Here is a 142,531-nt window from a genome sequence, read left to right as displayed (position 1 = left end):
CTAGCCTCTACTCTTCCTCACTGTCTAGCTGTTCGCTATCTAGGGTGTGTTTTACCGCAAGACCAGAAGATTAATCCCCTCACGCCTATCCTCCAACCAGTATAAACCTTTCATTGATCCTTGAAAAACATTCAGCTGGCCCTAACCCCTGCTCCCTTCAATTATGCTCTTTGTCTCTTACATAACAGAACAGCAGTTCAGGTGACACTGGGTCTAGTCCCTTGCCAGCAGTGGTGGGGGTGCTGAAATGGCTTGCTCCAGCCTGGGTCGGCATTACAGGAGGCTGCTTGCCTGTTTTCAGAGTCAATTTCCAAGATCTGAAAGCAAACGGCTCCCCAGCTGAAAGCTGTGGTCTTCTCATCTGTCATCTATTAAGCTGTTCCTCACCCGCCCCTGGCTTCTTCTTTTTTTCAAGGGGGCGAAGCAAGTGATTGTGTGGCTCAGCCACACTTACAGTCAGACAGCCCAGCAACCTCTGGGGCTTTCATGACCTGCCTTTTACCTTTATGAGGCCAAATCTTGGGCTAGCTTCCTTCTGCCAAAAACAAAAAAAGCCCCCAAACCCTTATGGACTGATGCCAGGACAAATTTTTGGCCCAAACCTAGCTGGCTAACAGGAACCATGTCTGTTGTCGTTATTGCTGCACTATATAGAATTTCTCACCAAGAAAAAGATAAAGACTTACCAATTATATTTTACTGCTCTGGCTAAGCTATAATGTTCTTTGCCACTCAGCACTTTGTTGCTCTTATCAAGATGCTGAAGTGAGCAAACTCACACTTCTCCTGGAGGAATCTACTCTGCTTAATAAGCGACCTTAACAAACCAGTGTGGGTCTCCTTCATTTTATAATCAAGCCCTTATCTTTAAGGCGACAGATCAGAAAAGCCTGTTTTAAACTGGGGAGTCATATGGATGGGATGGCTATGTTTTGTATTAGTATTTGTTCTTTTCTATTATGATTATTTCTTTGTTTGGTGCCAGACATCCCTTTGCTAGCCAGCTTCTGGGCAGCGCCTGCTGTTTGTTTTGGCAACTCAGATGTTTTATGCAAATTTACGTGGAATACAAGTAACTCATGTGTTTTATCTCTTTCTTTTAAAAAACCCCCACAAAGACTGTAGTCAATTGTGTTTTAGATCTACAGATCTGCTTCTTCACTAAAATCAGGGGTATAGCTAGAGGCAAAGAAAAATGAGGGCATTGTCCTCCCAAAAAAGAATTCTGCTCCCCAATAAAACCTTCCTTCAGTCCCCAAATTTCTAGAATGTCAGAGGAGGCAGCCATAGCAGTAAAAGTGGAATAATAGTGCTGTAACAGTGTAATGTGGTATGTCACTTAAAGCTTCAGTTGAGCCTTTAAAAATATAGTTTAGGCATCCAAAGAAAAGGAAAAGGTGAAGTTACCAAGCAAATGCGAACACAACTGTTTATGGTTTGCTGAGGCCCCAGTGCTCTCTGACAGATCAGGCTGAATATCTCACCAAACTACATATCCTAGGATTCCACAGGATAGAGTCATAACCATTAAAATGATCTCAAACAGCTTCATTTCTGCAGTGTGGACACATACCCAGCAAATAGGATAGGTTTAAGTGTGAATGATTTTCACTTTCATTCTCTGCAATGCTAGAAATTTGGGAACCAAAGGGAATTTTTTTATTGAGGGGGTGGTTGAGTGCTTACTTGGGGGGAAATGCACACCAAAGAACCAAAACACCAGGCATCTGTACTGTAAAATATGCATCCATGTGAAAATAGCCACATTTCTTCACAAAGAGTTTTTCTGCTGATGGTTGTCCCTCTAATAGCTTTTCCATCACAGGCGTCAGGTGGGTGCTTAACTTTGCACACATTTCTCTGGAACGCCAGGGTGGGCGGCTGAGGAGAGGGAGAAAAAGAGTGGGAGAAGTTTGGAGAAGGAAAATCTCTGGTAAGAAAAATATTCAATTAGACCGAAAAACAAAAGCTTCAGGCTGTCCTTAGAGAATATCTCATATCAGTGGCCATGCTAGTTGAAAGATTCTGGAAGCGGTAGCTGAAAAAGTAACTGTTCCATATTCTGAGTCCATGTGGTATAGCGATTAGAGTGTAAGCAAAAGCTTAGGAGATCCAGAAAGGTGGGATACAAATGTAACTTGTTGTTGTGAACCTTTCAAGTTGTTTCCAACTTATGTTGACCCTAAGGCTATCACAGGGTTTTCTAGGACTGAAAGTGTGTGACTTGTCTAAGGTCACTCAGTGAGTTTCCATGGCCAAGCAGAAAATTGAAACCTGGTCCCCAGAGTCGTAGTCCAACACTCAAACTGCTATTCCACACTGGCTCTCTTACAAATAATTAATACAGAAATAGAATAGAATTAGTAAAATGAAAGCAGTTAATCAAATCCATCCAAAATATATAGCATAAAAGTGTTGTCTTTCCACCTTTGTCCAGACCTAGGAAGAGACAGAAAAAGCCACAGGATCTCAGGTATGACTAACATGTCCAGCATAAGGGCAAAATATATTTTCAGTACATCAAAAATCACAAGACAAGGGCATCCCCATTTTCTGAATATTCATGGATCTTCTGAGGCAAATAAATGTGTTACCTTTTTTTCCTTTTGCTCTCTTGAGTTACAAAGCAGAGCTATCCTTCTATTTTATTTTCCTGTCATTTCTAAGTTGAACTTCCAAAGCATTAATGAAATCACTGATGGACCATGCAAAGAATTATGGCAAGAAATCCATGCTTCTCAAAGATGACTGCAAGCAGTGGTGGGGTTACTTGAAATTCTCAGTGTTCAAAATGATAACATTGTCTCAAGGATCTGATTCAAAGAGAAAATAAATAGTCACAAATGGGCTATATTAGAAAAAAGATTTCCTTTAATTAAGATGGAGGAATTCTACCAAGTTAGCAGATTGTATCTGCAGGGTCAGTCCATCAAACGCCTACAACACTTTGGACGTATCAGATTCCTCAGTACCTCTGCCAATTCTATAACTATTAGGAGGTTGAGAGTAAAGTGTCTCGGAAGGAGAAATAATATATTAAACTTCAGTTGAGTTTTTGGCCCCAATGTGGTTTGAGTATTGGATTATGACTCTGGAGACCAGGGTTTGATTCCCAGCTTGGCCATGAAACACAGTGGTTTCACACACTTTCAGCCTCAGGCAAAGGCAATGGCAAACTCTGAAAAAATCTTGCCCCATCACCATAAATTTGAAATTACTTGAAGGCACACAACAACAAAAACATAAGGTCACATTATGTATTGTTTGTTATCTTTTCATCTATCTAAAATCAACACGCTCTCCTCCTTTCCAATATACTGTCATATGTGACTGGCCCAAGGTCACTTTCCTGGCTCAGTACAGACTTGAAATGATTCCTCTAAAGTCCTAGTCCAGATGGCAAAAGTAAACTGCTGCTACCTCTCCTAGTTTATGTGTTCTTCCTCATGAATAACGTTTGCCATCTCGGCCACACTGTTATGTTGCTTGGGCACATGTGTCCTGGTTTCCATGTGTGAAATGTATTTCATGGAAGTAATCATGGCGTGGTCCAGATTACCTTTGTTGCTTCTATCAACCATGGGCTGTAACTGCTGGGGGGACTTTAGGGGCTGGAGACAATAAAAAGTAATACATCCAGGCTCCGAACTAGGTCTGGTCCCTGGCCTGCTTCCTTGCCCATCTCTGTTTCACATCAAATGTCATTTGAATGTTAGAAGTCAGCAAAATGGGATTCTGTGAACCATTGGCTTTAAAGTTGGTCTTCAGCTGAAGTGAAAATGATTCAGCTGCAGAAATGTTACATACATAATGAGTGGACCCTTGGGCTGCCCCTGCTACTTTTGCATCTCATAGAAAAATAGTGTGCAACAGAGAATGTGTTCATTGTCTGGTACAATTGGTCCAACATCCCCTTCCTTCTGAATTCCCTACGTTGCTATATGGCACTGTTTCCATTTCAGTCCTCCATGAACAATTCGCTTTTGTGTTATGCTCAGTCTGTTTGTGAAAACAAAGACGGGAAAGGAGGAAAACCGTGCTTCTGTATATTCTCATCTCTCTGATATTTACATAGGAACCTGGCCTCATACACTTAAGTAGCTTTGAGAATATTTAATGAATGGATTGTCCATCTTGGTTCAAATAGTCATGCTACTGAGATGTTTAGAAACAATTCAGATATGTCATTAAAATTGTGCCTGCATTTCATCCGGAGAGTGAAATAAAAGGAAAGGCACGGGGCTGAGTATTAGGTGTCCCAGTGTTAGGATCTGACTGGAAACGTTATTAACTTTTTACTACAACCCCCCAAATCTATGATGACAGCAGGGTTATAGACAAAATGTAGTTGAAAAAAGTAATCGAACCTCAAAATTCACACCCAGATTATTTATTCTATCTTTTTAAAAATCACCATGAGGTCAAGGGTGCCATCCAGAAAGATACAGAAGAACAGATCTTCTGTATGAGGATTGTGGGAATTGTAGTACAAAAATATAATGTGTCTAAGATTATTCCTCACAGATATTTCCTCGCATTCTCTGTACTTCTTTAGTTATTATAAACTGTGGTGAGTAGCCACAACTGATGGTACAATCTAGATTTGGGTCTTGGCACAGTTTTGGCTATTGTTCTAAGTGTTTTCCTTTTCTAGTAAAGAAGTCCAGGGATGCATCTACACTGTAGAAATAATGCAGTTTAAATATATTTTATATTGCTTACTTAGGTTTTAATGTTGCATCCAAGGTCGCAATACTGCTGAGCAGCATATGCAGAAGAGGCCTACAGTTGGGTCCTGCATTGATACTTTATTTGACATGTGAAACTTTTGAGACCATTGAAATGTGTTCAGTTTAGTATTTAGTTTGTTATAATTGTTGTTAAAACGGGATTTAAATTGCCATTGTGTTTGCAATATTGATTTAAAACTGGCCCCAGAGAATCCAGAAAGAGGCACACTATCATTTGCTGAGAAATGGGGACCAAAAAGAAGGAACTGGACTAGTACACAAAGAGAGGGAAGGATAGGTTAATTTCATGTAGAATCCATTCTTAATTTGGCATTGCATCTGACTGAAACTACAGAATCATACAAATAGTAGATAAGATTTCAGGATTATGAAGAACAATCCTGCCCAAGATGTTTAACATATGCTATACAGAGAAGATCCCTCAAATAGTGGAAGAAGCCTATTGGTCCTAATTATTATTATTCTGTTTATTTATATCCTGCCTTTCTCCCAGTAAAGGGACTAGAGGCAGCTAACAAATCTAAAACAGTCCAAATTAAAATAGTACAAAACATTAAAAATACAAAGTTTAAAAAACAATTAAACAATCCAAACAATTAAAAATATTACATTATTAAAATCTAAAAATTTAAAACTCAATTTAAATTTAAAATCTATTAAAATTTTAAAACTCCTACCCTCTGTTGTGTTCATTGTTGTGCGCTTGGTTACTGGAAGGAAGACACAGGCTTTATTTGCAAGTCCGATTGCTCTAAGGATATCCTGTTGTGGGAAAGAGAATGGGTAAACCATGGGCAATACACAATATTTAGTTCAATCCTAAGAGATTTTTTAAAACAATTAATATAACTAAAAGTAGACTGGAAGCTTAATTACCTCTCATTCATATTAGGCAAACTTTGCAAACATTTGAATCAAAATGGTTCTTCTTCAAGCATTGATATACAAAGCATGTGCAGGGGGAGGCCATATGTATTTTAGGGCACATTAGAGTGGCACTACCTCATACTTTGGCCTTGATCTGTGGCACACTTGCCAAATGGTTCTGGCTACCACTGCACCACATAATGCCGAATTCATCAGGTGAAAGAGTTCGTTAAATTGTTCCATCAGCTTAGATGGGAAGAGAAGGCAAAGCAAAAAAACCAAGCTAAGAGGAAAGTCAAACAAACCACAGGAAATGAGGGAAAGATGGCGAGCAGAACACAGCATGCCAAATAGATGGAATACCATGCAGAACCAGGAAACTAATGTCATACATCAATGACATCAGCCAGCAACTGTCTCCAGCGCACCAGCCCTCAACTGAGCCTCAAACAGACTCCTCTGTTCCTTCTTGTGAGGTTCGCTCATAAAGTCATCTCAGAACAAAGTTGGAAAATCATAAAGGAGGCATGGAGTGTAGAGTCTCAGTAATCTGGCCATGGTAGGGCATGTCAACACCGGCCTTTATTTCCTTTACTATTCTGGCACATTGCTAAATAAGTGGAAGTCAGAGCAGCAGGAGACGCATGATTTGTGGCTGGGATGGGCTATCCAGACACTGGAGTGCCAGCCTCCATCAGCTCCCGCTATTGGCTATGTTGGCTAGGATGCATGATAATTGCAGGCCTTGTTGTTAACTACCTTTGAGTCAATGTCAACTCATGGTGACCCCATGAATGAGCCTCTCTGCTCAGATCCTGAAGGCCTCCTTGACTGAGTCTTTCCATCTAGTGTGTGGCCTTCCTCTTTTTCTACTACCCTCTTTCTTTCCTAGCATTATGTTTTTTCTAGTGAGTCATGTCTTCTCATGATGCGGCCAAAGTATGACAGCCTCAATTTTGCCATCTTAGCTTCCAGGGAGAGCTTGGGCTTGATCGGTTCTAGGGCCCATTTGTTTGTCTTTTTGGCCATCCATGGTATTCTCAGCACTTTTCTCCAGCACCACATCTCATATGAGTTGATTTTCTTTCTATTGGCTTTCTTCACTGTTCACCTTTCACATTTATACATGGTGATGGCTTAAAAGGCCACAAGTTGCCAATTCCAATAAGTCATGTATGGTTTTGCCCAATGACCTTGCTCCTTCCTCCAGATTTTTTTGTCTATGTGCAGGCAATAATCAAAACATACAGTAATTGTAAAGCATTTTGTACTCAGAGGCAAATCCTATAAGGCAGAGTACATAGGGATGGGAGCTGAGGCAGAATAGCTTACTAAGATTAGACAGTAACCAGCTCATCCATAACTCCAGCTCCTCATGGATGCTCTAAAAACATTTTGCCATGTAACCTATCAGAACTGATAATTTCCTCTAAGAAAAAATGGTTGTACATTTTTGTCCAATATGCAGTGTTTGCATTCAGTTGAAGGTCATGGAAGCAAAGGTGTGCATGCAGTGTTGTTGTGCATGCAAATGCACATTTTGTTGTGCAGCATTGCCATTAAAAAGGGGGGTCATGTAGCACAATCAAAGCAGAGCTCTGCATGCAAAAAATTACATAATACAACCATCATGTGTCTAAATACCCTAAAGGCACCAGATCATGTCTGCTTTTGGAAGCTAAGCTTGGTTCACCTCCAGTAAGTACTTGGATGGGAGACCACCAACAAATACCAGGTGTTGTAAGCTATATTTCAGAGGAAAGAACTGGAAAAACCACTTCCAAGTTTTTGTTGTGGAAGAAAATCTTATGAAATCCATGGGGGTCAGCATAAGTCAACAGGTGGCTTAAAGGCACACACACATACACACACACACAGACCCTTCTTGTAAGATCTCAGCCATTGATTCTTATGGCTCCATAGAGTGCTTTGATGTGAAGAAGCTCCGCTAGATTTTGGCTGTTTACAAAGCCTTCTACTTTATTTCAGCAGAGGGAGCAGTGAGCACATAGAAATGCCTCCATGATGCATGCCCCCTTCACCATGAAGAGAGATTTCCACCTGAACCAGAATTTTCTTGAATCAGAGTACCTGTGGCGTGTCACATCAGTGGTGATGAGTATGATGATATCTGAACTAAACCCTGTGCAACAATCCCATACGCTCCAGCTGTCCAAATTTGGTAGGGACAGTCCTGATTAATCCTCTGTCTTCCTGTTTTTTCAGCTGCTTTTAAAATGTCCCAGTTTCCCTCTCCAGACCTCACTTTCTCCATTGTCTTCAGCTTACACCAATTGCTACAAACCTAATTCAAAGTGCAAAAGTAGTGTGCACTCCACTGGAGGAGGGGGAGATGGAAGGAGAGAGCATAATCTTTTCCTTCCCAGTAGGTTGAAATAAACTGCTACAGTATTAAGCTTGTCGGTTGTTCCTTAGTAATAGTTTTTGCCATCTTCACCCAACTCTGATGTTGCTTGGTACACATCTGCCAGTTTTCATCTGTGAAATGTTGGAGGGCATGCAATCCCAAGAGAAAACAAAACTAATAGATTTAGCCAGCCAGCCGGAAGGCTTTAGGTGATTACTTCTTCAAAAATTGGCTTTCAATCCCTGTGCATTCTGTCACATTTGTAGTGCTGAAGCCAGGATGCCATCTCTTGCCTTCTTTTCCAAACTTGCTTCTCATCTTTAATGGGATAGGCAGGTCCTCTCCAGGATGGTAATAGCTTCGCATATTGAACTTGATTGGTGCAGATGGGTGGAAATATTAGGTTCATTTTTGATCAGAGTGTTTCAAATGTGGTACATTTCTACATAAATGTAACGGAAAGCATTTGATTTTTTTAAAAATAGCCCTGAATGTGGTAGTGGGGAGGAGCAGAGCTATTGAATTCTCCAATTCCTTTACAGTGTGGCTACTCTCTCCTACTATTGCTTCCTTTTCACCATAGCTGAATAGTTTGACAGCGTTAGTCCCCTCTCTGATAGCTTCCAAGGCTATAGGTTCAAAATCTCCTTAGAGCAGGAATCTGATGCTTTCACAGATATCCCAGTGTGTAGACTCAGCTCAGGAGGAAGGAGGTGATTGCTGGCAGTTGAACCAGCCATTATGTACTGCTACCACTACATCATATCTATGCGTAGTCCTCCCTGTGTGGGATGTTATGTGGCATGTCTTTCCTCCAGAGGGTTTTCAATTAGTAATAAGATCCTGGCAGTCTGGCATGAGCCTCAATGCAGCCAATTAAAAATGTAACATTAAGCTGAAATATTAGTACTGGTTGTTGCCAGAAAATTATTTTATTCAGCAACTGAAGGTGGATGAAGAATGCAGTGATGATGCTTAATAAGAGTTATTGCTGCCCAGATAGATGGAATGGAAGCACAAGGGTTCTGATTTTGTTCCTTCTTCCCTTTTATTATATACTGTTCAGCATTTGCCTTTATCTTGACTAATTAATTGTTGGCACAGTAGTACTGCAAGTCACACAGTTTTAGGGCTTGCAAATAGCTTGGTACTCAGCTCAAGGAGTTGCAATACTGATACAAAAAAAGCATCATAAAAGGCAATACTATAATCTTCTCAAAGGTCTAATCCGGATAATATAGCATGAACATTTTATAACTCCCACATCCCTGGAAGCAGTAGCTAAAGAAAGCAATATAATTTGCTTTTTTTAAAAAGCCAAAGGATGTTTTTAAGCTGTTTACCCCTTGGAGTTAAAGTTGTGACCAGCTTCCATTACATTCCAATTGCTTCTGTGGAAGTTGTGCAGCAGACTTTTGAGGACCCCGTAGGAATAAGATTGTGTATATGTTGAAACTTTTCTTGTGACTCTGGTCACAAGAGTCTGGTCCCCATTAGAGGGGAACAAATGCTTTTAAAATGTTCACATAAGTAATGATGGAATACTCGAAACACCGATTTGTTGCTCTTTGCTGTTTGGTGATAGCATTTTATGATACAATTTGTCTTACCTCCTGTTCCTGCCACTCTCCTGCCACCCCCCACTGCCAATATTTGGAAGCACTTACAGGTCTTGTTAACACTGAATTACAAGGAAACAAGATCTCTCTTTCAAACATATCCAACATCTGAATCCACTCATACAATCATGTTGTCTGGTAATTGACGTTATCTCCTCCACTTACAAAAGCTCTCCTTGCATTTAGATTTCTAACATACAGCTCTGCCTATCTGTTTATCCTGCATTTAAGCTTACATTGATGTACTCTGGGCTTGTGCAGGCGGCTTGTGCATTTGGGTTTTGTGCCCATTGTGCCAGGCTGCACCTTCTTTCCATAACTTGGCAACAAAGCTTTCTCCTTATGCGCAACCTCTGCAAGGTTGAGCTTGGAATAAGAGTTGCATTTTTACTATTCTCTTATAGCTTTGAAGGCAGCAGCATAGAGAGAGGACCAGATCACCGTCTGGAGCTGTGTGCCTTTGGCTCAGAGCAGTTGGTTTACTTTTAGCACTGTTATGGGTAAGGAACCTTAATTAAAAACACAATGCTCCATTCTCTGACCCATTCAGGATGTTAAACAAGCTCTGGAAAGAGAAATAGGAGTTGGCTCCTGTTTTCATTAACAGCTTTCTTCAGATTGGGATCTCAGGAATGAAACAGAGGAATGAGGCAGAGATGTGATTGTGTCTAAACTTTACATGCAGTAATTCAATGCATCTCACTGCACTGAAGGCTTGGATTGTGTTGTGTGGATGCCAACGCTGATCTTTGACAGTCCTTTCTGCACACTGTTATTGGGTTGTTGTTCTTCCAGCACTGGCTTCCAGATGTCCATTTCCTACCCATCCTATCCCTTCCCTTTCACACACACATAGGCATAAACACATAAATCCCTACTTTTGTGTCTGGAGACATAATCTGGGTGGCAAGGTTGTTTATTTTGGAAACATGGAAAGTTGCTACCAGTATGCTGAAGTGTACCTTGGCTTTCATAATTGGTTCTTCTGTTCACAGGGTGAGCTGCAGCCTTGTTAAGCAGTTTAGCTGTCTGAAACATCCACACGCTTAAGACACATTTAACTCATGGAAGGCAATCTCATTTGAACTGGCCTAGTGGAGAAAGGAAAAAAGCTATGTTTATTATAAGAAATGCATGAGCTAAGGTGAAGATGTTTGTCTTCAAGAATGAGAACAAAGAAGAAACAGGTCATGAGACTTTCCTCTCTTCTAAGAACTTAGGTCCAGAATGTATCTCTCTTTTGACTAGGGAATATGGATTTTTTTGCTAAATTATTGGACACAATGCAGATAATGCTCTCTTCTCCTGGTAGAAAATCTGTTCCCAGTGCAAGATCTGTAACCTGAAATTTACTTACTAGATAGTAAGTTATATAAGTGGTGACTGGTGAGATAGAGTCTTTACTGGATTTTACTCTAGTCTGGGAGGATGTTCAAGGACCTGTCCAAGGTACTGCACCTATTTGGTGGTGACTAACATGCAGCACTTTGGGTAGTCCCTTGAAAGTTTGAACTAAAACCCAGAGCAGCTGTACCACTGCACCTCCTTTGAAGCCACCAGCCCTCAGTGGGACTTGTGAGCAAATGTACTTGAGACTGTGCTGTAACCTAACTGCTAGGGAAATGTATTTCTCTGTCTGAGCAATCCCATTAAAATGTGCAAGTTGGCGGAACAGTTTCTACCAATTGGCCTGAATCCATCTCATTGCTGCAAAGGAGTGAGTATAATGCCTTCCCTCACTTTCCAAGTTGGAACTACTTGATGTCCTTTGGAAAAAGTGTGTATGAGACATTACACACACACACACCATATGCATGTTTTTGGGGAGATATATATATATATATATATATATATATATATATATATATATACACACACATATATATGCTGGTGTTGTGTGTCTTCAAGTCCTTTCCAATTTATGGTGAACCTGTGACCAAGGAGTTTATCAGACAAGGGGAATTGGAAGTATAATCCAATGGCAATCTGAACACAATCATGGGGTTTCACATTATTGCAAGATAACCCATTACATGCAAATTCAGGCAATGAGAAGTCAGACCGAGTGCAATCATGGGGTTTCACATTATTGCATGATAGACTGCCACACGCAAATTCAGGCAATGGCATGCTATTTTGGGGCAATGGGGAACCAGTTCGAATGCAATGTGTATTCATGTAATTGCGCCAAGGAGTTTATCAAACAGGAGGAATTTCTCTTACATTTGAATGAAAAGAAAGTGGGGCCAGAACTCATTCACTTAAAATCACTAGTTTTGTGCAGTTACGTGAATACGCATTGCATTCAAACTGGCTCCTCAATGCCCGAATTTGCATGTGGCAGTCTATCACGCAATAACATGAAACCACATGATTGCGTTCAGACTGACTTCCCATTGCCCGAATTTGTGTGTAGTGGGTTATCACGCAATAATGTTAAACCCCATGATTGTGTTCAGATTGCCATTGGATTATACATCCAATTCCCCTTGTCTGATAAACTCTGAAACTAGTGACTTTAAGTGAATGCGTTCTGGCCCCACTTTCTTTTCATTCAAATGTAAGAGAAATTCCTCCCGTTTGATAAACTCCGAGGTTTTCTTGACCATTTCTTCAGAAGGGGTTTGACACTGCCATCCTCTGAGGCTGAGAGAGTGTGACTTGGCCAGGGTCACTCAATGGGATGGCCAAGCTGGGATTCAAACCCTGATCTCCAGAGTCATAGACCAACACTCAAACCACTACTCCATGCTGGTTCATATACACACACACACACACACACACCCATGCTATATATATTTGCTATATATGCCATGCACATGATTTTATATTGCACAAAACATGCACATGGTACAGCCAGCCCTCCATATCCATGGATTTTTTATCCAAGGATTCAAGCTCCAGACATTGACTCAGGCTGCATCTGCCTTGCAGGAGTCATCTGGTTTGGCACCACTTTAACTAGCCACAGCTCCATGCTATGGGATTCTGGGAATTGTAGTTTGTTGCAGCCTCCGAGAGAAGGCTAAATGCCTCTCAAAACTACAGTTCCCAGAATTGCCTAGCATTGAGCCAGGGCAGCTAAAGCAGTCTCAAACCAGATTGTTTTTGCAGTGTGGACTGGTCGGGCCTTGGACTGGATAAACTGCATCCACACTACAGAGATAATGCAGGTTGAACCCACTTTAACTGCCATGGCTTCATGTCACATTCACAAGGGCCCTTCAGCTCTAACCCTGGCGCATGTGGAGGGACCACTGTAGATATATGTTGGCACTTAATAACGTAACTCAAAAAATATATATTCTCTCTATCTCATACACACACACACACATAATCTCACCACTATCTTCATAAGGAACAGAGGCGATGCAGTGGCACATTTAATACGGATGGGCTATAGATTATGAATTGCTAATCTATGACTTGAAGGCACTCCACTCTGCTCTGGGCCCACAACAAACCCCAACTCCCAGAATTCCATAGCCTTGAGCCAGAAAGAGTTAAAGCGGTGCCAAACCAGGTTATTTCTCCAGTGTGGATGCAGCCTTTGCAGACCAAATCCACCAGGGATCTCTTACACCTTAAAGAACCGAATTAGGATGGGCGTCTCCTTTTTTCTTTTTATGTTATGAGTCTGGATCAAGGCTTCCCAGACTCCGGGAGGAAGGAGCTGGTTCTGTCCTGGGAGCCTCCCTTGGAGACTGTTTGGGCCTCGAAAGGATGCTGCCTTTGGAAAATGCATTTTGATCGCTGAGCAAAAACCAAGGATGTTGGTTGATCCTGAGGTGCATCTATGAAGCTCCCAGAAGGAAGGAAGGGGAAGGGGAAGGGGAAGGGAAGGCGGCTCAGTCTGGCCTCGATCCTGCTGTCTCCATCTCCATCTCCCTTCTCCTCTTCTAAGAAGATCCCAGAAAGAAAGAAGGAGAGAGAGAGGGGGGGAGAGAGAGAGAGCGAGAGCGAGAGAGAGATCAGTCTGGCCTCGATCCTGCTGTCTCCTCCATCTTCATCTTCATGTTCCTCCTCTTCCTCTAAAAAGCTCCCACAAAGAATAAAAAGAAGAAAGAAAGAAAAAAAGAAAGAAAGAAAGCTCAGTCTGGCTTCGCGCCTACCATCTCCTCCATCCTCATCTCCATCTCTATCTCCGTCTTCATTTCCCTGCTTCTCTTCTAAGAACCTCTTGAGGAAGGAAGGAAGGAAGGAAGGAAGGAAGGAAGGAAGGAAGGAGAAGGGAAGGGAGGGAGGAAGAAGGAAGGAAGGAAGGAAGTCAGGAAGAGAGAGGGAGGGAGGGAAGGAAGGAAGGAAGGAAGGAAGGAAGGAAGGAAGGAAGGAAGGAAGTGAAACCAGGAAGAAGGAAGGCAAGCAGGCAGGAAGAAGGAAGGGAAGAAGGGAAACCAGGAAGAAGGAAGGAAGGCAGGCAGGAAGAAGGAAGGAAAGAAGGAAGGAAGGAAGGGAGGGTGGGAGGAAGGAAGGAAGGAAGGAAGGAAGGGAGTAATGCAGGCAGGAAGAAGGAAGGAAGGAAGGGAGGAAGGAAGGGAAGAAGGGAAACCAGGAAGAAGGAAGGAAGGCAGGCAGGAAGAAGGAAGGAAGGAAGGGAAGAAGGGAAACCAGGAAGAAGGAAGAAAGGCAGGCAGGAAGAAGGAAGGAAAGAAGGAAGGAAGGAAGGGAGGGTGGGAGGAAGGAAGGAAGGAGAAGGGAAGGGAGGGAGGAAGAAGGAAGGAAGGAAGGAAGTCAGGAAGAGAGAGGGAGGGAGGGAAGGAAGGAAGGAAGGAAGGAAGGAAGGAAGGAAGTGAAACCAGGAAGAAGGAAGGCAAGCAGGCAGGAAGAAGGAAGGGAAGAAGGGAAACCAGGAAGAAGGAAGGAAGGCAGGCAGGAAGAAGGAAGGAAAGAAGGAAGGAAGGAAGGGAGGGTGGGAGGAAGGAAGGAAGGAAGGAAGGAAGGGAGTAATGCAGGCAGGAAGAAGGAAGGAAGGAAGGGAGGAAGGAAGGGAAGAAGGGAAACCAGGAAGAAGGAAGGAAGGCAGGCAGGAAGAAGGAAGGAAGGAAGGGAAGAAGGGAAACCAGGAAGAAGGAAGAAAGGCAGGCAGGAAGAAGGAAGGAAAGAAGGAAGGAAGGAAGGGAGGGTGGGAGGAAGGAAGGAAGGAGAAGGGAAGGGAGGGAGGAAGAAGGAAGGAAGGAAGGAAGTCAGGAAGAGAGAGGGAGGGAGGGAAGGAAGGAAGGAAGGAAGGAAGGAAGGAAGTGAAACCAGGAAGAAGGAAGGCAAGCAGGCAGGAAGAAGGAAGGGAAGAAGGGAAACCAGGAAGAAGGAAGGAAGGCAGGCAGGAAGAAGGAAGGAAAGAAGGAAGGAAGGAAGGAAGGGAGGGTGGGAGGAAGGAAGGAAGGAAGGAAGGGAGTAATGCAGGCAGGAAGAAGGAAGGAAGGAAGGGAGGAAGGAAGGGAAGAAGGGAAACCAGGAAGAAGGAAGGAAGGCAGGCAGGAAGAAGGAAGGAAGGAAGGGAAGAAGGGAAACCAGGAAGAAGGAAGAAAGGCAGGCAGGAAGAAGGAAGGAAAGAAGGAAGGAAGGAAGGAAGGAAGGGAGGGTGGGAGGAAGGAAGGAAGGAAGGAAGGAAGGGAGCAATGCAGGCAGGAAGAAGGAAGGAAAGAAGGGAGGAAGGAAGGGAGGAAGAAAGAGAGAGAAAGAAGCAAGGAAGGGAAACCAGGAAGAAGGAAGGGAGGGAGGAAGGAAGGAGGGAGGGAGGGAAGGAGGGAGGGAGGGAGGAAGGAAGGAAGGAAGGGAGCTGCTGTGTCCTGGATGCTCCTGCCTCCTCCTCCTCCTCCTCCTCCTGCTGCTGCTGCTGCTGCTGCTGCTCTGCTCCGGGTCCCTCTTTGACAGACCCTCCAGGCGGGCTCTTCCCGGCCCGGGAAGCTGGATAGGGCAAGGGGAGGATGTTGGGAGGCCGGGCGGCCCAGAGAGGAAACATGAGGAGGCTCCGCCATCCACGTTCCGGGGCCTGGGGGCTCTGGCCCGGGCAATAAAGGGCGGAGCGGCGGCGGAGGCCAGGGCTGTGTCTGAGGAGGGTCCACCAGAGAGAGAGAGAGAGAGAGAGAGAGAGAGAGAGAGAGAAAGAAGGGTGGAAGGAAGGAAGGAAGGGGAGCTGGGATGGGAGTGGGACTGGAAGCCCAGCGGAGACCCCCGGGACCCGCCGCCTCCCGCCAGGTAAAGCCAGCCCACATTTAGGTCAGTTGGCGTTGCGTCCGCACTGGAGGAATAACCCGCTTTGGTCCCTCTTGAGCCGCCGTGGCTCCCTGCTATGGAGTTCTGGAGCCACAACCAACGACCATTCCCAGAATTCCATAGCAGGGAGCCAAGGCAGCTCAAGAGGGACCAAAGCGGGTTATTCCTCCAGTGCGGACACAGCGTTTCCAACCCGGAGTTTTTGCCTTTTGTTCTGTGCTGCAAACGCGTGAATGCAACACACCCCTTTTGTTGGTTGTTGTTGTTGTTGCTGTTGTGTGCTTCCAAGTCGTTTCCGTAAAACCGGGTTATCTCTCCAGTGCATCCACATTGGAGAAATAATCCGGTTTCAGCCCCCACTTGAACTGCGCTGAATCCCACAGCACTGCGCCAGGGCAGTCAAAGCGGTGTCAAAACGGATTAAAGCCCCTCCTCAAAGGGAAAGAATCCACTTCGGCACCGCTTTAAGCGCTGTGCAATTCTGGGCGACTGCAGTTTGGTCTGACAGAGAAGGCTAAGCGCCTGGAGAAGACTACAAATCCCAGGATTCCACAGCATGGAGCCACGGGTCTTAAAGCTGGATTATTTCTGCAATGCGGGGGGAAACAACAAAAACATCCCTCTTCTCTCTGCGATCCACAGCGATTCCGTCCAAAGGGACCGAGGCCCAAAACACATCGAAATGATCCGCTTTGAGAGCGCTTTAAAGTGCCCTAGGGAATTCTGGGAAGGGTCCTTTTGTACAGAGACCAGCGCTATAGCCGCGTTTGTCAGCAGAAGCGGAGATCTTGTGGCCCCTTTGAGACTCCTCTCTGGAGGAAAGACTTGAGTCTCCTTCCTCAGAGGGATGGCTTTGGGGGACAGTTCGCCTTCTGGGGCCACAATAGAACTACAATTCCCAGGATTCCCCAGCACTCAGCCAGGCCAGGTCTCCAAAGGGACGAGAAGCGGAAGGGACCGGCTGCATCCAAAGGCAAGCGCAGGATCGGAAAGAAAGAAGGAAGGAAGGAAGGAAAGATGGAAGAAGGAAGGAAGGAAGACAGAAGGAAAGGAGGACAGAAGGAAGGAAGGAGGGATGACAAAAGGAAGGAAGGGAGATGGAAGGAAAGAAGGAAGCAAGGAAGGAAGGATGACAAAAGGAAGGAAGGAGGACAGAAGGAAGGAAAGAAGGAAGCGGGGAAGGAAGGATGACAAAAGGAAGGGAGGCAGAACGAAGGAAGGAGGACAGAAGGAAGAAAATGAAGGAAGGAAGATAAAAGGAAGGAAGACAGAAGGATGAAAAGGAAGGAAGAAGGAAGGAAAAAGGACAGAAGGAAAGAAGGCAGGCAGGCAGGCGAGGAGGGAGTTGGGAGACGCGTGGCTTGGGGACCCCACTACCCTCCAGTGCCCTTCCCCGGGTGTGTGTGTGTGTGTTGTGGGTGTGAGTGTGTTGTGTGTGTGTGTGTGTTGTGGGTGTGAGTGTGTTGGGGTCCTCCTGGGCCCTGGTCCAAGGAGCCGAGTCTGGGCGACGTCTGGCAAATATTGACCCAAGAGGCTGCTGCGCTGCTGGCCTTCGGGAGGATGCGCTTCTGGAGGGACCCAAAAGAGGAGGAGGAAGGAGGCAGAAAGGAAGGAAGGAAGCAAGGAAGGAAGGAAGGAAGGAAGGAAGCCCAGGGGAAAGTCATAACAACAACATTTATTTATTTATTTTTATCCCGCCTTTCTCCCAAAGTGGGACCCAAGGCGGCTAACAACATATATAAAACACATCAAAACTAATAATAATAATAATAATAATAATAATAATAGTATATTTATTTTTATCCCACCTTTAATCACATTAAAACAACAATTTATTATTATTAATATTAAATGTTGTTTTAATTTAGCCGCCTTGGGTCCCACTTCGGGAGAAAAAAGGGATAAAAATAAAATAAATAAATAAATAAATAAATAAAACGATGATGATGATGATGATGATGATGATGATGATGATGATGATGATGATGATGATGATTAGAGGGATTGGAAACGAAACACACCTCCTTTGGGTAGGAGGAAGGCTCTGTGGCTCCCTTGCTGGTGGGCTGGATCCTACCTGGTGTGTGGATGTGTGTACACGTGTCTTCAAGTCTCTTTATTTATGTATTTACGTATCTATTTACTGTATTTGTACCCGGCTCTTCAGCCCTAACTAAAGGCTCCCAGAGCGGCTTAGAGGGAGTTATAGAGGGCTTTTATTAGACAAGCGATAGTCAAAAGTGGCTTTTGCCAGTTCCTTCCTCTAGTATTGGTTAGTATTATTTCTTTTGGGGAGGGAGGTACTCAAAGCTGCTAGGCAGGTTGTTATTATTTATTGGTAGTAGTAATTTTGCTTACTTGCAGGCTGCCTCCGCACTGCAGAACTAACCCGGTTTGACCCCGGTTTAACTGCCCTGGCTCAATGCTGGGGAGTTCTGAACAGTGCAGTTTCCCTCTCTGTCGGAGAGCTCTGCTGCCACAATGAACTACAATTCCCAGGATTCCCTAGCACTGATCCAGGGCAGTTAAAGCCGTCTCACACTGGATTATTCCTGCAGTGTGTTTTGGACCATAGTTTCTCCATCCATACAACACTACACTATTATTTATACTATTATTACAATCATTATTACAATTGTTATTATTACTATATTATGTATTATGTATTTATTTGCATCCCGCTTTTCTTGCAAAATTGGGACTCAAAACTGTGCTTAAAACAGTATAAAAAGCACAGTGCTTTTCCTTATCAAAGTGACAACCGTTTCATTCCAGTTTCATGGGCACCTCTGTACGCTTTTGACAACTGGGCTCTTCTTACTGGGGCTGCATCCACGCTGCAGAAATAATCCGGTTTGAGCCCACTTTAACTGCCCTGGCTCAATGCCAGGGAATTCTGGGAACTGTAGTTTTGTGAGTCATTGAACCTTCTCTGCCAGAGAGCTCTGGGAACTACAATTCCCAGATATAGCTGCGCTAGTCTGTTGTATCAGTATGGCGTTAAATGTGTTTGTTAAATGTGCAAAACAGGAGACCCAACCAAGTTGGTAGCTGTCACACTACTGTTGTTTTGTGGTAATGGGACCGAGAATGTGTATGCACACGCCACAGTTATCGCAGCAGCCCAGTGCCCTTTTAATTGCATTGGCTCCATCCGTGGGATTTGCGGTTCCACAACCCGGTTGCAGAGGTCCATTGACCAGAACTACAGTTCCCAAGGAGCCCAAGAATCTGTTTCATTCTGTAAACGTTATTTGGGACTCAAAGGATGGTGGGAGTTGCAGTTCAACACCCTCTGGACGATTGCACATACTATATATGATATGTTGCAAAAGGATCTTGCAGCACCTTGACTAAGGACTTTATCACACATGAGGAATTTCTCTTAATTTTGAATGAAAAGAAAGTGGGGCCAGAACACATTTACATGAATTTGCTAGTTCAGCAAATTTACGTGAATGCGAATTGCGTTCAACCGGCTTCCCGTTGCCCAAAAATAGCGTGCCATTGCCCGAAGTTGCGTGTGGTTGTCTATCACGCAATAACATGAAACACCATGATTGCAATCGGATTGCCACTGGATTATACTTCCAATTTCCCTTGTCTGATAACGTCCGAACTGAAAGAAAGAAGTTGGCAGCAGGAGCATTTGACTCTGACTCTAGAGACCAGGATTTGAATCCCCGCTCGGCCATGGAAACCCACTGGGACAAGTCACACTCTCTCAGCCTCAGAGGATGGCAATGGCAAGCCCACTCCGAAGGACCTTGCCAAGAAAACCCCATGATCAATTCTCCTTAGGGTGGCCATAAGTCAGAGATGACATGAAGGCACACAACAACAACAGTGTGGAGTAATGGTTTGAGACCAGCATTCACTCTAGAGACCAGCATTCACTTCTCCGCCCAGTCATGAAACCCACTGGGTGACCTTGGGCAACAAGTCACACTCTCTCAGCCTCAGAGGATGGCCATGGCAAACCCCCTCTGGAAAAAATTGCCAAGAAAACCCTGTGATAGGTTCATCTTGGTTGTCGTTGTTGTTGTTGTTGTTGTGTGCCTTCAAGTCACTTACGACCCATGGCAATCCTATCATGATGTTTCCTTGACAAGTTTCTTCAAAAGGGGTTTGTCAGTGCCATCCTCTGAGGCTGAGAAAGTGTGACTTGCCAAAGGTCTACTAGTGGGATGACCAAGCTGGGATTCAAACCCTGGTCTCCAGAGTCATAGTCCAACACTCAAACCATGCTGGTTTTTCTTGGCGGGATTTGCTTAGAGGAGGTTTGCCATTGCCTTCCCCTGAGGCTGAGAGCATGTGACTTGCCCAAGATCAATCAGTGGGTTCCATGGCTGAGCCGAGAATCAAACCCTTGTCTCCAGAATCATAGAATCCTAGAGTTGGAAGAGACCTCAAGGGCCATCCAGTCCAACCCCTGCCATGCAGGAACTCTCAATCAATGCACCACTGACAGATGGCCATCCAGCCTCTGCTTAAAAACCTCCAAGGAAGGAGACTCCACTACACTCCGAGGGAGTGTGTTCCGCTGTTGAACAGCTCTTACTGTCAGGAAGTTCCTCCTAATATTGAGGTGGAATCTCCTTTCCTGTAGTTTGAACACATTGCTCTGGGTCTTATTCCCTGGAGCAGCCCTCCTCACCATGACACCCCTTCAAATACTCAAACAGGGCTATTATACCACCTCTTAACCTTTAGACTTAAGTAGACTTTAGTCTTGTAAAGCTCCTGCTGCCAACTTCTTCCTTCGAGTGAGTCTTAAAGCTGCTACAAGATCTCTCTGCAGACTGCTTCCACAGACTGATCCGGCTAGATCTTGGAAGGCTCTCCCCACAGGGCATGGTCTCCAGTCATGGTCCAACCCCAAAACCACTCTGCCACACTGGCATCATAAGTCAGAAATGCCTTGAAGGCACACACACAAGAGCAGCAAAGGAACTGCCTCTTCGCCTGGACCTCTCCCCCTGCCTTTCCCCATACCTCCGCCTTGGTGGGCAGGCACTTGGTTGGGCTCAGTCTGAGCATCAGCAATGTCACTCCTGATCTGAAGCTGCTTTTCTTTTTTCCAGAGCCCATCCAGTCCTGCTGGCTGCTGGTGCTGAAGCTCAGCCTCTTTCCTCTCCACTGAGCAGAGCAAGAGATTTGGGAAAGAGACAGAAGAGAGACACAGAGAGAGCCTCCTCTCCGCAGCCCCTCCTGGGCTCTTGCTGGGCATCCACCATCACCACCATCATGAACACCATCGTCTTCAACAAGCTCAGCAACCAAGTGCTCTTCGAGGACAACGCCAAGGAGAGAGACACCAGGCCTTATGGGGGGGTCTTGGAGGTCTCCCCCCACCCAGAGGTCCTCATCCCAGACAGCCCATCCATGAAGGACAACCTCAGCCTTCGACACAGGAGGACAGGGTAAGAAGTCAGCCCATCACACCTTGGTTGCCTGGGGGGAAAGGTGACAGTTTTGAGGAACTGATCTTCTTGGGAGGATGACAGCTCCCAGCATCCCCTGTCCAGCCTGGCCAAAATGAGCCAGCCCTTGTGGGAAGAATAAGATTATTATGATTTTTTTGAAGCGGGTGGGTGGGCATTTGGTTGGGCTCCAAAATTCCAATTTTTGGAATTTCATGCAGACTGGGAGATTTGAGAAGTCCCAGTTTTTGGAACTGGGACTTCTTGAATCTTTCAGTCAGCATGAAATTCCAAAAAGTCTCCCCCGCCCCCCCAAGTTCTGAATGGGATAAAGGGGGACATGACTTGGGTAGCATCGTGACTCCATGTGTTACATTTCTTTTCTTGTTGAGGAGTTCATTAATGCATTGCAAATGTCATTTCTTTCTCTGGGATAGGTTTCTCCACAGCTTGGTTACTTGAACTGTCTGCTCCCAGCCTCCTTCGATTAGTCAGAATTAATCCCCCTTAAATAGAACTTGATTTCCATTTGTGTTTTAAGATTGTCCTCACTCTTACAAAGATGCAAATCCCACTGCGGCATTCAGCAAAGCTCACTTCCATGAATATTTTAGGAAGGATTGTAAAGTCAGCTTTGTGAATCAATGGACAGGACTGGAGTCCCACATTGTTTTCACAGTCAATTGTACTGAACTTGATGCTGTGTTTAAAAAAAGAAATCTATTGCAGGCTATACATAGGGTGAATGTGAAAGAGAAAGAAGTGAGAGGTTGCAGTCCTTTACACACTTAACTAAGAGTAAACCCTATTGAACTGAACTAGGTGTACATAATAATTGAATATTACTTCAGTTACACTATATGCCTACTCAGATGTAAGTCAAATTCAGTTCAATAGGGCTTATTCCTGGTTAAGTGTGTAAAGCACACACTTAACCAGACCAGAAATGGTTACTATAAATAGTAACAACACTTTTGTGATATCCATTAAAACCAACAAACTCTGTGTTAGCCAACTCAGAATTACTGTTGGCTTGTAATTTATTACATTCCTGCTATACAATAATATTGCTTATCACTTTGCTTTACTTAATTCTGAAACAGTGCCTTAATCTCAGTATTGTCAAAGTAATTGGAAAACCATCTTAGAAGTGTTTTTCTTTTTTAAAAAAAAAATAACTGCAAATTTATTAAAGCTAGCCATTTCCTATGAAGAGGTTATATTAACAAATTCATCTTATATTAATTGCTGCAGCATCGATTGGGACACAAAGTGCTTTAAATGTTGGACCTGATCCATATGTTTAATCCACTAAATTATATATCCCTATAACAAAAACTGTTCTGTCTGTTAAGAAACAGGCAGAAAGTGTGAGTGGAGGAAGATGCTATAATGTCCATTCAACAAGATTGTTCTAGCCATCTTCCTTTGCAAGTCATTTCCAATGAGATAAAATGAGACAGACCAAAGAGAAAAAACATGCGTTAAGCCAGGCTATGCATCTGTAACAAGTTGGTAAATAATGTAATTATGATAAGGGGCTTAAGGGACCTTCATAATGCAACAAACTGGGAGGGGGGCAATTAATTCTTGTTAATGAATTGCCAGTGCATCTTAATAGGTATTTCAGGTTGGCAAGATGATAATTCTGTTTCACCAAGATGTTATTACCAGCTGATTCATACAGAATTAGATTTCAAACAAACTAGTAAAAGGCAAGAAGCCCATGAGACTAGAGAAAAAGGTGAGAAATGGTGGTGGACTGGAAGTAGCAGGAGATGCGGCATGAGAGCAGCACCTTCTGGAAAAAATGTAGTATTACAATATCTTTAATGTGTTTTTTTGAAGAACATGACATGACCACCTCAGGCAGGTAGGAAGCCTGTGCCCTCCAGGTATCTTGAATTAGAACTCCTATCAGCCCCAGTCAGCATAGCCAATGGCCAGAGACAGTGTGTACTGTTGTCCTGTATGAAACATCTGAATATATCACAAGATAGCAAAATGAAACGAGGACAGTTCTGGCATGTAAGACACAATCTATTGGTGAGGGTTCCCCCCCTATCAATAGTCCAATTGAAATCAGCAGGAACTGTCTTTGAGTAGCCATCAGGTATATCATGAGGACTTAGGTGTGACAGAATTTCCAGATGTATTTTGTCTCAGCTTATGAGGGATGTAAATCTTTGCCTATTTCATCCATGCATGCAAGGAGAAATAATTGCCGTAGTTCCTCGCAGATATTTTTTGCACAGTATTTCGCCCTGTATGTGCATATTCCAAAGTGCTCCAGAGAATTATTTGTCACACAAAAATGCATAGTTTTTCTGTTGTTGTTTTGAAAAGGGGTTTAAAAAAGTTTTTTGTGCCGAAAGCATATTTTCTGTAATGTAATGTAAAGTAATTATGTAATGTAATAATACATTTGTATTTGTATAATACAGTTGTACAATAATTGCATAGATATTTGTATAACATTTGTATCATATATTTGTAAAGTAATAATATATGGTTTCGTATGTAATAATTGCCTGGAGCACTTTGGGTTGTGTAAATAACAGGGAAAAAACTGCTTGACAGTATCACTGCTGTGTTGCTTTTCCCAGTGACATTTCTCAAGCTTTTTCTCACCTGTGAGATAAGTAACAATGATATTTTCCCATCCCTACATCTTAGTGTTTATGTGTTTTATACAAGGATGCTCCAAGGCATTATGTTGCCTGAGACAACAACGATTGCTGCTCTCCTTAGATCAAAGCATACAGTAGTTAAACCAACTTTGTTGTTTTGATACATGAGGTGGAAAATTCCATAAGTACCTCTCTCTATCCTTGAGCATAAAAGTAAAATACAGTATTAACTACCAGTTTGGGGTTGTTATTTTTTTTAAAAAATGATATCCCAAATCTGTGGTTACCTGACTCTACCCAGTGGCAGAGTTGGCCCAAAATTTGCTAGGCTGGGTTTGTATCTGATAGAAGTTTCCTTCTGTATTTAATCAGAGTCCAAGTCACATTACACAGTTATTGAGCTATTATTCAACTGTAACTGCCCTGGTTCAGTCCTATGGTATTTTGGGGGTTGTAGTTTGATGAGGCACTATAGCTCTCTGGCTAAGAATACTAAATATCTCTCCCTAAAAAGCTGTTCCCAGGATCTCCTGGAATGGAACCATGACAGTTAAATTATGCATATTATAATATATAGCATATTAACGTGGAACAACAGCATTATCATTCTATAATGTGAGGGGGACCCAGGTTGTACATGACTTTTGTGCAGTCAGTTGTTTAGGATACTATGGTGGCAGTCTTATGCCACTTTTCTTTGTGTGTGTACCTTTGAGTTGACTTATGGTGACTACATTAATTTCAGAGGGTTTTCACAAGTAAGGAATAATCAGAGGTGGTTTGCCAGTTCCATCCTCTGAAATACAGCCTTTGCACCTGGTATTTGTTCGTGGTCTCCCATCTAATTACTAACCAGGGCTGGCCTTGCTTAGTGTCCAAGATCAGATAGGATCTGGTATTTAGGCCTGTCACTTATCTTGGTGTAAATCTCATCCAAGACAGTGGTGCTACCTTTCTATTGAAGGAAAGACGGTATAGGAAGTCCTATTTCTCTGGAAGAACCAGATAAAAATATGAGGATAGATTGCTGACATCTTCTGTTGAATGGACTTCTGTTGGGCCATCTATTGTTGTAGGATTGTGCAAGCATTCCATCAGAAAAACCCTTTCCTTTGCCTGGTGAAGAGTCCACTGCCTTACTCCTTATCTGCTAAGAGATAGCACGTTGCCCATCACATGTGCTTAGCATATTAATTGCATGTCATCACTGAATTGTCTGGAAATGGCCAATTTAATTCCACCCAAGATTGGCCTGATTTTGATGCACAAATCTTTCTTCATGAGCAGAAGGTTTGTGCTGTCGTGGCATCCAGACCATAAACAGATGTGAGCCTGGGAGGCGAGTGATTGCCACAATTTTTCAAATACTCAAGTGTTCAGGCTGTTTGATATCAAAACAAGGTGGACTTGGATCATGTTATATTGCTTTAATGTCTGTTCTAATCAGAGGTTAGGAAAGGCACTTTTTTGTACTAAAATTAATGGAATCCCTCGGCTGCAAGATTCTGGGAGTTGTGAGCTAAGTGTAACTTTTCCACACTCTGGTTGTAAGAGGCAGTTTGTGTTGGAGCACTGACTGGGAACTTGACATGGTGCTATTTTCAAACACTTTAGCAGTCCCTTATACATAGAATCTTTCCAGACTATTGCAAGTTACTCCCATACTAGCATTACAGGGGATTTGTCAGAGTTTGAGTTAACGCTTGAGTAATGAATTCATTGCTGGGTCTCATGCACACTTTGTATGAGCCACATGTAGTTTAATCCACATAAATGTGTCTTCATGTGTAATGCATAATCTACAACATTTTACAGATGAAAACTGGGATGTACATGGCCAAGCAACATCAGTGTGGTGGTCATGATGGCACAAGTTGGTAGTGAAGAAAAACAGACAATCAAGGAGAGGCTGCAGCAGTTTACTTTTGCCCTAGCTGACTGGGAAGGGCAAGATCCTTCCCATTCTCTCCTTCCTTCCTGCTGAATCAACTGAGTACAAACTACTTTTCCACCCTGAACTCAGTTTGCAGCAGGTGAAATAAGACAAAGGAAGAAAGTGGGAAGCGAAGAGAGAAACTGGGATGTTTTAAAAGTGTGAATGGCAGAGGTTTAATCAGGATTTCCCTTGCCAAGTCAAGGCTTAAGGTACTGGCTTTCTAAAAATGCAAAGAGCAATAGCTTGGAGGATGGGTGCAAAAAGGGATTACTGTCCATCTTATTTATATACTGCCTTTCCCCCAGAAATGGGACTCAAGACAGATTACAAATTAAAATGAGTACAATGTAGTTAGAAATATTCGAAAGTTCAATTATCAGAATCACGGCTACTGTGGAGGAGGAATTTAAAACTTTCACTTTCCCTGGTGCAGTCTTGAAAACAAATCCTCTGAATTTGATAGTTGCATTGGGAAGAAATGCTCTGCTATTGCAAAACACCATTAAGAATTAGTAGTAATCGTTCCAAACCACTTAATCCAGGACAGAGCTTGGAAAGTTGTTTTTTTTAAAAAAAACAGTTTGTTCTTCCTACTCATTGTCATGTTCATAACGTAATACACTATTGTTATTTGTTGCAGTGTTGAAAAGGTAACTTGTTGCACCACTGATCACATTTTTAGTGTTGTTTTTTAAAGTTTAGGATTGATAACATGAATAGCATAAAATTTGAAATTCCTATCAAAATGCCTTAAAATGCCTTTTAAAAGTAACTTTGAATAGTAAATAAAATACATTGCTCATGGCACACCTAAAATGACTTTTATCCCACTTATTGCATTGCTTTTGAGATTTCACTTCATTATAAAAAGTTATAAAAAGTTGTTATGCTTGTTAGAATTAATTACAGGTAATATCTTTATGTACCATATGTTGCTTCCAAGCTCTGGTCCTGAAAGTGTTCAGCAGACCTGTGATATGGCTCATCTGCTAAATTAGCAGTGATCTGGCCTTGAGCAGGGATTGGATGGAAACTTGCTTGAGAATCCTATATTAGCTTCTTCTGCAAGATTCAGAAAACAGAAGTACAATAAATACAGCCAGTAAATGGGAATTAGTGCCAGCACTGGTATTTATTTTAAGTAGTGCACTTACATCTTGCCTGACAATTTTGTTTAGCTTTAGTTTCATTTGGCTTAATTTCTAAGCCACGTTTCCACATTGGGCCATGCTTGCAGTAGCTCATAATAAACTATGGAATTGAAGGTGTTGTAAATTTACAGGAGTGACAATTAACAAGTTTCCCTACAAGATATTGATCAGACACAGACAGCCATATAGCTTTGGCAATATGGTTACGTGTCTTGTGCCTTAAAATCATATTCTGGGATATCACACCTTTCCAAGGAGGTGCATTTGAAATCAGATGTTGTGCATTGGTTCTTCTTATGGCTGAAAAGCATCAAACAAGGGGTACGATCTGTGAATGAACATTTGAAGAAAAAGCACTGAACATACCACTGCTCTTACTACTTGAACAGATGCCTGGCACAATATTTGTACATTTTATATCCTGTCTTTCCTCCAAGAAAACCAAGGTGGCATACACTGATCCTCCCCCTTCAGCCCCAGTTTTTAAAATCCTTATAACAACACTGTGAGGTAAGTAATGCTGAGAGATAGTGACTAAGAACCTTATTACATGACAAAAGTAAGCCAAAACACAGCGAGAGACAAATGGCTTTCTGCTTACCTCTCTACATGTCTCAAAACACTTCCCTTTTCTTTCCAAGAGAGACAGTCATAAAAACGTATCTTTTGTCATGCTATTTGGCAAAAGGCATGCTTTATGACCATCTCCCTCTGGAATGGAAATGCTACAACGTTATGCGGAGAGACAAGCAGAAAGCTGTTTTTCTCTTGATGCGTGTCAGCTTACTTTTGTCATGCAATAAATCTAAGATCACCCAGTAAGTTTCATGGTCAAATGGACTTTAAATCCATGTCACCCCAGTCCTACTTTTGCACTTGAACCAGGTCACAGCACTGGCTCATATCTTGCAACCTGACTGGGATGCCATGGGTCTGTACTACCATTCATTGGTGCTTACTGCTAAGGGCGCATAATGTGAGGTTGAAGCTAGTCAGTGGGAGGCAGATTTGAAATGGAAGGGATAATATGTGGGAGTTCATTGTGTGTTCTCTACTCCTTATTCTGGCTACAGCCTTATCCAACCAAAGCTTTCCCATCTCCTCCAAAAATGTATTATTAGGGGAATCCCCCCTTCATTTCCACAGGCCAAGCCTACATGAAGGAAGAGGCTAATAGTCAAGTACCAAATGTTTTCTGTTACCAAATGCTGTTTTGTATGCCTTTAAAAATGCTTTCAAGGACAAGCAGTGTTTCAACAGCTTTTAATACAGGAGGGAAGGCCTCTTGCTTTCCTAAGAAGTTTGGAGTCTATGGGCAGGCTCCAGAACTGCAATACGGTTCACGTTTATTGAAACCTACACACTTGGCAGGTTCTTTGCCTCACGTCCCTAAGCTATGGCCTTGAGTTTTTGTTTGCTTATTTGTTTGCTTCTTGTGGTGTTATTTTGATGAATATGTAGATGTCTCTTGATGTTGTTATGGTTAGTCTGGATAACTTTCCAATTCAGGCCAGGAAAAAAGTAAATGAATGGAGATATGCCAAGTCGCTCTTTGCTTGTTTGATGTAGTCCACAAGCACATTTCTTTGCACAACCCAGAGAAGTGATTATCTGTTGTTTGTACATCTGTACTCTCTCCTATGCCTTGTACTTTTTTTTTTTTTTTTGGAAAGATGATACACATTAGCTTCTCAGATATTCCATCAGGTCTTTGTAGAAAGCAGAGGTAGGAACACTTTGACTCCCTAGATGTCTTGAACTTCAGCTCCTAGAACTCCTTGTATCTATGGGCATTATAGTCCAAAAGATCTAGAGAACCAAATGTCCCCTCTCTCAGTACATATTGGGCTCATGTCCTGATATTCTGTAACATATATCTGGCAAAGAGGGAAATCTTGGACCAAACAGACTTTTACTCCAATGCACAGTAGTTTTTATTTACAGTATGTTTCTGACTGTTGCTGATAATAGTGGACAGTAATGAGAACATATTAAAGCTACAAGCATTAATGGACATATTAATCAATGTGAGACTGAAAGAATATTCAAAAATATTTGGAAAATGATTGGAAATACGTTTTTTGAATGTTGAGAAACCCTGACAAGAAGAATCCTGGATGGATAAGAATCGTCATAGTTTGAGAATTACGAGATTCTGTGTAAAAATTCAAATGTGGTTCTTTTTGTACAGAAAACAGCATTTTATGCACAGAAAAAGCCGTTTCCTTTGCAGAAAATGCTGTATTAGGTGCAAGACCACTAAGTATGAATTTTGAGCAGAACAAATCCCAAGTTACAAATTAACTTTGAAAACAGTGTGGTTTTTGAAGACTTTCATGCAACGGGAAGAAAATGGCTAAAATGATTCATTGTTTGCTTTAAGAAGAAAAGTAGTGAAGTATTAATAAAATATGTGTACACATCTAGATAGGAGTTATTTATATTGAACACAATTAGATTTACTCCTGAGTAAATACACATAGGATTGTTCTACTTGCCAAGCTTTATTTAGTTGTGGCAAAAATCTGATGAAAGTGATGAAAGTAAGATTAGATTTATCAACTAGCCTTAGTTTCAAGGAGTTACAGCTAACTTCAACTGCATCAACAGCCTAATTAATCCATGGTTCAGACACATTTTGTTGATGTTTTGGGTACTAACATTGAAGTTTTGGGCACTAACATCAAAAATATGAAAAATACTTAACAAAACTGAACAATGAGTGTCAGCTTTCATTCAGTTGCATATACGGTAACTCATTTTTCAATATCTATAAAAGTACTAGTGACAATGTTTTTGATAAGACACTTACTTGAAAAGATGGTTTAATAGTTAAAAGACAGATAATTGCTCTATTTAGTCAATGAATAGCCGTAGCTTATAATACACAGGCCATATATGAACTTATCTTTACTTTCACAGACTGTACATTACAAGGGCATGTATACATATATATATATATATAATATTGTTTCACTGTAATTTATAGCAAGTGTTTGGTAAAGTTCTGCCAGAGCTATTACCATGCTGGCTGAAGGAATCTGGGGTTTGTCACCCTATGTAACTTTTCCAAACTCTGCTAGGCCTTCCCTGACCTATGATAGATAGTGATTACAATCCATTCTGGATTAATGGCTGACAGGCTGTTGGGGTATAACTCTGCTTCTGTTTTACAGTACCCGGCAGAACAGTGGGAAAGTGAGACACAAGCGCCAGGCACTGCAGGACATGGCGCGGCCACTAAAACAATGGCTCTACAAGCACCGAGACAATCCATATCCCACCAAGACAGAAAAGATTTTGTTGGCACTTGGCTCACAGATGACTCTAGTGCAGGTAAGAATTAACTATATATCTGTTACTCTCTAAAGTCTAACTTGCTTCTTTGTACCACTGGACTGGGTAGCTAACCAGCTGAGTTAGATGTAATTACAGAAGACCTATGCATTTGAAAGTGAAGGCCATCCCAAATCCTCATCCCACTGAAAGCAGGGGGACTGAGTTAAATAGTAAAAGGGAATATAGTGGTGGGTTATTCTATGGTTTCTCTCACTATAATCTTGTCACTCAAACTACTCTTTCCCACTACTACCAAACTTTGATACTGAAACCGAGCTTAGATGAGAGCAAAGTACCTGGGGTGATGGGCTGAGAAAGATGAGTGACAGGGAGTTGCTTCATCCTCACATTACCTTTGCTCTTGAAAAGTCTTGGGGGCAGGTTTTTGAATCCTCCCACAAATTACCTTTGTTGATCTATTATGTGATACTGACCGCTTCCCCTAATATTTTCCCAGCTAAACTGATACTGGAGCCTGGCTGGGGGGGGGGGGGGGAGTGTTTGGGTGGTAGATTAGAGGGAGAAATACACATACAAAAGATGAGAGGATTTGGATCCCTTCACCCAAATATTCTTTTTGTTGCTTAATTCTGGGCCCCTGCTTTTTATATTGTTGAATCCTATATTCAGCATATTGACCTACTACTATTAGATATACCATCATCTCTATGGTGGCCACTAGAATATTCCATTCCACCCCTAGGAAGGGAAAAGAAGCAGTGTTCTGTAAATGTTGTTTCAGAAAAAAAAACTGTCATGAATGTTGACTGCCAAGATAACCTTATTTGTTTGCTCTTTGTGTCCTTTGAAAGTTGTTCTCTGCCTGTTTCAAAAAGTAAACACTTTGCTTTATCTGCTTTTGCATCTAAACCCCTAGTACTGCATTAGTATGAAAGAATACTGAGTATCCTTTCTAAAGGGGACTTTTGATATGGGTATTGCTGCAATTAAATCAAATCACATTATTCCAGCTCTGAAAATCCGAGGTGGCATTATACTTCCAAATTAAAATATATAAAATAAGACAAAATCCAGTGATCTTCCTTGTGTGTGTTGAGTGCCTTCAAGTCATTTTTGACTCATCACCACCCAAAGTTGAATTTATCATGGGGTTTTCTTGGCAAGATTTATTCAGAAGAGGCTTACCATTGCCTTGCTCTGAAGCTGAGAGAGTATAACTTACCAAAGGTCACCCAGTGGGTTTCCAACCACGTTTTCCTGAAGTCCTACTCAGACTACTGCACCATACTGACTCTCATGGGTTTTGGATTTACTAGAATTACTTTGAGAACAGTGACCTTGTGAAAAAGTTGTATTATGTAGAATGATAGCACAAAGAGAAAAATAAAAATTCTGGTTTTGCCTTCAAGAAGCATATCTGCCTTAAAAAAAGTTACATATGGAGTATAAGTTACATTTGGAAGCACTACCTGGCTCACAAGCAGGGAATGTGCTTCCTGTCCAATTCTGAAACTACAGAAATGCCCTGCGAAAGGCAAAACAGGGCATTTTTTGCCACTGGGGATCCTTGGGAACTCACAGGGAGCTGAAAATAGCTGGATGGTGTATCCAGCCCATGGGACCATGGATTGCCCACTCCCGTTACAAGGGGAAGCCAAGCAAGAAATACATGGCCATTCTGGGTCAAATCAAGTAGTTTAATGCTAGCCTAGTAGTTTGTCTGCAGCGGCTGCAAGGAGTGTTGTAATAGAAAAGCTACAGAGAAAATTGAGACTGCTGATAACTCTCAAAAGCAGCTTTCTAAAGCCAGTTTCAAGGGATATCTAAAGTTTTCTTCTCTGATTCTCATGAATGCCTAAGGAATGGTGAGACCACCAAGGTTCATGGCTGTCTTTCTGGAATCTTATCCTGGTGTTGTTTAGCTTCCATTTATTTTAGGCTCTTAGATTTAGAGATATTTGTCTTGTACTTTGAGAGTTCTAACAGGCCAAATGTTGGGTGGTGGTGGTGGTTGTGTTTTGTTTTTTGAACCTTGCATTTTTAACCTTTTATGGATGTTGGTTCCATAGAAATAAAATGGCATGTTTTTTAGATGAATGTTTCCCCTTGATTTGTTGACTTTTGTTTGCTATCTTGTTTAGCTGACAAAAGCATGTGATCCAAAAACAAAATAATAATAATAAAAAAATCCAGATGCTCCTTCCACACTTTGCCCAGAAATGCTGTCACAAGTGTATGAAAACACATCATTCAAGGGAAAGTAAAGAATGAAAATACGGTCCAGATCAGATTATTGATTACAAAGAATCAACCCCCAGGGTCACAAAGGCAGGGCACGACTTCAAAATCACACCTGAGTGACTGTAGAATAAATCCACTGCACCCAAACTGATTCCAACTGACATTTCATGTATTTCTGAGAACTGAGTTGTGTTTTCACATCCATTTAAAAAAGTGTTTTGCATTCCAGATGATCAAACAATGTTGCACGGCTGGCTTTAATCTAACATCATAAAGTGCCAGGGCACTTCTGGAGGAAACCAAAATAAAATGTGTTCTCCTGATTTGTATTTCCTAGTCCTACATTCCTAAAGCTTAGATTGGCCTTCTTCACTTCCTATCATCCTGTCCAATTCCTTAATGCTTTGCAGTGATCTTTTTCCTCGCTTAGCAGAGGATTGGGCAAGTTTGGGGTGCAAAGGGAGCTGCATTACCCGGTCTATAGAAAACCTTGGCTGCATCCCACCACATATTCCCTCTGCAAAAAAATTAATTTTTTTACCCTCCAACGCCCTTAGGGCAGAGGTTTCCAAATGTTGGTTCCTAAGCTGTTTTGGACTTCAACTCCCAGAAACCCCAGCCAGCTTAGTCAACAGTCAGGAATCCTGGGAACAGAAATCCAAAACATCTGGAGGGCCAGAATTTGGGAATCACTACTTTGGAGCCCATGGGGGCATTTTTGCTTTGTTTTTAGGATCTCTGGACTGTTTTAGGTCCACTTCCACTGTAAGTCACTTATGGTTTACACCCACATTTTAAAAAGCCCTTTCTTGGGTTTAGAATGGACCAGAGACCCAAAATGTGGTAAAAAATTCCCCCATACCCCAGAGGACACTGGGGGCAATTCTTTTGTCCCCTAGTGGGGGGGAGGACCAGAAAAATGGTCCTGGGGACTACACACTCCACACCTAGATTAGGCTATCACTGCATTAGAATAATGGTTGCAGTTCAAGTTCTTCTGTCAAACCTCTATTACTGCTGGGTTGGGTTGCTTTTTCATGTGTGTGTGCTTTTGGCTAACAATTATATGGAGAGGTGCTGGCTAACAAATATATGGACAGTCCTTGCCCACCACCAAAATCTTAGAATAGGCTAGTTTTAAACCAAGGGGTAGCAGCTACAGGGGAACTGGAAGCTATACCAGTCCTGATTTCCCTCCATCTGGACCCAGTGGCAGCTGGTGGCCTCTATGTCAGTGGAGTAGTGAATCCCGACTTGACTTTTGTTTGAACTCTAAAAGTATTGTCCATGTTCCAAAGGCCTAGCTCCCAAATAAGTTCAGGATCTTAGACAGTGCCTTTAAAATTCATACTGAATCCTGGATCAGATTCATTACCCCACTACCATCACTACCTAGACCCCCATGGGCCATTCTTACAGTTAATGACAGAACCAGAAATCACCAGAAAGGTCACTTTCAGTTTTGTGAACAGTGGTTTGGAGGACAATGCAGGTTATGGGGGGGCATGCCTTGTTTTAGCTGGGAATCATGCCTCTGAAGACTTCTTGACATACCGTTCTTTTTTCTCCTTTGTGTATATGTGGGTGAGTGTATCTGTATCTGAAGTTAGATATTGTATTAATTTGGGTTTCATTGGAAATGGAATCAATGAAATATTGCAGTTTATATTAGAATGGTTTCAGAAGATAGCGAAATTAAGACTTTCTACTAAACATGTCAAGCGCTGCCTCTCTTTTCTCTCTGCATAATTACTTCCTCCCTAATTTTTTTTCCATTTTATTTTCTCTTGTCTTTGCTAACTGGTTTCTTTTTTAAAACTCTTGATTTAGCTCCATCCACATTACTATGTACATAAAAGGCCACTTTTAAGGCATTTACAAAAACATAAAAAATAAAATCTCATAGCAAGTTAGCATTTTGCACTTTCCCTAAACTAGGAAGTTTCAAGTAGCAACTTTCTACAGAAATGGATAGCTATGTGTGTATATCTGTAAAAAGAGAATACAAGGGATGGATGGATTTTTTTAAAAAAAATTCATGTATTTATAGATTAAAGGGACGTAATGGCTTGGTGGTTAAGATGCCAATTCTAATGATTGTAAGGTCAGAAGGTTGGCAGTTCGAGGCCCAAGTACTGCATGATGTGGTGAGCTCTTGTCATTAATGCTAGCTTCTGCCAATCTAGAAGTTCAAAAGCATGCAAGCAGATAAATAGGTGCCACTTCGGTGGGAAGGTAACAGTGTTTGGTGCAGTCATGCTGGCCACATGACCATGGAGTCGTCTTTGGACAACGCTGGCTCTTTGGCTTAGTAATGGAGATATGCACTGCGCCCTACAGTTGGTTATGACTGGACATTCATATTAAGGGGAAACCTTACCATTATTTGTAGATTAAGAAAAGAAAAGGAATGCCTGCAAGCAATCAAATACTAATCAACAGAATGGTATCATTCTCTACACTCGTTTTGGAACATCCTAAGGTTTTCCTTTTGCCAGGCAGTAGTAAGAAGATCTTCTCTTTCAACTGGACACATCCCAGCCCTCAAATACTTTCTTTTAACCCAGGAGTGGGGACATTGTCAACCATATGCAGACCCAAGGGTTCCAGCTCCCCCCCCCAATTGTTTTGTTGTTGTTGTTGCTGTTGTTGTTGTCATCTCAAATGCCCTCTTAGAAGCACAGGGCATTTGTGTCATGTTTTTGTACCAGGGAGGCCTTCTTTGCCAATAGGAAATGAACCAGAGGTTTAAGTCATCCCACTTCATGAAGAAAGTCTAGATCCTTTACCTGGGGAATAGAATCCTGATCAATGGTTGAAGGGATGGGTTTAAATGAATTATTGGTTGGGTAGAAAGGCTAAGGTGTTCTGCAGTTTGCCACTTATTTTTTAGTACCGTAAACCCAACTAGGACCCCCTGGCATAAAGAGCTGGCGTGAGAGCAGAGTGACCACCTGCCCGCCTGACCAGATGGCAGGCGGCATCACGCTGCATCTTCAGCACAGTGTATACATGCACTGGACCAAAGATGCGGTGAAAAGCTGCCACCGTGACTAGGGTGCCCTTTCTGCAGCACAAAAAAACTCACTTTTTGCGGCTTCTTTTTGCGCCATGGAAAGGCCAGACTGGAGCTGCAGCATATAGTTGCCGTAGCCCCAAACCGGCAAAGAAAGGGGTGGTTGCAGGCTGCTTCAAAAGGGCAGTCTATTGAGCCCCTTCAAGTAACTGGATAAGGTGAGAGGAATAGACTGAAGGTGTCCTGGGTGAATTACAAGGTGGATAAATAGCCAGTAGTGAAAGGCTTTACAAAAGCAGGCTGGGTAACATAAAACATACTGGTTGGCTGCCTATACCCTGTACCACAGGGGCAAGGAACCTCTGGCCCTCCAAGTGTTTTGCTTAGCAATTTCCACAGACAATTGGTTTTGTAGGATTTGTAGGATTTGGGGAAGTTGAAGCTGAACTTGGAATTAGTATTTTCAAAAAGAAAAAAAAAGAAGGCAACAATGTACTACTTGTTACTTGTTGCTTTTCAAGAGTAATTGGCTAATTACTAATTTGTTACATATGAATGCTAAGAGTAATTTGCTAATTTGCTCACAGTAATTTGCTAAGTGCTAATTTGTTACACATGAATGCTAATATCATGTTACTCTAGTTTAATTTAGACTTCTAGTTTAATTTAGCTCTTTTATCTTTTAAAAAAGCCCTAACAATGGCCCCAAATCATCCCATAATACTTCTGAAACAAATAGATGTTGTCCTGGATTCTATTGCTTAGTCCCAGCCAGAGAAGAACCATTGAATCAATTGCAGGATAGTGAGTTAATATGAAAATCCTATTGATTCAATGGATCTACTGTATTTGGGGCAAATATTAGGGTATAGGTTATTACTAATGGTGTAAAAAATGGAATAAACATCATTGTCATTAAAATATTTAAAATTAATGAGATTGCCTTGGTTATTAAAAGAAAAGACAAAAAGCAATGAATAATGTTGTTACTTTAAACATACTAGTCCCAAACATTAAGATGAAGTCCAAAATATCTGTAGGTCCAAAGGTTCCCCACTCTTTTCACACGCTATATGTTGCCTATTCCTTTGCTGGGAGAATTTTGGATAGAACGTTTTTAAAAAAGAAATTTTAAAGGGCTCCAGGTTTTGAAAGGAAGCTTGGCCAAAGGAACACTTGGCCTAAATGGGTTTAGTACTGTGCCTGCTTATACTCACACAACTTCAGCAAAGCTAATGGAAGAGTGTGTAGAACATGCTTCTAGCCTCGCGTCTTGCCTTTTTTGCTATAGAGTTAGAAATTTTATATTTCTGAAGCTACAGAACTGAACAGGAAGCTATATCCATCTAAAACCACAACCTATATTTATCTCTCCAATTAGCCTCCAATTTGGAGGCTAGCAATTTGTCCTGCTAATTTGCAATGAATATGTCATGTTTTGATTTGCACTGCTCCCGTAGGGGTGGATTTATTTTATTTTACATTTGGGTTTAACCATTCCTATGATTTTTTTTTAAAAAGCAGCCTGAACATTCTTTCCACAAGTGGAAATATGAATGGCTTTATTGTTAAATATGAAGTTATTTGCCGTAGTATGACTAATGCCCAGGTTCTGGGCTTCTGAGGATCTTGCTACATTCAGCTTTTTGTTGGCTTATATGGGAAATAGTTTGTTCAGTAAAAGATAATAATTTAAGTGAGTCATTGCTCTCTGCAGCTTTGTACAATATGAAATATTATGTCACCAAACAAAATAAAGATAGGGACATATTTCATTATTTAAATTTTAAATAGGGACATATTTAATTATTTAAATTTTAATTGTTAATTTAGCACTGTTTCCCAAAATGGGAGCAGTTGCCATAAAACTAAACATGAGAAACACATTTGCCCTGTGGAAACACTTCATTCCTGTAAATTCCAAAGTCCAAAATACTGTATACATTGGTGATACCTTTGTCATTAAGCCCACTTCATAGGGTCACAGTGGCTCTGCAGTTAAGACTCTGATGACTGCAAGAAAAGAATGTTGGCAGTTTGAGGCCCAAGTGCCCTATGATGGGCTGAGCTCCCATGACTAGTCCCAGCTTCTGCCAGCCTAGCAGTTCGAAAGCATGTAAAAGTTCAAGTAGATAAATAGGTACCACTTCAGTGGGAAGGTAAACAGTGTTCTATGCAGTCATGCTGGCCACATGATCACAAAATCATCTTTGACAACGCTGGGTCTTCAGGTTAGTAATGGAGATGAGCACTGTCCCCTACAGTTGGACATAACTTGACAATCTTGTCAAGGGAAAACCTTTACCTTTACCTATAGTGGCCACTTCAAAGCTTCTTTCAAAAGGTATCCAGGGATTATTTTTTTCTTTCACCAGCCTCCTCTTTTTAAGTAATTTCCATTTTGGTTGCCATACTTACAGATCTTTGCTTTTTTAACATGCTGGGGATTGCCAGTGAGGCTTGTCTGTTCTCCTCTTATTTCTCTCTATTTTCCTCTTCATACATGCTCAGTGAGGGATTCCAACGGCAGCTACAATTTATCTTGATTGTTTTAAGGAGGCATATATGGCTACAGTTGGATGGGCTACCTGACATTTTATTGCATTGTTTACTACAGACATGCTTTTGAAACTCAATACTGAAAGTTTGTGTCTCCCTAGACTTCTTTCATCAACCTCCAAATGCTACCTCCACAAACCTTTCTAACTATAGACAGAGGATAAGGAAGAAAGGGGGTGGGGAGTGGACAGGCATTAAAAGGCTTTGTGTTGGGGGGAGCATCTTTCTCGCAGAATTTGGTCCAAAACACACTGCAGAAATAATCCTGTTTGAGACCACTTTAACTGCCTTGGGTCAGTGCCAGGGAATCCTAGAAATTGTAGTTATTATGGCACCAGAGCTCTCTGACAGAGAAGGCTAAATGTCTCACAAGATTACAGGTCATGGAATTCCTTAGCATTGAGCCAGGGCAGTTAAAGTGGTCTCAAACTAGATTATTTCTGTAATGTGGCTCTGTGGTTTTGGCCCTTTGTTAATGAAGGAATGCCTGTATTCACTCTCAAATTACTCTTGCAGTTGCAGTTTCTCTCTTGAATCTGCTCCTTTCGTCTTAAGATTGTTCTCTTTTTTTTGTCATAAGCAGAGTGCTCATGGAGGGAAAAAAACTCTTCTCTCTTTCCTTTCTGAGGCCTAACAGTGAACTATGAACTTTATCTCTTCTTATCCACATTAAACAGCAGGCAAAGTTCTGTCCCCAGACTGCCAAATCTAAAGCCATTCTGTAATTATTTTCAGAAAGGAAAGGGAGCACCCAAAATACAAGTATTTGGGGAGGCATTCTTTTGTTACAATGATCTTATTTCAGTTTTTGCAGACTGTTGGAATGTTTTAAGCAGGAACTGTTCTGATTCATATGAATAATGCTTGCAGTTGACATGGAAATGTTGCATGCACAGTGTTTCCTTTGGCTTTTTCATGAAAATAGTAGCAAACACACATAAATCATGTTAGTTTTATACTGCTTGTATAAAGAGCTATGTGGATATAATAACCTTGTCTCTATGACTGCACATGGCAGTCTGATAATTCCAAAGTATGCTTCTGTGCTGCTTGTTGATCAGTGGATCCAATTCTTTAGACCATGGCTGCAAACATCAATATAAAATATTCAATTGGATATGTAGCTGCCTTCTACATAGTCAAAACACTGGCCTATCTGGCTCTGACTTGCAGATTATATGGTCCCGGACTAGTTCCCCCTGTGATGTAGTGGTACATTTTGAAGTAGATTTCCTTATGATTACATCTCCAATGGCCACTTGAAAAATCAAGAGAGCTGGAATGATTTATTTTAGCAAATGAAGACTACCAGTTTTCAAGTTAAATCCAGTGGTAATCCTATCTAAAGTAGACCGACTATGGTCCTCCAGAAGTTGTTGGACTACAGCTCCCATCAACTCTAGCCAGCATAGCCAATGGGGAAAAATCTGGGAGTCTTTATAATGCAGCATCTAGAGGCCTGCACATTTTGCCCACCACTGATTTATCTTTTAATTTCCAAGGCGAAGGGCTTTTGTAAGGCTAGTGCGTCTTAATTGCCCATTGAAGATCAAGCCACCTCCAGATGTCCTGTACTACAAGTGGGAGAGATCTCAGTATAATGTTGCTGAAAGAACTCCAAAAGATACTTTAAAGGGGTTATTTTTTATTTTCCTATTTCTCAGAACTAGCTAAATTTCTATGCTACAAACAATTAGATAAGTGGTCTTTTCCTTTCCAACCTCACAGTTGTCACAACACACATAGCAAAAGACAATGCAGCAGCACACGCTACACAGCACAAGCCATCACTTAATCTTAGTGGAATGATGGCTCTCCATAACTGTTAAACTAGCTATTCAAATTAATTAAAATGTACAGTTATGCTACAAAAAAGGAATATTATTATTTCTTAAGTTACAACCGCAAAGTAATTTATTTGTAACCAGGAATACTGGGGATAGGAATTACCTATAAGTAAAAGTGTCACTTGTAATGGGTTACTGGGGAAATGCATTCTACCTCTCCCCAGTTACTCTGATTTCGTACAGAAGTTCCGAACCTTTGGTCCTTCAAATGTTTTGGATGTCAGCTCCCATAATTGGAAAGCCTGAGGATGAGATGGTGGGAAATGATGTCCTTCTTGGTTAACCAGAATGTCCCAGCACATGTGATTCTCTGAATCCTGGCTCCACTATTCCCCATCTTAGGCATTCCCACGCCTGAGGGGATGGCTGATGGCTTCCATGGGAGTGAGCTGATGAATTTACTCAAGGTTTCAGACTGAACTTTAAAAGAGCTATACAAGTTGCTAACATTAGTGAAGTGGGGTTGAATTCAGCACCTTGGGTAACTTAAAGTCTGAAGGAAAGCATGATACAAATTCACTCTTTGTGACAATGAAGCCACCAGTTGACCCTACATTCCTCACACAGTGACAAGCCACAAACACTTTAGCACTCTCTCCTCAGGGTATTGTTGCCATCAGAATCTTGCCAAGATCAGCTTCCACAATGGTCTCTCAATTAGGCTGTTCTTCTAGATCTGAAGTTTCCTTCTCTCTAGTGTTGGCAATAGTGACCAGCCAGTGGATATGCATATAATTTATTACCCTTATGCTTTTATTGAATTAAAAGTTAGGATGCGATGTATGTGTATTGTTCACCACTTACCAACCTCCAGCACATTAGCACTTACAGCTGCAGTTTTCTTAACTCTTAACAAAATGTGAGCAATCTAAATCTTTATTGTGCAAATACAGTCTTCTCTTTCACAGATGGTCTCACTCTCTGCTTGCCAGTGGCATCACTAGGTGTGTGTGGTTTAAAAATGTGCCGTTATACCAAGAGAGAAACTGTGTGTGATAATCTCCATTGTCTTAATTCTTCATCCACTATTGGTCCCATATATGCATATTATCAAGATCATTCTCCAAGTAGATTCTTCCCCTCATCTATAACTTTCTTTCACATAGCAAGGTTAAGGCTCTAGAATCTAGGCATTTTGTGGAGATTCTCTGTATACTTGATTAGAAGTATGAAAGCTTCATGTGTATGCCCTCCTCTGCCCTGCAGTAAGAGGCAGGGACAGCACTCACTGTTCAGGACTTGGGGGGCAGTCAGCAGCCTGGGCAAGAAAGCAAAAGGTGGTTAGGGCACCTGGATGATGGTACATCTCCCAAGGGCAAGCATTCCCATAGATCAGCAGGGCAGCTGGATTTTGGTACTAACATCCCCCTGAAGAGTATCTTGTACCCTTTGGTGAAATGTCAGACCAGGCCTGGCACCTTGGAGACACCATGTAGTAGCCATAGCTGGAGTCGCCTTTCCTTTTCTTCCAGCCCTTGAATTGTGGTGGGCTTAAATGTCAGAGAGACTCCATATTGTAAAATACTCCCATCCACAGACACACCCTCCAAGAAACTGAAGTTTCTGATCTCCTCCCACCTGCTAGTCTCTCATTTCTGCACCAGCTTTTCCCAAACAGGAGCCCGAAGATTACCAGTAAAAAGCCACTGGATCAAATATTTCTAAGGCGGGTTACAGACCGCCGCCGCTGCTTGCTCCGTGCGGGAGCCGCAGCAGCCATACCGCACGGCTCCCGCACGGACCAAAAAAGAAGCTCCAAAATGGAGCTTCTTTAAGCGGCGCCGCTATGACGTCGCGACACGTGCGGACGCACAGCGTCCGATACGTAAATATGGCAGCGGCTGTGTGGAACGGCCGCCGCCATATTGTACGTACAGAATACGTACTACGGTTAGGGGGGTTCAGAAGCACCGCCCCTTCCTAACCCTAGTACGTATTCATTACGTACTAAATGGCGGTGTGTAAGCCGCCATAGAAGATTAAAACTGTACTAAACTAACTACAAAATTAAAACATTTTGAAACAGCCCACACTCCTGCCTTGTTACTTTCTCTGCCCACTTCTCTTGCTGGCTGCCCTGGCCCAGCCCTCAGGTGGGGGTGACATCATGAGCTGGACACTGGAGCACTTGGTGACACCAACCCTAGTGATGCCACTGCTGCTCACCATTCCCTTCCACTCTCAAGACCCCTGAGTCCCAAACTTGCCTAAACCTTTCTTCAAAGGGCCTGAACAGACAGGTCAAAATAAAGCTGCTTCGGGTCACTTTGGAGGTATGCTGTTTAAATGGCACACTCATTTTAAGAGGCTAGAAGCTGCGCCAAAGCCGCACTCCAGTGCTTAGGACTGGAGCGTGGCTTCTGGCATCTTAGGAAGTATGCATCATTTAAACAGCATACCTCCAAAGTGACCCAAATCAACTTTATTTTGGCCTGTCTGTTCAGGCCCTCAATCTACAATTTTACGACCTGATTCTCTCTGTCCACATTCCCATCACATCATTCTGATAAAGCACTTCCATCCTCCTACACTTGTCATCAACTATATACAAATTTCCTTTCCACCTGATATTCAATGCCAGCTGTCATTCAGTCTTCATGCATCCCCCTTACCTTACGTAGCATAGAATATCACAATACAAAGACACAAACCACAGTATTACTTGCATAGCATCACAGTAAGCACAGCAGGCAGAAGCATACTGCATGACAGGGCCTCAGAAACACTGAGTGGCTAGTGCTCTTAATCCCTGAACTGCTGTTATCTGCCATATCTCATATTTGCATGGAATACGAGGAGCCTGGTCATTATAACTTCCTGTATTATTCCAACCTGAATTAATATAGTGCTGTCTTCTGCTCTTCTTTGTGCCTCTGGCTGCAGAACTGCAAAGTATGTTAGAGCCAACTTATATGTTGCTTTTTAAAAGCAGTAATTTATAAAGTGACATTCAGAGGTTCTATACATTTTCAGCGTTCACAATGCAAATATAATACCCATATATCAATTATGAACAGTCTGTGCTTCTGTCTTCTATCATATGTCCTGTAATGTACACAAATGGAGAATTTGGAAGGGCTCTCTCATTCTTGCTCTCTGTCTCTGTGAGTCTTGTGACAGAAAGAAAAAACTGATGTATTTGTCTTTTATTTAGGTATCTAACTGGTTTGCCAATGCAAGGCGTCGTCTCAAAAACACTGTCCGGCAACCAGACCTCAGCTGGGCTTTACGAATAAAGCTTTACAACAAGTATGTTCAAGGAAATGCTGAAAGACTTAGTGTAAGCAGCGATGATTCATGTTCAGAAGGTTTGTTTTTAATATTCTTGTAATGTTGTCCCTGAAAATCAACTAAAACTGAAAATGGCTGCTACTTTTTGAGAAGAGGGTACTCCTGCATGCTGTGTTCCCAGTTCTGTTACACATTCTCACAACATGCATACATTTTTAAATTATAAATAAAGAAGCAGCCATATGAATATAGTTGGGAAATCTTTCTTTATGTTGGAGTACAATTTCCAGACTCTTTTACCCAGCATGCTCACTGCAGGGAAGTTGCGGGAGCTGTAGTCCAAAAAAAGTAACTTTTCCTAGCTGTGTACATGAGGCTTTTGAGGAAGGTCAACTGCACATGTCTGGAGAAAGTATATCCTCCATAAGGAATCCTGGACTAAGAACATATTTCCTGTATCTCAATATGCATACCCAATACCTACTTTCTTTAGGTATAAGTATAGCCCAGTACTCCAATAGGTATATCCCAATACTCAACAGATATCCCCCAACAGGAATGTTATGGCATATGCTAAATCCATGGTCCAAGATGTGTTGTTGGCTTTGCAGGGAGAGGTATACTTTGAGGGAGCTTCTCTCAAACCTTTGGACATGGCCCATAAATGCCCTTGTAGCCATGCACAATTGTAGTTCTTTGAACACATTATCTCTTCTTTGGATTCCAATTAGCATTCTAATCAAAGTGCTGTGTGTCTATATGTGGTTTTGGAAGATCACTGGGCATGGACAGAGAATGAGATTTGCTTACTATCATAACTGTTGTTGTTTCCACTGCTGTAGAAACAAGCTGCTTATGAACCTGAACAATGGCTTCTCTCAGTGGGAAATATTGTAGAAAGAACAGTAAACAAAACTCTTGACTGTCCATACCTACATTGAAACATGGCCTTTTTTGTCATCAGCTTTTAAAGGGGTGTTTCTTTATATTGGTGGTACTGTATAACAGTCTTGTTTTTTATGTTTTGGAGTTAGCAGTTGGTGTAACTCAGGGATGGGGAACATGTGGCCCACTCAATTGTTTTGCAACAACTCCCATTCTTACCAGAATAGCCAATGACAAGGGATGATGGGAGACCCACAAAATCTGAAACACCCCATGTTCCCCATCTTTGGTGAAACTGGTGATATGCAAAGTGCTCTGCATGTGTTTATATCTTTACTCGCGTCTATAAGTGGTAGGGTTCAGCTGAACATCAGATCACTTTTAATTATGACAGAGATTCAGCAAAGAAACACATCGCCTGGGGGAAGGGGTACTGAGCTCTACCTTGCTAGGAATCTTTAAGCAGGGAATGAAAAATCACCTGTTGGGAATTACCTAGTTCTCGATTTCATGCACTGTGCAGGCAAGTGAGCTACATGCTCTACAAGGTCCCTTCTACCTCTCCTAACCTACTAGTTCTGGACAGGTCTCAAATGAATATTATCTAGGGGGAGAAACTCACCCTGCCTATTCATAAAACAGTATGTGGGGAGAGAACAACCTCCCTAGATGGTTATAGCCAAAGGGTCGAATTTCTTATTTACTCTGTGTACTTGGAAGTCAACTTGCAGATTTATCAGCTTTCTCAAAAAGCTGAAGTAGGTAATTGTCTCTGGGTAGCCACCAGCCATCGCTGGGTGCAGGACTTCTCTAGTTTCCATAGTCTTGGCTTGTGTACCAGCAGACTCCCTTTTGGACATATGATCTATGCTGGGCCATAGCGGGAGGGCCTGTTCCTGTCAATCACTGAGTAGAATTTAGGTAGCTCTGTCTATTGTGTGAGACTGGACTTTCTATTTTCTAGCTTGTTGCTTGCTACTACTGGCTCAGCACAAAAAAGGCAGGTCCATTTAGGACGAATATAGAAAGCTACTTTTTGAAAGTACTGTATATACTCATGTATAAGTCTAGAAATTTAGGTCACAAAATGGACCCAAAAAAACTGAGTCAACTTATCCACGGGTCAATTTAAGTAGTGTATCTTAACTCTTAGTTAAAAGAAGGAACCATCCCCTGGTGAAAAGCAGGAGTATAATATGTGAAGCACCGACCCCCTCTACTCTCTCATCCATCCAGCCTTAAGAGTAAGCACAAACAGTTATGTTTGCTGGACTTTTGTAAGTTCTTTGACATTGTTTTGCTTTGCTTCATCCTTTAGATCCTTTGCTATATGCCCCTAGAGTTTACCCTCAACCTATCCATGGGTCATAGCAAAATCCTTATTTTTGGCCCTGAAACTTGCCCTTGACTTATACATGAGGTCGACTTATAGTCGAGTATATACGGTAATTCATTGTGTAACTCACAACAGAGCCCACAAAAACAAATCATACTATTAAAAATAGAGATAAATTTTAGTGATTTGTTTGTTGCTCATTATACAGTTGTCCCTCCCACAAATCGGAAAAATTGCAAATATTCAAAGCCCATTGGTTAAAATGGGCGTGTGCTCCTGTGTGCAATGCTGTGTGCACACCTCAGATGTATGCGCCATTTTGTCCTTCCATGCTTGCTATACACAAAGGAGAGAGAACGCAGACTCCAAGTCTGCAAACAGGGAGGGATGAGTCTATTGCTTGTTACTTTTTAGTTCTGGGGGGGGGGGGGGGGAATCAAAAGAAGTAAAAAAATAGCCTAACATCTGAGGGGGAAATCCCCTGAAAATGCTTCACAAAGTATTTTTGCCCACTAAAAGTAATACCAAAGAGTAATATAGAAACTTTACTTGTTATATTGGCAGTATATGCTACCAGTAATTAGAATGTTTTGCCAAAGGAACATTAATATGTCTCTTTGAAGAAGTAACAAGTTACAAGTGATAATACCGTACGTCATAATGCATCCTGATCCCCCTATACAGATTATCATTACTGGCAAGGTGCCAACAAGACTCCTGCATTTAATCATTGGTTTATCATACTTAGTAAGTAATCATACTTAGATTCCAGTCATTCCCAGATGATACATACTGCACCATATACCTGACCATCTGTCTTCATAAACTGTCCATCAGCTAAAATAGTATGCTGTTCACAAATCACTTTGTGTACTTCATATCAAGATTAAATAGTGTCTGAGGAAAAGCTCCTTTCCCTTAAATTGGGAGGAGGGAAGTATCTACGAATTTTTGGATGGGGAAAAGAATGTGACTAACAATGTGTTGAAAGGATCTTATGAAAGACAATTATCATGATGTATTCTGATCTCACTTGTCCTTTAAAAGCTTCATTATGAATTTAAAAAAAAAGATACATAGGTAATGCTTTTCTCTGATGGGTCTTGTTTCTCCAGATGGTGAAAACCCTCCAAGAAGCCATATGAATGAAGGGGGTTACAACACACCAGTTCATCACACTGTGATTAAAACGGAAAGCTCCGTAATAAAGTCTGGAGTAAGACCAGAAGGGAGTGCCAATGAGGATTACGTATCACCCCCCAAATATAAAAGCAGCTTGTTGAATCGCTACCTGAATGACTCATTGAGGCATGTCATGGCCACAAATGCTGCCATGATGGAAAAAACAAGGCAAAGGAATCATTCGGGATCATTTAGCTCCAATGAATTTGAAGAGGAACTGGTGTCTCCATCATCCTCTGAGACTGAAGGCAATTTTGTCTACCGAACAGGTAGGGTATTGTTTCAATGGCTGATGACTCTTGTTCGTTCATATAATTGGGAAACTGTGGCTGCCAGTGGTGCTAATTGCTTTTCTGCAAAAAAATATATGCACTTTCATTAAAACAAGTAGTAGAAAATGTAGTCATCTGTTTAACAAACTGGTGACATAGGTCATAATTCTTCACTTTTTGCAAAAGGTTGAGAGTGAATGACTTACATCAGTACCTTCCAAAATGTCTATCATAAATATGTGTGAAAATAATTCTAAACTTCCAGCTGAAAATACAACCAAGTAGAATTTATTTGCCTGCTGGAAATATGGTGGCTTAATGAATGATTAAGAAGAGTCAGGATTAGTGCCAGTTTATATGATACACAAAGAATGCATACAGCAATTTACCCCATTTATATTATAGCATTATTCAAGAAGTACAACAATACTTGGACCACTGTTAGTGTAGTACACAGTGATACAGTATAGCACACAGTACCCACCCCTCAAGTTTTTTTATATTGTGTCTCAACATCATTCTTGTTCATTGATCAAAATGCATGCACTCCAACCTAGTCTTGACTTTACAAGCCTTTTAAGGCTACATATTAAGTACAAGCAGTTGATCTTAACCCAAAACCAGCTTTCATAACCAGAAGGACAGGTTCGGATAAGCAGAATCTGTGGCATTGCAACAGACTGTTTTGGTGGAAAACTCTTCTTTGTCCACAGAAAGGAATTACTTGCCACAGTAAGGCTGTTTTTAGTGAACCTCAGTACAGAATGTAATAGATTTTGCAGACCTTAGATATTCCACACCTTAGTTGTCTCATTGACTCACTTTGCTATATACACTCCAGCAGTGATTCCCAAACTTTGGTCCTCTGCATGTTTTGGACTTTTAGAAGCCCTAGCCAGCTTGGCCAGCATTCAGGAATTCTGGGAGGTGAAGCTGAAAACATCTGGAGGACCAAAGTTTGAGAACCACTGCCTTATGCATTCTTCCTTGCTGTATCTTATAGATTAACCAGTTTTATTTAGTATAATCTTTCATGGACTCCAGCATACCACATGGGATATATAGAATGTATCTTTATTTTTTTAGATTTGTATATACAGTACAGAGAGAGGGGGGACTGGACATGCAATAGGTGCCAGCAAGTGATTTTCATAATAGTTATCACTGCATTTATACGAAATAAAACTTGTTCATCTTTAAGCTGGCACAAGACTTTGTTCGTTTTGCTCCAACAGAGTAATATGGCTACCACATCTGGGAATTCCTCATTGCATTTATCCTCTCTCACAACAGGGGCAACATTTGTTTGTGCTCTGTAATCTTAGCCGGCATTTTTTGGTCAACAACTGGGTGGTCAGTTTGCAAAGGGAACTTGTAGCACATTGGGGAGTCAGAAAAAGAAGTTGGAGGCTGTACTGACCGGCGATAAACACCAGCATTGGGGTGGAGTGGGGGTGCAGCAACCACATGCCTCACACCCCAACTCTGACCCCATGCCGACATAACATTGCACCCCCCACCGCACAGCGGGAGGCATCACAGCACTCCATTGGCACCAAAGGAGCACCAAAAAGCCATGGTGCCGGCAGCTATGGCGCCTTTCCGTAATGCAAAAAGGAGCCGCTTTTTGTGTCTCCTTTTTGTCCCCGGAAAGGTCACACTGGGGCTGGGGCATGCAGTTGCCGCAGCCCTGATCTGGCTAGGAAAGGGGCGGTGTCCCACTGCCCCTTAGAGGCTGTCTGTACAGCCCCTAAATCTGCTTCATCAGATGCATGAAATGAAGTGCCTAGGAGCTTGCAGTTATGAGAAAAGATGGAAGCTAGAATTTGCTGTTATCACTAAAGACAGTTTGCTGTTAAAATAATTTTTTTTATTTATATCCCACCTCACTATCAAATGGAACTCAAAGTCGCTTACAGTGTTTTAGTGAAGTGAAAAACCATAAAGAGAGGGAAAGAGAAAGTCAAACATATGGAGTCTGTTACCTCCAGGTACATAAGTGGGGGAGAGGGAATGAGGAAAAGAAATGGGAGAGGATGAGATTAAACCTGAGACTCATCAGTCTGTGAACAGGAAAAAAATTATATAAAGCAATAGGGCAGGAATTCCTTAAGTTTCTGCTTTTATCTTTGTTGCCCCCCTAATGCCACCTAGTCACTTATGCAAGCATTGTTGTATATTTTAAAATTTCTAACAGTAATGTGAGGCCTCCAGCTGCATCTTATTTGGCTATGCAGACTTTTCCACTCAGTTCAGGATGTAATGATTTACCTCACTGGAAATGGGCAAGGGGAGTTATTTCAGGAGAACACATCTTATGGGCCAGGTACAGCTCTGAAAAAACTTGGAGAGTGATACTAATGCTATCATGTGATGGCTAGAAACTCTAGTGGGCTTTTGTAAGATTATCACAAAGTCCTGATGGGATAAAGGCACATTTAATTTTAAAACTGGGTGTTACCTCATTTGCCATTTACCGGGTGAATGCAAGCCATATGCAGCCCGGATCCCAGACATGCTTATCCAACAGTTTTTCAAAAACGAGATTTTGCCATTTTTGAACAGTCGCTGGATAAACGTGTCTGAGTTTTCGGCTGCATATGGGTTGCATTCACCCAGCCACTGGTATGTGTGACAAGAACCGGTTTTAAAATTAAATGCACTTTTATCCCATCGGGGATAAGGCACTTTAAAATCAATGCAATAATCTCCTTGATCAGCATAGACAATTCTGGACAATGGTCTGCTTTCATATGAGAAACCTAGTAACTATATATGGACTATATAATGTTTTATATATTGCTTGGCTGTTGCATCAAGAATACATTTTGGTTCTTTAATGTAGAGCGTGGAAAAGTTACTTTGGGGACTACTGTTCTAAAAAACCCACTAGCCAACATGTCAATGGGCCATAATGGGTACCAGATCAAGGTTGCATTAGACCTGTCTAATGCTGAAAACAACAGGTGACCAAATACCAATGAGACCCATGGATTGGAATGTGCCTTTGTTGAATCCATAAATGTCGCTTGTGGGATTCACTCATCCACTTCAGTGCATTATTACAGGTCATCCAATCCAATGTTACTAATTGTTTCAAAATCCTTTTTGCAAAGGATAAATGTTGATTTATCTTCTAGAAATCACTCTCCGGTTTTAAACTAGTATTTGTTTTAAAGTTTTGTGGAGATTCTCTGTATACTTGGCTAGAAGTGAAAAACACCATGTGCTGTTTGATTTACTCCTCAAGAGTTTTCAGCCTTCCGTAGGACTTCCACTTGACGACAAAATGATCAGAACTTTCCAAGCAAGCCTTGAGCTGAAGGGACTAGTTGGGTGCAGTTTGGAGTTTTGCGTAGAGTAGGAGCTGTGGTTACATAGTTAATCTTTTCCAAGTGAAATCTCTTGGTTTTTGAATGCTATTTTTCAACATTCCAAGTGCATTTGGTCTACATTATGTGATAATCGTCTGCCAAAGTTCAGTTTTAAAATGAGTGTTGTTCGAATAAGCACACAGTAACTTAAGACATGTAAACTTCTGGTTTTCTATACTTATACAACTGGAATTTTAAAATGGGCATAATCTTGAGTAATACAATTCATACTGGACTCTGCTTCTTGCCTGCCAGCATTTTAACTCTGAGTTGTGGGTAGGGAAGACTCTTTTAATAACCCAAAGTAGCTGTAGGATAGCCACCAGTGCATTAACAAGCTGGATGTTTGGAAAAACAAGCTAGAAATGGTTACATGATCACTCTAACCTTCTTGTTTTTTAACACATGCAGAATCCTTCCTATTTAACATGTAGTGAGGCATATCTTTTATTACAGCAAGCTAAACTCTGAAAATGTTTAACCCTTGTGTACAAGGAAGGCAAATTTTAGTCTCCAAGAAGCATGTTTTCTTTTGGAAGACGCACAGAGCTAGACCAACTAGCCAGGAATTCTAATCACTGTCATTTTCTACAATGTCCTTGAACAACATACTACCTTTTTTGGTAGGTTTCCAGTACACACAAAAATTATTTGCAGAATACATCTTGACCTGCAAAGCTTCTCATCAGTTCAGGATTCTCCTTTTTAGGGTTTTCTGACACTTGAGTAACATGCTTTTTGACCATTTTCCCACTATTTTTGCATATTCTTTCCACCTCGTGCTGTCAAGTAGCATTCCAAGTAGTTTCCTTTCCAGTGGATGGGTCAGGTCCATTCTTATTCAGTTCCAGCAGTTCTGCAATATTAGATTATCTAGCACATTAAATTATTTTGACGAAGAGTGGTTTCAGATAGTGCTTTTATCATATCATTGTCTTGCTTTGACAGGCGTTTCACATGATCCAGTTCTCTGCGTGTAACCCTCCCTTGTCTTTTTGCTCCCTCTTCCATCTTTTTTTCTGTGGAAAATCTGCTAAGAAGAAAAAGATGGAATAACTGCCATATGCTTTCTAATTGCTAGCATGAGGAGCCCTCCGTCTGGAAACACTCACAGTATAAATGAGTTGTTTCGATAATGATGTACTGGCGAGAGGAAATTTTTTTGAGTCTGCTTACAAGGTGAACAAGTTCATGGTCTTGAGAAAAAGGATTTGATATTAAATAGGTTTAGCTCACCAAATGCACACTTGTTATGGTTAGGAATTTGTCTTCTTGTTTCACTTTGGCCCTTTCTGATTTCAGTTTCAACACACAGGAGCTTGCTGTTTAGTACTGAAAGTAAGATACTGCAATTTGAAATATGGGGAAGTGAGGAAAGATGTGCATTCTGGCCATGTCTCCTCTCTAACTTTGCGATCAGCAAGGGACTTGTAAAATGCTCATTCTTAAAAAAACAAAACAGTAGCCCTCGTCTGCATAAGCAGGTTCCCCACATCTAGGGAGATGTTTTAGACATCCTCCCCAAATTCAGGTCAGCATATCCAATGGTCAAAGATTATAAAGTTTATGCTCCAATATCAGGAAAACACTACAACTTATCTGATCTACTATATTGGGAGCACCAGGTCTTGGCTGGTCCTTCTCATGGAGCCACTCCTGGCAAGTAGATATCTGGTTATATGTCCCAGAGTAGACACATTCCTTGTGGACTGGCTGCTCAAAGAGGCATCACTCAGAAGCTTTGGCTGCTCATGTGTGGAAAGGACACTAGAGTGTCATTACCTGGCACATAGCGTTGATGGTCAGTCTCAGATGCAATGTGTTGAAGCAGGTCAGTTCTACCTCACTGCTAAGCAGACATAGCCTTCATGAGTAGGTTTCTTTCTCTAGATTGGTGTAATTTATTGCAAGATAGGGGAAGAAACACTCTAATGTCAGTAGCATTTATTTCCATGCAGTGTATCAGCAGCTTAATTTGCACCTGTGTTTTTTTAAAAATTTCATTGGTATGAAATGAAATCAATAACTGGGGAAGAATTATTGTGTGGATCCATGGACACATCAGCAAACATTGTGGGCTTCAGAATTTTCATATAATGTAAGCAATTAAAAACATATCGTGTACTCATTTTTTTAAAGATCTAATTTTAAAAACAATGTATGTGCTGCTTGGTTGGTGGCATTGCTGGTGTCCTCCTCTGTCTTTCATTTCCCCTGATTTTATTGATTTGTTATTGTTTATAACAGCATTGTTTTCGTATTCTGGGATTTATTCCTGGAAAATTAACGTAATGCCTGTCAATCAAGGAGAGAGGGAACCAGTCTAGCTTCCCATGGAAGAGGGTTCCACAGATTAGGAGGGGACTCTGAGCTTGGAATCTTGTTATGAATTGCTTTTGGGAGAAATGTGGGATCTAAATAAAGAAGTACATAAGTTAGGGTTGCCATACATCCTCCTTTTCCCGGACATGCCTTTTTGTCAGAGCTAAGATTTCTATTTGGGTGGATTTTTTAAATGTCTGTGTTTTCTTACAAGGGCTAGACCAGATGAAGAAGGTAATCAGATAGCAGAGCTGTGAGTGGGGAAGTTAAAATATGGTGAGGGAAGCCCCCAATGCAGCCAGCCTCAGTCCTTGGGGACTCATTAGCTTCCAGCGGAAAAAGTGGTGAAAAGGAAGACTCTGGTCTAGTCAAGCTTATGTATGGCCTTTTCTGGAGGCTATGATTAAAGGTTGTGATTCTGACCTTAAGTAGGCTTATTGACTGACTACTGAGGAAGGGATTTCTAACAATTTGGTGTTGTCCATTTTAGCCGATCTGTTTTTAAATTTATTTTGAATTCAATGGCATTTTAACATTACAAATCATCTAATGAAATTTTGGCATGGATGACTTTTCATCAGTTTTCTTAGTTTTTCTCTATATTGGTTTTGTTGTGGGTGATCTTGAGTTCCAGTTCTGGGGAAAGTTGGGATAGGCTAAGGCATAGATAAAAGCATCGACATTACAGAATTAGAATACAAGTAAATAAACTGTCATATTAAAACCCAGCTGTGTTAAGAACAATTACAAGCATAGCCATAAAGAAAGTACAGTTTGGATGTATGTGCCTTCAAGCTGCCTGCTGACTTATGGCGACCTCATGAATTTCATAGGGTTTTAGGCAAGGAATACTCAGAGGTGGTTTTGCCAGCTCCTTCCTCAGAAGTATGGTCAGTACAGTACCCACCCATTAAACGCCCCTTCTTCAGCCACCAGTCATTTGCCAAATATGTTGCCTGAAAAAAGTCTGTGCTTCTGTTGCACAACAGATGAGAAGGAATGGCTTTGAGGTCAGAAGCTGGTGGTTCCAAATAGAACTTAACACCTCAGGTTCAGGGTATATTTGGAAACAGAGTCCTCTAACTCAGTGCTCATTGCCTCTTAGCCACAAGTGAAACAAAGGAGAGCTGAAAGGGTGAGAAGGTTCTTGGCTTCTTTGATTCATCTGAGTATGTGTTTCTCAGAGGACAGACAAGACAGAGAAAATAAAAATGAAGCAATTCAGATTGGGAGATCTGGAGGGAGCTGCTTTCAGAAAATCATCAGGCATCTAGAACTTAATGACTGTGATCTATTTTAGGTGTTTATACTTAGGAGAATTTTGTGGCTCCTGGAAGCATTCTTACTTTCTTCTTATTGTTGCTTTCTTATTACTAAATTTATGGAGTTTTACCTCCAATATCTTCCATTGCAATAGACTGAGCATCACAATCCCCAGCGGCCCTTCTTAAAGGTTAAAGTGCTCTGAATATAACTGAAAGACTTTTCAGTACGTGCCAGATTTATAGCTATTCTATCTTATCTGCCTTGCCAACTTTTATTTCTTCCCATTAACTTTTACAAAATAGAACATGCTTTTTTTTAAAGAAGCTGAGGCTATAAACTCAACTCTTTCTTTGGAATCATTCAAGCGCATGACAAAAAATCCTCATGTCAGCCACTTCTGAACATCTGAACTGCATTTCTATGAGAAGTATTACAGATTTTTCTTAGGAAATAGGCATTGAAGACAAATGCCTGGCACTGCAAAATAAGAGTTTGAATCTGAAATAGAGCAGAAATTGATGTCAGCGATTATTTATAAGTTATATGAGGTTTTTTTTTAAATGTAGTAAGTTATTTAAAAGGTGCATCATTCATTTTTCTTGCTGTGGTATTGAGGTAAACCAACATTCTGCACCTGGTATGCACTAAATGTGTTGGACTGCAGCGGCCAAGTTGGCTGTGGAATTACAGGAGTTGTATTGCAATTCATCAGGAGGTTACCGGGGTGGTGGGAGTTGTGGGAAAATAGTGTTTAAATATAAAACTGTAAAGTGTGGAAAAAGTAACTTTTTGGACTACATCTGCCAGGATATCCCACTTGCCATGCTGCTTGCAGGATCATTGAAAGTGTAAGTTCAGCACCTAACTTTGCTAAGCTCCACACACCTGTTGCTGTTCTTTCTTTTAACTAAGCCAACTAACTGGCTTGAGTAGGGCTGAATTATGATTCACTTTTCCTAAAGATAGGGGCCAAGAAATTTTGTAATCTCCATCCAGATTGACCAGTGATTAGGCCAGTTTTGAACAGGCACACTTTCAGAAGTTCCCATATGGCTCTATTATTCTGACTGACCTCCACAAAGCTCTTCCAGTCCCTGGTCCACTCTCAAGACCGCAGCCAACAACATTAGTCAGGAAAATCACAGTTTCAAAAATAGGATATTTAAAGAGTGTGAAAACTGGAAAAAGAAAATTGGGACCTTCTGTAAACAATAAAAAGAGTTACTGGTTTAATTTCTAAATCTGTTTTAAAGGTAGGTGGGTTCATTTTGTGGCCATTCCTCGTGTTTCTTACTCCTCTGGGTTTCTGCACACCTATCTTGCAGGCTTCCGAAAATGATTCCCTTAGCTTAGAGGAATGATACTTTGGTGTGGTATTATTCAATTTAGCTGCTCTGCTAGCAGGTGCTTGTAATTCCTTGGTCTTGTGGGGAAAATGTTTAAAAAGCCTAGTGGGCAAATTCTTGTCCAACTCCCCTTTAAAAATAAAATTGAAATATAATGTATAACATATACAACTGGTCTGCTCCTGGCAGCTGATCTAATTTTTCCCACCCTGGTTGCAGCTACTTGGACATAGTCAATGGACTGGCTGCCTGAATATTCCATAAGTGGAAGCTGCAATTCTGTAGGACGTTACTTCCATGGCTACTTTGAGATTTGGGACACATAGGCAGAAGGAAAGCCAAATAAAGTTCCAAAGAAAAACGTAGTGGTGGGGGACAAGTGACCTGGGTAAATATGGCCAGTTGTATGTTGATGGGCTACAGTTCCCTTCACCCCTCCCAATACCTGTCTGCGAGTTTTAGTCTAACAGTGTTTGGACTAGGGCCACACATCCTTACACCTTGTGTTATAAATATTCAAGGCTATGTAATGGTGTACCCTGCACCTGAGACAGCAAAGTAGTAGTAAAGGTTAATGTGTTTAGTTAATAATTAATAAGCTTAAAAACCCCTAATTCCATTACATTTATGTGAGAAGTGGGAAGAATTAAGCTCTTACATTTACATTTAATTGCCATTTAAGTTTAGCTTAAAAGCCCACCTTAAAACTAGAACAAGGCTGGAAAATGCTATCAGCAGCCACTTCCAAAACTGTCTTTAGATTGGGAAAGAGAGAAACAGCATCATAAATAAGTGAAAATCCCATTTCTCATCCACTCCATCACAAACCCTTCCCTTGCTTTGTGTTTTTTCCTCCCATATATCCTCCCCTTTCTTTGACTTACTGATTCCTGGTAGATCTCAGGAGAAGTCCCATTGGTAAGAGCTTCAAAATTCAGTTTCCTGGAACAGGTGAGGAGTCTCTAGATGAAGAGACAAGCCCTCTTCTCAGCCACCTTTACTTCTTAGTTGTTGTTGGGACTGAGAAAGCTCTCCCGTGAAATCTAAAGGCCCATGCTGGTTTATATAAGATATATGTTTATTTTATTTTATGCACCTTGCTCCTGACATGGGACCCAATGGGGCTCACAACATTGATTAAAGTAAGGTACATATAAAAACCTAATAATACAATTAAAAATAATAAATTTAATACATTGCTATCACAGTTGAGTGCTGTGAATCCACATTTGCTGATGATCCCCACTTTGCTATGCCTCCGAAATGTGTAGCCATTTTATGTCCTAGAGATTCTCAGCTTCATTTTCTACTGTACTCTTTAGCGCAGTGAATGCAAGTGAATGAGGGTAGTTGGGAGGTGTGGAGCAGCAATAGCACCAAGGCCTGACTATGTAAGAACAACCATTCCAGCTTGATGTCTCATCCAGATTTGTTTGCTTTTCATCACTCAGGGCTAGTATGGGAGAAGGCAGGGGATTTTGGATGGGATAGCAGCTCAAATGGCAGTGAAATTTAATATCTGCTGCCATAGTCCTGAGGGAAAACACATTTCTCACCCTGCCCCTATATTCCTATAATTAAATCTGAAGAAAGGAAGAATTCTCATTTGTATAAATGTTAGCTTTTCTAGGCCTGAATGTGCACGAAGTGTGTGTATGCTGATTTGATTATTGTATCACCAGGATCATGGTGGCAAAGGAAAGATTTAACCTCCTTTCCCTGTGTAATGCATACTGTGTGAAATTGCATAGATGGAAACTGTTACATATGTGGCAAAAACATCAGCATGTAGTTAGATGGCAAAAGTTATTACTGAGGAAGAACACATAACCTAGGACAGACTGCAGCAGTTTGCTTTTGCCTGTGCCTACAAGGAAGGGCAAGATCCTGTCCTCTTCTCTACTCTCCCCTTATTGAGTTATCTTAGGGGCTGTGCAGACCACCCCTGAAGGTGCAGCCTGCAGCCATCTCCATCTTTGCCAGATTGGAAAGGCGCTGTAACATTGGTGCCGCAGCTTTATGACGCGTCTTTGGTGCTGTGTCATGTGGATGCAGTGCCAGAGGAGCGCCGTGATGCCGCATGCCATGTGGTGCAGCACATGATGTCACGCCGTCATGGGGGTGGAATCGGAGCATACATCATGTGAATGCTATGTCCCAACTCCACCCCCAAGCCGTTCTTAATGGCCAGTCTGCACAGCCCCTCAGTTCTCAGCAACTGAAAGGAGGAAAGTGAGAGGATGAGAGAATATGAGACATTTTTAAAGCAGCTCAAAAAGTGGGATAACAGATGATTCATTGGGATTGTACCTGCCAAATTGGGGCAATTGAAAAAGATGTTATTGTAATCCCAGTAAGGGGTTACTGCTGATGTAGCTCCTTCATTCATGGGGATATCCAGAAAAAGGTTGCTTTTTCCTTTTGAAAAACTGGCCCTCAAATCTTATATTTATTTTTTCCTTCTGACTCAGTATTATCCAAACATTAATACAGAAAAGGATTTCACTTCACTCCCCTCAATTAACATTTTAAAAAGTTGGTTATCCACCTTCTGCTGTGCTTTGCTTGAAATACTTGACTTCCTTCTTTTGACTTCCAGGCATGTTTTTTGTACAATCGTTTCAACACACTAATGCCCGTGTCTATGGCTAATATCATTTTCATGAGCAGAACTCTTTTTAACCAAAGACATTTTACAGGAGAATGTTGTCACCCAATCAAGCCCCAACCACCCCAAGCGAGCACATGTTAATGCTTCAACATCAGTACTCAGATGAACTGAACTGCAGCACATGTATACACAAGAGGCAGCAAGAATATGATTAACGTAAAGCCCCAAATGCCAATTCTACAGTAGCGGGAGGGGAGGTTAGGGATGGATTTGGGGAGACTGTATTTCTTGGCAGTAAACCTAAGGGAAAGGGGAGCCCATAAAAACTTCATTTCTTTCTGGAAAAATGTCTGTCTTGAAACCTTGTCCTGGAATGGTTGTTCTTGTGTGTTCCAGTCTATTTCCACCATTTGATGTAAATAAAACAACAGCAGCTAATAGTCTGATAAAAATTCTGCCTGTCTCGCTGTCTGTTGGATCGGTCTGTGTCTCTTGTGTAATATTAGACTATCGTGATGCTGTTCATACTGCTGCATTTTAAAGTTGTATCAGTATTTCCATTAAATCCTTTTTTAAAAAAATAGGGAGAGCCAAGCTTTTATAATCCAGCTGTAAAAATTCAGTCTGGGCTGAAACTTGGCAAAGCGAAGAGCTTATTCTCCCATCTGTGCTGAATTGATTTAAACAGGTACATCTCAATGATATCAGTCTGTGCATTAATGGACTTGCAAATCTCTTGCTCCTTTGAAGGGAAAATAAAACTGCAGGCAATTTACAGTGAGTAGGGCTATGTGAAAAGAAAAGAAAAAGAAAGAAGAGAAATAATAGCTTCCCCAGCAGACCTGGTATAAAATGGGAGCTTTGTTTTTTAAAATCATTTGTTTTCTAAAAGTGCAGTGTTATGCAGCTTGTCTCATTCTAGACTTTTTTTAAAAATGGAAGTGTTGCTGTTGAGGAAAGTAAGAGCTTGTCTACACGATTAAAATATTCCTCATTCCAGTCAAACAGAATGCAACCAGGCCACATGCAATTCATAGAATGACAGAATCATAGAGTTGGAAGAGACTTAAAGGTTCACCAAGTCCAACTCAGTCAAAACACTCCTGACAGATGGCCATCCAGTCTTTGTTTATAAACCTTGGAAGAAGGAAACTTCACCACTCTCCAAGGCAGCTTGTTCCACTCTCAAAAGCTCTTACTATCAGGAAGTTCTTCCTAATGTTGAGGTGGTCTTTTCCTGTAGTTTGCTTCCATTGCTCCGGATCCTATTATCTGGAGCTGCAGAAAACAAACTTGCTCCATCTTCAGTATGGCATTCCTTCAGACTTTTAAACAGGGCTGTCATATAATCTTTTAACCTTCTCTTCTCCAGGCTAAACTTACCCAGCTCCCTAAATTGGAGTTTGGGCTTTTTGTTGTGGAGAGGACTCCTTGAACTCTACAGAAAAAGGCTTCAGGGTATTTACCTAATCATCAATGGAAATCCGCAGAAATGTGCATTATCATTTGTGTGGCCATCCATCTGCTTGGGATGGCTGTTCATTTTTGTCAGGGGGGGGGGTGGGTTGAATGCATTGAAATAGATGCAAATTTGCACAGGAAAGTGAAGCCAGTTAACCATTGATGTGAATGTGTCAAAATCCACAGCAGTGTGCACAATACACTTATGTATAGACTACCCCCTAAGAGAGCATTCAGGTTCTTTAGCTCTGTGGCAGTAGAGGTGACACTGCTGAACTGTTGGAACTGGGAATGTGCACTCTCATTCACTCCTTTAGCAAACAGACAGGAATATTATTTGGGCTCCCAGACTATCATTCGTATCTTTCATTCTTACAAAAGGCAAGGTTACATTATACAAAGTATGTTTGAAATTAACAGTGTTTTGCTATGATAATTTTATTATTATTATTATTATTTTGGCTGTTGGTCAGAATGATAGTTCCCTTTTCATTGAGAGTGTTTTCCTATGAAAAGTATCTTGTTCAAGTGTGCTTGAGAAATTTTTAAAATGCTCTTACAGTTAATTTTATTTTTAAAAAGAAAACTTGATTTTCTAGTCTTTATGCTAGTTGTCCTAATATATCTACTTTGTCTACTTTAGATTATTTGTACCTCCGGCTGAAATTAGAGGTTTTATGCAATGCCAGAGTCGATCTACCAATACACTCTTATCTGAATGAACAAATCTTGTTTCCCCTTATGGATTTGTGGTTTGTGCCTGACTTCCCATAATTTTAAAAATGGATTTATGTATTCTACCGAAAGTGGCTATTTGTCTATAATTTTAACAGCAGGGGGACTTTGTGCGGGAAGCATTTGGCTGAAGTCAGAAGGAACTGTTATGCTGGAATCAGAACTCCAACAAAAAAAATCTCATTGATTTTAAGAGTTATTTCCTGCTTCATGTTCTCGTGAGCAGTACCTCAGAGCTATAAAGCAAGGTTTGCCATTCTGTCTGTGGAGTCTATATCTCAAAAAAGAAAAAAAAGAAAAAAGAATGCCGTCTTTTACAGAAATCACTAAAAATAAAGCTAAAATGATATGCGTGGGGTAGTCACAAATTAGGAAGAATTGATTTTAGGGGATGTGGGTCTAAACCTATTGTGCATTCTGACTAATCTACAGTAGATACTTTCTGACCCAATTATGGGCAGAATTGATGAACTCATTATCAGGAGAAAGTTTTGGTACATTAGGGCAGGAATAGGGCAATCAAATTTCCAAAGGATATCAAAATCAAGGTGATAGTCACCACTACCTCTTTTATGCAGAAATAAAATGGATACAAGCCAAGTGTTTTAATTAAGTTCACAGTTTCAAAGCTATGCAGTTTACCAGCTAATTGGATATGTAAAAATTTATTGGTGCAAGCAATTCTGTAGCAACAGATTCCCACCCCCAAAAGGTAGGTTCCCTCAAGGATGGATAGAGCTTACCCCATGCATATGTTTCATTTAAAATAACATCCTAACTAATACATCTTCCTGCCCTACAGAGTTATAGTTGCGTGAGCTGTAAAATATTCTTAATTTACAATACAGGTGCAGCAGAAGGCTGCGTGTGTCAAATAGCTCAAGCAGCTCTTAGAACAGAACAGTATGTTCATCCAATGTGGTATGAATTTGATCTTGAGTGGACTGTATTTTGGGGGGGGGGGTGTTCCAGTAATGGATATCAAATTTATAAAACAGGGGTGTGGGCGGGGTCGGCGTGGCCTGCTGCATGGTGGGATTGCTCCTTCCCTCTCTCGACACTCAACACGTGAGAAACAAACTTTCCAGGGCCGGAGGTGCAGCAACAGTGGCGCCTTTAATGGCAACAAGTAACTCAACAGTGCAGCAACACAACACAAACTCCCCAATCCAACCCTAGTCCAACAGTCTTCACGTTACAGGTCCTATAAGGAGGCCGTGGTCCCTGCATCCTCGTCAAGGCTTTTGCCACTTCTCCACCTTCCGCCTGAGTACTTCACCAAGGCCTCCCTCTCGGACTTCTCCCAGTCTTGTGGCTTGGGGCCCTGTTCCCAGCGGCTTCCCTTGGTGTCCCACCACTTGCCCTCCAGGCTTCCGGTGTCTCTCCGTCTCCAGTTGCCCTCGTCCGGGTACAAGAATTCCCCCTCCTCCCGCGGGTCTCTTAGCCTTAAGATCTCATGGGGGCTTGCCCTTCCTTGCAGGGATACCGGTCTTCCTACCCTCTGGGGGCTACGGGTTACCTTTCCTCTTCCCAACTCGACCGCCTCTCCACGTCCTCCTTTTCTGCGCCTTAGCCCTCTCCCCGCGCAACTCCTCTCCTGCTTACTTATACCCCCTTGGGGCTCCGCCTCCCTTTCCTCTGCCCCCTCCCCTGGGGCCTCCTTCCTGATTTCCTTCACCTGGTCACCCCCACCCCTCCCAACTCTCTCAGCCTCAGGCTCTACCTTACTACTACTACTAATAATAATAATTTGTTTTATTTATATACCGCTATTCCAGAGATCATAGCAGTGAACAGCAAGTAAGCTAATTAGCAAATAAGCTAATTAGCCCCCAACAGTCTGGGTACTCATTTTAGTGACCTCGGAAGGATGCAAGCCTGAGTCGAGCTTGGGCCCTTTTGCTGGTCTTGAACTCGCAACCTTGTGGTTTCAAGTGAATGGCTGCAGTACAGGCATTTAACCACTGTGCCACCAGGGCTCCATACTACAAGGGGTGCATGACATTTTTTGCTCCTACAATTCCACAAGGTGCTATTTTAGGGCTTGAGGTCTTCACACTCATTCCCATATACCTATTCGTACACACACTTGTCCCAGTTATTTTCTTTCCAGTTATCACTGGAAATAGAGAGGCTTCTCTCTACCCACTTACTCTCCAATCCTGATGCCAGTTATTTTTTTCTTCATTGCTAGCAGAAAAAGGAAAAGAAGGGACTGTATAAAATTGGCAGGATATTGTTAGGAAATCTGACCAACAATATTAGCAACAGCAAGGATGTTACAGTTTTTGTTTCTGTTGCCACATTTACGATGTAGAAATCTCTGTAAGTGTTTTTGAAGACATACAGATACACATGCATTTAGCTGAAATGCATCAGGATCTTCGTAAACATATAACAACATCATTAAGACATGGTCTTTCTATTTGGTATCTAATCTTGTGTGTGTGTGTGTGTGTGTGTGTGCCTTCAATTTGTCTGCCGACTTCCAGTGACCCCATAAATTTCATAGAGTTTCTCAGGCAAGGAATACTCACAGGTAGTTTTGCCAGTTCCTTCCTCTGAAATATACCCTACAGCAGTGTTCCTAAACTTTGGTCCTCCAGTTGTTTTGGAATGCAGCTCTCAGAAACCCCAGCCAGCTTGGCCAACAGTCGAGGAGATGAAGTCCAAAACACCTGGATGACCAAAGTTTGGAGACCACTGCCCTACAACATCTGGTATTCATTGGAAGTTTCCCATCCAGGTACTAACCAGGGCTGATCCTGCTTAGCTTCCAAGATCAGATGGAATCTGGAGCCGGACAGGGTAAACAACCTATGGTTATTTAGACCAAAAGGAACATTACAGCACAACTCAACAAAAATGTCTGCAGTGCACATACTGCTCAGATGAATGAGACTTATTTGTTAGTGCTAATGTAGGGGCTTCTGAACTACATTCAAACATAAAATGGTCCATTAACACCTAATCATACAAAGCTTGTGTATAAACTTTTTCCAGGCAAGCATTCTCTGAAGATGCCAGCCACAGATGCTGGCGAAACGTCAGGAAGAAACTCTTCTAGAACATGGCCACAAAGCCTGAAAAACCCACCAAAAACTTGTCTATAAGGTCCCTCACCCCATTCAATTACCCAATTTTTTTAAAGATACATTAGATTGCTGTTGGTCAGGATTTTCAGCTATGACCATAAAATATATAATTGAACTGCAGCTTTTAAAATGCCCTAAAGGCACCAGATCCTGTCTAGTCTTGGTTCAGTCTTGGTTAGTACTTGTATGAGAGACTGCCAACAAATACCAGATGTTCAGGCTATATTTCTGAGGAAGGAACTGGCAAATCTACCTCTGAGTATTCCTTGCCTAAGAAAACCCTATGAAATTCATGGGATACCATAGGTCAACAGACAACTTGAAGGCATTCACACACACATATAGAGGAAACACAGTGACATCCAAATACATTTTTCAGTTACACTGAGGGGAGAAATGGACAATTGGCCAATAATGGTTGGACACTTGTATAATGCAGCATAACCGAATCACATAACTGGCCCCACCATTGTATGACACACAGTGCTGAGGGTCAACCCTACATTTCCACGTTTCATTAAATTTGGTAGATCTAGATTTTCTTTTCACCTTTCCAGTATAAACAAACAATATGAAACTTTTGTTTTTACAACTCCTTTTAGAAATTTTCTTTTACTGGAAAAAACAACCATTATCCCATTCATGTCTGACAGCTTCTTTCACCTTTGAACCCATAGTGCCATTTAATTCAAAAGCAAATGCCAAATGTCACAGATGTTTCTTACTCCTCCTTACAAAGTTTCTTCTTTTAAAAACTGTATCAAAATTTATTTTTAAAAATCTGTACTGAAAGTGAACTAAGATGTTAGATAAGAGGGAGAGGCATTTATAATACCTGTTGGCATTATAAAAATGATTGTCAGTACTTTGAGAATCAATTAAAATGAAGAGATTTCTACATATCATCCCCTTTTCAGCATTAAAAAAAAAACCCTTTTCCTTCTCTTGTTTCCATCCCTGCCATCATTATAAGCTTCTGTGTTTTGTACTGCTTGGTAAAGTAACTTTTTAAAAAAACTGGTGGCCATGCTGGCTGGGGGATTTTGGGAGCCGTAATTTGAAGCGAGTAACTTTTCAAACTTTGGTCTTTTGTCTTTTTCCTTAACTGCTTCTGTTCTTCTACCTTACCCTGTAGTTTTGCCAGCAGCACTGCCAAAAGATTGCTTTGGCTTTCTTCTAGCCAAATAGTGATCTGACATTAGAATACTTTTCTCTGGGTTTTCCTTCCCTCCCCAGGGAACAATACTTCAAGGGCAACCTGCTTGTCCAGCATCAGAACATGTGGAAAATCCACTGCTTGTGCAGTAATGATTTTCAGATGGTCTGTTGTAGCTGCAAAGCGGCCTGCAAAGCGGCTGCGTCTTCTACTGTAGCACCTCGCCACCTTGCCAAAGTGGGGCTCTGGAGAAAGCCCCATATTTTCATTTGCACAGTGGTGAAATGTGCTACGTTGCACATACCTTACGGAGAATCATTTGATTCCAACAAATGGAGTAAATTTTCCGGCAGGGACTAGTGCTTACTGGACCATAGTATGTATTGTTGCCCCACCTTTTCATTCCAGCCTCGCTGCTAAAATTCTGGAAAAAGTCTGGTTGTGCCAAATATCCACAACGGCAATGGCAAAAGCATCCAAAATATTGCTCCACAAATGGATGATTTTCACATATTTTTGTTTTAAAGCAGTGAGAATTGGGAGGATGAAGGGAGGAGAATGTCTCTGCCTGCCTAGGGAAGAAAGGATTTTCAATTTCAAATAGTTTTTCTTTGCCGTTCTACTCTGTGAGAAAAGGACATTCTTTACAAAGACCCAGTATTTAATTATTAATTAAAGCTAACATTTAAAAAAAAATTTAAACAGTTTGTCTTGGACTGAAATAACACTGAATAGTTTTAAAAAACTGAGATCCAAGCTGCTGTAGATACATTTACTTTAAACCATGGGGCCGGCACTTGGGTCACTCATGCTGCCAAACAGACTACAAACTGTTACTGTGGGCAAAAGGGACCAAGTGCCCAAATGCCAGTCAACTAAACAAGCAATGCTGTTTTTTCTTGAGTTGTTTCTCCCCTCAGGACCTAGTCATGAATGACTTAAACCCTGTGTATGATCAAATGTTATGCCCTTTAAATAATTATGCCAAGGTTCTCTCCTCTGTGCTGCTTTAGGGAGTAATAGTAATTACTGAATAGTAATTAGCATGTGAAAGATAAGTGTTGCAAAGATGATGAAGTGGGGAGAATAAGTGGGTGAAATAAAAATGATGGAGGACAAAAGAGAGAGATTTGAAGGGGAAAGGGAGGGACAGTTTGCAGTAGAGAAATTTAATTTGCCTGAGCTTTTGTTGCTTGAAGCTGGAAGGGGGAATGAACTCCCAAGAAGAAAATGCAGTAGTAATTCTGTTTGCCCTACTAAGAGTCCCGTGTGGTAGCCATTCAGTACATTTGGCAGCATTTTGCTTCCTTTTCATCTGTCTTTATAGTAAGAAACTGTGACCCTCCAAGAAGCTTTTCAAAAATAGATAGTAATTTGTTTATTTTTCTAAACCTTTTGACTGAGGTTTCATGCACCTTGAAAAAATATTTTGCCACTTCACTTCACTTATTTCCTTTCATTTCAACTATAAAGAAAAGTGGGATTCTGAATATTTTACTCAATCCTGTCCATAAGTTCCTTCTTATTTTTTGTTTGTTTGTTTGTTCATTCTGCATTTTAAAACCAGGATAGAACACATTTAAGGAACATTTTTTGATTCTTTGAGTAACTTCTTTCCTCCTAAAGTGAGCTGAGTTTGAGTTTTATTATCTATTAGTTGTAATAAAATGTTTATGTAGAAATGGATCAGTTAGTCTAATAATGGTCAGCGTCACTTTTACATGTGCTCATCTCCGAGGTTTTTCCTCCCGATTTTCCCTCCTTGCAAAGTACTTATAATTTGTCATCCTAAACATTTTTCTTAAAATTCATATTTCTGAGCTCATTCTCTCTCAACATTAATTTTTAAATGCATGTTTGTATGTTTCCTAAATCTGGGTCTGTGCCTGAATGTTTGCAGAATGTGAGAATCATTAGATAACTACCGTAAGTTCTGATTTTTACCTTAGTACAGAGAATAGGAATCCTATAAGCTCATATTGGAGTTCAAAAAGATCAAATTCCTCAAACAGCCCTTACATTTATATTTCCCGTTGTTTTAATCTCTTGTTGATTATTGCAATGTAAGAAAGTTCATAAGGTCTTAACATCTAAAGCAGAGAAATAAGAAAAATCTCTACTATATAAGTAGTTTATAATTCATGCTACTTTGTAATAAATTGACTGATTCAGTGTATATATAAATGTTGTTATCTCCTGCTAAACCTGGGTGCCTAATTTACATTTTAGGCAAATAGTTTCCTAATTATGGAAACATTATTTTGCATGATCGTTTAATGTTTAAACAATTATAATGGAACTTGTTTTGCTGTAAATCAGTGGGGCATGGAGCACTGCTTGCAAATGAGCACTGAAGTAGAGCAAGGAGGTAGCTTGAAGGAGCAAACAAAACTAATTGATCTTTCTTGCACCTTGTACAGTATTCTGCAGGGGCAATCTTGGCTGGATATAGCAATAGCAAGTACATTTCTATATCGCTTATCAGTGCACTTAAGCACTCCCTAAGTGGTTTACAATGTGTAAGCTAATTCTCTCCAACAAGCTGGGTATTCATTTTAGCGACCTTGGAAGGATGCAAGCCTGAGTCGAGCTTGATCCCTTGGGCTGGTATTGAACTTGCAACCTTGTGGTTTGTGAGTGAGTGGCTGCAGTACAGGCATTTAACCACTGAGCCAAACAAGCCTTGGGTCAACCTACAATATTAGCAATAGAGTACTTTATTTGAAGAACAGTATTCTCCCATAACAGCCTGCCCATATTTTGAAATCTGCTGGGAAGGGGTGGTACAAGGGGTGTGCAGGGTGTGTGGGCTGCATCAGATGACACCCAAAGGGGGGCTGACACCACTGTTCCCCAAACATCTGCCTTTGGGCAGAAATGGGCTGTGATGTTCACTTGTGTCTCTTTAAAATGCTGAAAAGATGGTGTGAGGGGGGCAAGGCTCAGTGAGAAGAGAAAGAAGAGGCCCCAAATTTTATTTTTTTAATTTAAATTATTTTAAATTATTAATTTTATCTAAATTAATTTAAATTATTGATTTTTATTTAAATTGTTTTATTCCTTTTCTAAAAAAACAATTCTTTAAAAACATCACAGCTTACCAAATTTTTACTTTAACCACATGAAACAGTACAAAGATATAGCCCTCTTAGTCTGTAGAATCAGTATGCAGTGAGATCTTGTAGCACCTTTGATATATGTGTGTGTGTGTGTGTGTCATTTGTCAATTCAAATTCAAAATCATTTGTGCATGGAAATGAAGTGGCAAGTCCAGATTTAACTATGGTCGTTTGTGAACAAAGGCATTGGAAACTAGCCTATGTGTGTGGAAATGAAGTGGCAAGTCCAGTTTGGCATGGAAAACTAATCTGTAGGTGAAGGGAACAGATGAGTGTATTAACCTTCCCTCCCATGACTGTGAATTCAAATTGACATTCTCACACATTAATGGCACAGCTAGGTCTGTCCCTGGCTTTCCACTCCCCCAAATGCATCTGAGGAAGTAGACATAAGTCTACGAAAGCTCATGCTGCCAACTTTTTTCTTTCAATTAGTCTCAAAAATGCTACAAGATCTCTCTACACATAAAAAATGTACATATAAATAAATTTAGGCTGTGCATATGATACTGTAACTTAAAGGTATAATTTTAATTTTGCTAGCTGTTTATGTTACAACTGTTGCTATTACATTCAGTGATATGCAGGAATTACGATTTATGAGTAACATCAGTACAAAAAACATTAAGGATTCTGTATGGTGTGGTATAAGAGGAGGTCAATGGGAAGGGTGACACCAGGGGTTCCCGCACTGGGTGATGACAACCGCAGTGACTCCACTGCTGTTGGGAAGGCCCTTCTCTCTGTCCTGCCACCTTCACAGGTACATCTGGTGAGAACATGGAAGAAGGGCTCCTCAGTTGCTGCCCCCAGGCTCTGGAACTCCCTTCCCAGAGATGTTAGACTGGCACCCCCACACCTTTAATATCTTTCCGCAAGCAGGTAAAACCGTTTTTGTTCTGGCAAGTTTCTGGTAATTGATTATTTTGTAAAGGAGAAATAGGCCTTCTATAACATGTAGGACTTTTATTTGTTGTTAACAACAACATTATAAATCACCTTCCTGCTGCTACAGCTTCCCAACCACAACCACTGATAATGGGACAATGTATTATTATTAGTGCCGGCAGGGCAATTCCTCCCCGGCCCCCCCCCCCCCCCCACATACACACACAGAATAGGACCTGAGTTAGAAAATACATGAAAGCTTGTATTTTCCTTTTACCTTTTGTGCCCAGTCACATGTTGGCTAATGCCTTGGATTTCTCTGTATTCTTAGCAGGCAGATCTCACTTCCACTCTCAGGGAGGCAAAAGGACCTATCATTCATGAAATAAATATTTGTACTTGATTGTTCTCTAGCACTGTGCTCTCTATGTGTACATTTACTTGTTTTGTTTGTTTATTTAATTTATGTCTTGTCTTGCTCCACATGTAGGGTGTAAGGTGGCTTACAACAAAATAAAACACTACTACTAAAATCTATTTTAAACAAAAGTTAAAAAAAAACATTAAATGAACATTTCTATAGAAATGTGAAGCTAAAATTGTTTAAAAGCGCAGTAAAACACAGTAAAAAGGAGCTATTGTTATAGCAGTTTGGGTGTTGGCCCAGGAGTCTGGGAGGCCAGGGTTCAAATCTCCACTTGACCAGGGAAACCCACTCTCATAGCATCAGGAGAAGGCAATGACAGACCTCCTCTGAACAAATCTTGCTAACAAAAACAGTGATAGGTTCTCCTTAGGGTTGCCATAAACTGGAAATGACTTCAAGGCACAGAACACCCAAAAAGGATAAAAGCAATAACATACCCCACTGAAAGATCTTTTTGTCATTGTAAACTACTTCCTAAATAACTATTTCTCAAACACTTTCTAAATAATAATTTTAAAAGGAGGATGCCTGTCAGTGAAAATAGAGCAAACAGGGGACCAAGCCTCCCAAGGGAAGGAATTCCACAATTTGCTTACTCTTTCTGTTATATGGCACTGCTACTCTTGACTTCATTTATTGGCTACAACAAGAGTGGGTGATAGTGAACTTCTTTGTCACAATATAATTGAGTAGAATCCAAGTGTGGAAAAAATGAGTTTCCAAATAGCTTAATTCATTTGTTAATTCTTCGTGTATATTTCTCATGTTTGTTCATGGTTACCTTTTAAAGCAACTATAGGCAGCCTTAAAGAAGAGCTCTGGTTCCATGAAAACAACAACAACGACACACCTGATTAGGCTGAATGTCAGAATTCATGCAAAACCTTCCAGAATCAGAAACCAGAGCTCAGTACACTGCAAACACTTCCCAGCTTTTAAATAAAGTTCTTATCTCTGATCACTAATCGGAGATAAAACAAACAAACTGCAAAACAAGTTATGTCTATAAAGTTTTAAAAATGGGACTCATCAATTTAATTTAAAAAGGGAAATCTTTTTTTTAATGAATAAATATAAGACTATTCTTAATGTATTATTTCCAAGCTCTGGGTAGAATACCAGCCAACTTTCATTTCTAGTTCTATAATGGGCAGAGCAGTATTTGTCAGGCACTTGGTTGGGGATCACCAATGGACCTCAGTCCATCAGCCCTCAGTGCTGCATCTTTCCCACCAAGAGGGATGGATGAAAGAAACAGGCAGTATGGAAAACAGATTATTAGTACAGTATGACAGGAGGAAAAATGGCAGGAGATGAGTAAGAATTGTGTGAGAGACAGGAGGAGTTAAACAATATAAAATAAGGTTTTCCACTTAGATCCCCCAGGTTAGCCAACTCTGTCCAAATGAGAAGATTAAAACATGGTACCTTCAGCTAAAAGATAAATTATGGAGCTTTCTGTATGAGAAGGTCCTTGGGACAAATAGTGATAACCCTTGACCTTATAGACTTAATTTTTTTCCAGGCCAACTAATGGTCCAAACTGGCATAGGATGAGATGCCCAGAATCCAGTCCTAGTCAACTAAGCCATTAAATGCAAGCACTGCTATAGTAGTTTCATTCATGGTCTTTTAATATGACTGTTGTAATTTCATAGTTGACTATTGTACTTGCTTTCAATGCAGTATGCATTATTTTGTTCAGGCCACACAATGTGCTAAAATATGGAAATGTAACGTAAGTCAAGAGAAGGGGGGGAGAGAGTCTTCCATGCAGGCAGCTTAGCAAATCAAAGCATTTGCTTGCTTTCTAGAATCATGTGATGTATGAAATACCACGGTATATGCTGATTTATGATGCAGAGAAGGAAACATTGAATAAATAAAACATGCTTGTCATCAAAAAATTAGAGAGTAGGATGATTTAATAAAGGAAGTCACCCTACAGAATCTCTGTAAATGAAAACCAGAGTGGGAGAGAAACAGAGAGGGGTGAGCGAAAGAGAGAATTACTGACACCTTAATTCTATGGCAACAGTAAAAAAATTTGTGGGTCACCCTCGCTTTCCTTTGGAGACCCACTCCTGCTCATGCCTTATTGCTAAATTTGCCACAGAACAATGTGGCACAGAACATGCACACACACATACTCAGTTCCCTGTGGGAAAGGGGACTATATTTAACACAACACTAATATTAAGGCAGAACAGAAAGTGTGTGCTGAGAAACAAGTGACAATAATGAGGATCTTGAATACAATTTGCAGAGAATGTGCACTGTGACGGTTTTTCTCATGCCTGTGCATACAAAATTCTGAGACTAGCACTCTTAAATTACTATAGGATCTGGGATGTAGCTCTTCAGGAAGATCAGGCACAAATTATAATTTATCCTGAGGAATTATCTTTATGCCTTGGAGATCCTTGAATACAGTAAAGCTGCACCGTTATCCATTTAATCCTCCACCATCAGTGTCATTAGAGAGGAAATATCCCGTATATCTTCCATGTTTCCATTTGTCAGTAAAGCATGGTTGAAACAGTTGAACATGTCCTTCTCTACTGCCTTCTTAGTAATTGTATTTAGAATTAATGGGAACTACTAGGCTCCTCATTGAAGGCACTTTTTTTTTTTGCTTGTTTGCACATGGAGGTTAGAAAAAGCATTTTAAAATGTTTGAAAAATGTTTGAAACAAATGTATTCTTGAGTGTTAGGAAATCGTAAGAAGAATCCTGGACCGACGGGAATTTTTGCAGTTTGAGACTTATTCTACCCCAAATTTATAGGTGACAACTTCGCAATAAATAATAATAATAAAGAAAAAATGGAGGGGGGGGAGAGCAAATGTTAGGCAAAGTCCCAACGGTAGTATTTTTGTGCTGTTTGCAGTATTTTCTCTGCAGAGGATACTTTTTTCTTAAAAACAAAAAACAAAAGTCCTTATAGAAAATGCTGATACTTGCACAAAAAAGCTATAGTTAGGAGTCTGCGTAAAATTCACACATTTTTTTGTTCAGAAAAGAGCCTTTTCTTTCAGGAAATAATTATTTTCCACAGGGAAAATGCAGTTACCTGTGCAGGAAGTGCTGTTTTCTGCATAAAAATAGAATATATAAATGTTTGCACAGAATAAATTCTGAGCTTCAAATGGTGTTTAGAAACTGGAAACATTCCCACAACAGGAAGAAATTAATATTGTTGCTTCCTTTGAGAAGAAAATTACCTGAAATGTACATCCTTCATGCATAGTGTCAGAACCTTCCTAGGCTTGTTCATTTTGTACTTATTTATTTTCCAATTGTAGAGTCTGGTCTATGACTGTAATGAAGTTATGCCATGTTTTAACCTTGGGGTAAGCCACTTTGGGCCCCATATTTGAAGCAAGACTATAAAATAAGTAAATACTGTAAATAAAAGTAACACTAGTTTTAATTAGTCCCAGTCTAAAATACATCAGCTGATCAGTAAAAAAGTCTTTGTACTCCATAGAGAGCCATATTTGGCCAACCATTCTTAATAAATTTCCACTTAAATCATCCAGATTCTAAACTCTTTTAGAATAAGACATTTGAATTTTCCCATTCAAATAGGTTTATCTATTCGAAACTGTTCAATTCAGTGTTATTTGGCTTATTAAATTTCTATCCTCCTTTTTTAGTTGTTCACAGTAATAACAATTCTAACCAACAAGATGAGTCACTTCTCTGATTTAGCAGTGACCTCAGCAACTTCCACGGCTGCACTGTAGAAATGGCAAAACAATTGGCACATCTTCCTTACTGCAAAAGAAAGGCTTCATATGTTGAAGGGGTTAGAAGGAAAGCAGATAGTGAAACTGGGAGAAGAATTGCAGGTCATACTTTTCTGGGTGTCAGGAGAAAGTGAATAAAGAGAAATAACTTGCTTTCTGAAATGCCAGATCTTGAATTCACTCAGTGAAATGGATTGTGACAGCAGGTTTAAGACAAGCAAAAACTATTTGTAAGTAACAAGTAATTGCCCCAGGGCTATTAGTCAAATTCATGGAGTGAAGCTTTACTAAAAATAGCTGCTGCGTGCCATAACAGAATAAGAATGGAACCTCCATATGTTTAGAGGAATATCATTCTGTTTACGGCATGCTAGCTACCTCCTGTGAATAGAGTAGTTTACACATCAGTTTAGAGCAGTGTAGTCAGTTTTAAAAGAGGGGGAAAACTAGACCATAATTGAGATAAAATTTTCATATTTAAATTTGTTTAACTATAATTAAACAGGGATGCAATACAAATCACACAATGAGGGAAGGCTGTGATTAGCAGACCTGTGTGCCTGCTCAGTGTGCTGCTTGAGTGTTAAATCTTGATGGGCATCTGTCAATCACCTGCTGCACTTCCAACACATTTTTTTAAAATCTTTAATATGGACATGGACTAGACTAGCCTTCAGAAGGCTGCCCTTCTCTAAAGAATGCTGCATGACTCTTCTTTTCATGAGCCATGCCTGCGGACAGACTGCTGGACGAAATCTGCCCTTAGTAAGATCAAGAAGAGACAATTACTATATATTTGTGTATGTTGTAACTTTAAACCCAGGCTGGGCAAAAGGCACATAGTATCTGGTTTCTGAGGGAACGCTGAAATTGCTGGGTTCTTTTCACTTTATGTGTATCTTTCAGCAAGATAATTCTAGATATTCAGTCAGGATTCCATAACTGGAGCATGGCAAATCATAGGAGTTTATCAGACAAAGGAAACTGGAAGTATAATCCAATGGCAATCCGGATGCAATCATGGGCTTTAACGTTATTGCGTGATACACTACCACATGCAATTTCAAGCAAAGGGAAATCATGGGGTTTCACATTATTGCGTGAGAGGTGATCACATGCAATTTCAGGCAATGGGAAGCTATTTTGGGCAATGGGAAGTCAGTTTGAATGCAATTCGAATTCACGTAAATTCGCTGAGCTAGCAAATTCACATGAATGCGTTCTGGCCCCACTTTCTTTTCATTCAAAATTAAGAGAAATTCCTCCCATGTGATAAACTCCATAGAATCATAGAGTTGGAACAGACAACAAGGGCCATCCGGTCCAACTCCCCTGCCATGCAGGAACTCAGAATCAAAGTACCCCTGACAGATGGCCATCCAGCCTCTGTTTAAAAACCTCTGAAGAAGGAAACTCTACCGCTCTCCAAGGGAGTGTGTTCCACTGTCAAACAGCTCTTACTGTCAGGAAGTTCTTCCTAATGTTCTTCCTAATCTCTTTTCCTGTAGCTTGAATCCATTGCTCTGTCTCCTATTTTCTAGAGCAGCAGAAAACAAACTTGCTCCAGCCTCAGTATGACATCCTGTCAAATATTTAAACAGGGCTATCATATCACATCTTATCCATCTCTGCTGGATAATTACTTTTTATCATTATCCAGCTGGAATGGCCACTGACAACACAAATTAGTTACACTTTTATGTTTAACAGATACTGCATACCCATTTTTGGATTAAGAAACTGGGAGAGGAATCCACAAAAAACTAAAATTGACTCATCCTTTACTTAATGTTGTAAGATGCAATTTGGGGGCTCAGTTATGCTCAGTAACAATTTTGCTACTGATTTCAGGTGCATGGCAAGTTGAAACCATGTAGAAAATGGCAGCTCCACTTCCAGCTGTTTGCTCATTTTAATAACCAATCCAGAGGACTATGGTCTTCCTATATGTTATATTAATTAATGTGTGTCAACTTCTCCCAACCTCCAGATGTTTTAAACAATAACTCCCATCATCCTTGACCACTGCCAGGTTGGAGAAGGCTGATGTATACACATTAACAACAGACAGTTTCCCTCCATAAGGCAGCTGGCAAACCCATGTGTTGGTGTGCAACATCTGCCTGGTGTGAAGGAAAACTTTAGTTTGGATTATATAATCCATGAGTGCAAGGAAAATATTCGATTTTCCCTCCTCTGTGCATATACAGTATCTCCAAGCAGAGTAAGCGTGTACAATACTTTGGAACTGAAGTCTAATAGCTAACACAGCTTTCAGTCTAGGATCCGTTCTCTAGAGATAGCAGAGTAATTTATAGTTCCATGAGGGCTGTTATGATAGAGAAATGTTCTTTTAAAAAGGAGTGAAAGTCATCACTCTTGTGACATTCTTTTTTGTTTGTTTAGCAATTGGAGGAGAGGTAAGTTGGAGCCCATGAAAGCCAGTGGGAGATATGCTATTGATATTTGCTAGGCTGAGGCCCAAATTCTTTGACCACCTTCTTTCACTAATGTACTATATGATGCCCTTAAACAAAGAATTATTCTTCATGGCTAATGCACATAGTGCAAACCTTGTGAAGGTCAGAAGGGCCAATCTCTTTGTTCAGTGAAAATATTTATCCTCAAATCCCCAAAAAGTTATGAATCATTTTTTGGTGTTTTAAGGTCAGGATGTGGAGTAAATTATTCCAAAAGTTATAGTAGCCAAATATTATTCCCTCCAAAGGTTTGTGTAATATCTGTTTATCTGTGGTCAGATGACTGCCATGTATAATTAGAGGCAGACTTTGTCAAGTCAAAACTGCGTCAATACAGCTGAACATAAGCATGTTGAAGAGACTGGTGTGTTTGTGTGTGTTTTATTAGCTACTGAAGTACCAAAAGCATTTGGAAGCTTCATTCAGTTAACTCAGACTTATTTTCTAGAGCTTTTGGGTTGATGATCATGATTACAGGCAGATGAAAGCTCTCAGGATCATTTAATATATTCTGAGATTTATCTCAAAAATTGGAAACACCTCATTTTTGTTGTTTATTTACATTTATGTATTTAATTTATATCCAGTTTTTATCTCAAAGACCCAGTGCACCTTACAAGTCAGCTAAAATCCTCTATAAAGGTTCAAAAATTTTTTTAAAAAAAATGTAAGTTAAAAACAATTAAACAAAACATTCTATTAAAAGAACTTCAAGGTAAGGCCCCAATTGACAACCCAATTCTTGGACGAGAATCTGGGAAAATTAGGTTTGTTAAAGTCTGTATCGCCCAGAATTTGCCACCCAGCAAAGCCATTTGCCTACTGCTGCTGTATTGTGGCTCTTTAGGTCTAAAGGCTGGTGCCACTATTTTTCAAGAGGCATTTAATAGCCATCTAGCATCTGCAGTGTCTACATTGATGACAAGAACAGCAACAAAAGTACAGATCAAACTGATATTCAGTTCCTAAGTTTTGACAATGATTTGGGGAAAACATTTGTTATGTTTTCCATATCCTACTTTTGGGCAAAGGATTAAAAATACTTTAAAACTTAATTGCTCTTGTGTCACAGCCCTCTCAATATACTTTGTCCTTTTCATTGAGAAAAAGATTGATTTTCAAGACATCACCACTTCTATTTCTTTAGTATTTGTCATGTGTTGAGTTCTGCAGAGAACAAACATCATATATTTTCCCAATCACTCTGACATCTGAGGTGTCTAATTAGTCAATGTCAGAAAGAAGCCAATCATTAAAAATATTTACAGCAAGCCTACTACAAAGGGGGCTGTCTAGACGGTGAAACTTGGCATTGACTAAAATTGAGGGAGATGAGTGGTAGCCATGCAGCTCCCAAACGACATTTTGGCCAATGGAAGAAAATATGTCACGGGTCCCTTTTTCCCCTCCTCTGCCCGTTATTGGCGTTGATTCTACTCCAGAAGTAACCCATCTGTAATTATCATTAAATTATTATTTTTAATGCAGCGCTCTGCCTGCACACTGTGCTTTGCAAATCACATTTCAGTCTGGTTCCCCCACTCCTTGGTTTTGCATCTGGGAAGCAATCCAGCACAGTGTTAAGCATACATATGTCCATCTATTTCAGTATGCTTCAACATGCCCAGTGGCCTGTAGGATTGTGTCCCTGATTTTTGCAGAGTGCAAGTGATAATTTCTGAAGGATATCCCTTCCCCCGCCTTTTTATTAGGTTTTGGTATTAAAGGAAGGAGCAGGGAACTAGGGCAGTTTCTCTTTACTTTGCAGCTCTTGTGTGTGAGTGGAATTTTTAAAATTTCTAAATTGTGTCCACTATGTAAGAGGTATGCTCCCAATCCACCTAAAGCATACTTTACTACCATGATAACGGCATTAGAAATAAAATATGGCTTAGAAATCTATCCTGTTTCCCCTGTCATTTGAAGCATGTGTGCATGCATGCATGCATGCATGCACGCATACACACACACCCCAGTTGTTTATCCTTACTGCATATAATTTTAACTTCCTGGCTTTCCTTGATGGTCTTTTAGACTAGGGGTGAGAAAGAAGACAAGTTTATAGTGGGGCAGACAAAGTGTGACCTTCCAAGAGTTGATGAACTACACTTCCCAGTGTTCGTCACTTTTTAGCTATGCTGCCTATAATTGTGTGATGTGAATGCATTCAAAGACAAAGCAACAGGCTTTAGTTAAAGATGTTGAGCATAAGTGACCCGTAGGTGCGGTACAGAGCACAGAAAAACGGTGCCCTGCCAGCACCTGTTTTCTCTCCGCAGAGAAGCCACAGCTGTCAAACCGTGTGGCTTCCCTGCAGCGTGCTGCACAGCACCATGCAGATGCTGTGTGTCGCTTGCATAACAATGGCGGCACCCATGTGTACAGGGCGCTGCCATTTTGACGCCCTCATCACATGCTAGGGTTGAGGGGCATCTGGATGTGCCGCTCTGAGGCAACCCTAGCATGTGACGAGGCGTCAGAAAGGGCCGGTCTGTTCGGGCTCAAAGTTAAGCAATTTTAAGGCTGCAGTCCTATGCAAACTTACTCAGAGTAACTTTCACCAGGTTCAGTGGGACTTATATTAGAGTATGTGTGGATTATATGTTGTGTGTGTTATGTGTCTTCAAGTTGTTCCTGACTTATGGAGACCCCATCATGCGGTTTTCAGAGGGTTTGCCATTGCCATCCTCTGAGGCTGAGAGAGTGTGACTTGCCCAAGGTCACACAGTAGGTTTACATGACCAAAATGGGAATTGAACACTGGCTTCCAGAGTTGTAGTCCATCACTCAAAATTATGTCTTGCCAGCTCTCACATCGGTACATTATAAGTCATGACTGTGCACTAACTGTATCGTAACATCAGATGCTCCATCTACTTGAATTTGCTTGCTGTTAAATGGAGCTAAGACTCATGGGCCTAATTACCACTATGGTTTAAACCAGATCGTGATTCCAAATGATTCGGTTTAAACCACCATGGTTCCTACTTAATTTGGAAAGGGGGGGGGGGCATGGTTTTTACCCATTTAGCCCACATAAAAAAAATGCTAGTAAAATGGGGTATTTGGGGGGCTGAATCGATTTATTTAGAAATAAATCGATTCAGCCCAAATGGGAACCAGGTGGATTCGAACTCAATTCGAATCCACCCTGTTTCCCACTGGCAGTGGCTTTTCCCTGGCCACTCCACCCCGGCCATGCCTGCCTCCGGACTTTAATAATTAGGTTCTGCCTAAGGTCTCCCCTTCTCTAATACTGATGGAGTATCTCTTAATCCAGTATCTGTTCAGGATCATAAAGGGGATGCATTCACAATGGTTGCACCTTAAATGCCATTGACTGCAGAATTGCCAGACCCCAAAGACAAACATGTTCCAAAAGGGGAATGACTTAAAACTGGAATACAATAAACAAACAAAGATATCTTAGTCATGCATTGAAATGTTGATTTTAGCCACATGACCATGTGGATTTGAGCTTTTAAAAAAATTTAATCCATAGACACATGTTTTCCCTGTGAACATTCATGTCAGTTTCTGTTCTAAAACAATGTGATTATGTGAACTCTAGTTAACTTAGCTTGCCCTTTGCTGTAACTCCAAGAAGCTTGGTGCTGCATACCTCATGTCTGCCTGTAAACTGTGGTTTGGGAGGACTGTAAGTAACCTAGAAAATTACATTAAATCACCACTAAATCACATATGTGTGTGTTGTTCAGCCATGTCTGCCATTTTCTCCATCCCACTCTTTCCTCCTTTGGATTATTTGGAAAATCTGGGTCAACACAAGCATCTCCAAAAGAAACAAAAGCCAGTTCACACGAGATGGGAAGAGAGAAACAGTTGAGCATACTTATGCCAGATTTGATATGAAAATCAGAATTTCTGAGCATAATGCCAAACATACAAAATGTACTTTACTTTATGTTTCTTCTGAGTTTTCTTTCCCAATTCTTAGTTATAAAAGAAGCCAACATGTAGCTGTAAAAGTCACTGTTACTCCAAATTCCAAAGATATATGGGGGGAGGTGATGATGTTATGCCCTATAACTGTCCCAATTTGGCAGAGACTGTCCCAATTAATCAACAGTCACCCACTTGTCCATCTCCACTTAAAATGTCCCAGTTTCTCTCTCTTCCTCTTCATCCTCAACTCAGTTGCTGCAGACTGAATTCAAAGTGCAAAAACAGTTTGTACTCAAGGGGAAAAAGTAGTGGAATCTTGCCTTTCCTTGGAGATTTGAGCAAAATCACTACAGCCTCTCCTAGCTTGTGAGTTCTTCCTCATTAATAACTTCCACTATTTTGACCACATAGTGACATTGCTTGGCCACATATATCTTGGTTTTGTCTCTGAAATGTTGGAGGGTAGGTGTCATGCAGCACATAGAGGGCTGCAAAGTGAGATTTGGCTTGCATATCTAACTTTAGTTCCTCGCCCCTAACCTATAGGATACTATATCAGAGGTTTGGTTGCAATCTATGCCTTTCCCAAATTCCTATTGTGCACCTTCCTCAGCGTTGATGCACGTGTCATTAGGGAGATGCAGGAGGTGCGGAGCCACTGGGTGACACCCCAGAGGGAGGTGTACATCTGGAGTGTGATACACCCAGTGGGACTTGTGGGACTGCTGGGCAAACAAGAAAGGGGATCACTTCCCAAACGGCACTCTGGAAGCCATAGCACTTCACCCTCAAGCAGTGGTTGCTGCTAGGGGGCAGTGCCTTTCATTTGGGCTCTGGCATGACTACAGCCACGCCAGACCCCCCAAAACCCTCCAGATACTGTGTCAGTCCGCCCACCACTGTATTCCCACACCGCACGACACCAACCTGAGGGACACCTCTGCCATTATAGTTTCTAGATTGCAGTAGTGCCATTTTAAGTCCAGATTGAACTAAGTTCATTCTCTGTTATTGCAGGAATCTGACATAATAATAAATATGAATGTACAGGTCAAAATTGAAATAAAATAAACCTACTGAATCAGTGAGTCACTGTACTTGGGTATAGGATGTAGGGCATGAACGTATGTATGTAGTGGTCAAATATTTTTCTTTTCCATTTTCTTCAAATTCTTTAAAACAAAAACGCTCACCTATGTAGAAGTATAAAAGATTAATATTCTTCCTGGAAATGCTGCTGTCTTACCACTTAATGTTATTTCACAAGCTGTACAGAATGTTTCCTCTTTCCATACAAACCCATTTCCGGCTTACGGTGAACCTATCATGGGGTTTTCTTGGCCTCCAGAATTGTAGTACAAAATTCAAACCACTACACCACACTAGCTCTCTTCCACAAATGCTATTCCAGAACTTAACTGCTACACCACACTGGCAGTATGCTAGAAACCTTACCTACTGGCCTAACAAGAGATGTAATTATATTTAGAAATGTCAAATGAAAATATAGAAGAGAGTGTTTTAAAAGCCCTGAGGCTATTTAGTATCTCATCAGATCTGGGAACCTAAGCACAGTCAGTTCTGGTTACTGCTGGGAGGGAGACCACCAATTAATACCTGTTGCTGGAGGCAAGGAACTGGCAAAACCATTTCCGAGTATTCCTTGCCTAAGAAAACCCTATGAATTCATGGGCTCACCATAAGTCAATGGGCGACATGGGCACACACTCATTTACTAAGGCCCCACCTGACCTCCCTAGCATCCCAATTTGCAAACCATGCAGGGCAGACAAAGAAAATATAATTTAACTTGCTTGTTTCAAGTTAGAGCTTGTTATATTTTGGAGAATTACAAACATGCCTGATTGCCTTACAAATAGGCTTTTGGTAGCACAGCTGGTGCTGAATCCTGCCAGAACTGTAGCCAAAATGAAGCTAACGGAGAGAAGTATCAGCACGCTAGTGGAACTCTGAGGCTTGCAGAAATCTTTTTTTAAAAATGATCTGAACACCCCTGCAATATTCCAGCATTGAGGAAGGTTGCAAAACAACATTTTGTTGCTAGTCTCTTTTATTTTTGCTATAGAAATGTTAGCATAACTTCTTTCCAAAGTGCCTCCAACAACTGTAGAAATTAGTCATACTTCTGTCCCCGTATTACTACCACAGGCCACTTAGTTCCACTGCATTGGATGTGCTCTCTGACGGCATTTTTGGCAAGGAAGAAGGACAGCTTGGCTTCATGGTTAAAAAGTAGGCTATGGACTGGAAGATCTTTAGCCATGAAAATCACTGAATGATCTTGGACCAGTCAGTATCTCACTTCATGGTGTTTTCCTGTGAAAGAATAGGGGAGAGGAACTATGTATGACACCTTGGGCTTCTTGGAGTCTGGAATAAAATGATGGTGGTTGTGGTGATTATGATGATTAACAATATACAGCAGAAGAGATTCCTAGCATATTCTTACTATTAAAAATCTAGTTGGATGTTATGAAACCATGTGATTGATCATATAAGGAAGGGGAGCATGCTAACCTTGTTCTGTACTTCATCATGTCCATCACTCTCCTCACATGGAGTTACCTTCTAAAGAGGAGAATATCAGTGTTGTGAATCACATGGAAGGTCTCCATACATAGAGGAGGCTCTCCCCTTTTCCAGGGGATAAAAGTGACAGAGGTACTATGTGAAAAGAGAAATTCCAGAAATTTTGAAGCCATGAAAGCATTTTCCCTCAAGAAGCAATAGTGGAGGAACCTGAAGGAGAAGAGAAGGTTAAGAGGTGATATGATAGCCCTGTTTAAATACTTGAAGGGATGTCACATTGAGGAGGGAGCTAGCTTGTTTTCTGCTGTTCCAGAGACTAGGACCCGGAGTAATGGATACAAGATACAGGAAAAGAGATTCCACCTCAACATTAGGAAGAACTTCCTGACAGGAAGGGCTGTCCGACAGTGGAACACACTCCCTTAGAGTGTGGTGGAGTCTCCTTCTTTGGAGGTCTTTAAGTAGAGGCTGGATGGCCATCTGTTGGGGATGCTTTGATTGAGATTTCCTGCATGGCAGGGGCTTGGACTGCATGGCCCTTGTGGTCTCTTCCAACTCTATGATTCAATGATTCTATGAAATATTTTAAATATCAAACCTAAACTTATCACTTTAATGGTATAAAATGCCTCCTTCATTACTTTGTTGTTGTCAATTTACTGTCAAATCATCTTTGACTTATGGAACACTATGAATGAGAGACCTTCGAGGCTGCATCTGCACTGCAGAAATAATAAAGTCTGACACTGCTTTAACTGCCATGGCTTTGTGCTGTGGAATCCTGGGATTTGTAGTTTGTCATGGCACTAGAGCTCTCTGACAGAGGTAGCAAAATATTTCACTAAACTACAAATCCTAGGATTCCATAGCATGGCATCATGGTAGTTAAAGTGGTGTCAAACTACATTATTTCTGCAGTGCAGATACAGCTCCAGATACTGTATTTTTAACAGTCTTGCTCAGGTCTTGGAAAATCAGGGCTTTCTTTATTGAGTCAGTCAATCTGCAATGTGCTATTGCTCTTTTTCTACTGCCTTCAATTTTACCACGCATTGCCATCTTTTCTAAGAGTCATGTCATTTCATGATATGTCCAAATTACGATAAGATCAGTTTAGTCATTTTAGCTTTTAGGGAAAAGTTATTTGTTCTAGTCTTCTCCATTATTATTATAATTTTTTGGCAGTCTATATGATATCTGTAGAATTCTTCTCTTGTCCCACATTTCAAATGAGTTTCTTCTCATCCTGCCAACTGTCTTCACTGTCCAGTTCTGACAACCATACATAGAAATCGGAATGATTATGTATTCATGAATTAGCATATAAAAATGAACTTTTTAAAAATGTTTGTGAAATTTAAATTGGGTATAAGCAAATTCTTGAAGAAACCATATACTAAAGCTGTAAGGGGCTGTACACCGTGGTGCTATGTGCCTATATCTCAGTTTTTGTTTTCTAGGTAATGTGGGGTGAGGGGAATGAAATCATAAAAAGACAAATTTTGTAATAGACAAAATGAAGAGCATTATTTTGCAGAAACAGTCCCAAACAGTCACAGCCTTAAGTACTAGGCTAGTACAGTCAGCCCTCTGTATCCACAGATTCCTTATCGATGGATTCAACCATCTGTGGCTTGAAAATATTTTTAAAAAATATATACATTCCAAATAGCAAACTTTGATTTTGCTATTTAATATAAGAGATGCCATTTTATTCTGCCATTGTTATATAATGGGACTTGAACATCCTTCTTCCCTCCCTGTTAAGAGCAGCCAGAATTAACCTGGATATAACTTACACAGCCAGTCAGTGGCCAGGATGGTGGAGCTGTACCCAGTAGCTCCCAGATATTGTTGTATATTGTATATTGGGAGGAAGCAGCTGGGCAAAAGCAGCAGTCTCCACTGCCTCCCACAACTACAATGGCATAGTTTTATTACCAGCATGATGTAAGATCTTGGCCATTGTCTTCCATTTGTAACTCCTTGGTTTTTTCACACCACTTATTCCAACTTATCTTCTTATAACAGAAAACAAGAAGGAAAGATGAAATAGTCATACCGTTAGGAATTTTAGGTTGTGTACAAGAAGGAATTTCAACACATGCTGCTTGAGCGATGAGCAACACTTGCTGAAATTCCCTTTTCTACATGGCCATAAAAGGGACAAGAGTCATGTCCATTATTTCACCTGACAATATCTGCCACTTGTAGCACCACCAGCCTTCCATCTGGAAGTAGCCCTAGAGTTTACATTATAAATCTTGTTCCAAACAATTTCCCACAGTGCCCGGTTCTGGATTACAACCCCAATCAGTCCCAGCCAGTATGTTCAAGAGTCAGGAATTTGGAGGAATATGAAGGAAACCCAAGTTTTCTGATCCTGACATCCCATGGTTGCTCGGAGTGGGATACAAGTCCATTACTCCACTTATACAGGTTTTTCTCCATAGACTCTTATGCATATTTAGTCAGATGTTGCTGTCTTCAACAGAATTCACTCTGTAGTAAAATACTGGTGCTAGTATTGCTTGATGTAATTGTTAAATGAAAGAGTTAGAAATAGATGAAATTTGTGGGTAACATCCACAGAGATACATTTTTTTCTCCATCATCCGAACTTTGTGTATTGTGCCACTGTTTCAGATCAGGGAGAGAAACATCTCCTAACAGTTCCAGATGTTTGTTATGCTGCTGCGAGGAGGGCATATTCTGTTTCAGCCCCTCAACTCTGGAACTCTCTCCCCAATGAGCTCTGCATGTCCAGTTCCCTTGATGTAGTCAAGAAAAACTTGAAGACTTATCTATTCCGCCAGGCTTTCCCCCCATGAACCTTGTTGTCATTCTTCTCCCCTGAAATTGTGATGTATTCCACCTTTTAGCCTTTTGTATAAATGTTGATGTTACGTTTTACTGTGATTGTTGTTGTACATTGTTTTTTTTAACTGGTTTTATTATTGTTGTGAACCGCTATGATCTATGGAATAGCGGTATATAAATACATTATTATTATTATTATTATTATTATTAAATGAAAATATAGAATAATTTAGAAATTTCTATAGGGTATTTGAATGTTTTAAAGAGTAACAGTGGAATAGATTGCCTTGGAGAGTGGTAGATTCTCCTTCATTGGAAGTCCTTAAATAGTGGTTGGATGGCCATCTCTTGGGAATGCCTTTAGTTGTGTATTCCTAGATGGCAGGGTTTGGACTAAATTCCTCTTTCAGTCTCTTAGAATTCTATGATTTTGAGAGATTTTTTTAAAAAACCTTAAAATATGTGATAAATATTTTGATGATCTGGAACTGAGGAAAACAAGCAAGTGATACTCTGTGCTGTTATAAAGGATTGTCCTTTACTAGAGGGAAAAAAGGGGGGAAACCCAGACATAATCTGGCAAGCAAATGTACACCACGAGATGTACAGTTTTGTGGATGAGCAACTTATTTAACACTTGCATTATTTGGCCCAGCTGTGGTATAATTGGACACAGCATTATTCCTTTGTTTAAATTTTTGTAGAATTCCACAGTTGCTTTGTACACAATTAATGTTCCTTGGGGTGGTGTGCAATGAATAAAACTCTCAAAATAAGCACTATGCCGTATTCCCGGGAGGCACTGTGGATGATAAGTCTCGGGTTTGCTGTTTATTGAAGGAAATATATTGGAAAGTCAACAGAAAAATAAATCTTCTTTCCACTCCATGCTCTCCTCTCTTGTACTGTATTCTGCTATTCATAACAGACTCTTTGCATGCACAGTTGTTTCCTACTGCTCCTCCTTCGCTTGTGCTGCTCAGTTAATTGTTTCCCTCTCTTTGGAAGGATCTTTCACACAGTAACAAGGAAGAGGAGAATGATTTAAAATGGGAAACATAAAACTGTGATTTACAAAGATGGAGGGAAAGTCTTTCAACTTGGGTGTTGTATACATGGCTATGACTTAAATCAGAATGCTACCAAACTCTAGAATAGTGTAGATTTCAGTAGCAGATGCTGGATCTCCCTCTAGAGATCAAGGGTCCTTCCAGATCAGTGGTTCTCAACTTTCCTAATGTCACAACCTTTTAATATAGTTCCTCATGTTGTGGTGACCCCAAACCATAAAATTATTAATATAATAATATAAAATATGGTGAGTTACAGACCGCCGGATTGCGGTCCGGGAGCCGCAGCGGCCAAACTGTGTGGCTCCCGGATGCTCCGAGGAAGGACCGCGGAAATTGCGCTCCTTCCCGGGCCCCGGAAGAGACGCTGCGAGGCGCTAGTCGCGCACTCGTGGCGTCACTTCCAGGGCACGACGTGCAGATGCACAGCGTCCGCTACGTCAATATGGTGGCAGCCGTATAGAACGGCTGCCGCCATTTGTCACGGATTCTGTCCGTGATAGGGTTAGAGGCGTTTGGAAGAGACGCCCCTTTTTCAAACTGGGAGGTCCTCAGGATGTCCCTAATGGCGGTCTGTAACCCACCAATGTGTTTTCCGATGGTCTTAGACGACCTCTATTGAAAGGGTTGTTCATGACCCACAGGTTGAGAACCACTGTTCCAGATGTATAATTCCTTGTGATACTGATTAGAAAATACTTTGCATTTACTTTATTTTTTCTCTTTAGCAGAGTTTCCCCTGGGAAGAAAAAGAGGGAAGAAACAATGAGGGAAAACAAGTGGGTTATAAATGGAAAACACCCTCAACTCTGTCTCCAGAAATAGCAGTGAATGGGGCAAGGCTGGAGAATAATAAAGGTTTTGCTTGTATGGTCCCTTGGACAGTCTCTACAGGGTTTTACTGGATCTTAGAAGGAGTTGGAAAACAATAACTTCCCTCCCCGGAGGAAATAGAGATACAGTGGTTATCGTTCCGCCAGTTAAAAGAGAGATTCAAAAAAGATATGAAACAGATGGGAATTTAAAGCGAAATAAAAGATATAGAGAAATGTTTAATCTATGGGCGAAAAACATATGGCATCCAGGATTTATAAGACCCTATAAAACATTGAACTAAATGAAGAATCAGTAAAGGACTGTATGGTAAAATGGATGCAGGGTATAGGGGAACAAATACTCCTCAACACCTGGGAGAAAGTTTGGGGGGGAAATTTGAAATTCACTAGAAGCGCTCATTTAATTGAGAACTATTATACACCTTTTTACAGGTGGCACCTATCACCTGTAAAACTGGCAAGGATGAAAAACGAAATCAAAGGATATAATTGTTGGCGATGTGGGGAATCAGATTCCAACTACTTCCACGTGAAGTGGACATGCAAGGTTGCAAATGAGTTTTGGGAAGCAATCCACACAAAGAACCAGGATACCTTTCAACTAAACTTCAAAAAAAATCCCCAATTATTTTTATTAAATATCACAGAAGAACTGGAAGGGAAACTGAACCAAGACCAAATAGGGGTTATGCTATACATGATTACAGCAGCCCGTTTAATCTTAGCAAAGTATTGGAAAGGAGGAAATCCCTACATGTTAGAAGATTGGCTAACAAAATTAAATTATTTAATGATTATAGACAAACTAACAATGATGCTCAATGATAAATCGGAGCAACAATTTCAAAGGAAATGGGGAGAAAATCAACAAAGTTTGGGACCTAGCCTAAAAAGGTTAAGGAACCCTATTTAGGCATATATAAGGACCAGCAATATTGCAAGGAAGATGTATAAGAATGAGACTAAAATTAGATATATATATATATATATATGAATCAATTATGTATATATAATTAACAACATATTGTACAAAGAAGAATACATTAATTTTTTAAAAAAATAATAAATAAAATAATAAATAAAATTTTTATTTCTATCCCACTTTTTGCCAGGCAATCAAAGCGGCGTACAACAGGTCAAAATACATCCATATATACATAATACCCCCCTTAAAACAAGATTAAACAATGTAAGATTAAAAACCACACATTAAAACCAACTAAGCTAAATAAAAATCACCATGGGCAGAGTTCACTGGACGGGAAGTCTTATTTGTGGCCAAGCATTTTATTCCGGGAAGGCTTGCCGGAAGAGATCTGTCTTAATGGCCTTTTAAAAGCTCTCTAGATTGGTGAATTGACGGATCTCGTCCAGCAGGCCATTCCATAAGTTGGGAGCGGCTGCAGAGAATGTCCTCTGGGAGGTCAACCTGGTCTTTAAGGGCGGTAATAAATTCCTCCCAGAGGACCTGAGTGTATGGCGCAGATTATATGGAAGCAGGCGATCCCTTAGAAATATATGTGTGTGTGTGTGTGTGTGTGTGTGTGTGTGTGTGTGTGTATGTATCTATGTAACAAATGTAAAGGCGGGGAAGCTTTGAATGGAAAGGTGAAATCAACCTCCTCTGGTATAGTTGTTTAAGTTCTTTTTAAAGTGAACTTGCTTTTGCTGTTCTCTGCTGCAACCATAAGATGATACCTGAGTTTTTAGTGACGAAGGAAGAGAAAACTCTGAATATTAAAAGAATGTTGTATTTTAATAATAAATTTTTAAAAAATTAATAAAAAAAATAACCTCCCTTCCCCATTAGGGCTAAGGTCTTGAACATCCATGTAATTCATTGGCCCCATCAACCCTATTCAAGACTCTGTGTTTCACTCTTTGTTACTATTGAGATCCAAACCAATATCACAAAACAAGATATAGTTCTTAGTGCCTGTGTATGTTTACTAAAATTGCCCAACATGTTTAAGAAAATGTTCTTCTGAGAAAATGATAAAAAGTCTACACGTTTTAATCAGTGTGCCCCGATGAAGGACTATTATTTTCCAAAACATATTTCACAATTTTAAATAAAGAGAATCATGATTGTTTCTTGGTATTGCTAAGATTTCAGTTCCTTTCCTTCTCTCTCCTCCTCTCTTTTCCTGTTTAGGCTCAACCTCAGCCCAGAAATAGTTAGGATTTGCAGACAACTAGCAGTCATCTGGAAATGACAAAGAAGCATATATTGTTTCTAAACTGGGCCTGATGTTATTTACCTACCTTTACAAGTTGCCTCATGAAAGTCACGTCAAGTGTGATTGCTTGATCTTTTGGAGTTTGTTAAAAATGGTTATCAAACTAGCATTTGAACTTTATTTCATACATAGAGCCTTCAAATGAAACATGGAATATGTCTATTTTATTTTCATTCCAGTTGATATAATATAAAGCATGAAAGCAGCAGCATATAATAAAAATGTGGTTCTGTTGAAACACAGAACTTGTCTTGACCAATGATTAATACCTTGGCTCTGAATGCTGCAATTTTAGTATCATTCTCCATGAAAAGCTTCTGTTAACTGTTTGCAGGATTCCAGTAGTGAGAGATTTATAATTCTCTTGGAAGCAGTAGAGGACAGGAAAAAGGTGGAAACAGGATGAGGCCTTCCAAACCAACCAGAATGTAGCAGTCTCTGGGCATTAATGAAACGGAGAAGGTTTTGGAGACAAGCAGGAGAGGGGGAAATGCTACAGAAAACTTTTTTTAAAAATTGCTTTGTAATAACATCTCTCATTTGAACTTAGGAAGCTGCTTTGTACTACTTTTATCAAGTCTACTTGATAAATCTAACTGATTAATTGATTAACATGGTCCCTGACTAAACCATTCTTTCTGGAAAAAGGATGAATTGAAGTGTGATGTTGTGATGTTATGGAAAACAGATTGTTGTTAGCATTTCAGAGAGGAAAGAATCAACAGGGAAGAGAACATTTCAAAATTCTCTGGGCAGATTCTGCCACATGCTGCTGTTAGCAATTTCACTTCCCAGGGGAAGGAATCATGTTTTATTGGACATAGCCACTACTGACTATGCTGGCTAGGACTTCTAGGAGCAACGACATCTGGAAGGTCACATAACTCCTGTCCCTGCAGCATTTACAGCAGAATGGTATCCTTTATTGCACTTGATTTTGGGGGTGTCATTTTGCTGGAAATACATCTTGATCTTGGGAACAGCTTAGTGTGTATCCCCCCTCCCCCAAATCCTGCATGTGTTTGGAATTTCAGTGCATGTTGAACTCTTCTTAAAAACAGACTGAGAGGCAACTATATATCCTCTGTGAAATTGGTGATTAAAAAAAAGAAAGAAAACAAATCTGGCTTTATATATGTTCTTAGCAGAGTATTTTGCAGCCATTGTCATAAAAATCTTTATAATACCTCAGCATTCAGCCAATATTATTATCCTATCTAACAAGTTTATGGTTGAGATGCGATTGGCCTAGGAGGGACATCTGGGCTCTAAGGAATGTGTCACCAAAACAGATAATGTTAGGTGATAGTGGACATACCATACTGTGTATGGCCTCATTGTGTTGCTTACCACTTTCTTTCTTTTTACCTGTAGCTGCTGCTCCCTTTGCAAACTGAATGACATATTTGCCATGATTAACTTAATTTACTCACTGCCGATTAGCTGGAGCTGTGCAAAACTCCAGGTTCTGCTTATGAGCAGTGGCATCACTAAGGGGGTGCAAGTGACAACAGGTGATAACCTAAAGGAGGTGTGACACCAATGTGCATCAGACACCTGCATTTTGGCAAAAATGGGCTGTGGTGTTCACCTATATCTCTTTAAAATGCTGAAGAGATGCTGTGAGTGGGGTGAGGCTTAGTGGGAAGAGAAAGGAGAGGCCCCATGTTTTATTGAAAAACATTAATATTTCAAATTTTAATGTTTTAATTTTTAATTTTTTTAAAAAATAAATTTTAAAACTTTCTTTAAAAACATCACATCACAGAATTTTCACTTTAACCATATGAAATTATGTATATGTAAACACATTTATTCTGTGTGTATGGCGGCAGCCTGCACCTGCCCCTTTCCCCAACGGATTGGGGCCTCAGCGGCCACAGTGGCAGCCCTGGAGGCCCCAATCTGCCGCTTTTCCAGGCCTCTGGGAAGCGGCAAAATGCTGCTTCCCCACTGCCTGGAAAGGGGTGTCCTTGGGGCAGATTATCACATATGCTTCATGCCCCAAGGACACCTTGACAGCAGCGGGGAGAGAGAGAAAGGGGCTGCTTGGCCCCTTTCTCTTCCGTATTGCTGGCGTGGCTGTGTAAAGGCCGCGCCAGCAATACACACAGCGAAAGGAGCTCCATTTCAGAGTTCCTTTCAACACTGCTAAAAGTGCGCCACAAGCACCCTGTAGCGGCGCCAGCATGTAACGGCCATACAGCGCCGTTTGCACACAGCACAGCCATCACGTCAAAATGGCGATGCCCATCTGTATAGGGCATGGCCATTTCGACATACGGAGTACATGCTAGGGTTAGAGAGTGTCTGTAAAGGACACTCCGAGGCAACCCTAGCACGAACTCAATATGTGCTAAAAGGCCCATCTGGACAGGGCCTATGTCGGGTATACATTTAATTTTGCTTGTAGTTTATGTCACAACTATTACCATTACATTCAGTGATATATGGGAATTACAATTTATAAGTTAATTAGTACAGTAGATGCGGGCCCCCACTCTGTCATACCTGCCTCACTTTGAAAGGTTTCTGCCTTTGTTTCCTCTAGTGGTGTCCAGTGTCTTTCTGGTTAGCAGGGCACTGAATCCAATCTGGATTTTTGTGCACATTTTAAAGGAGTGCTTTGAAGTGATGAACTCTGTATCCAAACAGGTTCAGCACTGTGTATAGCTCACTTAAAGTTCACGCTAAATCTGTACAGGCCACTGCAACTCACATAGAAGACATCTCTTGCTTCCTCTGTGATACTCTGCCATTCTACGCCTTTTCACACTGGAATTGTTTTATTTCCAGCCCTATCAATTTACTATAAACTTGTCTCCCTTTTGTCTTCTGTTTTATTTTGGGGGGTGTGTGTGTGTGTAATACACTCTCACTTTTCACATAGATTCCACTTGAGTGCTGGCATGTGTTTATATTCTTTAAATGAATATTATGAAAAGGTGCAGGCCGTTTTCTCTCCCCAGCCTCACAACCCATTTTTTGCTAGTGATGAATGAAAGTGCCCTCTTTTTGTCAGTGGGGACAAAGTAAATGCAATAATTTAGGGTCTGACAGAAAACTTCACTGGAGGTTAAATTCTTATTTAGGGGAACAACATCGACATTTTGCCCCCCTCAAAGTTAGCTCTTCTCCCTTTCCCCATCAGCTTCCCCACTGTGCAGCAATAGAAGCGAATCTTTCTGTCCCATATCCCATGTATGCAAGTTTAGTGCATGAGCCCTTTTTCAAGCATTGGACATGATTTAGATTAGATATATTGAGACTCCTAGAAATCTATGGGATTTATGTTTACAACCCTCTTTTAGCCTTTTATTATATTTTCTGTTCTATAAACCTGTGCTTTTAAAAAAAAGCCCACTCATCAGTAGGATATTGTCTTTTCCCCTTAACTTTAAAATTTCCCTGTATGAAAATGGAAATTAACAAGAATATTCTCTGCTTTCAGACACTCTGGAGAATGCACCTAACAAGTGTGAAAGGTGAGTAAAAGTAGCCTTTGCTAGTTTCATATTTAGATTGTCACCTGTTGGGAGCAGTGGTGGCCAAACATCACCCATTAGCCTTCAAAACAATTGCATTTTGAACAAGGATGCCCATTGATCAGTTATAAAAATATGAAGGTTTTTGTAAGTACTGTACTCAGAAGCAATGCTTGCCAAAAGCAACCAGCATCCTGAATTTGCAAGCTAAAATAAGGGGAAGGGGGAGAGTGCAAACCCAGTATCTTTTCTTGCAAAGTGGGGAACTGAGGCATGTGTGTGAAAGAGGGGAGGATAACCAATAGAAAAAACCCACCCCACAGACTGCATATAAAAAATCATGACTGAAGTGCCACCGTCTATTTTTGTCCAGGGCCCTTGGGAGGGGAGACCTGGGGTGATGTTATGTTGGTGACATACATAGCTATAAATTAACATTGTGCATTGCACATGGATGTACAATGCTCATTGATACATAGTGTACATTTAGCTGTGCAACATCACAGTTCACTGATGAGATGGTGTTTCATAATGGTCACCTAACACTGTGAATGTAAAGTTTCACCCCATCTCCTCAATGTAAAATATCAACTCTTTTTGCTGTCACATCAGTTTTCCAGTACTTAGCCATTTAGTGCAATCCTTGTTTCTCCACTGGTTTGCACAGGGAGCTGTTTTGGGAGTCCCACATGTGAGTAAACTGGTTTTTGGAACAAGAGGTAAGACTGTTCCTTACAAGGAATTGGTGAAGTTTAAATCCAAGAGATTGGAAATGTTATTATTATTATTTTGGCACTATAGCTCATGGAATCTCCCAGCCAGCAAAGGCAGATGCTGGGAGTTATAGATCCTAAAAAATAAATCTCTAGACACTGGGGTGAAATCAAATCAAAGTCATGGCAATGCCTTCTAGGTTGCTGACAAGGTTGAGGTAGGCTCATAAACAAATTTAAGAATACCGGGGTTGACTCCAAGGAGAAAAGTCCATTTTCAGATCCCAACCCACCCATCTCCAGTGTTTCATGGCTGGGGACCTGGTAAAGAGGGTTTTGGGAGCTGGTGGAATTTTTCTTCCAAACTCATTAGATTGGGTCAGACTCCCTGCTGCTTAAGATAATCAACAAGTCATTCTCTAGGAAGTTTCAAATAGCAGCTCACCTCTGTACATCTTTGACAAGAAAACAGTGGTTCCAAACCGTAGTAGGAAAGACATATATTTGCCACTACTAGGACCTCAAAACATGGTGAAGCAGGTGACTGAGCTGGGTCTTTGGTGAAATATTTTTGTCCTGCTCTCCTAAGACTACTTTGCATGATAAAATAATGGGCTATAGAATGTTTGTCTAAGACCTTGTGAATATATCAATAAAAACAAGACAAATACATTTCTGCATGTCACTAACAAGATGCCAATGAATGTATAATTTTTACTTGGTTGGTTGTAATAATTACAACAGTGGTACACAGAAATATTTCTTATTGCTTGATTCTAGTGCAGCTAACAGAAAGAGATCGAACAAAGATGAGACATACTGGAAAGAGATCAATGCAGCAATGGCCTTAACAAACCTTGCGCAAGGGAAGGACAAACTGCAAGGAACAACCAGCTGCATCATCCAGAAATCATCACATATATCAGAAGTAAAGACTGTCAAAGTGCCACTAGTACCGCCATTTTAAAGAGAATGGATGCCTTTCTCCTCCTTACAAGTGGACATTTTTCATGCCATTAGTCTTCCCAATAAAATCAAGACAAGATATCTTTAAAAAGTATTGAAAAATGGTTTGTAAACATAATGATGGGCCCAGCCCACTGAAAAATCATCCAGTAAACAAGTGCCGTTAAAACGGGTGGGAACTTCAAAAGAGGTTGGCTGTTTTGTCAGCCGATTTCCATTCATTTTAGGGGTGCAGGTTTAGAGGATTGCCCAGTGAGTTGTGCTCCGTTATGACAATAAGCAAGTGCTGAAATATGTGTTGCTGTTGTTGTTATATAAAATGTAAAACCAGTTCTATAAAGGGCATGTAAATTATGGAAGAAGAAACCCTACCAATTTTTTGAATCAAACTATTAACTTATTTTATTGTATTAATCAAACTGCACATTACGCGTCTGCATTGCTATAACAATAAGTGCCTTGCTTTCTTACAATAAGCTAGAACGTGGGCACAGCTCAAGACAACTGTGCCTCAAAGTGTCAATGCCATAATACTTAACCTTTGCATGTACTTCTAAATGCATCCTGAGCAGTTTAAAGCTGACCTGAGAAAAGGTGGATTTTATTTTGTTTGTTTACTTTTTAAAACCTCAAGTGTTTACCTTGTGTGAGGTAGAGATTGGTTAACCTCTGCAGTGAAATTTCTGCATCTCAAAAGAGGAACAGTCACTTTGTCACCAAGTAGTATACAGTTTTTCTCGCTCGAGTGAAAAACAAATTACAGTATTACTTTGTGTTTCCCTGCCTGCCTTTGCAGTAGTACCAAAACAATCACTTTGAGAAGTGCAATACTGTAGAAAAATACTCAAAGTTTATTTTTATTTTGAGGAACATCACATTTACAATAGATTTAAAGCAGCTTCTGTGACCTTGCAATGTGAATATTTACATACACTTTCTAATGGATATTGAAAAAATGACCAGAATGATCATTCACATTATGAGGCCTCTCTTTAGATTGTCTTCTGCATTGAACAGAGGTTTACATGAACAGGAAGACAGAGGAGTTTATCAGACAAGGGAAATTGGAAGTATAATTCAATGGCAATCTGAACGCAATCATGGGGTTTAACGTTATTGCGTGATAAGATTACCACACGCAATTTTGGGCAATGGCAAGCTATTTTCGGGCAATGGGAAGTCAGTTCGAATGCAATTCGAATTCATGTAAATTCACTGAACTAGTGAATTCATGTGAATGCGTTCTGGCCCCACTTTCTTTTCATTCAAAATTAAGAGAAATTCCACCCATGTGATAAACTCCAGAAGCTCAAAGAGTATTTAAGCCTCACATGTGAAAATGCTCCAGTGCTCCTAATACTCCATAGTGTTCACGTGTTTAGATATAAACTCCTTTACTTGTCAGTGAAGCTATCAGTAAACACAGTTTGGATTCCTTCTGTTTAAGCTCTTTGTTTGACTTATTGAAACTGTTATGTAAGTAAACAAAGCAGATCACTTTTTTGGTACCAGATCAAGCTATGGTTTCAGTTTATTATTTATACTGGAACTCAATAACTTTCCACAGCGGAAACTGCTATTGCCTTAATGCATCCAAAATGTTTTTATTTTGGTACGGAATGTATCAAATGAAGACAATCCCCATTTCAATCAAGTGGAGTGGGGCAGGGAGGGGGGAATAATGAAATCTATATATTGTATAAAGTGAAAAGCCAGAATTAGAAACATGTGGCACATAGAAAACACCAAACAATTGTGGCACTAACTGAGTTCAAAGTCATAGTAGATGCTAAATTGAGCATTAAAAACAACATTTTGAACCCTTAAAATTGACTGCCATTGAATAAAATAAGTTGTATCAAATAGGCTTTTATGGAGGTATACAGGGTTTTTCTTCAACCATACAAAAATATTCTAATCATGTTCACTCTCTTGAATAAACAGTGATAAAGCCGAATATAGTTTATAGTGAGCTAGTAAAAGAAAACTAGGGGAAAGAGTTAATTGTCCACAGTCCAGTTCAAGGGAAAGTTGAAACTTAGTTTATTTCCCTTGAACTGAACTGAATGATACATTCAAATAACTGTATGCTGATTTAAATAGGGGGATCTAGTTTGAGATACATTTGGAAATCTAGTTTGTAAATTGGCTCTCGGTCTGGGAATGCTGCTAATCCCTGTTTCAATCAACACTGCTTGGTTCATGCAAAAACAAAGGAATATCCCTCGTCAGAGGTGAGAAAAGTGGTCTTATAGTTTTGTTCATCAAACAAAAAACAGGTCTATCCCACTACAAGCATTGTGTATATAGTGTGCAGTGGATTGGATCCAGACTTAGCCATGCTCAGAGCACATACACTGAAAGCAATGGGACTTACTTGGGTCAGGACTCCTCTAAGTCCCAGTGGGGCCAGTGTAAGTACAACTAAGATCCAAAGCACATTGCAGAAATAATCCAGTTTGAGACTGCTTTAACTGCCCTGGGTCAATGCTAGGGAATTCCAGGAACTGTAGTTTTGTGAGACATTTAGCTTTCTCAATCAGAGAGTTCTGGTGCCACAATAAATGACAATTCCCAGAATGCATTGAACCAGGGCAGTTAAACTGGATTATTTCTGCAGTGTGTTTGGACCTAAATCTAAGCCCAGTGTTTCCTTGAATATGCCTCTCCCAATACAAATGCCAAGGAAACATATATATAAAGTGTGCAAACAAATGCAGTCTAATTTTTTGGGTTGAATTTAGGGAGCTGAATTTTCCTCTGGTTACAAATGGAGGTGACCTTGAGTATAAAAGGATCTTTAACAGACCAGGAATGAAAAGTGGAATTATGGCAGGATAACAGCATGCATGGCTGTACCTTATTACATGACACCGTTTGTGGTCAATATCATACTACACTGTTATAGTGTTATTATTCCACTTTAACAGCTATGGCTGCCTTCTGTGCAATTCTGGGGTTTGTAGTTTAGTGAGGCCTAGGAGCTCTCTGAGACATCTAAATGCTGTTCCCTAAACTGCAAATCCCAGGATTCCACAGGAAGTAGCCATAGTTAAAGTGGAATACTAGCGCTATAGCAGTGGAGCATGATAATGTCCTGAGTCTGTCCACTAGTTGGTCTGTAGTCAGTCTGCTGCTGGAGTGCTCCTTTTTATTCATGGGCAAAACCCATCAACGCCCTCCAATTGCACTGCTTTTTCACTACTGAGAGAGTGTGATAAAGCCCTCCCAAAGCAATTTCGATATTCTAGCTGTCAAGTGGTGAGAGTGGCCATGATTCTACCCATCTAGCAATTCCAAGCAGGCCGTTTTCTTTTCCCCGATTTTGTTTCTTTTTACCTAATGGGTTGCCATGAACACAACTGCATAAAATAAATAACACTAAACACAGATCAGAAGGCATGCTTGGAAGAGTTAAGGCAGGGAGGCAAGGCTATGGAGGGCTGCATGCAGGAGACAGGGGCTGGGAGAGAAGCAACCCCATTGCAGTTTTGAAGAGCTGTGTGATAATGATTGTCCCCAACCCAGTCTGTTTGTGCTTGCTAGACAAATGGGATTGTGGCGCCTTGTGAGCTTGGTGAGATAAAGTCCAAAATAAACTTGCAGTTGGGGAGATTAGAAATCTGGAAAAAACTACATTTGTAGATTCCTCATCCCTAACAAGAATTGTGTTCACATCATACAGCTAGGATCAAACAAAACAAGGTTTTGATTTAAGCCTGAATTGAGTCTTTGCAATGTCTCTTCTGAGCCCTCTGCTAGTAGTAATACAACTATCTATACCTCTACACTATCTACATTCCTTTGTTCCAGGATGTATATGGCAATTTACCATATGATATGAAGTATCAAACCCATGGTAAAACTGACTTTCAGGTATGCAGAAAAAGCTCCTCAAGCAGTTCCAATTGCACTAATATAATCTAGATAGCAGATATCAACTCTGATGTAACATGTAGAATGCATTTTGATGTAACATAGCATTTTCTGATGGTTGTTTTTAAAGTGTATAATTAAAATGATTTGATATGGAAAATATTTTGTACATAAATATATTTTTACTTTTTATAAAAATGGCTGTTTTGCATCGACATAAAAGCAGGAAATATATGTTGCGACTGTATGAACAGTTGAAGTATACATTTCATCGACTTGCATCATTATGCAAAAGAGGTCTCTCAGCAACAGTGACTTTTGAGATCTGATCTACTGGATTTTGTCATAACAATGTGAGTTTTTTAAAAAATAAATAAAATAAAAACAGAGTAAAAACTTCACTTTAGTTCATACTATTATAAGTTATTCTGGTATTAACTATTTTGTGACAATAAACTGTCTTACCAAACCTTTCTGTAAGATATGTTTTCTGTGTGATTGGATTTAGGCTGGAATTTGGCCTGGGGAGGGGTGAGGGGTAGCACAGTATTTTGGGGGGGGGTACATTGGTGAAAATCAAGCAAGCTGACAGGTACTGCCCCACAATGTTCTGCACCATTTATCCTTAGGGTTGTTGGGTCAGGGACTGGTGTTTCCAAGCCAAAGCCTGAGACCTAGGGATGGGTCCTGATGATGAATTGAGTACCAACACAATTGTTCACAGCTTGGCATTCAAACATACACATACACACATATACACACACACACACTCATGTTTTCTCATTTGGGATATTAAGACATAAGTCTTCTTTTTTAATTATTTTTTAAAGATACAAATATAAACAGTACAAGAATATAGTAAACTTCCCCCATATCCTCCTCCCCCCAGTGTGTCTTCCAAAATATTATGCCTATAAGGTATGTTTTATTATTCATTAATTATCCATGTCTTTCAATTCTCCTAAATTATGTTTCTAAGGTTGCCTCAAATTCATAGCTTAATGATATTCCTTAAGAAATTAAATTTTCCCAATAAAAATAAAAATAAAATCTTATGATGCCGTTTGTTCTAATCTTTTCCTAGTTTATACAACTCCAGGTCTTTTCGCAATATGTTAGAAAGGTCTGCCAGCTTTGTTTATACTTCTCCTATGATTCTCTATCTATTGCATCCAATATTTTATGCATTTTGGCAGGTTCTATCATTGTCAACATCCAGCTATCTATAGATGGTGTGTCCAGAGATTTTAATTTTTGTGTAAGCATGACTCTTGCAGCTGAGACCATGTATAGAATTTGTTTCCAGTATTTGTTTCTATTTGTCAATTGTATGTCATTGATCGTGTTCAGGAGGTACAGTTCCAGAGTAGGCTCGGAATTGATGTCAAAAATATCACAAATTACTTTATGGAAGCTGTTTCCAGAATTTTGCTATCAGTGGACATGTCCCCCACATGTGAAACCAAGAACCAGAGAGTTTTTTGACATTTCCAGCAGGCTAAATTATCATTTCTATAAATCTTAGCTAATCTAGCTGGTGTCAAATGCCATCTTATTTCTATTTTATTAAAAAAAATCTCTAAAGTTTTGGTTTTTAGTAAACTAGGGCGGGGTACAGACGGGCAGGGGAAGACGTCTTGGAGGTGTATTCTGCTGAATACGGAGCCTCCAGACCGCCTGCCCCGGGGGCGTGGCTCAGGAGATGGAGCTTCCACATGGGGGGCAGTGAAGACGCCTCACCTGGGGCCGTTTCTGACCCGCAGTTTCCAAACCGCCACCTTGCAGGACGCTGCAAAGAGAGAGGCAGCTTCTGCACGGGCGGCCAAAATGGGCCTTTTTTTTTCTTTTGCCGGCTGGCGGATGCGCAGCTGCGGCGCTCAGCAGCGGCGGCAGAAAGCCTATGTGCACATTTAAAGCACCCAAGCCCCTTTAAAACTTTTTCCCTCGCCCTGCCCAAGAACAATAGTGGTCTCCTGCCAGCTGGTGATCAGCTGGTGTTGGCATCCTTGTCCGCTTGCACATTGCCAATGTCACCAGCATCATGGATGCCTCCTCTCCTTTGGTCCCCGCGCTCTTGCTGAATCTGCAATGCACAGCCACAGCTGTCGCCGCTGCCACCGCTGTCCCCCTGCCATCCCCCATCACCTCCCTTGTACATATGTAAATATTTAAAGTTTTAGGGGTTTTTTATTGTTAGGTGAAAATGGCACAGGAATGTGTGTAGGGGTTCACTTTAAATTCCAAACTTTCCCCAATTCTAGCAGTGCATGCGTACATGTTGCTCTAGGGTTAGGGTTAGGGTTAGGGTTAGGGTTAGGGTTAGGAGCATTAAAATAGAGTGCAGCTGTGCTGCAGCTTCCACATCTGCATGGCATCTGACGCTCTAATTAGAGCCTCGGTGCAAACTGTGCATGTTCCAGGACCCCGACTCATTATGCAACGCAGCAGACACGGAGCTTTTAAATGGGCAACTTAAATTAGCGGCGTAGCAATTCTGGCGTACTGGTGCAGCAGCTTACAGACGGAGATGCGCAGCTGCGCAGTATATAGAAAAGAAGCGGGGAAAAGCAGCACCTTTTTAATGCTGCTTCTTCCCGCTTGTGGCATGCGGGCGGCGTGTTCATGGTGGCATTCAGGTAAAGGCCATCTGAAGGCTATACCTTCATGACGTCATGAACACACCCCTTTTTGCCCGTCTGTAACCCGCCTAGTACTAGTTTACTAAAGGCTAGTAAACTTTCTAGTATGCGGTCTTGCTTGCATCCAACTTTTCAAAGGGATTTCCCTGCTGATATCTTTAGCCCATCTAATCATATAGTCTTTGACTATTACTTCCTCAAGATTTCTAAGATCACTTTATAAAGTTTTTATATTTGCTTTGGTTTATTTTCCAGTAGCATTGTATTGATCCCATTGCCACTGTCCTGAACAAAAAAAGAGTGTTTTTTACCATTCCTTTTTGCCCTGGTTCTTTGGCAATGATGCGGGTCCAGCATGGATGTGGTGTGCGTCATCTGACGCACTATGCTCTGAATGTAGCGGTAAACCATGTCATTTTAGTCTGTTTGTTTTGGGCCTATGTAAATACAGTTGGCCCTCCTTATCCACAGATTCTTTATCCACAGGCCCAAGCTTCCATAGCTTGATAATATTAAAACAATATATAAATTTGAAAAAGTTAACCTTGATTTGGCTATTTTATATATAGAACACTATTTTACTCTCCATTGTATTTAATGGGACTTGAGCATCCACAGATCTTGGTAGCCATGGGGGTCCTAGAACCAAACCCCAGCGGATACCAAAGGCCCATTGTACACAGTTCCCACTCTCCACGCTGTCTGTGAAAAGGTGGCAAGTATGCACATATCCACCAGTTCATGAAGCTCCTTGTTAGATGAACATTTTATGTGCCAGTTGATAGAGTGAAACAAAAATTCACATACTGAATATTCGTGTAAACATACAGGCTTTAAAGTTAGTAAAGAATTTATGTGGGTTTTTTAAATGTTAATTTTCCTTTTAATTTACTTTTCTTGTTGCATAGTTTCTGGAAATACAGATTTATATGTTTTCATTTTTAAAAAATACAAAAATAGGCACGGTTTAGTACTGAGCCAACAACTAACAAAGTCTCAGTTATTTATGATGTAGAAAAGCAAACATCATTAGAATTGCTGATCTTTGTTTCAACATATGAAACCATTTTAATAAGTAACTGTTTCTTTGGGGAGGGGAAACCTCTTAACATTTTAGAAATAAAATGATTGATTGTCAATTTCATGTACTTGTTCTGTTCACATTAAGTAGTTCCTCAATGCCAGGGCTACCATCCAACAGAGAGTTAAGCCCTCCCAAGCCCACTGGTTGCAAGGGGTTTAAACACCTATCTCTGAGTTGGGTTAAGGCCCAAGAGTTATGTAAAAAAGCGATAAAATATTTTTTTTACAAGAAATGAGACTGACCTGAACTCACAGCACTGATCTGGCACGTAACAACCAACTGAATCTTTGCAGTAATAGATGCACTGTGAGATCAGATCTGTGCTCAAGTGATTTAAAGATAGTGAAAAGTCAGTATTCTATACAATACAATACAATACAATACAATGCCAGATCATTTGGCTGTTTAAATGGATTGTAAGTGCACATACGCTTTGTATTATTTTGACCTCCAAGTTGTTCCAGGTCTATAGTTCTGGCTAGAAAGGCATACTGTTTGCTGTCAGATGTTCACTGTCTGTTTAGTTTCATCATCCAGTGTTAAAAAAAACTGGCACTGAACGCCATCCAATCTCAACAATCTCTGTTGTATCAAACACCTAGTTTCTAAAGACTTCTTGTTGCAGGGAACAAGAGGCAGCTTTAGAAGAAATACTTTTCTAACTCTATGCAATGGTAACAGAGCTGACAACACTGGTGTGACAAAATGACACCATTTAATCTGTAATAAATAATGAATGTACGAAAATTCTGCACCATCCAGAACTAGAAGGTAAAAACTGAAATGCTTAGATCTAATTATGGATCTCAATGTAGGACCCTGGGTCTGAACAATGCCAAATTCATGCACAAGCTAAGTTAGGGCCTCAGACTATAAGCATCCTCCAGATTGAACAACGCACACAAATGTGCACATCCCTCAAATTCCAGATCTTATATAATTTGGTTGATGCTGTAAAGTTTCTCAAATTAGCTTAGATCCTCAGCATCTTTTAATGTTGTCCTGGGTTGGAGATTTGTAGTGGTGGTGCTTGTGCATCTTCAAGTACAGTAGTCTCCAACTTATGGTAACCCTAAGGTGAACCCATCAAAGGATTTTCTTGGCACGTTTCTTCAGCGGGAGTTTGTCATTGCCATCCTCTGAGCCTGAGAGAGTGTGACCTGCCCAAGGTCACCCAATGGGTTTCATGGCTCAGCAGGGATTCAAACCCTGGTCACCAAGGCCCAACACTCAAACCAACACATCATGCCTCTCTATAAATTACTGACTTTGAGCCAGAGACTATTATTATTGTCATCTGTAGGCAATTGGACAATCCAGATGTGAACTGATAGCAGACTCCTTAGACTTCAGTTCTTATGAATCCAACTGTAAATCATCATTGTCATCATCATTGTTTTAAAAAAGTGTACATTGGAGCATGGCACATTATCTGATGATACCTCAGTAATTCCTAGTTTCTTGGCTAAAATTCAAATCACGCACAGTCCAAAGCTCCAGTCATTAACTACTAGTACACTGTGAAATAAAGAGGTGGAGAAGTAGGAACCATCCCTGCTCCCAATCTTGGCCCCAATTGCCAAGCACCTTGAGCTTGACAAGAAAGCAGATCATACTGGAAAACTGGATTAAATAAGGGGGGAAAGACCATGGATTTGTAAAAGCCCCCACCCTCAGCCTCCCCTCCACAAACTCTTCTAATGCAACTGTTATGTCAGCTTGGCTTATTGGCAATAGATGGAGTTGTTGGCAGGAGATATTAGGCCTGGCTCAGGACAGCCATAATTCACACACCTGACTGTTTAAGCAGCTGAGGTCTGGTTTCTTAATGGATGTTCTCTTTTATTTGTCTTGTTGGTTTCTTCTTTGGGTATTTTTACTTTCCTGTTCAGCCCATTTTAAAAACATGATCCCTCCATGCTACTTTTTTTGTTTAACCTTTGCCAAACAGCACTGCATGATACTCTTTAAAGCCAGATATCATTTTCTCTGTCCAATTTTACCACAAGACCACATAGCAACTGTTGCCTCATGTTGACTGTCTTCTTTCTTTCTTTCTTTCTTCACAGGGTGGAGGCAAATACAGTACAGTTGGCCCTCCACATTTGCAGCTTTGACTTTTGTGAACTGGATTATTTGTGGTTTTGATTAATATGTTCTCTCTAGGAATCTCTAGATCTTCCAGTGCAACTCTGCCAAAAGTTGACCTTAGACTTGTACTGAAGAGCCTAGATGTTCCTAGAGAAAACACTTCTCTAGACATTTGTAGGGTCTCCAGTGTGAGTCTGTGATCAAAGTCTGGCAGATGTTAACCATAGAGTTGCACTGGAGGACCTGGACATTCCTAGAGAGGTGTTGTCTCAGGTAATAAGATATTAATGGGGAAAAACACACTAGCTAGGAGAGGCCATAGCAGTTTACTTTTGCTCATGCCTCTGGGAAGGGCAAGATTCTGCCCTTCCTCCGCCCTCCATGCAGAGTTGAGTGCAAATTACTTTTTATTATTATTAATTAACCTTTATTTATAAAGCGCTGTAAATGTACACAGCGCTGTACATACAATCTTTTTAATTAGACAGTTTTGCAGTTTGAACTCAGTTTGTGACAAACAACATTTGCTGGAGACAAAGGGGGGAGTGGGAGGAGGAAGAGAAAGAAACTGGGACATTTTGGAAGTAGCTGAAAAAATGTGAGACAACAGAGAATTAATTGGGACTGTCCATGCCAAATTGGAACACATGGAGGGTATGGCCTACATTTCTTAAAAAAGAGATGGCTCACATAAGTAAAATGGAACAATGAAACTGCAGGTTGACTTGCTGCTGATATGTTTATGTATGACAAAACTTACAAAAACACATCAGGGGTCCTTTCACATCATGCAATTATAGCATTATATTCCACTTTAACTGCCACGGCAACGTCATATGCAATCCTGGGGTTTGTAGTCTGGGGAGACACTAGACCTCTTTGGCTGAAAATTCCCTTTCCTAAACTGCAAATCCCAGGATTCCATAGGATACAGCCATGGGAGTTAAACTTGAATCATAGCACTATAAAACTGTGTGGTTTGAAAGGGTTCTAGGTTTCACAGTGCCTACTACTAAAATGTAGATTTGTCTTCACTTTCATTGTGATATATTGCTCTGTTGCTTTGCGAGTTCAGGGTGGTTGGTTTTTCTTCTTCTTTCTTTTAACCTCAGTAGAGGCTTTCTTCCTTTTCTCAGCCTAGTTGCCCATCAGCAAAAGAGAGGGAACTGGAGCAGGTGACAAGGTTTATTTCTCCCAGCTCCTATGTCAGACTCCTCGTTGTTGGCCTTAAAAAACACAACACCATTCTTGAGGTGTTAAGACCTTGTGTGTGCTGTTGCAAAATCACCACAACCAACTGACGCCCTCGTCTATCACTCCGTACTTAACTACTACTGCTCTTGGCTATCTTAACTCCCTGAAGGACTGTCATTCTAACCATAACTACCTAAGACCTGCCAAGACTCGTTTTATGAGCTGCTGCTGAGAGTTTAGCTATTTAAGGCTGATTTTAAAAACAATTTTCATTGGTAGTACTTGATGGCACATGCTTGATTTATGATGCTGTAAATAACCACAAATAAGGGACATCTCCCTCCTTATGGTAACACAATGTTGCATCATCTTGAGGGTGAAATGAAATTTATTCTTGGATCTGTGCTGAACTTCTGGTGGGGCTTTATAACAAACTGTCATTACACTTTACATTTTAAAAAATGAAGAAAAAGCTTTGGAAAATATGCAGTAGTAGAGGCAGAGATCCTAAGAAATGAAATAAAATAAAATAAAGTAAGTACTATGGAATGCTCTGGATTCACTGAACAAGAGATTCTGAAAATCTGGCCTCTGCTATAGCTTCTTTAACTGTCTGAATATTTTCAAATTGGCCAAACCACACAGATTTTCCTATTAGGCCATCCAGTATAGCAACTGGGCCCAAAGACATTGCTATATGTAAAAAAAACCTTGAACCGGAAAAGCCAAAAAGCCATTCAAATCTTTGCTGGTGACCAGCACCTAAAATAACATTTGGAAACTAGAAAATCTGGAAACCCATTAGAAAGTGATAAATCAGGGGTAGGAATTATTCAGCATTGCAAACCATTGGTTATGTTAACTAGGGCTGCTGGGATTTGTAGTCCAGCAACTACTACATGGTTTCAATCCTTGTTATAGATCAATCAGGGGCAGCTATGAAAGCCTAGGGGGCTATATTAGTCCCCTAGGGAACCCTGGAGGGCTGTAAATGCTTGTGCATTTATTTTTAAAACAAATGCCCCCCAATGCTTCTTAGGAGGCATTGGAGCATTTCCACAAAGTTTAGGGTTTCAAAAAAGTTCTCTCCCCTGGACATAACTCATCCAAGGAGCCCCAAAAAGGTAATAGAAATACACCCCATGCCCCTTAGTAAACATTTTGAACCATTCTGAGGCGCATATATATATATATATATATATATATATATATATATATATATGGGTGTGGGGTGTGGGTGTGTGAGGACTTTATTGCGCTGCTTCTGGTGCCCGACTTACCTCTTCTGAATTTGAGCCAAATTCAGAGGTCAGGCTGATTTTATCCCATGGACATTTCCCTCAAAACAGCTTCCCGTTGCCTCCAGTGTTGAATTCAGGCCCCATAAGTCACTTTGGTGGCCATTTTTTCCAAATCGGAAGCTCCCGATTTGGAAAAAATGGCCACTGAAGCAACTTACTGGGCCTGAATTCAACACTGGAGGCAGTGGGAAGCTGTTTTGAGGGAAATGTTTGTGTGATAAAAATCAGCCTAACTTCCGAATTTGGCTCAAATCGGTAGATGTAAATTGTGTATCAGAGGTGGTGTGATAAGGTCCTGAGACAGAGAAATTTTGCAAAAATTGTGTTGGAGGGCCCAAGGGGCCTCCAAAATGGTGGGAATGCCTTCCATACCATAGAGTGCATTTGAGGGCATACTAGAGGGGGGAAACAGGAGTTTGGGGGGGGGGGTTGCAAAAAAGACATTTTTGACCTGCCTGCAGCCCACAAAAGCAGCCCAGGGATGCATATGGTCTATGTGGGCTGCACTTTGCTACTCCTGTTATCAATGATGCTTATATAGTGACTGATCACTTTGGTAGTATTACCCAGTATTTCTTCAGAATGTTTGCTCTGAGCAGAACACGTGCCTAACTAAAGCTGAACAGAATTTTTTGGGTCTGCAAGTCCCAAAATATACTAGCCACTGCCATCCTGTTTGTGGCATTCTGGGAAATGTAGTTCAAAAACTATTTTTTTTCCAAATGGTGATTCTTTGTGTTCTGCACCTGTTTGGAGCCAGTAGGCTGCATATTCTAATTCACAAATGATAGATTTAAGAATGTTTTTAGTTTCCAAAAAATACACAAAGCAGCCATGTATTTTATTACAGCTGCTCAAGGCAGGAAAACAAAAGACTTCTGCTCTATTGCCAGCAGCAATTTTGACATAATTTGTGAAAACCAGCAGCCTTAGTCTTATTTTTAGTCTCAATTGCATCGGATCCACTGAATCTATGAGATGTATGTAAGTGTTGATTAACCAAGTCCCCATTGAATAAATGTAATTCAGGCCAACGTAACTGCCACTTATTAGACTGTATCTTTAGGAGGTAAGTATGAATCTACATCCTTTCTCCATTCTCCCTTATCTTCATCACTAGCTATATTCATAAATCTGTCCAACCCACAGCAATTTGAGAGGGAAAAACCATGGAAGTGTGCAGTAACTATGACATTTCCTCTTCCGTCCAATGGATAGATGATGCTGCCAGCAGAATGGAGAAGAAACACCCGAACCTTAGTTTTTTGTGGGTTTTTCGGGCTATGTGGCCATGTTCTAGAAGAGTTTATTCCTGATGTTTTGCCAGCATTTGTGGCTGGCATCTTCAGAGAATGCCTGAATCTTAGTTTGATGAAGTCAGTTGGTCAACTATGGTTCTTCAGCTGAGCTTCAGTAGCTTCCTGCATGTTGAAGATTTTTACCATGTACGGTAGTTCTAAAAACAGCAATATAATCCTCCAAAGGAAGGAAAGGGGGATGTGCTTGTATTGCAAACAAATCACCTTTTATACTAGTAAGAACCCAACCATAAGCACACATTGGTCAAGAACCTGAAACACATTGGCCAAATTCCTTGACTCAGCCACCTGTGTCAAACTAAATCAGAAGCCTGTTGGTGTTGTGTGTCTTCAAGGCATTTTCATCTTGTGGTAACCATACAGTGAACCTATCACAGGGTTTTCTTGGCAAGACTTGTTTAGGGGGACTTTCTGTTGCCTTCTTCTGAGGCTGAGAGAATGTGACTTGCCCAAGGTCATTAACAGAGCTTCCATAACTGAGTAGAGATTCAAACCCTTGTCTCGACTCCTAGTCCAACATGCAAACTACCATACCATGCTTGCTTAGAAGCCACTTCATACTAAATCAAACCTCATTCAGGCCTAAACACAATTGTTAGTCCAAATGAGAGTAGATCCACTAAATCAAGGTAGTTTACATAAGTCTTGACTTACCAAGTGTTGGGACAATTCCCTCAGTTAGAATGAAGCCCTGGTATCATTCGTGCCTAATGGCAATAGCCCTCTAAGTTGTGCGTGCAAAGCTTGCAGTCTACCACTGAACTATGGCCCTTTCCCAGACCTTATGCTGAGGAGATAAGACAAAGAGAAGAAAGCCTTGCTTGGATCATTTGGCAATGCCAGAATTTCAGGATGGTGTGAGTAGATGTTAATAGACTCCCCCCACCTCCCTGTCTTCAGTCATGACGCCCTCGGGAAAGTTTCCATTTAGCATCTCAGGTTTGCATTCTCCTTGTCTTGGATGAAATTGCAATTATTCTTTGGATTATCCTGAAATGAATATGGTTTAGGTATATGTTCCTTGGGCACTCCAGGGATGGAAAGCCAATGTCCACGTACATTCTTTAGGATAAATTATCCTATTGTGTTTGCTAGATGGCAAGGACTTCCATAGGCGTTGGAAATATTTGTGGGATGCTATCCAAAGGCAGCATTGCCTGGCAAGTGCTTTAATTAACCATTTTTGCTTGTTGTTATTGTTGTTCCCAGAAAAAGCTCAGTTCCCTGGAGAATGTTATAAGTTTTGGACTGGAAAAAAATACCATAAGCATAGAAAATACTGTAAAGTAAATCAAGTTTGTCACTTGTACTGTTCTTCATTAAAAACTTGGTGCCGGGAAAATGAACCAATATAGGTAACAGGGAAGGAGAAAGGGAAGTACACCATTGCAATAATGTTAAATGTAGAAACTATTTTTTTAAAAAATACAACTTCCAGAAACATTGAGCCAATATGGCTGAGGGCTTGGAAAGTTATAATCCTAAAAGTAACTTTTCCAACATTTTGATAGAACACAGAAGTTTAGAAGTTCACATTTAAGGAATGACCTATTGATGATTATCAGACATATGCCAAACTGGTTTTAAAAGAAGTTTTTGTTGTGGACTTCTATAGGATACTTTTTATAGCTAAAAAAAGGAGACAATAGCAACTGCAAGACCTCACTTTTTAGTTCCTCCTCGGCTTATTTATTTATACTGCCATCAATGGTGAGAACCATCTTCATGACTTTCTGTCAAAATAACGTGCCTGACTTTGTATACTATTCACCAAATTTATTCATTTTTTTAAAATTCCAGGGTGTTTTACAGTATTGATGTTCAGTCTTGAATTATAGTATCATCCAAAATCCACAAAATGGTGACACTTCTATTGGTGTCAACCAAAATGCACATTACACATGTTGCAAGTGCTATTTGTTACTCCACTTCAGAGGACTAAATTTGCTCCCAGTGCCCAGCCTAAGCCAAGATATTAAAGCAGCAATCTTACATACATTTATCTAGGAATGAACCCTAGTGAAATCAATGGGGTTTATTGCATACCCACCAACATTTTGCAAGTGAAAATGAGGACACATGTGACCAAGCAACATATGTGTGTGGTCAAAGTGGCCAAAAGGTATTAATGAGGAAGAATAGATAGGCTAGGAGAGACTGCAGCAGTTTGCTTTTACCCAAATCTGCTGGAAATGGAAAGATTCTACCTCCTCCTCTTCTCTCCCACTGAGTAAACTGAGTGCAAACTATTTTTGTACTTTGAATTCAGTTTGCAACAACTGAAGAAAGCTGCAGCAGCCTGATCTACTGGGAAGGGAAAACATCTCCCTCTCTCCTCCTCCTCCTCCTCTCCTCTGAGTTAACTAAATGCAAACTACTTTTGTACTTCAAACTCCCTTGGCACCAACAGAAGTAAGCCCAGGACAAAGGGGGAAAGTGGAAGGAGTAGAAAGAAACTGGGACATTTTAAATGCAGCTGAAAAAGTGGGGTGACAGAGGATTATTCAAGACTGTCCTTGCCAAAATAGGACAGGTGGAGAGTGTGTACTTCAAAGGAGCATCTTTGTCCCCACCAGCATCACCACTGCAACTACTGCATTGGTATGCTTTCAGAGAGGTAAATTCTGTCAACATACTGGCTGGATATCCATTGAGGAATACCTTCACTCCTTTTGCAGTGAAATGTAACTTTTTTGTTAGTTTTACAGTTACCAGAGTTTGGTTTCAGTAAATGGTAGAGATGGAATATCATATGGTTCAAGTAATAATGCCCCATGTTTCCAACCTCTATGCATGGCAGGGGGTTGGACTGGATGGCCTTTGTGGTCTCTTCCAACTATATGAGAGAGAGAGAGAGAGAGAGAGAGAGAGAGAGAGAGAGACTCATAAGAAGTCTGGAACTTTCTGGATCTGTTCTGAGTTCTTGTCACTTCATCTGAATGGTGTTACACATTAAGCTATTAGACAGAGATTGTTTACCCATCATGGACTACCTTTCAAATAAGCCCTTTCCCCATTAGGCTCTCTGTTTCCTAGAAAAACAGTTTTCCTCTCCTAATGCTACCTTTTCCACAACAGCTTAAAGCAAAGCATATGCCACATCATCAGTCATAAATAAAACACAACACTAGAAGTACTCTTAGCAGCATTATGCAGGGGCCCTTCAGAAACAAAAACACAGGCAGCGGTCTTTTCTTCCCTCCCCCAGTTTCCTCACCAGCAACAGAGGTGGGAATTCAACCTAGTGCTTATATTTTGAAATATGCCCCAGTATCTGTTTCACCCTGACATGTACCAGCATGAAAATGGCATTTAATGGGACAGGGATTTACAACTGGACATTAACCGTGGGCATGTGGAAACATTATTAGGTAAATTTATACTTAGCTACTCTTTGCTGCTTTCCCATATCAGCAACAAAAATGGTAGTACAGACATCATGTGCCAAGTATAGCATTTGAGCCAGTTTTAATGGAATGGCAAGAAAGCAGCTTCATGAGGAACCTGGCTGACTAATTGCCATCGATCTTAATAAGAAACATCCCAGTGGTTAACTTCCTTCGTAGGTTAACACCCAGCTATGCTATAAAGAGCATCAGGTAGTAAGGCAGTTCTGCAAAGAAAAGTCAGGGGAATAAATAACATTCTGGGCATTCCGGGATGAAGAAATAGTGGGATATAAATATACGAAATAAAATAAAATGTCTCAGCTTCTGCACTGGTCCTGTTCACCTTGAATTTATTCAGTGGACATTTTTTGGATGGGTTCCTCATAACAAAGAAGAAGCCCCATGAAATTTTATAAGGTACCAAAGGCTCATAAAATGCTAATGAACTTCCTGGGCTCCCGTTTTTCTTCAGTTCATTGCAGTGAATGAGCCACAGTTTAGGAAAGAGCCAGCCAACCCACTTGGGCTATATCTGCCTCCCCCCATCCCATACAAAGCTGTGGTTGGGTCTATATTCTGACAGGGTAGCTGCCATGGGGCAGAGCCCCACTTTTCAGGTTGGTCAAAGTCTCAAAAGACTTGGGGGGAGTTTTGGGCCTCACTCAGGCTTGGAAAGATTCAGTGGTGCTCTTCTTTACACCTTGATTTCTTGAACAATCATTGCCATCTGTCTTCTCTTGAATGTGACTGGGAAAATTATGCACCAGTATCTTTAGTAATAGGCAATTGTATCACTTAAATCAGAGGTGAAGAACATGACCCCCGGCCCTCACTTTTGCAGTTGCTCAAGTTCCCACCAGTCCACCCTCTCAAATGATTGAAAATCAAATGCATACAAACATGCACACGCACACACACCTTTCTAGCCCTCAATTTTGGTAGAATAATGCCATTTCGAAGGAGAAGCAGAGAAGAAATAAGATATTTTGGCACATTCATGTTGAGGTGCAGCCCACAGAAGGAAGTTAGAAGGTAGGGAAATGCCCCTTCCATAGTGGTTTGAGTGTTGAACTACGACTCTGGAAAACAGGGTTGAAATCCCCACTTGGCCATGGAAACCCACTGGGTAACACTGGGCAAGTCCCACTCTCTTAGCCTCAAAGAAAGGCAATGGCAAATCCTCTCTCAACAAATCTTGCCAAGAAAACTCCATGATAACATCACTTTAGGGTCACCATATGTCAGAAAGGACTTGAAGGCACACAGCAGCAATGACAAACCCCCAGGCAGTTGTTCATACTTGTATTAAGCCACAGCAGGACTTTGGGGCTGTACAAACACCTCTGAAGGGGTGGCCTCCAGCTGCCCCTTCCTCAGCCGGATCAGGGCCACGGCAACCTCACGACACAGCCCTGATCTGGCTGAAGCAGGGTGCAAAAAAGGATGCCATAGCCGTGGCGGCACCCCTTCTGCATTGTGTCATTTGAATACAGCGCTGGAGGTGCACCATGATGCCATGCGCTGTCTGGAGCAGCACACAGAGTCAAGGAGCCCTGGGAGGGTGGAGTTGGGTGTGCATCATCAGGACACTACATGCCAACTCTGCCCCCAGGTCAGCCTTTCAGGCCAGTCTGGACAGGGCCTTTGTGTATAACAGAGATGTGGCTGCCTTTTTGTTCTAATGAAATGTTCATAGCTACTCAAATTTTTATATCCTTTTAAAGTAAAGATCATGCAGTACAAAGTACTATTGTTTACAGATCAGACTTCTTTGACTCAGAAAGTAAGGATAGTTTGGGTAAGGAGCTAACTGCATGAAAACAAAATTCAATTTGGGATGCAAGACATAGAAGAGGATGTTTTTCTCTATTATGCCAAGTTATATCAATTTTTAAACAAACCTGAAAACATCTAAGGTTTCACACTCGTGTAGACTGGTGCAGTAGTGCAAACATACTAAATGTACATCAACATTCATGTCTGGTTAAGGTGTGCGCTGTCTCTCACCCACTTTCTCTGTCATGTCATCCACACCAAAGGAACTATTGAATCACATATTGGTACATAAATATCCCCTTTTTAAAAAGAAAGCCTGTTCCCCTCTTTTTTGAGTTGAGTAGGCAAACAGCCTAGAAAGGCTGAGGCATTTGCCAGAGTGTGGATTTCTAACCAGCACTGCATACCCAACTCCAGTCTCGCTCAAATCATAAGTCAGGAATGCTCTCCTATTGCACCTTTCCAGCTTTCTCCTCACTGTTGTAATGACCATGACAGAAAAGCATGTTTCAAAGGTGCAAAAGTCATCTTGGCGGGAAATGTACCAGAACTACTCTTTCCACTTACACATTTTCAGTGGTCCAAGAAACACAATTAATTAGTGTTATTGAGCCGCTTTGCTCGCTAATAAAATTATTTCAGAGTGGTTATATGCCGAGCCAAGGGTACCATAGTCTGCATACTGAAGTAATTAGCAGCACCTTTGATTATATTACGACAAGTTAAAACACGTTGTTTGGAACACTCTGCACATGGAAAACACATGTTGCACTGAATATTGTATACAGTCGTTTAGATTAGAGGCGTTGATGAATTGTGTGGAAATTATTACACAAGTCTGAAGGCATACTATGGTCAGTACAGCTATGTGCTTCCCAGACACATCATTTGAAAAAAGTTTTCCTTTGTTTTTAAACTAGCAAGACAACAACTAAACTAGCATGTGCCAGGACATACATATATATATCTATTTAATTTCGCTTCTCTGAAGGCCTTTTAAACAAACAAATGAAGAAAAACACAGAGAGCTAAAGCTCAGTGCTTTAATATTAACCTAGGGGGTTATGAAAAGGAATATACGCCACATTATTTACATCATAGCTGTAACATCATGATTCACTTGATGTTCTAAAATAGTATCTCATCTTATGATGCTGAAAGGTCAGCCACAAGGTCTGGATCACACCCAAAGTTCCATGGTCACCTGGAGAACTATTTCCCAAAGGCAGTAGAACCTATTTTCCCATTCAGTTTGAGCAGAGCATTGAAACTGTATTTCTTTGGGCTAAAATACCCAGAATCTTTTAGCTACTAAGGCCAATAGCCATGTAGACTGAGTTGTTAGCTGCCCTCGAGCTGATCTTGACTCATGGCAACCCTGTGGATGAAACATCTGCAGGCCAGTGAGTTTATGGGTTGTAGTCCAAAAAAGCAACTTTCCCATGTATACTACTCATACGAAAAACACCAAGTCTAACTAATGAGGAGACAAAGGGATCTTGTAGCACCTTTGAGACTAACTAAGCAAAAAGAAGTTGTAGCATTAGCTTTCATAGACTTAGATCTACTTATTCAGGTGTATCTGAAAAGAATGTACATATACACACTTTTCAAAGTAGTAGTCTCACCCTGAGATGCCTCCTTGCCTTGAGAGATTGAGAAGGCGGCGTAGGTCCTGAGATCTACAAATCTTATGTCCCCCATCTTGGTCCAGCCACACTAAAAAATCTATTTCTTGTTATCATTACCCTAATTTCATTAATAGGTAGGAGAAGGAGCAGGGACTCTGTCAATGATATGAAAGACAGTAAAGGTTAGGAGTGGGCATTACAATACTTACCAGTTGAGCATCATTTTGCAAATCTCAAAAGCCAATATATATGTTTAAAGTACAGAACCTATGGGCCTTAAGAGCATCTATGCCTATCACAGTGTCAACAGACTCTATTGAAAATGGGCCTTCATCCATCCCACCTTCTCCTTCCTCTTGAAAGTTCACTTGCATTACATAGCATCTTGCTTCACTCAGCACTATAAATGACTGATGAGGCTAGTTCTATGGCAAAAGAAGAGGAACCATTCCAGCTGGCAGCAATCTCTACGGCAAATCACCCAAAGCAGTGGAGGATTCCAGCAGTCAGATCAAAAATCCCACTCTGGCTAAGAGCAGAAAAGCATTTTCAGTCTAGTAACTGGCCCAGAAGACCTCTTGCCTAATTAACTGCTGCAGGTGGATGGCTCTGCATCTCCCTAGCTTTGTTTTCATAGTTATCACATATGGTTCGGCTCAATGGCTCCTCTCCTCTATTAATTTGACACCTTTGAGGTGGAATTATTTGGGTGATAAGTATCATTCCCCACCGCCACACACAAGAAACTCATAAAAAATCTAATCTCTATCAATTTATGAGGGAAAGAATTAGGTATAATATTAAAACATAAGGTGTTAGCTGGGCTTGTTCCATTTTAATTTAAGAGCGAGGGTTCAGAGGAAAGCTTTCTTTCCCAGATTTTTCCTATGTGTGTTTGTGCAAAGATCACCAAATCCATCTCCCTCTAAAGGTTCATTCCCATTCAGGACAATGGCAAAGTCCAATGAAACCCAACCCAATGAAATTTAGTCCAATGTCACCCCTGTTGAGTGAGTTTTGCACATGGTACTTTGGTCATGCCAATGTATTCCAAGATATAGATCACAATTACTACTTGGTGCCTCTTAGACTTTAAATATCACAGTAGTCAGTAGCTGGAGAACTATGAGCCAAATTCAGATTTGGATTTCACCAAGTAGCCTATCAAGCTCAATTTCTGTTGGCACACCTGGCTATGGATTGCATACTTCTGTCTCCTTAACCAGAATAAGGCGAATAATTGTTCTATAATCCCTAATGTATCCTATAATTTTTCCTTGATATATAATTTTGACTTTGTAGCACTGTGTCAATGTGTAACCAAAACAAAAGATTGGCATTGATTAATCTTACTGGTTAGGCCTTTGCTGAGATTCAGCATGGCTCTCTGTATGTTCTTATTACTGTGATAGGCTGCTTTTACACTGAAAATTAATGCAGTTTGACATCACTTTAACTGTCATGGCTCCACCCTATGGAATCCTTGGATTTGTAGTTTGTTGTGTCACCAGAGCTCTCTGACAGAAAAAGCTAAATATTTCACAAAACTACAAATCCTAGAAGTCCAGAGCACAGAGCCATGGCAGCTAAAGCCGTGTCAAACTGCACTAACTCTGTAGTGTGCATGCAGCCATGGAGAAGGGGAACAGAGAGATTTCTGGTCTAAATACCACTATGAGGATGCAAATGGAGACAGCACGAATTGCTAGAAGAAGCTTGTACATTTCCAATGCAATTGCAAACTGATACAATATTTTGAAAGGTTTTCTAGGATATAATATATAGTACTAGTTTTCCTACAGAGTGGAGTATTCACAAGACCAGCTACCAGTAGATGGTGTGTGTGTGTGTGTGTGATGTGAATCAACCACTGGACTCTCCTTTCCAATGGTAGGCAAACTGACAGCAAGGGTTCTATTCTTAAGTAAGACTACTGGTATAAATGGGTTGCCTCTCACTCAAACCTAGATCCAGTATGAATGCACCTGAATTAAATCATACAAGTTGTGGACACCTTATACTACTTTCTTTTCCATAGTCTTGAGATGACCATTCAATTCCCTTTTGAACTCTCCAGTAGAAACAAGGAAGTTGATCAGTGTGTCTCAAAAGTCTTTTGGCTCTAAATACTTTGGCATTTAAAGACCTGCTCTAAAACTGCCTGAGACGTTTGCTCATCCCCTAGACATGGCAGCCAACTGAGCAGCTAGTGAATTTACCCTTGTTTTGCACAGGTGCAAATGATTACCCAAGGTGCAGGGTGATTGGAACCCATGTCCTATGCTCGCCAAGGCTACTCACAAACTCTTTCATATGGCGAAGCTTGAAGAATCTGTGAAAAAGGCCGTCAATGGAATTTCCCAGTGGGAAAGAATAATGGAAAGACCATGTAAGAAGTGTGAATGAAACCTATGAATTCTGTAAAGCATTGGCTCTATAAGCTATCAAATGAGATGCTTAATTTCTAAAACAGCTTTCTGTGGGCAGGGGGTTATTTACAACATAGGGAGGAACCATTCCCATTAGAGAAGGAGAAGAAAGCTTGGGTGGTTATAGAAAGGGTTTGGCTCCCTTACAACATATTTTGAAAGATCAAGGAGCTTACCATTTATGGGTTGCTAATGGCTGTGGAAACATTCAAGGCAAGGGGACTGGTTTGTCTCAGAACTGAGCAGAGATGGTGCTACCACTTTGTTGACTTTTGCAGGGGCTGATGGGAAATGCAATAGTGCTCTTGGTCTCAGACTCTCAGCAGATTTTCTGGTCTAGTAATGTTGGCAAAGGAATGAAGAACTGGATCAACTAGTGAGGCAGCAATAGGGAAAGACAATGAAACTACCTGGCATATTGTCCCTTTTCTGCAGTCTTGGGCATCAGCACAAAGTAATCTATTGCATTAAGAGTATAGCATTATTAAACTAGATTTTAGCCTTTCTGCAAATATCCACACTCTAATAAACTCTTGGTTGTATCCCGGCAATGTGATGCTACCTTTGAAGACATTCTAGGAACTTCAACTAATCTAAATTAGGCCAACAAGATGGGTAACAGGCTCGATAGTATGATATTATTACATTAGTACTCTGCTACATCTATACTGGCTTTGAGTCTGTTTTCAGATCCAGTGAGAAATGCTGATTTTCACTTTTAAAGTTCTAAATTGATAGTCAGTGTGATGTAATGGTTAGAGTGTTATACTGGGACTTGTGAGAACCAGATTCTAATTTGGTGCAAAATATGGTGGCTATCAATTTGGAAGGTTTTCAAAGGAGAACTAGTAAGGCATAGTGGTTTGAGTGTTACGCTTTGACTCTAGAGACCAAGGTTCAAATCCCCACTCAGCCATGTAAATCTACTAGGTGACCTTGGGCATGTCACAGTTTCTGAGCCTCAGAGGATAGCAGTGCCAAACCCTTTGCCAAGAAAACACCATGCATGATAGTTTCACCTTAGGGTTGCCATATGTTGGATAGAAATTGAAGGCACACAATGACAACAATAACAACAAACAAACAAACAAACAGCAAAAGGAGATTGGAATAATTCATGAAGCTTGGAACCAACATTGGATATAGATCAGTTTCCAAACACAGGCAGTGTGCCTCAGTATGTTAGTTGCTTTGGAACACGAGAAGGTGCATTTGCCCACATATCCTCCTGCTGGCAGACTTCCCAAGGATAAGTAGTTGAGAACTCTCTAAACAGAATGTGGATAAAGAATCCATGAATCGGCAGGCTGACTGTAACATGATGTTTGTTTGTTTGTTTGTTTTGTATCTTGCCTTTCTCTGAAACATGGGATACAAGATAGACTTTAGTTTATTAAAAGATCCAAGAAAACACAAATAAACTATAAATCTAAAATTATACATTAATAAAAGCAGTCTTTGAAAAATTCGACTTCAATAAATATATTAAAACATTAAAAGTCCAATATATGCCCTTAGAGTTTAAATTTTAGATCCAGTTAGTTATTTAAAGACCTACCTGAATAAAAGGTGCTTTACCTGCTGATGGAAAGGGAACAGCATTGAAAGGGAAATTCCATAATTTAGAAACGGCTACTAAAAAGCAAAACTCTGGTGCCACAACCAATTACAATTCCCAGGATTCCATATCATGGAGCTATGGCAATTAAAGCAGAGTCAAACTAGATTGTTTATCCCATGCAGATACAGCCACAGCCCTTCAGATAATCTGGACTCAAGTTGTACAGGGCTTTATAGTTCTACCATACTTATTGTTGACAGGTATTTCACATTCTGTAGCTTTTTAAAGAAATCGTTGGGAAGCTGGGACACACAGGTTTTGCTTTTATAAACTCTTGCTACCCAATTTCTGTAGAATTGCTTACTCCCCTTGAAAACATAAATCCATGTGCTTTTGTCAAGCCTCTCAAAGGCTCAGAAGGAATTGTTGCTGCAGAGACCCTGTTGAAAAATAAGGAAGTGTGGATCTCATGAAGCATTGCACATTAAGGTGGTAGATTTATTTCACCACAGTATTTACAAAAGCTTTAAAGGGATTAGGGGGGGGGGGGGAGGCAACCTGCTTAAATATATTTATCTAATTTCTACACCTGGCAACATCTGCAACCTCATTCTCTGACCCTAATTGTAGAAACTCATAATGACAGGAAATACACTGAAGAGAAAAATGGTTTTCATAAGCTACTGAATTTGCAGCATGTGATAATACAACCCACACTTTTATTCTGTTAGGTAAAGAGCCTTGGAGAGCCAGGGTATGTCAATTGATGTTTACTATATTTTTCATACCTTTTCCTGCCGGTCTTTCTCATTGTATTTCCTTTTGCTTGCACAGCTGAAGTCTTTGGTCAGTCGGGATTTTTTTCGGAAACAAAGAAAGACCTGTTCACTTGACAGAGCATCTTCTGCCTTGACACCAAAGGCCAAAGCCAGCTCTGTCATCTGGCTTTCGATTTGGGCACTAATATATAATGACAAATTGAAACATGGAGTATTGTTGTTTTTGTTTTTGTTGTGTGTCTTCAAGTCATTTCCAACTTATGGTGACCCTAAAACAAAACTATTGTGGGATTTGTTGGCAAGATTTGTTCAGAGGAGATTTGCCATTGCCTTCCCCTAAGGTTGAGAGTGTGTGATGTGTTCAAGGTCACCTAGTGGGTTTCATGGCCTGGGAATCGAACCCTGGTCTCCAGGGTTGTAGGTCCACACTCAAACCATTACACCATGCTGGCTCTCACTTGAAGTATATCCCACAGTTATTAAGGTGCTAATCTTCACCACTGAAAGAGCTACACGTTGAGCTGCATCTTGTTGTGTGCCTTCAAATTGTTTCTGACTTAAGGTTCCTCAAGTGAACCTATCGTGGAATTTTCTTGGAAAGATTTGTTCAGAGGAAGTTTGCTGTTGCCTTCCTCTGAGGCTGAGAGAGTGTGATTACCCAAGGTCACCCAATAGATTTGATGGCCAAGTTGGGAATCGAACCCTGGCCTCCAAAGTCATAGTCCAACATTCAAACCACTGTGCACACAGGTGCTGGGCTGCATCTAGACTGCAGAAATAATGCAGTTTGATACTACTTTAACTGCCATGGCTCATTGCTATAGGGTTCTAAGATTTGTTGTTTTGTGAGATATTTAGCTTTTCCCTGTCAGAGAGTTCTAGTGTCAGACCAAATTACAAATCCCAGGATTCCATGGGATGGAGCCATGACAGTTAAAGCAGTGTCAAACTGCATTAGTCCTGCAGTGTGACAGCAGCCTTGGAAGACTAATAACTCAAAGATGGAAAGAGGGGGACACATATTCCATGCTCTTGAAATGAGAAATTGCAAGCTCACACAGGAATGAGGATCAAATCCAAAACTGGATTAGGAGCTGCTCAGATCTTTACGAGAGCCATATTAAAGATTATTTAGCATATAGCTTCACTAGTTAAAAAACTGAATTTGGTTTCTACTTAGATCATATTATTCTAATTATTTGAAAAGTCTAGAAAGGGATGAATTTTTTAAAATCACCAATAAAAATGGAATGTAACACCAACAAGTTAGTTTGTTGTAAGCACTAGATTTGATGTCAATAAAATTAGAAGTGAGTGTAATAAAGGGACTGTCCTGTATATATCAACCAATGGAAAATCACCTTAACTTCAACATGTAAAACTTCTTCAAATTTAAAACTCCACTTGGTTCAGCAAAAATGAATGTCTCGAGAATATTGGACACCGCAATGTCTTTTTAAAAGAGAAATTGCCTACCTCAGCTAAATGTTGGGTGGGTAATAGAGATCATGCTTCCTTGTGGCATGTGATGTGGCTTCAGTGGTCACTCCCTTCTGGCTGAGTGTATTGTAGTGTCTTAATTTTGTATTAGAAAAATCTTTGATCTTTGTAGATGCATATGAACCTTTAAATTCTATTTCTGGGATGTGGGCTTTAAGACATGGTCAGCGTTCTTGGATCCTGTGTGCTTTTACAATACCTAAAAATCTCATACTCCACAGTTGGAAAGACAAACATTCACCATCCATCATTCAATGGTCAAAAGATTGTACATACTACTTTAGCCAAGCATGAACAGATGTCAGCTCTAAGAATATTTATTTGGGGGCACATGGGTAGCTCATATTAATATATATTCCTATACCACAGTCACATTCTATATTTCTACTCCTATTTCCCTTTCTCTTCTTTTTCCTTTCTATCTCTGCCTCTTTTATATTTTTAAAATCTAATTTTAGAACAAAATTGTAGACAAAATAAACAAAATTTTGTTTTGAAAAAAAAATCAGAATAGGCAGAGTAATAGACAAAATTCAGCATTTTATCTCAAACCAGCAGTAAGCCCATTATTGCTTTCATCAATAATGTTCTAAATTCAGCATTTCATTTATTTCTTTTCAAGGTAGCTTACTGAGTTAATGTAAATACCAACAAAAATAAACAGAGCAATTAAAAGATAATAATAAAATAATACCATGAGGATGGACGAAACACAGTAAATCATCCAAAGCCAACCAAAGAACTAATTTTCAGAGCTGATCAAGAGTTTTAAACTATATCTTAAACTAGATTTGTGCCTTGGTACTAGAGCTATGTGGCTCATAATTTGTAAATACCCCTTCCTAAACTCCAAATCCCAGAATTCCATGGAATGCTGCATTGGCAGTTTCATTGGGATTATGGCACTATAACTGCATTATACTCTGCATCATCTAGAAATCTCTCTGTTTTGACTTCTTATATTTGCCCATGTTCCTGTGACTTTTATAAGAAATGAATTATTTGTAGAGCCATCATAGTGCTAGATTGGGTAAGCTGCGTATCATGGCAATTCTGCAAAAGCTCACAGGGATGGAAAGAAGACGGCAGGAAGGTATGATGTAAAATACTTAAGTCTTTAGTCCCAAAGTAAGTTTAATGTCTTGCAGGTTTTATAGTTAGTTTAAATGCAATACCAAATTGACTCCTCTCTTGGACTAATACAGAACTAATTGCTGCCAGTTGAAAGGATACCAAAACTTGGAGGGGACTCCTCAGCCTTCTAATGAACTGAACATTTGCCAGACCTGAAGGCCATCCAGAAAAAACAAGAGGTCTTAGGGGGCTTCCAGGCGAACCTTTCGTTCTAAAATTGCTCTGTCTCATTCACAGAATTTTAGAAAGTGGTCCAGAGAACACTGTCTCCCATTTGTAAGCCTCCTGAGCTTTCCCACATCTTCCATCTTTTTCTTATCACGGAAAATCCATTAAGGAGGGGGAAATGGAATGGTTGCACAATTGCCTTTTGACACCCCATTGGAAAGCACTCTTAGGTTCTCAAGTGTATCTGAATGTTCAGAAGACCTCTTCTTGAGGAGGCTCCCAGTGCAGGTTATGTGAAAGGTGGCAAAGACTACAGCATCTTCATTTGCTGTCTCAGGTTGGGCTCAAGCCATACCAGCTTAAGGATGGCTGTGAATGAGCAAATATCCTCTCCCCTTTGCATAAACTGTTCTCACATAAACAGATCTTCTGTTAAGAAGCAAATAGGCCAAGATAAGACCTTTAGTTCTCGAGAGCTATGGCAACTGTTCAGTACACTTTGCCTGCTGTTTGGTGGGCATTTAAATATAGTGCATAGAAAGGGCTGGCCCTCCCATTAGGCAGACGGAGGCCATTGCCTCACGTGACAACGACAGGGTAATCAGATATCCTCCTTTTCCAGGACATCTCCCCCATTTCAACCTTCTGTTCAGGAGGAATTTCAAAATGTCCTCCATTTTGAGCATGGCCAAGAGCCATGAATTTAAATTTATATGTGTATTTTTAGCTTTTATTTTGTTTTACTTGACATTTTTCTTGAATGTCATACATTTTGCAGTGCCTTGTCCTCCTTTGTGGTTATTGCATCTGGTCATCCTGGACAATGAAAAGCAGCAGGTGCTTTTATTTGGCTGTTCCTTCTGAACCCCTTGGCCTCGGTTGGAGGAGAGGATTGTGTGTGCCTGACAAAATGCTCTGTTTCTCTAAACTGCACAACTATCCTCAGATGTGGCAGACAATTCTGTTCCACTATCAGTGTTCAGTTGTCACTTCCATCAGCGACTATATGGAAAATGGAAAGAAGGAATATCCCTTTGTGTGTGTGTGTGTTGTATGCCTTCAAGTCTTTTATGATCTATGAAGAACCTATCCTGGGGTTTTCTTAGCTCAATTTGTTTAGAGGAGGTTTGCCATTGCCTTCCCCTGAGGCTGAGAGCATGTAACTTGCCCAAGGTCATTTAGTAGGTTACATGGTGAAACTGAGAATCAAACCCTGGTCTCCAGAGTCATAGTCCAATGCTCAAACCACTACACCATGCAATACCCCTTTACCTTTAGTTAAAAAATGTATTATTATTTTTTTGTTTTGATGATGACAATGATAATCTTTATTAATTCCCCAGCTTTTCTGTGAGATTTGGAATCGAAGATGACTTACAAATTAAAATGATTACCATATAATTAAAATCATACAAAAAGTCAACATTGGGTGCATCTACACTGTAGAAATATGGCAGTTTGACAACACCTTAACTGCCATGGTTCCATCCTACAGAAGTTTTGTGAGGCACCAGCACCCTGTGGCAGGGTAGGCTAAAGACATTATAAAATTACAAATCCCAGGATTCCATAGCGCTTCAGTTCTCTTCCTGCAGGAGATGGTTGTAAAAGTGTGTCTTTTTTCTAGCTGGAAAAATCTGTCCAACAAAAAACACACTTTTTTCAATCATCTCCCATGGGAAAAGAACGGAAGTGTTACAACGTCATGCAGTAAAAGATGGAGAAAACTCCTACTTTCCAGCTCAGTCTCTGCTTTGTTTTCTTGTGCGATAAAGCTCTCGGTGTTATGGAATTCTGGGATTTGTAGTTTTGTGAAATATTTAGCCCTCTCTGTCAGAGAGCTCTAGTGTCTCACCAAACTACAAATCTCAGAATTCCATAGCATTGAGCCAGGGCAGTTAAAGCGGTGTCAAACTGCTTTATTTCTGCAGTGTGGCAGCAGCCACAGCCTTTCAGATAGCCAGGACCTAAGTCATATAGAGTTTTATAGGTCATGACCATCACTCTGAATTGTGATCAGAAACAGACCAGAAACCATTATATATGGCATACAGTACTATCAAAATGAAGGGAACCTGTGAAGCCATCCATGAAACAACTACATATAAAAAGAACATCTGGATCGAACACCATTTTTTAAAAAAGTGTGTTTTGGAAACATCATCATCATCATCTCTACTGTCTCCTTCTCTGCAGTTATTGTCATTCTTTGTTTGCATTTGACATATGTCAGACTACCATTAGCAGCACATAGAAGAAAACTTTACATTGGCTCACTCACTTCATTAAAGCATGCTGGATGTGACCCAAGGTATATGATTACCAAAGTGATGGAGATTGAGGAAAGTTTGCTCTACATTTCAGGCTGCTTTGTTTGGCTAGACGTACCCCTGGCCTTGGCATTTCAAATGCATTTTTTTCAGACAGGTGGCGTCTTCCCTTCTGATCTGACCTGTTATATGTGTTGCAGGATTTCATCCCACAACCTTCTGTACAATATAAGCGGCATTCTACTTTTTAAGCATTCAGATGAGAAAATAAGCCCCAGTAAACTTAACTGAGGGCTTAAGTGTATGTCTGAAACAACATGGAATGCACCTGATACTTTTTACTTCTTTCTGTTTTCAATGATTGTGTGAAAATTTATGGGTGGGTGAATTTTCCCCTTGTTTGAAAGAAATCCACACATCTGGTTCTCCACTCGCCTGCTTGGCCACATCTGTTTGCACTTGTGCTTCCTATCCATAAGTCTGCACAAGGTATAGCAAATTTTAAAAATATGGTTTTTTATAGATGTCACAAGGGTGGGGTGGGCTGGGGAGTAATAGCCATGGCAGCTACTGAACCATACTGGCTGATAAAGGCAAGCCAATAAGAAAAGTTTCTTTCTTTTGCCTTTCCCTGATTGGTGGATAGGCTTCAAGCATATTAATTTTGCTTATTTTTATTTAGTAGGCAAGCTAGCGTTGCCACATTTTTACTAGTTCTGCCCCCTTGCCTTTGACAGAGCCGGAAATAAAGCAGGTGAAGCTTTTCCTGGCATTAAGAATGAGTGGGGAAAACTCCAGACAGTTTCTCAATGCCAGGCTGCTGTGAACAGGACAAGGGGGCAATCACTTACTGTATATACTCATGTATTATTAAACCTTGTGTATAAGTCGAGGGTAGGTTTGGGGGCCAAAATTATGGATTCTGCTACAATCCATGGCTAAGTCTAGGAAAAAACTTAGGGACATGTAGCAAAGAATGTAAAGGATGAAGCAAAGGAAAACTACGTCAAAAATAATGTTGTTTTCCCACCTAGGCGTCCAAGAAGGTCACAAGCAGTGCTGCAGCAGAGTGGAGATTGGTGCTTCTTTTAGATTCTCCCAGGTTGGACTAAGCTCTCACCTCTTGCCACTTTGCTCAGAGATGGGGAAGGTTCCTATTTTGATAAGAGTTGACCCAGGTTTTTTGGAGTTGATGTTTTGATTAATACTTCTAGGCTTTACATGCGTATATATGGTATTATAAAATTGGCAAACTCAGAATACATTTATTCACACACACAAACACACACACACACACTGATCCAATATCTTTTTGGCACCATTTGATTCACTTTCAGCCTGCCTCCTCTTTCTGTTGTCCTTGCAAGTTTGCAATGGAGCTTGGAAAGTTAGGGTTGAAAATTAATTTGATAATGTTAAATATTAAAAATTGGAAAATTCACTACTATAATTCACTAATAATAATATTTATTTATATTCTGCTTAATCACTTGGAATCCGAGCGGATTACAACAATAAAAAAGGATACAGTTAAAATTCTAAAACCCCTATCCCTACCCCCCCGTATAAAAACATAGTAATACTAAAAAGAGATTAAACCAGACAGATATTAAAACAATAGTATAACTATATTCACTACTATAATCACTGTAATTGAGATAGTTTAATTAGTTGGGCTAAAGTTAACCCATTATTTAGGATGCTAGGATTTTATCACACCAAGTTCGTAAGGCACCACAATTACATTAGTCTAGGAAATGCAAACATAGTGGGTTGAGGGCTTTCATTATTGCACAACTCTTGCAAACTGCCACAGTGGTGCTTCTGTTATTACATCTCTCTCTTCCGCACACCAGTATCCATAATCCTTCCTTCCTTTCCTATCCTCTTCCCTGCATGCCTTTCAGACTGTATTTATTTTTATTTATTTTATTTTAGCACAATTGCATAATCATGGCAATCAAGAAAGAAAGAAAGAAAGAAGAGACCACAGATCCGACAGCCTCTGGTGCCTTCCAGGTATTTAGGCCCTATAAAACTGTAAATGATACCATAAAATACAACACAAACCAGTACGGATTTGAGAGGGGGAGAAGTTATTGAAATGAGTCATAATGCACCCACAATCCCCAGAAAGTCTCCAAACATTTTTCTTCCATATAGGTCCATGGTCATGCTGGAGGATACTTGTCTTTTAGGCCTAAACGTTTGACTGCTTAAGGGTCTTGGTCTACTGCTAAGCAAACAAATCACCACCACCCAATTTCTATTACAAATATCACTTTTTTTCTTCTGTTCTTCCATTCTTTTTTCTTTCTTCCCTAACCCTACTCTTCTTCTGCTCCACAAACCCAATCCTTTTGCTCTTGCTTGGGCTCTAGAAAGCTCTGATTCTTACCCTTTCTCCTCCCTGCTGTCTTACCAAAGAAATCACACAGGTTAATCTATTTAACTACAAATCCAGATTGTTATATATGGAAGATTACATGGAAGTTGAAAGCTTCTGCCAAAGAACCAGCATGGTATAGAGGTTTGGTTATTGGGCTAGGGCTCTGGGAAACAGTGGTTCCCACTGTTTTCTGTTCAGCCATGAAAACCCAGTGGTTGACCTTGGGCAAGTCACACTTTCTCAGGAAGACAAGCGACACCTTGTCAAGAAAGCTCTATGATAGGGTTGCAGTAAGTCAGAGTTAACTTGAAGGCACATAACAAAAACAAAGCTTTTAGACCTAATTTAAGATGTCTGCCTGTGTTATCTGCCCAGCTGCACTATGGCTGAAAGCTGAAGTTGTGCTACTGATATCAGACGTACATTAACCCATCTGTTTAATGGTCTCTCCACACACAGCCATTTCTTTCTTGCTGTGACATTCCATGGCAAATCTGTTGCCTTTCTTGGGACCATAGTACAAATGACAGAACACCAGGACATGTTCAAAAAGGTGAAATATCTGTGATTTGCTCATAGGATGACACAAGCGTCTGCACTGAGTGGATTAATAAAGTTTTGCCATGAAAGTGACTGGGGAGAATGCCAGAGTATCTTTTCTGTTAGTGAAATAAAGCAGCCTAGTTTTAAGACAGTCAAAAATTCAATTTGCTCATTTCTCAAGTTGAGCAACACATGCAATCTTTTTGTAGAGCAGTCAGTTTCTGTGTGGAGCGGGAAGGAATATGTCTTGGCTTTGAAAATTATATTTATCCAATGGAATGAAGGCTTGGAGCCCTAATTCCACAGCAATAGCTGAGTGCACTTGTTTTAGAAAGGCGAAATAGCCATAAATGTAAAACAAATAAAAAAAGGGGGGGGAATAAATATTTGCTCCAAATGTAATCAACACATCATACTTCTCAACATTTCACAGATGAAAACTGGGATACATGTGGCCAAGCAACATTGTAATGTGGTTATGATAATGACAGTTATTAATGAGGAAGAACACACAAGCTAGGAAAGGCTGCAACAGTTTGCTTTTGCCTGTGTCTACAAGGCAGTCTAATCTTCTACCTGAGAGAACACTTATTTAGGCATTTGTAGGTCCTCCAGTGCAACTCTCTTGTCAACAGGAGCCCTGGTGGCGCAGTGGTTAAATGCCTGTACTGCAGCCATTTACTCGAAACCAGAAGGTTGCGAGTTCAAGACCAGCAAAAGGGCCCAAGCTCGACTCAGGCTTGCATCCTTCCGAGGTCGCTAAAATGAGTACCCAGACTGTTGGGGGCAAATTAGCTTACTTGCTAATTAGCTTACTTGCTGTTCACCGCTATGATCTTTGGAATAGCGGTATATAAATAAAACAAATTATTAATTATTAACATCTGCCTGAAGTTGACCAATTTTCACATGTGCCATGTGAAAAAACAAAATGAAAATTATAACAAAAACAAGTGAGTGAGTGTAAACTTAGCTTTATTTCATTTGCCTTACTGTACAAGTTTAAGAGATTTAAACAAAGAAGTATTAAAGTAAGAAGGCTGCAGAAAATAGTGGGTTTGTTAGCTACCTGATCATTTAAAGTGATCATACCATGGATAGAAGTTGGAATCCTTAACTCATACAGGCAAGACATGCTTTATTTCTGAGTTTTTGCAAGCCACACTTCTTGATTGGCAGTGGCAAGAATGCAATGAGCCAATTCAAACTATATGCTCAGAGGCACTCAGAAATTTTCTGGTTAAGAATTCACCACTCTTGATTCACTGGCAGACTTCTATAGCCAGCCATTTATTGTTGCATTGCAGTGGAGTAATGTTCTCTAGTTGAAATAAACATGTCATTCATTACTAACCTAAATCAAATAACACTTTTGAATGGTGACTGAATAATATACATGTTGGTGGAGAGCATGGAAAAAAGTAGAGAGAGATGCAGAAAAATCTTAATTGAACAGTTACAAAATGATTGTGGTTTAGGACTAGGATTGCCATATCCCGGGTTTGGGGCCCTGGGATTGTCCCGGCCCGGTTTTGGTAGTTTGTCCCAGGCCCATGGGGCCTGGACATTCACGTGCCTCCGCTGCGTGCACCGAAGCCCCACAGCTGCTCCTCCTCCAGGCTTGGCCATAGGAGGAGCTGCAGCATCTCCAACTGCCCACAAGGGGCAGTGTGCCAGTGGCCACCCAGAGGAGGAGGAGCCCAGGTAGGCCTGGGCAGGGCTGGGGTGGGACATCAGGGAAGGTTGGGGGCCCTGCCACCGCTTGCTGCACTTTTGGCGCGACAGTGGCAGCAGGATAAGGAGAGAGGCCTTATAGGCCTTTCTTCATTGGTGGGAGGAGGTTGGGGCCTCTTCCTCCTCCTCTTCTTCTTCCCGTTTTCCTACTCTTCTTCTTCATCCTCCTCTTCTTCTTCCTCTCTTCCTCCTCTTCTTCTTCCTCTTCCTCCTCTTCTTTTTCCTCCTCTTCTTCTTCCCCTCTTCCTCCTCTTCTTCTTCCTCTCTTCCTCCTCTTCCTCTTCCTGCTCTTCTTCTTCCCCTCTTCCTCCTCTTCTTCCTCCTCCTCCTCTTCTTCCCCTCTTCCTCCTCCTCCTCTTATTTTTATCTTCTTTTTCCTATTCTTCTTCTTTCTCCTCCTTTTCTTCTTTCTCCTTCATTTTTCTTCTCCCCCCTTCTTCCACCTCTGCTGCTTCTGTTGTTGTGTGCCTTCAGCTCCTTTCCAACTTATGGTGGCCCTATAGAGTTTCCTTGGCAAGTTTCTTCAGGGGGAGGGTTGCCTTTATCTTCCCCTGAGAGGCTGAGAGAGTGTGACTTGCTGCCCAAAGTCACCCAATGTGTTTCCATGGCTGAGCTGGGATTTGAACCCTGGTCTCTCATTGTCCTAGGCCACTACACCATGTTGGAGCCTCCACTGCACTTAAAGGTACAGTACTCAGTTGTTATTTATTGTTGTGTACCTTTAAGTTGTTTTCCACCTTATGGATACCTTAAAGCAAACCTTGTGTTTGCTTGGCACGTTTGTTCAGAGGAGGTTTGCCAGGGCTTTCTGCTGAGGAGGCTGAGAGAGTGTGACTTGCTTGAGCTTGAGGTCATCCATAGGCAGGGAAATGAACCCGGGTCTCCAGAGTCCTAGTCCACCACACAAAGCTACATCACAAACTTCTATCCAGGAAGAATGTCAAAATGTCCTCCATTTTGAGCATGCCTAAGAAGCATATTAAGGCTTTTTGAATTTATTAATTTTTTTTCTTTTTTAGTTGTTCATGTCCTCCATTTACAAAATATGTCCTACATTTGGGCCTAAATTCTGTCCTACTTTTTTACATTTGTCCTGGTTTGGAGGTAGACAGTTATGGCCACCCTATTTAGGACAGCTTTCCCCAACCTAACAATTCCACACATATTGGACTCCAATTATTGGACAAAGACAGATATTCAATGTAGAATAATATATGACTGTGTATATGATTGTGTATATGATAATAATATATGATTGCATTACATAAACAAGATTAAAATACAATCATACAAAAGAATTATGACCATATTCATCCATTATATATACCAGCAACAAATGGCATGCATGAAAATATAATATTGCAAAGATGTAAAAATGCATAAAACTAATGCTTCATAGAATTCATTGGAAAAATAACCAGCTAAAATGGCAAGTTATTCAAAAGTCTTGGGGAATTCCATTTGGAGGATAACTGCCAAGTTGAGGAATGATAACTTTAAAACAAAACAAAACAAATGTTAGTGTTAATGTCAAAAAATGAAATTCTCAATTTCCAACATTGACACAAATGAATTATTTTTCAAAGCTAACTTTGCTGGTGGTTTCCATTTTTTTGTGAGGACTTTTGCTTTGCTGAGATGATTTTGTTTTGTTGAGAAGAGATGATACCATGCTGTAAGTAGATGAAATCCTTACATGATAACTGGCCATCCTCCTAAAGTTTAAGCCAACTTCTGTGTTGTTCACCACTTCTTGGCCCTTTGGCTAAGATCAAGTGTGTTGTCAAGATTCTTCTTTCTTTTGCTGTAGACAGAACCCTGTGACAGTCTGAAACATTGCCGTATGGAGGAGTGGTTGATTTCATCATTTGCAGAGGGTTTGGAAATGCAACAGGCAGATTTATAAGAACAGTTGCTCCCTCTTCTAGGCCAACTAGCTTGGCACAAGAGTAGAGCTACATTTTTCAGAACAGCTTTTTGACATTCCATCCTGGGCTGAAGTGTTTGCAAATTATGGCTTTGGGATGACCAGATGTTTCTGTTGAGAAAAGTAAGAGATGGCCTGAGAAAAAGGAATGATGAGACATGCCCTCAAGGTATATTACAAACTGTCAGCTTGTGCCCTTAATGGAAGACATTCTATCATCTTAAAACTACTAAATTTAGATGATTAATGCACTGATGTTACAGCCCCAGTGTTATTTATAACTATATCCATCAGCCTGGTGCCATTTGCACAGCATCACTGTGAAAGGTGAAAAGGAGGAAAGGAGATTAATCTGTCATCTTGGTACAGAACAGCAGCTGTAGGAAGGTTTTCTTCAGGCAAGAGTTTTTCACATGAAACAGACTATCAGTTTCAAGTGTTCCATTCGCAGCTTGACCCTTTGTATTTAAAACAGAGAGAGAGAGAGTTGAGAAGAGTGACTTGTTTCTGTTATATCTCCTGTTGTTTTCAGAGAGCAGGGAGACACAGTAGGAGCTCCCACATTTTTGAGTTTCAGAATGACTAATCAGGGCAAGATAAGCAAGACAAATAGACTGAAGACTGACAAAAAGGAACAAGGGGGATCACATTGCTGTGGCCGCCCATGGTGACTTAATTGGAATCGCCTGTCCAGGCTAAATAGAGCGGAGCTTTGATACTTTGCTACTATACGAAAGCGAGGGTGGATTTGCATCTCCCGCTCATAAGCAGTGGCAAAGAGGTTGGGGAGGATAATGGCAGTAATTAAGTAGTTCACTTCAGCCTGCTTGGATGGCCAGCCACCCAGAATATTCTTGGGCTCTTTCCACCTGCAGAAACACAGAGAGCTGAAACAAGTTTTCCATTGTGGAAACTGGAAGGTTTGAGAGCTGGAACTTCAAGGAAGTTTCCAAAAGCTGTATGTCTGTGCCGTTTCTACCAGCACATGCAGGGCTGGCCTGAATAGGATGACCACTTAGGAGTTATTCAGATGCTGAAAATAATCCAGGTAGAATCCTGGTTGAATCTTAGTTGTTCACATGCATTTTAAATGTATCCAATTAAGTTGGGGGTGCTGCCAAAAACCCACTTAACCCAAGATAATAGATCTCTGCTTTCTCTCCCCCCCCCCCCCCGCCCCTGACTCTTTCTGAAAGATTCACATTGTTGACAGTATGAATAACTGATGCAAACAGACCTAGGATAAACTGTAAAGCTCTGCATGCCTTGAACGTGTTTCAAATACATTCGCATCACTGACTCCATCTTTATTTGAGTGCTTTATTTGGCAGATGTGAGCAACAAAACCTGCAGAGATGTGCAGAGATGCAGTTTCACAGGATAAACAACAAACCTGGAATGTGTGAGTGAGATTATTCACACAGTTGCACTAAAAACAACAATGTCTGAATGACCCCTTAGACATCATTGAAAGGAATAGGACATGGGTTTGCATAATATTCTATGTATAGAAGCACTTTAGGAATAATGACAATAATTTAAATGCACATACATTTCAGCAGCATGAGAAAGACTGTGCCAAGATGATCTACTTTCCTGCCTATTCATTCTGTTGTCTAGATGCCAATTGTGGCTGGGCAAATTATATATATAATTGATTTTGGACTGTTAGATCCTGCTACTATGGATACCTTTTGGTAACATGTAAGTGGGCATCCTAGAAGTGACAGAAGCAGAGAAAATATATATATAATATTTTCTCTGCTTCTGTCACTTCTAGGATGCCCACTTACATGTTACCAAAAAGTATCCATAGTAGCAGGATCTAACAGTCCAAAATCAGTGCCATTAAAGCCATCCCCAGCCAGCAGACAGATTAATAAAGGATTGCAGAAGCAGAGTCTGAAGAAAGACCCAGGGTCAAAACAGAGTGCTGCCAAGAAGTCAGGTATACCTTGTGAGAAAGATTCAAAGCTAAAATCAAATAACAGTCTACTAAATGAGTGATAGGTTGGTAAGGAGTCATGTGCTATTACAGACAGATATCTTTAACCACTTCCAGGAATATCTCTTAAAAAAAACCACACTATGTTTTTATTGTATTTGTCTCACAGATGCCAATTTCTGCCTTCATCTGTTCTTCTATTTAGCCTTCTGTTTCCTTTTTGCTTATGCTAAGCAAAGTTTCTCAAAAGATCCTAGCCTATTCTTACCTTATTCCCATTTTGCAGGTCATGCTTAATCTTCAACCCCCACCCATACTGACAGATGACAACATTATGATGGCAGGAAAAGCAATAAGATCAACATGTTCCTTAATATATCCAACCATATGATGTCAATCCAATGTGAATCGTGCTGGGGGATGGGAGCAAGAGCTCATCTCTGTACTATTTTAAAAATTCCAACAGAAATGTTTATGTTGCTCTGACAAGGAATAACAACTCATGAGCAAGGTAGATCTTTCTTTGCTGCTTCCAAATGAGATTGCTCTCCTCTTTCAGTCTGCAGCTTCGGCACTGTTAATAATTTGTGCACGTGGCAGACTCTGAGCAGAGAATTTTGACATTTACAATTGTAAGTTGTATCCTGCCTGCTCTGTAGCACCAAAGCTATATGAAATAGAGGATCTGGTGCACTGCAACTAGTTCATGGTTCCACAACTGAAATTATCTTTACTAAAAAAATGTGTTATCTTTCCAAAAGGCATAGATGTGTGATGTAGATGGCAGCTGTTTGTCACTAACACTGTTGACGTTTGTCAAAATGAGGTTGCTGTACTGAAACCTGCTATATACAATTCTAGGTTTTTTGTTTTGTTTTGTTTTTACAATGTACCTTACCCCTGTATGTATAGTTCTGTCCCTACAAGTAGCTTTCCTCCACTCTACTTTTCTTCACAATAATTCTGTAAAGGATTCTTCACAACAACCTTGTAAAGTAGGCCAAGATGTGAAAGATTGTCTGGCCTAAGGTCACTGAATGAGTTTCATGGTTCAGTATGGACTTGAACCTGGACCTCCATATTGTTGTTGTGTGCCTTTGAGTCATTTCTGAGTCAACTTACACAGGGATTTCCTGGCGCAATTTGTTCAGAGGTGGCTTGCTTTTACCTTCCTCTGAAGCTGAGAGAGTATGACATATGCAAGGTCACCCAGTGGATTTCCATGGCCAAGTCAGGATGTGAACCTTGGTCTCCAGAATTGTAGTCCAATGCTCAAACCACTACACCACACTGGGTCTCATCATCCATATGTTGTTTTTGTTGTTCTTGTGTGCCTTCAAATATTTTCTGACATATGGCAACCCTAAGGTGAGCTTATCATGGGGGTTTCTTGGCAAGTTTCTTCTGAGGTGGTTTATTACTGCCATCCTCTGAGGCAAAAAAAATTATGACTTGTCTAAGGTCACCCAATGGGTTTCCATGGCCAAGCAGGGATTCAAACCCTGGTCTTCCAGAGTCATAGTTCATCACTCAAACCACTACACAATGCTAATATTATAACTGCTTTACCAGATTTTGGTATATGTGTTATTATCAATTGGTTTTATTATACAATTAGTTTTATTATTTCCATACCCCCCCCACATTCACATATACTTGCTTATATGAAAAAATAGTCTTTCCATACCAAACCAACTGTTTCAGTGAGTAGTCAGAGCTACTCAGATTAACAAATTAACTAAAATTAACTGCAAACTTAATACACCCAAGATGGGCCTCAGATCTTGTGTCAGGGAGTTCCTTTAACTTTCAACTCTTGTTCCCAATTGAAAATTCTACACTCTTAGCCCTTGGACAGAGTGTACAGTGCACACTAGAAAGAACAGTAGTTTTGTCACACCATCATCTGCTCTCAAAAAAAGGGGAGGGAAAAAGAGAAAAAAAGAATATTTTGGAGAATGCACTGGAGAGACACCTCCATCAAGCTGGGAAGCGAGAGAGATTTACTAAAGGAGCACTAAGCGAAACTTGATGGAGAGACATTATTGAACTTAAGAGTTATTGCTGGGCTGTGTATTACAGTCCTGCAATAAAAGAAAGGACTTGGTGCTAGTAAAAAGTCCAGTTCTCTGTCTCCATGTCTGAGCACCAAGAGTTCCACTCGTTGCCACCCAAACCCAGACTATTACGCTATATCTAACGGCAAATAGCACACATGCAGTTTGTTAACTTTTACTCTCCTTGGATACAGTTGCATACAGTGTTGACTGCCTATACCTTTAATGGGATTCAAGGCCGCTTTGGGCCTTGTTGCATCAGACCAATAAAGCCGCTACTTTTGCTTCTGAAGAAAAAAGTCTGGTCAACTTGGCTTGCTCTTCTTCCAAGAAAGCAGGCAAAAATGCTTTCTAAAATCTGGTTAAGATTATGTATTTTCTGCTTTAGGGGGTTTGCTAAGCTCATTATAGAAGCAGAATGAAATTCCAAAGTACATTTAACGTTTTTATTGTTATGATTTTCTGTGCTTTGCTGAGCTAATACAAAATGACTTAGGCCGCTGTGGATCCAAGAAGGGAAAAGCCTGAGCCTGAATGCCATCACAATACTGAGACTACCAGTTTGGCTACTTGGCTGATTGGGTTCTTCCAAGGAAGGATTAAGAGGATATTGGCATCCAAGTTATTTGAAACCATACCAGACTGAGATGAAATCATTTGGCTACATTTTTACAATGGAATCTTGTTGGAAAGTGGGCGGTCTGGGGCACATCAGCAACATCTTGCAATCGAAAAGGCATCTTTCACCAGAGAGCTGCTCAAAGATGACACTTCTCTTGCACACTTTTTGACCATCTGTTTATCACCAATCACTGGTGACTTCCCAGTGTTTTCATTCCTTACCTCACTTTCTCAGACTAAGTGGAGTACTGGAATGTTTGATTATAAAACCACCTTGAAACATGTGAGGTGCTGGGAACCAGCTCAAACAAAACAAGAGATACCTTGAAGTCCTAAACTTCTGATGACAGTGTCAGAGTTCAGCAAAGCATGATTAAGCACAAGAAAAGGAGTGAAATAAGTGAATTGCATTAGCTAGAAGTTTCCATGGAGGTAAAAAGGTAAAGGTAATCCCTTGACATGAATGTCTAGTCGTAACCAGCTGTAGCAGGCAGTGCTCATCTGTTTCTAAGCCAAAGAGCCAGAGTTGTCCGAGGACTGCTTTTGTGTTCATATTGCCAGCATGACTGCACCGAATGCTGTTACCTTCCCACTTATCTACTTGTATTTGCATGCTTTCGAACTGCTAAGTTGCCAGAAGCTGGGACCAGTGATGAGAGCTCACCCCACCATGCAGCACTCAGGTCTCTAAATGCCAACCTTCCAATCTTCTGATCATCAGAACTGGCGTCTTAACCACTAAGCCACTGCATACCCTCCATGGAGGTAGGTGGTGGCTAATACAGTGCGCCCACACCATGCATGGATGCATTTTACGTGGCTTCCAGCTTACGCAGAAGCCGCTTGGGAAGGAAAACAATAGCGCACATGCCCGCAGCACACACACTGCTCCACCATTATTTCCTATGGGGCTCAAGCATAGGCAGATTTTCCCTTACACAGGGGGATCCAGAACGGATCCCCCGTGTAAGGAGAGGGCCCACTGTACTTGGAGCCAGGACTGGCCAAAAAATTGGGTAGAGTGAGGCAGCTGCTTCCAGCAGTAGGCTGCAGGAATAGCAGGGGATTCCCATTCTTGAATCCTCTATATTGTTGGAAATGAAGAAAGGTGCAATTGCTCTTACACGTTATGTGGCACTAGGAGAGAGAAAAAAGAGTTGGGGGGGCGTTACAAACCACCGCTTTGTGGCGGTCTCCTGGCTCTGCTGTTTGCTTCGTGAGGGAGCCGTCGCAGCCAAACCGCGCAGCTCCCTTATGGAGCAAAAAAGAAGCTCCAAAATGGAGCTTCTTTTGGCGGCGCGCTAATGACGCCGCAAGGCACCAATGGCTCACTCGCAATGTCATTAGCGCCGCACAACGTGCGGACGCACAGTGTCCGTTATGTCAAGATGGCGGCGGCCGTGTGAAACGGCCGCTGCCATTTGTTACGGACAGAGTCCGTAACAGGAGTAGGGGCGTCTGGAAGAGACGCCCCTTTTTTAAACTGGGACGTCCTGAGGACATCCCAAGTGGCAGTTTGTAACCCGCCAGAGAAACCCGTTAAAGTTTGCTAAAATGTATCCTCTTGCTATTGTCTGCTCCATTGTGTCTTTCACTCAGATGGATATTCTCAGCTGTATGTCCTATTGGTTAGCCCCAACTAACCAGAGCCACTGAATCCTGTGTTGATTATGTAAATCTCACTGATTTAATGATTTAATCTATTATTTATTTATTTATTTATTTATTTATTTATTTATTTATTTATTTATTTATGGTATTTATACCCCGCCCTTCAGCCCTAAAGGCTATCAGAGTGGCTTACAATTATTATTTTTAATTAGACTGTTCCCTGCCCTCAGGCTTACAATCTAAAAGGCACGACACAAAAGGAAAAGGGAATGAATGGTGGTGGGGAAGGGGATCAGGTCCAGTGGTTCTCTCGCTCTGAGGCCTGGCCCAAGGAAGATGGACTGAAGGGAGGGCTCTTGTTTTTCAGGCAAGGCCTGATGGAGCTGGGCCTGCCTGTTCACTCCCTTGCAGGCCGAAGGATGACAGTTATCATGGAGGTAGTTGGGGCTCACCATACAATACAGGCCCTAGTATTCACTTTACTTCTCCCAAACCTTTTTCATTGTTGTTGTGTGCCTCCAAACCATTTTCAACTTATGGCAACCCTAAGGCATGGGGTTTTCTTAGCAAGATTTGTTCAGAGGGGATTTGCCATTGCCATCATCTAAAACTGAAAGAGAGTGACTTGCCCAAGGTCACTGGATTTCATGGCCAAGCAGTGAATCAAATCTGAGTCTCCAGAGTTAAAGGCAACACTCAAACCACTATGGCACGCTGGCTTTCTTAGTCATAGGTGCATTTAATTAATTACTTTTTTCTAATTTTGAACTATTTTCTTGCTATTGAAAATGAATAAAGGATAGCTTCACTTTGTTTGCAGTATCAGTTATCAACTTGAAGTTATAATTGAAAGACTGTATCTCCTCATGTGAACCTGCCAGAACGCTAAGGTCTACAGTAGGGAGATTTTGTCTCAGTTCCACCACTATCAGAGGCTCAGTTGGTGAGGACACAAGAGAGAGCCTTCTCAATGGCTGTTCCCACCTTTTGGAACTCCCTCCATAAGAAGCTAGCCTGGCTCCCTCCCTGCTCTCCTTTCACTAGCTGCCAAAAACTTTCTGCTTCTAGCAGGTTTTTAATATATAACTGTGCCCAGGGAGGATTCTTATTGGGGTGTTTGCTTTTCTATGTTTTTAAATAGTTTTATACTTTTAACTTACTATAGTTTGAATGATTTTATATTTTTAACTTGCTACACTAATGTGATGTTTTTAATTTTGTTTTAAAACTGTACCTTTTTTTAAAAAGGATCTTTTGTCAGCTGCCTTGGATCCAATTAAAGAGAAAAGTGGCGTATAAAATTAAACAAACAGTTACTTTTACAATTACAGTGGTAAAAATTTAACCCGGTGGAGAAAGAATACAGTCAGTAACCCATATCCATGGATATGGATATGGAATTCCTTCCCTTAGTTCATATCTCTTTGTTGGGAACAATGGTCCTTTAAGACAGTGTAAAATAGTTTGTATGGCTGTAAATGAGATGGAACACCAGGTTTCAACTCTTAGTCATTACCATTGTATATAAGTGACCTAAACCCAGGACAGGTGTATGTTGAAGTTGGTGTGGTGTGTTTGTTGGAGAAGTGGATTGTAGCAGACAGTGTATGTTGACAGTAGTTGAGCTTCTGTTGTAAATACTTCGCATATTTTTTGCATCAGGAGAATAAATGCCTCCAAGGATACTGTTTTACTATGTCATTGTATTTAATGGAGCTTGAGTATCTACAGATTTTAGTATCCACGGGGTGGTGGTGGTAGTGGTTCTGGGACCAAATCCCAGCGGATACAAAGGGTTCCATGGTTCCAGTGTATAACATGGTCCCAGTGTTGGCTCATGCTGTGCCTTTTGCTTTGTTGTGCAAGATGGACTGGAAGAGAGTAAATGTTGTACCACCAGCAAATAGCTTGTAGCATTCAAATATGTTCTTTTAAATGAATTTCAATATTAATCACTTCTAAGACACATGATAGTAAAGATGAGTTGAAAGATCTTGCATTGCTAGACATAGCTACAGTCACACAACTCTGTCAGTGTTATGACTTCTGCCCCTGAAAAAACCCTGCCTTTTAACCCATGCAGCACCCCAAACACCTAAAAATAACCCCACCTCAAAGCACTGCAGTGCCACATTCAACCTTCTAATGCCTCCATTTTGTTGTCAGTCCTTCTCAAAATGATAGGAAATGGCATGACATCGCTTCCCATCACCATTTTGAGAGGGGCTGAGGAAAATGGAGGTATTTCAGTTTGTTCTGGGGGGTACAGCCTCTGCCCCCCACACATACACAGACAACTGCCCACCCCTGATTTATAGGAGAGATTATTATTAACCTTTATTTATAAAGTGCTGTAAATTTATGCAGCGCTGTACATACAATCTTTTTAATTGGACTAAAATATATATTTTCAAGAACCACACCAGCTGTATATAGAAGCACTTACATTTCTTAGAGGATGGCCCAGTTTTACTTCCACTGTGATATATAGTCAACCACCTGAGCTCACTTTTAGAAGGAATGAGGATGTGGCCAACTTTCTGTTGTAATTTTTTGCAGGTCCCTGAATAGTTTCCATCAGAACCCCATCAGGGTTCAGTCCAACTCTCTTCGGACAACAATGTCCAGATTGTATTAATCAGGTAAGCATACAAAGCTCCACAGATTACTTAGATGACAATATACAACATTTGCCCTTGTTCAACAATAAGGAAGAGCAAACTGGATTCCAGTTCATATCATATATACTCATCCCATGTGCAGAAAATTAGCCTGAATAGTAATTGAGTGGTAGAAGGGTCCAGGCAATCACTTTACAAAAATCGGAACAGAATGCATCTCTTTCTCTCTTTCTCTCTGAGTCCTGATCACCATTGCAACATGTAATTGCCACATGGCACAAATCTATCTTTAAAGTGATTCTGCACTTGGCCAATCTGGTGCTGATTTTGACCTTGTGTAAGTAATTTTTGTCTGTAATGTAATAATGAGAACTGTATTGTTTTCAGCAAAAAGACTGTATTGCCCAAACTGTTCATTTCAAAGTACCAAACCTGATTGTTCCCTTGCACGTTCTCCAAGAAGTAGAATATTTGCTATTGTACATAAGCTATTTATTAATGTTGGAAAATACTTTTCTGGCCTTGGATATATTTCACAGAAATACAGAATGACCATGAAAAATAAATACGATATTGCTGATTGACAACTGATGAAAACAGCATCTAGTCTTTAGTACATTTTCAATGGATACTGAGAAGTGAAATCCTAATAAATGTGACAGTGTTGTTTTTGTTCTTGTTTTTAATCATAGCAGGGGCACTATGAGAGTACTTATGACTAGTCCATTTCTGTCCTCTTGTCTAAAGCAGTGTGCACATTGCTGTCAGGGGTGAAGGTAGATTTTAGACAATGGCCTTAATCCCATTCATAGCCCCAACTGACCTATTGAATGGTCAATTGGTTTACATGTGTTGACTCACCATCCAACAATTGATTTCAGTGGATCCACTCTAGCTGGGATTCTCAATAAAAGTCAGGCCTAGAACCAGACTGGTAACCACCAGTTACATTAATGTATCAACAGTTTTGCACACTGCAGGAGGAGATATTTGGTCCCTCCTTCCTCAGGGTGCCCCATCATGGGAGCAGAAAATAGCTGAAGGGGCATGCAGGCACATCTTGTCTACAGCCAGCAGGAGTGTACCTAAACAGATCTGGACTGTTCTTAAGCACCTGGAGAAAAAGGAAGAACCATCTGCTGAAGGAAGATGCCATTCCCTTTTCCCCAGCTACTCTAGAGGAGCTGGAATGCATGCTCAGGTGCACCCCTAAACTGATGAATGGGCAGGCAGAGTTGTATCCAGAACTCCACATGCTGTTGGTTTGCACCTAGGGTTAGAAGCAGGGGAAAGGGAGCAGCCTTGGAGAATTATGTTCTGTTACAGGACCTCAGCTACTGATGCAAAATAACTGGCATGGGGTCTACAGTGGTGTCTGCATGAGCCAGAATACTCAGGGAACTGTCCAGCGTAATCTGGCCCCAGAGATGCTCCGATATCCCACTGTTACCTGGGCCCACCATTTCTCTGCCAGGTGACTGTTCACATGCGCATCCTGCTGTGCCACATAGTGCCATGGCAGCAGCAGCGACACATTCGCTGTGAGGTCAAAACAAGTTTCCCAGCATTGATCACATGCCTGAACACCTCTTTCTGACCTCAGAGCGAGCAACTTGCTGGGGCATTGGCACCACTACAGTGACTTGCATTGTAAACAGCCATGCCACATCACAATGGAGGACTCCAGATCTTCCAAGAAGATCCAGAGCAAAAGGTGAGATTTAAAAAAATGTTTTAAGGGAGGGTATACAGTAGGTTCAGTGCTGAACTGTACATATGTTATCCAGACAGTTCACACCAGAACGAGGGATTGAGCCCTGCATTGTCCAGGGTCACTGCAATTGGAAAGGAGGCTGTGACATTTTATTTGGCCCATGCAGACAGGGTCGACATGAAACCTATTTTGATTCTGAGTCTATGCTGGATGTGCTGGCAGGAGGATACTGAGAGTTGTAGTCTAAAAAGCAACCCTGATCTATTGTAGCTCTTGTGAATGTAGGTCATGACCAGTTCTTGGAAAGGGTGCTTGAGACAGAGAACGGATATGCAGATAACTTAACCATTTTCACCATTCATGGCTACTGACTTTTTGTTTAATCAACATGGATCTCAGTTATTTGCCATGAGAAGAAAACATAGTTTAGCTCTCATAGTACCTCAGCATGGCTTTGCATGTGAAGCAGCCTGTTCATAAAGAACAGACCCAAAGACCAGGAGCAGGAAGCAACTGCCATGAACAGGGTGATTATGTACTAGGTATTAAATGCACTTACTAAGAAGAAAATCCCAGTGAACGAAGATCCACTTAGGAATAAAGAACTGAGTGACAACTCATGATTTAGGAAAGAGGAGACTGTTGTGGTTGGCAATGACTGTGACTGAGTAATCTGAGGTTAGGGGAGATATAAACATTGTTGTGTGAGCCAGTGACTTCTGATTCAGAAAATATCCATGTTTAGCCTAGCATGAAGGGCTGACCTTTTGGCCTTTTAACCTATCCTCATCTGCAGACATGGAATATTTTATGGTTTGTTCTCAATGAGGAAAACATTTGAGACAACTATGTTTGGTTTGTCTATTTTCATTTCAAACCTACCCTACACAGAATACAGAATGAAGCAAAACTTGTACTGAGTTGTGGAATATTTTCTGACCTCATTGGAATTCCCATATACTGAGAATCAGTAGTTGGGTTCATGTTGCAGTTAGGGTTAAAGTAGTAAAGTTTCATCAACACTTCTTGTATTTCCTGAACCCACTGAGAATCTGACTGTCCACAGAATGGGGCCAACCCATAATCGGCAAAACTATGAGAACTTCCAGATGAAGCAAAGGCTCAGGAAATGCAGGGACTTGTTCCTGCATAACCCATTTTTGTTTCTAATAATAATAAATAAAACTTTTATTTATACTCCGCTTTTCTGTAGAAACAATCAAAGCAGATATTTCTGATATCCAGGTAACATCTTGCTTGTCCTGATGTATACTCTATGCACTGTCAAAGGCTCTCCTGGTTTATTCTTAACCCAGTACATTCTGAGATGAAATTGTTTGTTTGCTTGCCTGAATGTTTCTGCTACTTGGAATCCAGCAGTGATGTATACAAGTCTTTAACCCCAAGTCTCCAGTCAAGTCTCAAGTCCCTACCATCAAGTCTCGAGTCTCAATTCCTTGCCAGATATTTTCAAGTCAAGTCTGGAAGTCAGCTTTAACAGAAAAGTTAGGCAAAAGATTGAACACCTTGGCTGATTATTGGGTTTGGGGGGGGGGGGACTTGGAAATCCAAGGAAAGAGTTGGCCAACAGTCAGCAAGGCAAAAGAGAGGGTGAGGAGGAGTTGATGAGGTTGCAGGGTGGTGACAGAGATGCTAAGTTGAGTAGCATAATCTGGGAATATCAAGAGAAGGGAAGAGGCAAGAAGATGTACATGTGTGTGTTGCAGGAGGGATGTGAGAGCAAATGTGAAAACTAAAGGTTGGACTCTCTACAGGTGAGTCT

The 142,531-nt window shown here is 40.7% G+C and overlaps 1 protein-coding gene across 1 annotated transcript; it reads left to right on the top strand.

Annotated features, from left to right (window-relative positions):
• Positions 1-21,065: 21,065 nt before the first annotated feature.
• Positions 21,066-93,517, top strand: MKX (mohawk homeobox). The gene is made up of 6 exons (XM_089533438.1): positions 21,066-21,241; positions 30,135-30,294; positions 43,076-43,229; positions 46,489-46,824; positions 91,733-91,766; positions 93,260-93,517. Exons 1-6 carry the CDS (start codon positions 21,066-21,068, stop codon positions 93,444-93,446), a joined length of 1,047 nt encoding a protein of 348 aa, XP_089389564.1. The 3' UTR covers positions 93,447-93,517.
• Positions 93,518-142,531: the final 49,014 nt, after the last annotated feature.

Source organism: Sceloporus occidentalis, unplaced genomic scaffold (assembly GCF_023333645.1).
Source record: "Sceloporus occidentalis isolate IW3139 unplaced genomic scaffold, rSceOcc1.0.p SCAF_7, whole genome shotgun sequence".
NCBI classification, from domain to species: Eukaryota; Metazoa; Chordata; class Lepidosauria; order Squamata; family Phrynosomatidae; genus Sceloporus; species Sceloporus occidentalis.
Note: the sequence above shows the minus strand (reverse complement) of the source record. Positions and strands in the feature narration are given on the sequence as shown.

Excerpts from the sequence above, each read along its gene's own strand:
- MKX (XM_089533438.1), top strand. The coding sequence starts at position 21,066 with ATGAACACCATCGTCTTCAACAAGCTCAGCAACCAAGTGCTCTTCGAG. Across the intron at positions 21,242-30,134 it reads CTTCGACACAGGAGGACAGG|TACCCGGCAGAACAGTGGGA; the intron begins GTAAGAAGTCAG and ends TCTGTTTTACAG. Across the intron at positions 43,230-46,488 it reads CGATGATTCATGTTCAGAAG|ATGGTGAAAACCCTCCAAGA; the intron begins GTTTGTTTTTAA and ends TTGTTTCTCCAG.